Here is a 144179-nt window from a genome sequence, read left to right as displayed (position 1 = left end):
GAGTCTATAGAGGTCTGGCTTGTTTAGGAAGGTTGAATATGACTAGATCCCGGGTCAGGAGCAACCTCTCCCTGCTGCAGTTAGCTTGTACCTGATCTGGTGAGTCTTTGTGGGCAGCTGTCTACCTCCCAGCAGCTCTGTCACAAGAGTCAGCTAACTTTGGGGCTCAGCAGCCTTCCTCCTGGTTGCTGCCCCTTCCTCTAACTCTCCCTTCTAAGCTTACTTCCTCCAAGTGGAGCAGGCTGTGCAAGTGTGCCTATTAAGTACTGGTTAGACCCATAAGACTTATTAGCCTTTTCCTGACTGGGATACGGGGGTGTCCCATCACAGATTCCAGTATTGGCCCCTCATTCTTCAAGCCAGCCAAGGCAGGGAGTGCTGATAGGACAGAATGCCGAGCATTCCAAGAGGTTCTTTAAAGGTAGTAGTCCCTTACCTCATTTCACCAAATTGTTTCCCTAAGAAGCTTGCAATTTTGACACTTGAGTGGAGTGTTGCTGCTATGGGCAACCACTGAATTCTCTGTTGACTCAAATGGTGCCATGATTGCTAGTACAAACAGCTTTACTGCTCACCCTTTAGATTCAGAATACAGAAGATGCTGGCTAATTCAGTTGACTTTCCCACTGAAATCAATAAGAGAAGGATTGTTGAACTTTGGCACCTGTTGCAGCGCTTAGCTTTTCTAAGATTTAGCTGTGAATTACTAATTACCCACCAGATAATATGTTCCAGACTGAGAGAAACCGAAGATTTATATCGTATTTCTAAATACCTGTCACTTCCTAATTGTTACAAGCAGCCTACTATATTGAATAATATCAATTTTTGATTATATGCCTGCTTGACTGATTTGTAATAGAATTAAAGATAGTCATATTTCCACTAATACTGCAGCTTACCAAAAATGATAAAGTTTTGAATCTAGTAGTTTTGTTAGTTAAATGCAAACTTCTGGAAAAGTGCTAAACAAAAAGAGATAAAAGCAAATTCCCATGATGCTAGTGAAGTCAAGCATTTCTTATCAAGGAATTCTAGACTTTTGCATGAAGAATTGAAAGAGAATATAACGCATCCCTTTATAAACACCACCTAGTTTTGTTCTTCTTACTTTTTATTTCAGACATGTGGTTCTGCCCAAACATCCAAAGTGATGCAAATACTCTGAGCAAAAAAATTTGCCAATCGATTATTTCACCTCTTTGAATAAATTGTTTGAAAAACATTTACAGTTTTCTTAAATTTGAATTTATTCACTAGATTGTTTCTGCAAATAATTCATAGTCTATTTATGAGCAATTTGCAAGTACTCAGTATCAAATTCAACTTGGGTTGTTCAGATTTGAATGGGTGCAGAGATCACAGGGCACTGTTTCTGTTCTCGACTGGATGAGTGGAATTCTTTGAATCAGACTTCTAGTGTGAATATAAGTTCAAAATTATTCTTCATGAATATGTTTGTTTCATCCAGCTCTATTTGGATTCCTCATTAGTTGGGACACTGAATGCTCCATTGACTCAAATGGTGCCTGATTGCTAGTAGAAACAGCTTTACTGCTCACCCATTAGATTCAGAATACAACAAACACCTTTTTCCTTTTCTCTTCTGCCAGACTGAGAGCTTCTAGATCATTACATACCAAAGCAGATGAACTTCACAAACAAATGCTTTGTAAACCTATACTTTCTTTGGAAGACAAAGTCAAGACTTTATCTTTTTCTAGATAGGCATGTGACCTAGGTAGAGCAGCAGCTCACGGCAGCGTGAGCAAACAATCAGAACTTTCCAGTGTATGGAAGGAAATTTAAATCATCCTTTGAAAAATATAGCAGAGCATCAGGCAGAAGTTATGGAAAACCCAAATGCAAGATAACTCCATAAACAGCATGTGGTTAAATGCTTTATGATTTCTGCTAAATGGATTTCTTCAATGAACAAACTAGGAAATACAAGTATTTCAATTCTTGGAAAAAGTCAACGCAAGAAAGAACTCATTTGTTAAATCACAAGTCCCAGGAGCTAGGCTGATAAATGAAATATGATAATGAAGCAGAGAACTGAGAACAAGAGCTACTGATGATTTGCTGCATAGTTTTAGTGCTTTGCTACCATATGAGTTCTCACATTTTAGTTGCATTTTTTGCTAAGCCTTTGAACAATGTGCTGTTGATACTGAGTTTGTAACCATCATACCTCAACAGCAAAATAAACACACCAAAGTTCAGTTTCAATGGCAACCTAACCGATCATGTACGACTCAAAATATAGGCATGCTCTGAAAAGTGACTAGATCAATAAGAGAGAGTTGTATATTGAACGACTGCAAGAAAATTCACAGATTTCAAGCTCAGAAGAGACCATTGTAATCATCTAGTCTGATCTCCTGTAGAGCACAGGCCAGAGAACATCTTCAAAATAATTCCTAGAGTATGTCTTTTAGAAAAACATCTCATCTTTATTTAAAAATGGTCAGCAATGGAGAGTCCACCATGGCCTTTTGTAATTGTTCCAATACTTAATTACCCTCTCTGTCAAAAGTTTATGCCTTATTACCAGTCTGAATTTGTCTCGCTTCAATTTTCAGACATTGGATCATGTTATACCTTTCTCTGCTAGATTGAAGAGCATATTATTAAATATTTGTTCCCCACGTAGACACTTACAGACTGTAATCAAGTTACTCCTTGGCCTTCTCTTTGTTAAACTAAATAGATTAAGCTCCCTGAGTCTAACTAGAACTGTAATTCTTTAATAATTTTGGGGGCTCTTCTCTGAACCCTCTCCAATTTATTGTGAATTGTGAGCCATCAAAACTATGCACAGTATTTTAGCAGTGGTCACACCAGTGCCAAATACAGAGTAAAATAACCTCTCTACTCATACTCAAGAGTCCCCAGTTTACTCATTCCATTAGTCATCCACAATGACTCCCAATCTTTTTTCAGAGTCACTGCTGTCTAGGATAGAGTCCTCCATCCTGTATGCTTGGCCTACATTCCTTGTTCCTCTATGTATACATTTACATATATTGTTTGCTTGTGCCCAGTTTACCAAGTGATTCAGATTGCTCTGTCTCACTGACCTGTCATCTTCACTATTTAGCACTCCCCCAATTCTTGAATCCTCTGCAAATGTTATCAGTGACAATTTTATATTTTCTTCCAGGTCATTGATAGAAATGTTAAATAGCGTAGGGCCAAGAACCAATCCCAAGAGGACCTCACTGGAAACACACCTGCTTGATGATTATTCCCCATTTACAATTACATTGAGAACTATCAGTTAGTCAGTTTTTAATCCATTTAATGTGTGTCAGGTTAATTTTACATCATTCTAGTTTTTAGTCAAAATGTTGTCCGATACCAAGTCAAACAACTTATACAAGACTAAGTACATTATGTCAACACTATTACCTTTAGTAACCAAACTTATAATTTCATTTGAAAAAAAGATATCTAAGTTAGTTTGACAGGATCTATTTTCCATAAACCTATGTTAATTTATATTAATTACATTACCCTCCTTCAGTTCTTTATTAAATCAAGTTCTGTATCAGCCACTCCATTCTCTTGCCTGGGATCAACATCCGTCTGACAGGTCTGTAATTACTGGGTCATCCTGTTTACCCTTTTTAAAAATAGGCACAACATTAGCTTTCTTCCAGAATTTCCCCAGTGCTCCAAGGCTTATATTGAAAATCAACATCAGTGATCTAGCAGTCTCCTCAACCAGCTCTTTTAAAACTCTTCAGTGCAAGTTATCTTGACCTGCTAATTTGAAAATATCTAACTTTAGTATCTTTTGTTGAACATCCTCCAAAGATACTAGTGAAATGGAAAGTGCATTATTATCACCATATGAGGAGACTATATCATCTCCTATACACACAAATACAGAACAGAAATATTTATTGTACACTACCTCCTTTTCTGCATTATTATTGATAATTCTGCCACTCACATTTAGTAATGGACCAGTACTATTGTCAGGATTCTTTTTGTTCCTAATATATTTTTTAAAACTGCATATTGTCATTAACTGTGCTGGCCAAAGATTTAACCTTGGAGCCCTTTGCTTCCCTTATCAATTTTCTACAATTCCTAACTTCTGATTTATATTCATTACTATCATTCATGACTTCCACTTTCTTCCATTTATTATATATCATTCTTATAGTTGCCTTCACTTCTCCTCTAAAGCAGGCCAGTTTTTTAACCAGCATATTCTTCTTCCTCAATTGCTCACACTGCGGCAGGAGTGCTCTATAAAAAAAAAAAGATATGTTTATTTATGTGTATAAATGTGTAAATAGTTAGTTAAAAAGAAAATTTATGGAAGATGACACTCAAAATATGTACTATAATTACTGGATTTTATACAGGACCAATACAATTTTACTGTTGTGCACTGCAAATGGCTTCTTGTATGGTGCTTCTAACTTGCTGTTAAAAGTGAGGGTTTCTTTAATACTTTAATTCTTCCTTGTGGCTACCAGAGACATTGAGATCTACATTTACAAAGGTATCTAAATGCCTCCAAAAGATGTAAGGTGTCTAAGTGCTTTTGTAAATCCCATGAAACAGGTTGAGTGCCTAACTCTTATTGACTTCAATGGGAATTAACTTGCTTAGGTGTTTGTATAAATCCCACTAGGCACCTATCTGCATCTTTAGTCATCTAAATATCTTTGTAAACCTGGACTGAGTTGTTAGGGGGCTTATTCCTTCACCCACTTACTTCCCTGGTCCTTCTCGCATGAACAGAGAGCAACAATACCCGAAGTCCAAAGGTGCAAACAATTCGATGTTTATTGGGGTGAACTTCCAGCAAGCATGATTCCAGTTTCCTTCCTTAGTGTCCTCCTTCCCAGCTCTGACACCACAGAGCCTTAGACCTGTGTCCCTGTTCCCATTCCTACCCTTAGCCAAACATGATTCCAACTTCCTTACTCCCATTCCCTGTTCCCATTTCCCCCTTTAGCAAAACATGATTCCAATTTTCTTACCCCCATTCCCTGCTCCCATTTCCCTCACCCACATGCCCATGCCCATGCCCATGCCCATGCCCTCCCCCACCCACTCACTTCCTCATTGACTACAGATTATATAGTAAAACTTGAGTTCTGCTTAGCTTTACCTTAACCAATCATTTTCCTGAAATTTAACTAACCAATCCTAACATATTGTCCAATTATATCCCACCACCTTAATTAGTTTACACCCAGCAAAATTAATTATACAGCAGACAGGAACAATCACAGAACCAGACAGAGATTATACAGACAAACAATAGCAAAGTGGGAACTACAATGACAAGACAACACAGAAGCGAGGATTTCACATCCCAGCTATTGATAAGTGAGTTCTTGCCAGACAGGATGCTATCAAACTAAGTTTCCTTTTACATTTTCTAGGCACTTCCTTTTCTCTGGAGGTGATAGGAATACAATCCTGTCCTGATAGTGCCTAACAGCCCAATAGCACCTTATTTCAATGTGACTAGTTTGGAATGTGAGGATGTGACTGTTCGCTTCCTAGCTTATGGCTGCCTCTGCTGCTTAGCCAAAGGCCTTAGCCTAAGAACAGGGCCTCAATCTGTCACAGTAAGAGAAGGCCCTTACACCGGCAGACAGTGATTTCTTTCTTTTATACCTCTAGAACTAGCCAAGCGATAAGAATACACCTAAATTCTTAAAGTACAGGCCTTTGCAGACAGGCCTGAATATCTATATCCTAACATGAGTTACTTCAGCAACGGCTGTGAGCAACATTCCACTCCAACCTGCGATGCAGATGTATGGGGACGTCTCAGGTCTACCATGAATGAACTTCCCTCTAAATCCTGCCATCTTCCATGGTTTGAAAATTGTTGCTGAAATCTCATCCTCCATCTCACAGCATGTCTATCCTGCTGCACAGGTAGCTCAGTCATAAGCAGAAACAGTTCATCCATTGGTGCTGGATCCATCACCTGGAGGAGTGTGCAGAGCCTCATCTAAAATGTTTTGGCAGGCTAAAACCATATCCATACAAGGGTACAGGAATGACAGATGCACTCTCCCACAATCCATTGTGAACCAATTCCTAAAATGCCTCCAGTTAGTGAGGCATTAAGAATCCTGGAATACAGCCCCAGAAATCCTAGCGCAAAACTCATGCTGCTGAAGTACCTCTGTGGATGTCTACAAAGACAGAGTGTGTGAGGCTCTGCAGTCTGGCTGCTCAGAGGCGAACTTGGCTAGCATATGGGGTACACACTGCAGTGAAGACATGCCCTTTGGGTACTAGAGATAGTTTAGGGCCTCCTGGACAAACTGAAGTGGCAGCAAGTCCAGACAAAGAAAGCATGGCACTTAAAGTGGTTACCCTGAATACAGCTATGCGTAAGGATGTCCTAATTTGTCAGCACTTATGCCTAGCAGATGAAGAAAGTCAAGACATAGCTGAGACATTCTATACCTTGGGGGAGTGTGCTGTAAACCCATATTCCTCATTTTCATATAATTGTGATCTTACATATAAAGCATGCCTTTTAGGTATCAAGGGAAAGGTTATGATCTGCTGAAAGTCATTTTTCTATCCATATATGTGTATCATTAATGCATATGAAGTTATGAGAATTGTGTAGTATGGTTGTCACTAAAACATGCTGTAAGTTGGGAAATGAGCCAGATATTAACTCTCCAGAGGCAACAGCAAGGAAAGTAACCAACGCCCGGGCGGGGTGTCAAACTACCCATCAACAGCCATTGTCCGGCAAGGGAGTTACAATGCAATGACTCATCTGCATGAGGCCACACCAGGAGAATTGCTCAACCTTGCTCGGAGAGACTCAGTAATGCTCACCTGACTCTGAAGGTAGGGGGCGAGGGAGGAGGCAAAGCCAAGAGGGAGGAAAGGACATGATAAAAGGAAGAGACATTTGCCATGCTCTTCCTCTCTCTTCCCCCTACATCTACAGGCACCACCACCACCGAAGTGTTGATTAACGGGGGGGAGCCTGGCTGAAGAGTAACCAGCCAGCCTGTGGTGAGAAGCATCTAAGTTTGTAAGGGCATTGAAAGTGTTAAGATCAGCTTAGAAAGCATTTTGCTTTTATTTCATTTGACCAAAGCTGACTTCTTATGCTTTGACTTATAATCACTTAATATCTATCTTTATAGTTAATAAATCTGTTTGTTTACTCTACCTGAAGCAGTGTGTTTGGTTTGAAGCGTGTCAGAAACTCCCCTTGGGATAACAAGCCTGATACATATCAGTTTCTTTGTTAAATTGACGAACTCATATAAGCTTGCAGCATCCAGCGGGCATAACTCCACACTGCAAGATGGAGGTTCCTAGGGTTGTATCTGGGACTGGAGATATTGGCTAGTGTCATTCAGTTGCAAGTAGCTGGGAGCAGCTTACATGCCAGAGGCTGTACGTGAACAGCCCAGGAGTGGGGGGGGGGGGGTTCTCACAGCAGAGCGGGGTAAGGCTGGCTCCCAGAGTCGAGGATTGGGGTGACATAATAGATCACCGGTCCAGATAACACCAGAGGAGAACGTCACAATAGCTAAAACCTTAGATGCTTTAGAAAAATACTTTGTGCCTAAAAGAAATATGAGAGTTATATTTTTAGTGCATTGGATCAAAGTGAAACCATATACAAATTGCAATCCGGCTACATCAATAGTTAGCTTCTTCATACAAAATTAACACACTTATAGATGAACTTATTAGAGATTGTATAGTTTTAGGCACCAAAGATAATGAAGAAAGAATACATTGGCAACTGTCACAGCTGGAACTTAAACATTCTGATGATATCTGCGGCAGTGGCAAAGAAGCAAAGACACTGCTTCAAAAACTTTAAAAGATTAGAAATAGCGGGAAAGCAGTAAAGTTGCCTAGTAATGTCAAAGTTATAAAAACTGAATAATTTTACTTAATTGAAAGATACATATACTAGGCAACTTTACTGCTTTTCCACTATTTCTGTATTTCCTATACAGAACCCAGAATCTATGCTACAGTTTCTCTAGCACCATCTATTATCTATTACTCACTGTTTATCCTTACTCACCCTCTCTTAAAATTTAACCATTGATGATACACTTATGATTGTTTCACTATAAATATATTTCAGTGCTATGATGGTATAAAGGACCTGATCCTGAGTTGTACCAGTCACACTGTGTGTGCACTGTTCTTTCAGGGACAGCTTATTTGGTCATTTCTGTGAGTGCCCAGTTACAGAAGCTGCAGGGAACTCTCCAAGTACTTGGGGGTTAGTATGTACCTGTCACTAACCTGCGCAGAGAGGGCAGGGACCTGGAAGTCAGTGCTTGTGAGGGGAGAGGTTTCAGGGAGCTGAGCCACAGCAGGCGCAAATGACTCCTTCACACTAAGGGTACCTAGTGGTAAGGTGTCTCACAACACTGGTACCCCTGGGGAGCATCACAGTCCAAAAAACTGGTTACAGCATGAAGTTCCCTGAACACCTTCAGTGCCTTAGGGACCCTCAAGCACCTCACTGATATCTGAGCACAGAAAACTTACAAACTAGCCTCTCAAGATACTGTCAAACCACCACACATCCATTGGGGATCCTGTGACCATCAGCAGTCAAGGGAATCCCTTCTCATTAATATTTTCAATAACAAGTATTGTGGTAGCACCTAAGAATCTGAATCAAGGACCAGAGCTGCACTGTACCAATCATGATTTTAACAAATAACACAAAGACAGACCCTGCCCCAGAAAGCTCAAAACCTAATAGTTAGACAATCACTTCAGTGGATCCATTTTCCCAGGAGCCACAGGGGGTGAATGAGGACTTAGAGAAGGTGGGAAGCGTAAGACCTCTGTGCAAGTGTCCAGCTTATGCTTATTATTTTTATTAATTATTATTATGGGACCCCAATCAGAGCCTCAGAGTACTAATTTCTGAACAAATACATAAGAGAAACATGAACCCTGCCCCACAGAGCTTACATGGATTTCAGGATCTCCTTCCTGAGGAGAGAGGAGAGGATGGGAATTCTATCCCTCACTGAACATGACTGTAAGGAACTTCAGGGATTTTTCCTCACCCCAGCCTGTCCTGCCATTTTTCCACCGTATGGAACTATCTGAGTCAATGTGTCTTTTTTGCTTTGCATGTTATTTATGATTCAAGATCAAAAGGAACTTATTATTTCCCACCCTGGGCAAGTTTCAAATGCTTATAATTTAGATGTACCATGAAAGGGTCTATTGTTTGAAGGGAGTTTTTAGTTATTGGAATTTCAGTCTATGCAATAAAAATGGACTTGACTAGGACACTTATTCAGTGACGATATTAACGGAATGAGTGTTGACAATGGCAGCAGACTTAATGAGATAGCTGCATAAGATGCATTCCCTGCTATGTTGATGGTAAGCTGACAATGAATGAATGATATGGACACAAACTGTCAAGAATGGTGCAAATAGACAAGGTCCTCATTAAATAAAGTAATGGTGATACTGATAGCTCCCTATCATGACTCATCATATAGATAAATGACCAGATCTGGGGAGCTGACAGATGGTGAATGACAGTTATATAATTGAAAGTCAGTTGGAAGCTTGCTAAGAATGTTCCAGCAGTGGTTTTATGGTTTCATCCAGTCAGGGGGAGCCTTTGAGGTTTATTTTCCATAAAGTTCATGTTTTGGTTTTCACTTTTCACTCAGCTATAACTTCAGTGTGTGCTGCATTTATTTATTATTTCTTAATGAAATTATTTGATATGTTGCATTTTCTGGAAGCTTCATCACAATATTCTTTTGAAGCATAAGTCTTTGCACGTACCATAGTCCTAAATGTAGCATCAAAATAAATGAGAACAAATTGAAATTAACACCACAATTCCCTTAAGATCATCCATTGTCTGTTTCCATAAACATTTTGTCAAGCATTTGAAAAATAAAGCCAGCTGAGCCAGAGCTTTTTCGAATCAACTACATGAGAAAAGCAGTGCCTACACATTCAGCTTAGAGCAGCTGAACAAATCAATATCACAGTATCAAAGATTCTTGGATCTAATTGCCTCCTAGCTGAAATGTATTTAAATATTAAAATGCTTGCTTACAGAACCTCTTAAAATTGTAATTTAGCTTTTATCCCCAAAGAAATTATTGATGCAATTACAGTCTGTGGTGAAAAATGCTTATTAGAGAAGCCGAGGGGAAACAATATGAACAAAGGAAAGATGAAGAGTAAATGACTCACAATACTTTATGCCCAATAGAGAATGACTTTTAGGAGCATTTGGAATGGATGTGAATCAAATGAGCTGAACTTTCAGTTTGTAGACGACGGCTATATATATAAAGAGTGACCACACTGAGAACAACCCACTGGAGGTCCCCTACTATCATCCATGGCTTAGTGTGAATAAATAGGAGTCTTTACATGACTTCAATGAGTTCTGGATCAAGATCTATGTTCGTACCTTATTCATCCCTTTTATTTGTCACAATAAAAAAATTCCATGGTTAATGTTTGGAGTCATTCTGAACAAGAATTATACCCTCCTCCTCTAGTCAGCTCATTAATTAGCAGTTTATTATTATTAATTTAGTGTGTTGGAAACTCCTGGGTAATTTTTGCAGGACCAGTCCTAAAAACATCAGACTCCAGCTTTTAAAAAAAAATCTCAAATTTTAAATAAGCTTTGTGTGCTTTTTTCCCCCTGCCTGCATCTGAGTGATGATTACTATCCATCAGTGGATTCCTCTGCCCACATCACTAGCTTATTTGGCTCAAGCCTGTGAGCTTTCTGAATTTGTGTATGCAGCAGAAATCTAGTGGGACGGACTTTAATGGGACTGGAATAATTTCATTCTCTCAGAGGCAATTACAATTTGTGTGCTCCACTGAAGTCACTGGGTTGAGTCTGTACTCAATTGCAGACATCAGCCTGCCAGGATTAACTATTTGGGATCTGGGGAGGAGAGGAAGGAGTATAATAGCAGCTTAGGGAGCATGAGGCTGTCTTGTGAAGTTTTTCACTTTTTGGTTGTTTGTGATGTATCGTACAAGGTGTCTGCTCCAACCTTGAAAACTCCCACTCAGCCACTTGCCCAGGATGAACAACCTGAGAGATCCAAATGGACAGTACTGCTGGTTGGAATTTCCCCAAGTATGATTTTCTGAACCTTTTAAAGCATTTTGACCATCTTAAGCATTTTGACCATGGAGAATATTGATAATTAGACACAGGGGATAAAAGCCCAAGTACTCTTTACAGCTTTTTCTAGCTCAGATTATGCTTCTGGCAGATACCTGATGGATCTGTCTGATTTATATTATAACAAGAATTACTGGCTTGAATCAAAGGCCTAACTGAAGTCTATAAAAAGAGCTGAACATGGCTTATTAAATTCAACCATCCTCTCACAAAAGCAGTCTCATGCTAAAGATCTGCTCAACAGTGGAATCACCAGGTCCAAAGCCGCACTGAGCATCCCAGCCATTGCCACAAAGTGAACCATTGATTCAAAACATTAACATGTAAAATAAGATTCCCTGGGACCGACAACAGCATAATATCTCTATAGTTTCTACATTCAGCGTTATAGTCCTTTTTGAACAGAAGCAGAGCAAAGCTTATCCACTAAGACTGTGGCATCTACTTAGGCAACTCAGCATCCTTGGAAGATAGTGACTTTGATAGAAGAGCTCTCTAGTGGAACAGAAAGCTCTGTTTCAGTCAATGGCAGGTATACAACACGTGTTTCTATACCCAAGGGAGTTCAGCAAAGCTACTTTGTGTCACCAATGTTGCTCAATATCAGCACTGATTGGTTGACGGATATGCTTGAGGCCTCTGTCAGCAGCATTGATCTGAACACTATTCTGCTTTGAGATCTCAAATAAGCCAATGAGATTGCCTTGTTGGCTCACTTTGGTAAACCACTGCATCTGATGGCCAATTTTGCGAGGCCTAAATCTATACATATTGGTCTGATCAATAATATGAATAAAACTAAGTCCCTGGTCATTATCATCAAGCCACCTCAAGCTCCAGATTACAGCCAGCTCACTATTAACCTGTCCAGATGGGATACTGAGCAGCTGGCAATTGTCAAGTATTAGGGCAGTGTAATAGACAATGCTGCAGGATGCTTGAAAGATGTGGGCACTTGTACAGCAGCAGCTGCTAGCATGTTTCAGGCCTTCAGCAACCTCTGTGGGCACATCATGACATCAAGCTTCTCAAAGCTGCCGGTCTATAGGTATAGTTATACCTATGCCATCGTACATAAGTGAACTGTAGGTGCTGAGGATAGCTAAAGAACACAATTGATGTTTCTGTTTCTTGTTGACTTCATCAGCTGTTCCATATCCAGCAGCAGGACAAGATCAGAAATTATGATATTGGAAGCTGAACTCAGGAACCGCCCCTTTCAGCATTGGTTCAGTTTTGGTGAGCTTGTGGTTATGGCCATATCAGAATGAAAGTCCAGCAAATTCCAAAGCATGTGCACCAAAAGCTTCAGTGACACAAGAAGATTGGCAGTGATGGACATAAACTGAATATCTGGTCAGGTCACCTTAAGCACATAGCCAGAGCTTGATCCAGGTGGTGCTTGATCTGCAAGGAGGTCATGTCCTTTTGAGATTAGCCATGAAGAGGATAACAAAAGTTATATAGCTTGTCAGATGGTAAATTATGGAATTGGCACAGTTGGGGGGTTGAATAGTGAGTGACTGGAGAGGTGGTGTAAGAACAAGTGTCTGGTGTAGGTAGTGTGACAGGGTCGGGCCAGACGGCTACAGGAGAGTAATTTTTTTTTTTTTTTGAAACAGAAAAGAATTTTATTTGTGTAACACTTACAAAGAATCACCAAAGAGGATAAAGCAAAACTATGCAACAAAACAAAAGCAAACAGAAGGTATGACACAGCAGCCTTCAGGAGGGAGAAGTGGTCAGGCTAGCCTGGGCCCAGAGCGGGGGGGCTTCTTCGACACTCGTGGTCTTCCACCCTCCTGAGTTACCTGGTAGCCTAGAGCGGGGGGGTTTCCTTGACACTTGTGGTCTTCCACCCCCTCGAGTTACCTAGTGCCACGCCCAGTGTCACCGATTATTCCTCTCCTGAGAGTGCCCGACAAGATGGGCACAGCTGCAGGGTGGGCGGTTTGGGGGTGGGGGGGGTACACCTCTAGGTGACAGTAATGATGGTATCCACAGCGGCAACGGCTGGGGCTGGGGTCTCTTGCTCTTCCCCTCAATCAAAGGGTCAGACGGAGGGAACCAGTCGGGGTCACCGAGCAGAGAACCTCGGACAGCACCCACCGCTCCTCGAAGGCGTCAAGGGAGTCGGTGGACGCCGCCCAGAGGAACTCCGTCCAGATACGGGAATGTACTGAGGATCGGAAAACGGCCCTACAATCGCAGGACGCTTCATTAGCCAACCTCTCCTCTCTGGTTTTATAAATGACTGTTTTAGTTAGGGCTAGGAGGAGGTTAACCAGGAGATCTCGCGATTTTGTGGGACCACGGATAGGGAGTGTGTAGGTAAAAAGGTGAGGGGAAAAATGGAGCCAAAAGCATAATAAAATATTCGTGAGGAGCCAGAAAAGGGGCTGCAATCTGGCATACTCTAAATATACATGCTCCAGGGTTTCCCTCACGTTGCAAAAAGGGCAAGTATCTGGGATGGGGGTGAAATGCGTCAAAAACACGCTCGTGCTCACAGCTCCGTGAAGGAGCCGCCAACTAATGTCCCCGACGGGCCTTGGGACCAAGGTGAAATACAGGCTGGCCCACCGAGGCTGCTCACCCTCCAAAGGTGGCAGGAGGTCCCGCCACTTTGTATCGGGGCGGGACACCAGGATGTGGGTGTGAAGGATGTGAAGCATGAATGTGTATAAATATTTCCATGGTGTGATTTGGAAGCTGACCGGCTGCAGTTCATGCAGCCGGCTCGCAGTGAAAGGGTGAGGGGTTTGTTGGGATCTACGGGGTAGGGGCCCAATTGAAAGGTCCAGAGGGCCTGGGGTAGAGGGTGGGCAGGGTGCACCCTCGCACAGGGCTCGGTTGAGATAAGCCCGAGCAGCGGGCATCAAGGCGGCCTTCACCTCCTGAAGTATGCGCCGGGGGGTACGAGGTCTGGAGAGCCCCATGCGCCGAGCGAGCGTCAGGGGATCCAGCCAGTCTCCCCGGTCATAGTCCAGGAGGACTCCAACTCTCGTGACTTCCGCCAGGACCAAACTCTGGCACACTGAGCGGGACTCCGCCACCTGCACATGGAGCTGGGGGTTGTGTAGCAGGGGCTCCGCGAGGAGATCTGCTCCCATGGTGACCGCCACGGACCTGGTTGTTGAAAACAGTTTCCAGGTCCGGAGGAGGTCCTGGTAGAAGACCGGCAGCCCGGAGAGGTCTCGCGGAAAACCTCTCAGACAGAGATAAAAGAGCTGCCGGTCGTATCGGAGCCCTTGGAAGCAGTGCAGGAAAGCGTGCGCCAATATGCTCCACGTCGAACTACCTGCACTATAAAGGCGCCTCTGCAGGGCCTGGAGGCGGAAGACATGGACTTGAGTGTGCAGACACTTCAGGCCCTGCCCTCCTTCCTTCAGGGGTAGATGAAGAACCCCAACAGGGGCCCAGTGCATTCCTGACCAAAAGAACTCTAGAATCTATGTCCGGACGTTGATCAGGAAACCCGGGGCTGGGACCAGGGTGTTGAGCCAGTACCAGAGCATGGACAGGACTAGTTGGTTAAGCACCAGTGCTCTCCCTCGGAGGGAGAGACATCGGAGTAGCCTCGTCCATTTCCGGAGCCGCTCCATCACCCCGCCTTCTAAATTTTGCCAGTTCTCCGGCAGAGAAGGGTGCGTGGCAGAAAGGTAAATGCCTAGGTAGAGCAGTGGACCCACACTCCACCGGATGGTCTGAAGCGCGGGTGGGAGGGAGCTCACCTGCCGCCAGTCCCCCACCGCCAAGCCAGAGCTCTTGACCCAGTTGACCTGGGCGGAGGAGGCTGCCGAATAGATGGCCTGGCAAGCCTCCACCCGCGCCAAGCCGCCAGGGTCCTGGACCACAAGGAGCACGTCATCGGCGTATGCCGACAGGACCAGCCGCAGCTCCGGCTCCCGCAGCACCAACCCTGTCAACCTCCTGCGGAGGAGACAGAGGAAAGGCTCGATCACCAGAGCGTACAGCTGGCCCGAGAGGGGACACCCCTGCCACACTCCTCGCCCGAAGCTGACCGGTTCGGTCAGGGTCCAGTTGAGCCTAACCAGACACTCCGCGGAGGCATACAGCACCTGGAGAAAACTCACAAACTGAGGTCCGAATACAAACGCCTGCAGAGTGCTCAGGAGGTACCCATGGTCTACTCTATCAAACGCCTTCTCCTGATCAAGAGACAGGAGGGCAAACGACAGACCGTCTCTACGCCCAAGTTCCAAAAGGTCTCGGACTAGAAATAGGTTGCCAAAAATGCTGCGATCCGGGACAGTATAGATCTGGTCTGGGTGGATCACGGCCACCATCACGGACCCTAGCCGCAGCGAGATTGCTTTTGCTACAATTTTGTAGTCCGTGCTAAGGAGTGAGACGAGACGCCATTTTCGTAAATCGCGGAGGTCCCCCTTCTTCGGCAACAAGGCGAGCACCGCTCGCCTGTACGAAAGAGGGAGTACCCCGCCCTGCAAAGACTCGGCCCAGACAGTGGCTAGGTCTGGGCCAAGGATGTCCCAGAACGCGCGGTAGAACTCCACGGTCAGCCTGTCCATGCCCAGAGATTTATTGGTGGGCATGCGACGGAGGGCTTCCGAGAACTTGGCCAGGGTGAGAGGCAGCTCTAGTCGGTCTTGGTCGCCCACGCTGACCATGGGGAGTTCCTCCCAGAGCACCCTGCAAACGCCAGGATCGGTCGGATCTGGGGAGAAAAGGCTTGTGTAGAAGTCACGGGCCCTCCCACACATCTCCACCGGATCCGTGAGGGGGGTGCCGTCTTCTGTTAGAAGGCAGGTGACGTGTTTCTTGGCCCTCCTCGTTTTCTCCAGGGCGTAGAAGAAACGGGAGCCGCAGTCCATCTCCCAAAGGAGGTGGATGCGGGATCGAACAAAGGCACCTCAGGCCCGATGGTCCTTGAGGGCCCGGAGCTCCTCCCACTTTTCCTGGCACGCTCCGCAGAGGAACGGGTCCTCCGGGCTGGCGGCCAGACGCCTCTCCATCTCTATGACCTCCTGTTCCAACTGCTCTATCGCTGCATTTCTCCATCGGCTGGTGCCCCGAGTGTAGTCACGGCAGAAGAGCTTGGCGCGCACCTTCCCTAGATCCCACCATCGTCGCGTCGAGGGAAAGGCACGCCGCTGCTCTCGCCAGGCCAGCCAAAACTCCCGGAAGGACGTCACGAAGCCCTCATCCTCCAACAAGCTGTTGTTAAAATGCCAACAGGCTGGCCCTGGCCTCTCTGCACGGATGGAGGCTGTTATGGTGGCTAGATGATGGCCAGAGAATGGGGCCGGCCGACTGTTGGAGGAGAGGGCTGGTGAAAGATGGAAACAGGATAAATAAATACGGTCCAACCGAGAGTGGTGTGACCGATGGGCCTCCACCCGGATAAAGGTGAACGTGGAAATGTCATCTGGGTGGTGGTCACACCAGACGTCCACTAGGGAGTGATATTCGACTATTCCTCGGAGAATGTTCACCGCGGCCAGGCTTAGCTTGGCCCCTGAGCGGTCCTGTTCCTCAAGGGTGGTGTTAAAGTCCCCTCCCAGGACTAGGCACTCGTGAGAATCTAGGGTGCCGAGGAAGTCGGACACCCGCTAATAGAATTGTGGCCACTTCGGGCTCGTTGTCGGGGCATAGATATTAAAAAGGTTGACCACGAGCCCCTCCATACGGACTTGGAGATGCAGCAGGTGGCCCGGCACTGCCTCAGTGACCCCTAGCACCTCAGGCCGTAAGTTGGGGGAGAACAGGGTTGCCACTCCAGCTTGCCGAATCGTGAAGTGGCTAAAGTAGACCCCATCCCCCCACTCCAGCCGCCAGCTGTCCTCGGCGGTCGGATCCGTATGGGTCTCCTGCAGGAAAACTACAGAGTACCCCCCTTCCCGAAGGTAAGAGAGCACCTGGGACCTGAGGTGAGCCATCCTACAGCCCCTGGTGTTCAAAGTTGCGATATGAGAGGCATCATGCGGAGGGCTGGGGGGGTGGGGGTTCCTTATTGGCGGGGGTGTTCGCGGCCCCCGGAGGGTCGCACAGCAATCCGTGACCCATCCTGGAAGTGAGTAAATCATCACGGAAGCCACGGGCCCGCCCATAGGCCGCAGCACCGTGCCTTCCTTTCCCTCTACCCTCCTTTATAAGGGCCCTTGTGGCCTGGAGGAGTTGATCAAAGTCCCCCCATAGCTGGAGAGCCAGCTGTACCCTGTTGCGGGAGCCACAGATGTTTTCTAAAAACAGCAAAAGTACTTTTTTAAAAAAAAGTTTGATCTAAGAGTCATGGAGATTATGGCTTCATTTTTCCTTCAAGCGGGAGTCAGGGAGAGGGCTTAGTACTTTTTCAGAAGGTGGCAAAGGTACAAAAGGAGTTAACGGCAAAACTCAGATTTGGGAGTAAGTGGTCCTGGCTCCTAGGTTTATTTTAAAATCCACAGATCACACCTCTGTCTAGTAATGAGACAAAAAGTTAGTGTACTTGGCTCGTTTAACTATTCCAAACAGATTATTTGAAATTTATAGAAACATATTACAAATTCTTGGGTGTCTAAACCTTCTGAACTCAAGCTTTCACTTGAGTTTTCTAGAACTACATGCTTCAGCCAAGTTACCACAATATAAATGTTTAATAAATAATTATTAATAATAAATAATAATAATAACAACAATAAAATAAATAAATAGTAATAATAATGCTTACTTTAAGAACAGACTTTCTGTTTCTCTTTTTAGTTAAAATAATGAATTACAAGCGCTTATAAAGATTTAAAAAATCCAAACTTTTTCAAACATCAAAATTGGCTCAGTCTGTTCTGATTTGATCTGAACTGGCTCACCTATTTGTAATAGGGATATTTATTTTCAGTTGCAGACAGTACTTTCTCTTACTTGGGAGAAGAGGATGAATTTGTGGTTAAAACACTGGATTGGGACTCAACACATCTGGGTTCAGTTCATGGCTCTCCCATAGACTTTCTGTGTGACCTTGAACAAGTCACTTAATATCAGTGCTTAAATTTTCCATTTGAGTGAGACTAAAGAATCTCAACCTACTTAGTTTAAGAGGAGGTTAAGAGTTAGCTCACATGTGACCTATATTTACAATACATTGGCGTTTTCTGATAGTAGAGAGCTCGTTAATCTAGCAGTCAAAGGCATAACAACATCCAGTAGCTGGAATCTGAAGCTAGGCAATTCCAGATTAGAAATAAGGTAAAAAATTTTAACACGGAAGATAAATAACCATTGGAACAAATTACCTAGGGATGTAATCAATGCTCTGTCAAGTCTTTAAATCAAAATTGGATGTCTTTCTAAAAAGATATTCTCTAGTTCAGGCAGAAGTCATTGGGCTTGATACAGGAAGGATTGGGTAAAATTGTAGGGCCTGAGCTATGCGGAAGGTCAGACTAGATGATGATAATGGGTCTTTCTGGCCATAAAAATGTATGAATATGTAAAACTTGGATAATAATACTTCCTTTATCACACACTTGTCTGTCTTGTCTATTTAGATCCCCCAAACTATGGGATGCAGGGGAATGTTCGGCTGGGTGTGGTGGGACCCAGGCCACACCCGGGGGGAGGCAGGGAGGGAGCACAACACAGCCCCATTCTGCCCTTGTTCCACTCCATCCCTGGCTTCATCCCTGGCTCCGGCCAGAGCTCTGCTCCTGGCCCCAGCCCAGGCCATGGCTCCAGCCCCAACCGCGAATCAACCATGACTCCGCTCCCAGACACGGACCTGCCCCCAGTTGTGGCCCTGGCCTCAGCCCCTGGCCACCAGCCCCACCTGCCAGCCCCAGTCCCAGACCCTGGCCATGGCTCCAATCCTGGTCCCAGCCCCAGCTCCGCCCCTGAACACAGACCCACTCCCCACCCCAGGCCAGGCCACGGCCCTGCTCCCGGCCATGGCCTCAACCCCAACCATGCCCATGCTAATGGCCCTGGCGGGGCACTGACAGATCACATTATGGGTTGGGGGGGGCACAACATAAAAAGTTGGGGGACCACTGATTTAGATAGTAAGCTGTTTGGGTCAGGGAATGTCTCTTAATATGTGTACTTACAGCACCTATGTAGTAATGTTCTTCAGAGCTTCTGTTCTTCAGAGCTTCAGAGCTTTATACTACCAGAATAAAAATAACAAATAAGTTAAGATTTGGTCAAACTGTTACAGATTCAGCCCCAGCTTCCTTGTAATTAACACTTCATTCATGGACCAATTGTGGCTGTTTTCAGATGTACTCATTTTGACTAGTACTATGTGTGATTCATGTTGTTTGATCAGTCACCTAAATTACATTGTATTTTTTATCTCCCAGATTGGATGACAATCAGTTTAAGTAGAAATATAACTAGTGAATAGCAAATAATGAGGAGAATAATGCACTCAGTACAGGTTTTTAGACGAGTAATGATTTGTGGTAGAATTCATGAAAACTGTCACAATTTCTGAACATTTTTATGAATACCTAGTGATTGTCCAAACTCTTACACCTAACTAATCTCACAAATTGTAGTGAAATGAACTGAACTCAATACCTTTATTCATGATAGCATTCACACAGATCAGGGTGTTTTTTATTATTTGACCAGCTGTACTTGGGAAGAAGAGTAAATGAAGAAGAGCAATGCAATATATAATGATGTAAGTAATTAATGCACCTGGCTAGCAGATGACAAATGAAGATAAATGTACACTAATGAGTTTTGGAACCAAAAATAAAGAAGGTGTTACAGCTAAATGGGAAAAGAACAGCAGCATATTGACTAAAACGAGATTTGGGAGCAATTATAGACAAATCCTTCAATCCTTTAGCCCATTAGATGGCTCAGCTGAAAAAATGAATACAATTTTGGAACAAATGTTAAAAGCATACAATAGAAATCAGAGTAGGTTGTAACATATATTTTGTTCAATAAGGCTTCATTCAAATTCCCAGACATATATCGGTCACTAGAGACAACCTCAAATCAAAACTCCAGGGACAAGATTTTCAAAAATGGATGATTAAGATTAGCCTCCTAAATCCATATTCAGGCAGAAAAATAAGAGGCCTGATTTTCAAGAGTAGTGAGCACCTAACAGCTGCTATTTAATTAAGCCTCTGTTTGTTAGGCACTGCACAAACAGAGATAAACACAATCCATGCCCAAATGAGTTCATTCCCACAGTCCAAATCCAAATTTTTATATAGACAACCATATTCAGCCTACTTTATATATCTCTATAGATTCTGTCATAAATATAAAGGGAAGGGTGACCACTTTTCTGTATACAGAACTATAAAATCCCTCCTGGCCAGAGGCAAAACCCCTTCACCTATAAAGGGTTAAGAAGCTAAAATAACCTTGCTGGCACCTGACCAAAATTACCAATGAGGAGACAAGATACTTTCAAAGCTGGAGGGAGGGGGAAACAAAGGGTCTGTCTGTCTGTGTGATGCTTTTGCCGGGACCAGGTCAGGAATGCTCTTCAGAACTTCTCTTAAGTTAGTAAGCAATCTAGCTAGAAATGTGTTAGATTTCCTTTTGTTAAATGGTTGGTAAAATAGGTTGTGCTGGATGGAATGTATATTCCTGTTTTTGTAACTTAAGGTTTTGCCTAGAGGGATTCACTGTTTTGAATCTGATTACCCTGTAAGGTATTTACCATCCTGATTTTACAGAGGTGATTCTTTTACCTTTTCTTTAATTAAAATTCTTCTTTTAAGACCCTGATTGCTTTTTCATTGTTCTTAAGATCCAAGGGTTTGGGTCTGTGTTCACCTATGCAAATTGGTGAGGATTCTTACCAAGCCTTCCCCAGGAAAGTGGGTATAGGGCTTGGGGGGATATTTTGAGGGGAAGACGTCTCCAAGTGGGCTCTTTCCCTGTTCTTTGTTTAACACGCTTGGTGGGGGCAGCATAGGGTTCAAGGACAAGGTAAAGTTTGTACCTTGAAGAAGTTTTTAACCTAAGCTGGTAAGAATAAGCTTAGGGGGTCTTTCATGCAGGTCCCCACATCTGTACCCTAGAGTTCAGAGTGGGGAAGGAACCTTGACAGCTTCAAATGGATACAGTTATGTCAATGTAAATTTGGAATAGCCCTATTACTGTACCTAGCATGAAATTACTTTATAGATTATAGAGGTGTATCTGAGAGAACAATCTGACCTGATATGATATGTTTGCTTTCCATATTGTGCAATGTTACCTTGGAATTTGTTGATTTTCACTTCAAACTCACCTTAAAGGTGGCTAAATAGCTGTAGTACATATTAGATAAAGTAGTTTATGTACACTGAATATAGGATTGTATTATGGCAAATTTCTAAAGAGGAATTTCTTTTCTTAAATTAATGGTGTACCTCTTTAAAATCAGTGGCCTAATATGGCACAGTTCATAAAACACTTGGGTTCTTTTGGGATTAAATGTATAATTAGTCACATAATATTAATCAACAAAAAATATTCAGTGAAATTAGTCTTCCTTTTTGGGTTAACAGCTGTTCCCAATTTCTATGTTCTTATTCATACAAATATTTTTTGTAATTAAGAATTGTTTGCAAACTGTTTGTTCTGAAATTTTGTGGCATGTGATTGGTCAAGTGCTATATTTTCAGTTCAATGTTTGCAGGCCTGAAACTTATTAAGAGGGTGAAAAACAAACTGGCAAACAGGGAATACTGCACTTTTGCTACAAAAGAGAAAAAACTGCTGTACATTTCAGCCAGTAAACTTATGCACTAGAGATTTGCAAACATTTCCATTGATACTCGTAGTCATACTAATATTACGACTCCACAAATAGCACAGAACTGAATTCAAGATGTTTATTTGTGTATCTGTCTTTCCATTATTTGAATAGCTTGAACCAAAAGACATTAGTTGGACCTCTTCTGGCTTTGGTTATGCACATGTGGCTGCTGTTGCCTTCAATGAGTTTACTGATTTGGATTTCTAACCATAAAAAGGGGGCAATTATATCAAGATCCAGGCATTCTTTACAGAAATTTAAAAACCAGTCACATATACAAAACTCAAACCAGAAGCAACCTCACAATATATGGCATTAACCAATTATTCTATATAGCAAAAGAGGAATGAAGACAAGTATTATACCACTGCTAAATTGTGCCCCTGAAACATCTCCCTCCTCAAAACCACATGAAACTGAACTTGCATCATAGCCTGAAGGTCAATAGCCTTAGGCTATTTCAGACAAAACATCTGCATAAGGACCTCTAGGGCACGCACAAAGCTTATCTTCACCCAGAATAATTACTCCCATCTCTCATAGCTGACCCTAATCCTAACACTCCCACAAACACAACTTGTCCCAAGACCAACCTAAACAGGGGCTCCCACAACTTATTCTCACCCCCCGTTACCATATATTCCCCACAACCATTCACCTCAGTAATGAGAAAAATCCACACCTTAATGAGTCTCTGACCCTAAAAGGGTGGTCTCCATTTAATACTCTGCTTTCTGTCACTAGGCCAGGGACTTAGAATAATGCAACCAGGGGAAGAAATCAGATTCTCTAGCCATTTCTGACCATGAGAGGCTCTCGCAAGTAGTTGAATGAAATACGTCCCATCATAAGGGTGTGCCTTAAACCACGCTCCTACATCAAGGCAAACCCACCTCCTACCTGCAATAGCCAGACACCACCCTTACCATTCTCCCAGCAACCTTTCCCTCATATTATGTAGGACAAATATCCCTCTTAGCTTCCCCAAAATAGCATTACCACTGGTGTTGATGGAACAGGAGACCTCCATACGTGGCTTGTCCTCGGCAGTGTTGAATTCCAGTAAGGATGAAGCAGGATGACTTAGAGCAGCATTAGTGGTGTGGATCCTGCCTCCACTGCTGCTGATTGTGTCAGGGCATGACTTTTCTAGAATTTAATCTGGACCAAACATTTTTAAACTAAGAGAAGGCTGTTTAATGTATCACTTTTACTGTAAAAGTTTTACAAAACAATTTATGAATAGATCTGCACAGTCACCATAAAAAGTTGTGTGTATAAATTTCCAAATTGCATGCTAATATCCTCCAGCATAAAATATGCTTCAATTTTTTCCTATCTATAAATGTCACTGTATATTATTCGTTGATATTGAAAGCAGCGATCATATCTCTGATGAGACATCTGACGCAGTAGACAGGCTGGCATTCTTTTATTCAATCACTGAGGGCTTCAACAAATTATATCTGAAGCTCATGATTTAAAAGGTACTTTTGTCTAAATATAGTCACTTTCTGTAGTGATAACTGAAATGTAATAAACACAATGTCATCAGACTACAAAGAAGGAGGTGAAGCGTACTCTGTGGAAAAAGGGAAAAGGAAATGTATTCATCTCTGAATGTTGCTTAGCTACAAAGCTTGGCTAAGACACAAGAAAGGCCCCTTTAGAAACAATTAGTTATTGTCATATCAGAAACACATTACAAGACAATATGAAAGGCCACAAAACCACAGTACAGCTACACCAACCCAGCAGTCATTATCTTCACTGCAGAGGATGTGAGGGAGATTCCCACACCTAAGACATTCATTTTAGGTAACAAATCTGAGAAACAGTCCCAGATTGAGATTTCAGTGGAGGAGGCTTTTGAACAAACTGAGAAATTAAACATTAAAAAGTCATAGAATCATAGAATCATAGAATATCAGGGTTGGAAGGGACCCCAGAAGGTCATCTAGTCCAACCCCCTGCTCAAAGCAGGACCAATTCCCAGTTAAATCATCCCAGCCAGGGCTTTGTCAAGCCTGACCTTAAAAACCTCTAAGGAAGGAGATTCTACCATCTCCCTAGGTAACGCATTCCAGTGTTTCACCACCCTCTTAGTGAAAAAGTTTTTCCTAATATCCAATCTAAACCTCCCCCACTGCAACTTGAGACCATTACTCCTCGTTCTGTCATCTGCTACCATTGAAAACAGTCTAGAGCCATCCTCTTTGGAACCCCCTTTCAGGTAGTTGAAAGCAGCTATCAAATCCCCCCTCATTCTTCTCTTCTGCAGGCTAAACAATCCCAGCTCCCTCAGCCTCTCCTCATAACTCATGTGTTCCAGTCCCCTAATCATTTTTGTTGCCCTTCGCTGGACTCTCTCCAATTTATCCACATCCTTCTTGAAGTGTGGGGCCCAAAACTGGACACAGTACTCCAGATGAGGCCTCACCAATGTCGAATAGAGGGGAACGATCACGTCCCTCGATCTGCTCGCTATGCCCCTACTTATACATCCCAAAATGCCATTGGCCTTCTTGGCAACAAGGGCACACTGCTGACTCATATCCAGCTTCTCGTCCACTGTCACCCCTAGGTCCTTTTCTGCAGAACTGCTGCCTAGCCATTCGGTCCCTAGTCTGTAGCTGTACATTGGGTTCTTCCGTCCTAAGTGCAGGACCCTGCACTTATCCTTATTGAACCTCATCAGATTCCTTTTGGCCCAATCTTCCAATTGGTCTAGGTCCTTCTGTATCCTATCCCTCCCCTCCAGTGTATCTACCACTCCTCCCAGTTTAGTATCATCCGCAAATTTGCTGAGAGTGCAATCCACACCATCCTCCAGATCATTTATGAAGATATTGAATAAAACCGGCCCCAGGACCGACCCTTGGGGCACTCCACTTGATACCGGCTGCCAACTAGACATGGAGCCATTGATCACTACCCGTTGAGCCCGACAATTTAGCCAGCTTTCTACCCACCTTATAGTGCATTCATCCAGCCCATACTTCCTTAACTTGCTGACAAGAATACTGTGGGAGACCGTGTCAAAAGCTTTGCTAAAGTCAAGAAACAATACATCCACTGCTTTCCCTTCATCCACAGAACCAGTAATCTCATCATAAAAGGCGATTAGATTAGTCAGGCATGACCTTCCCTTGGTGAATCCATGCTGGCTGTTCCTGATCACTTTCCTCTCATGCAAGTGCTTCAGGATTGATTCTTTGAGGACCTGCTCCATGATTTTTCCAGGGACTGAGGTGAGGCTGACTGGCCTGTAGTTCCCAGGATCTTCCTTCTTCCCTTTTTTAAAGATTGGCACTACATTAGCCTTTTTCCAGTCATCCGGGACTTCCCCGGTTCGCCACGAGTTTTCAAAGATAATGGCCAGTGGCTCTGCAATCACAGCCGCCAATTCCTTCAGCACTCTCGGATGCAACTCGTCCGGCCCCATGGACTTGTGCACGTCCAGCTTTTCTAAATAGTCCCTAACCGCCTCTATCTCCACAGAGGGCTGGCCATCTCTTCCGCATTTTGTGATGCCCAGCGCAGCAGTCTGGGAGCTGACCTTGTTAGTGAAAACAGAGGCAAAAAAAGCATTGAGTACATTAGCTTTTTCCACATCCTCTGTCACTAGGTTGCCTCCCTCATTCAGTAAGGGGCCCACACATTCCTTGGCTTTCTTCTTGTTGCCAACATACCTGAAGAAACCCTTCTTGTTACTCTTGACATCTCTGGCTAGCTGCAGCTCCAGGTGCGATTTGGCCCTCCTGATAACATTCCTACATGCCCGAGCAATATTTTTATACTCTTCCCTGGTCATATGTCCAACCTTCCACTTCTTGTAAGCTTCTTTTTTATGTTTAAGATCCGCTAGGATTTCACCATTAAGCCAAGTTGGTCGCCTGCCATATTTACTATTCTTTCGACTCATCGGGATGGTTTGTCCCTGTAACCTCAACAGGGATTCCTTGAAATACAGCCAGCTCTCCTGGACTCCTTTCCCCTTCAAGTTAGTCCCCCAGGGGATCCTGGCCATCCGTTCCCTGAGGGAGTCGAAGTCTGCTTTCCTGAAGTCCAGGGTCCGTATCCTGCTGCTTACCTTTGTTCCCTGCGTCAGGATCCTGAACTCAACCAACTCATGGTCACTGCCTCCCAGATTCCCATCCACTTTTGCTTCCCCCACTAATTCTACCCGGTTTGTGAGCAGCAGGTCAAGAAAAGCACCCCCCCTAGTTGGCTCCTCTAGCACTTGCGCCAGGAAATTGTCCCCTACGCTTTCCAAAAACTTCCTGGATTGTCTATGCACCGCTGTATTGCTCTCCCAGCAGATATCAGGAAAATTAAAGTCACCCATGAGAATCAGGGCATGCGATCTAGTAGCTTCCGTGAGCTGCCGGAAGAAAGCCTCATCCACCTCATCCCCCTGGTCCGGTGGTCTATAGCAGACTCCCACCACTACATCACTCTTGTTGCACACACTTCTAAACTTAATCCAGAGACACTCAGGTTTTTCTGCAGTTTCGTACCGGAGCTCTGAGCAGTCATACTGCTCCCTTACATACAGTGCTACTCCCCCACCTTTTCTGCCCTGCCTGTCCTTCCTGAACAGTTTATAACCATCCATGACAGTACTCCAGTCATATGAGTTATCCCACCAAGTCTCTGTTATTCCGATCACGTCATAGTTCCTTGACATCACCAGGACCTCCAGTTCTCCCTGCTTGTTTCCAAGGCTTTGTGCATTTGTATATAAGCACTTGAGATAACCTGTTGATCGCCCCTCATTGCCAGTATGAGGCAGGAGCCCTCCCCTCACAGACATTCCTGCCTGTGCTTCCTCCCGGTATCCCGCTTTCCCCACTTACCTCAGGGCTTTGGTCTCCTTCCCCCGGTGAACCTAGTTTAAAGCCCTCCTCACTAGGTTAGCCAGCCTGCTGGCAAAGATGCTCTTCCCTCTCTTCGTAAGATGGAGCCCGTCTCTACCCAGCACTCCTCCTTCATGGAACACCATCCCATGGTCAAAGAAACCAAAGCCTTCTCTCCGACACCATCTGCGTAGCCATTCGTTGACTTCCACGATTCGACGCTCCCTACCTAGGCCTTTTCCTTCCACGGGGAGGATGGACGAGAACACCACTTGCGCCTCCAACTCCTTTATTCTTCTTCCTAGAGCCACATAGTCCGCAGTGATCCGCTCAAGGTCATTCTTGGCAGTATCATTGGTGCCCACGTGGAGAAGCAGGAAGGGGTAGCGATCCGAGGGCTTGATGAGTCTCGGCAGTCTCTCCGTCACATCACGAATCTTAGCCCCTGGCAAGCAGCAGACTTCTCGGTTTTCCCGGTCAGGGCGGCAGATAGATGACTCAGTCCCCCGGAGGAGAGAGTCCCCGACTACCACCACCCGCCTTCTCCTCTTGGGGGTGGTGGTCGTGGAACCCCCAACCTCAGGACAGCGCATCTCATGCCTTCCAACCAGCGGAGTCTCCTTCTGCTTTCTCGCCCCAGACATATCATCTGGTCCACTCTCCGCAACGATACCTGTGGAGAGAACATGAAAGCGGTTAGTTACCTGTCACCAGGTACAGATGGTATTCACCCAAGAGTTCTGAAGGAACTCACATATGAAATTGCAGAACTACTCACTGTGGTATCCTATCACTTAAATCAGACTTAGCTACCCTTCCATTATCTGGTACAAACATAATGCTGATTTTTAATAAAGGCTCCAGAGGTGATCTTGGCAATTACAGGCCTGTAAGCCTAACTTCAGTACCACGCAAATTGTTTAAACTATAGTAAAGAACAAAATTATCAGACACATATATAAATACAATGTGTTGGGGAAGAATCAGCACAGCTTTTGTAAAGGAAAACCATGCCTCCCCAATCTATTAGAATTCTTTGAGGGTGTCAACAAACATGTGGACAAGGGTGATCCAGTGGATATAGTGTACTTGGACTTACAGAAAGTTTTTGACAAGGTCTCACATCAAAGGCTCTTAAGCACACTAAGCAGTTATGGTTTAAGAGGGAAGGTCCTCTCTTGGATCAGTTGCTGGTTAAAATATAGGAAACAAAGGGTGGAAGTAACTGGTCAGTTTTCAAAGGAGAGAAAGGTACTATACTGGGACCAGTGCTGTTCAACATATTCATAAATGATCTGGAAAAGGGGGTACACAGTAAGGTGGAAAATTTGCAGATGACACAAAATTATTCAAGATAGTTAAGTCCAAAGATGATGGCAAAGAGTTAAAAAGGGATCTCCCAAAACTGGGTGATGGGATAACAAAATGGCAGATGAGATTCACTGTTGATGAGTGCAAAGTAATGCACATTGAAAATCTTAATCTTAACTATGCATACAAAATGATGGGGTCTAAATTAGCTGTTACCACTGAAGAAAGAGATCTTGGAGTCATCATGGATAGTTCTCTGTCATAAATATAAAGGGAAGGGTAAACCCCTTTAAAATCCCTCCTGGCCAGAGGAAAAATCCTCTCACCTGTAAAGGGTTAAGAAGCTAAAGGTAACCTCGCTGGCACCTGACCAAAATGACCAATGAGGAGACAAGATACTTTCAAAAGCTGGGAGGAGGGAGAGAAACAAAGGGTCTGTGTCTGTTGGTATGCTGCTTTGCCAGGGATAGAACAGGAATGGAGTCTTAGAACTTTTAGTAAGTAATCTAGCTAGGTATGCGTTAGATTATGATTTCTTTAAATGGCTGAGAAAAGAATTGTGCTGAATAGAATGACTATTTCTGTCTGTTTGTCTTTTTTGTAACTTAAGGTTTTGCCTAGAGGGATTCTCTATGTTTTGAATCTAATTACCCTGTAAGGTATCTACCATCCTGATTTTACAGGGGTGATTCCCTTACTTCTATTTACTTCTATTTCTATTAAAAGTCTTCTTGTCAGAAAACTGAATGCTTTTTCATTGTTCTCAGATCCAAGGGTTTGCGTCTGTGGTCACCTATGCAAATGGGTGAGGATTTTTACCAAACCTTTCCCAGGAAGTGGGGTGTAAGGGTTGGGAGGATTTTGGGGGGAAAGACGTGTCCAAACTATGTTTCCCAGTAAATCCAGTTAGAGTTTGGTGGTGGCAGTGGTTATTCCAAGGACAAAGGATAAAATTAATTTGTACCTTGGGGAAGTTTTAACCTAAGCTGGTAAAAGTAAGCTTAGGAGATTTTCATGCAGGTCCCCACATCTGTACCCTAGAGTTCAGAGTGGGGGAAGAACCTTGACATTCTCAGAAAGCATCTTCTCAATATGCAACATCGGACAAAAAAGCTAACAATGTCAGGAACCATTAGGAAAGGGATAGATAAGAAGACAGAAAATATCATAATGCCACTATATAAACCCATGGAATGCCCACAACTTGAATACTGTGTCCAGTTCTGGTGGCCCCATCTCAAAAAAAAGATATATTAAGAACTGGAAAAGGTACAGAGAAGGGCAACTAATATGATTAGGGGTATGGAACAGCTTCCATATCAGAAGAGATTAAAAAGACTGGGACTTTTGATCTTAAAAAAAACAGAGGAGGGATAGCTCAGGGGTTTGAGCATTGGCCTGCTAAACCCAGGGTTGTGAGTTCAACCCTTGAGGGGGCCATTTAGGGATCTGGGGCAAAAATTGGTGATTGGTCCTGCTTTGAGCAGGGGGTTAGACTAGATAACCTCCTGTGGTCCCTTCCAACCCTGATATTCTATGATTCTATAAGTGAAGTGGGGATATTATAGAAGTCTATAAAATTATGAATGGTGTCAAGAGAAAGTGTTAGTTACCCCTTTCACAGAACACAAGAACTAGGGGTCACCCTATTAAATTAATAGGCTGTGGGTATAAAACTAAAACATAAGAAAGTACTTCTTCACACAGTCTACCAGGATACTGGGCTATATGGACCATTGGTCTGGTCCAGTATGGCCATTTTAATGTTGTACGTAAGAGTTAATGCTGTTTGAAACATCATTTTCTGACATCAGCAAAGTTATTGTATTGAGTAGTCTGAACCTCCAAGGGTCTACTCATTTCCTAGATCCACACAGATTTTGGAAATGTAAAGCCCACACTGGATTTCCTATTACTTTTAGATGTTAAGGCCATGCAGAAGATGATCTAGTGTGAGGAATGAGGGCCTCCAGCTGTGCCTGCCCAGTCTTACTCTGCCTATGAGTGCTGCTGGACCACAAAAGAACCACCTGATTGGCTAAAGCATCAGGTATCTTGCTCTTAAGCCCAGCCGCTGCAGAGGATCAGTGGCTACTCAATGCACGTGTGTGTGGATTCTCTACCTTCCTTGGCTTGCCTCACTTCAAGGCCTGCTCCTGCTTGCTCCAGCCTAGATCCTGCATTGAATCTGACCTTGTTCCAGTCCTGTCCCAGCCTTGCTCCTGCCTTGGAAGCAACCATGCTTCTTCCTTCCCTGACTTTTGCTAATCCAGTTCTGACCTTTGGCTCTCATCCCTGGGACTGACTGTCTCGACCCTTTGCTCTGACCTCCAGACTCTGACTTTGATTTTGACCTCCAGACCTGATCCCTAGTTCTGTCTCTACTTTTACCTTGCGTCTGACATTCAGACTGACCACTAGGCCTGATTTCTGCTCTGACAACAAGGCTTGACTACCTATGACCCAGTTTCCTTGGAATATCTGGTAATTCACAGAAAACTTGTAAGATATTACAGAACTAAATAATTCAGTTAAAATATCAGTGGAAGAAATATATATTTTATAACTAGGGAAATTTGCAAGAATGTGTCACTTATTCATCTGTTCTTTAAACTTATGACCTGATGCAGCAGAGCATTTAAGCATGTATTTAACTTTAAACATATAGCAGTTCCATTGATTGATTTCAGTAGGACTGCTCATGTACTTAAAGTTAAGCATGTGTGTATGTGCTTTGCTGAACTCGCTTATCCCTCATCATGTCACGGATCTCTGTTTAGAATCATCACCTTTCCCAACAAGATTGGGGCGGGCGGGGGGGAACAGTTGCACAATAAATATTAAAAGCAGGGACCTGATACAACTTCCATTAATGTCAGTGGAGAAAATGACTTCAATCAAGGCAGGCCCAAAGTAAGGAAGAAACATAGAAAATATGTCAATTAAGTCTACAGGGTCTATAGGTATTAGGGCAAATTCTACTCCACATGGTTATATGGCGTGTAAGTCAGTATAGAACTTAACCTGCTTAATTTAGGGTAATGAAAATTATTCAGACTTGCATGGTATCAGTCTGCTATTGATTTTTGTCATTGCCTTACTATGCCATGTTTTAACATCAATTATATTTTCTGGCAAGATTTTTTCTCTCTCAGCATCTAAATTGTAAAGGGAAGGGTAAACCCCTTTGAAATCCCTCCTGGCCAGGGGAAAGCTCCTCTCACCTGTAAAGGGTTAAGAAGCTAAAGGTAACCTCGCTGGCACCTGACCAAAATGACCAATGAGGAGACAAGATACTTTCAAAAGCTGGGAGGAGGGAGAGAAACAAAGGGTCTGTGTCTGTCTGTATGCTGGTTTCTGCCAGGGATAGACCAGGAATGGAGCCTTAGAACTTTTAGTAAGTAATCTAGCTAGGTATGTGTTAGATTATGATTTCTTTAAATGGCTGAGAAAAGAATTGTACTGAATGGAATAACTATTTCTGTCTGTGTATCTTTTTTGTAACTTAAGGTTTTGCCTAGAGGGGTTCTCTGTGGTTTTGAATCTAATTACCCTGTAAGATATCTACCATCCTGATTTTACAGGGGGGATTTCTTTATTTCTATTTACTTCTATTTTTTATTAGAAGTCTTCTTGTAAAAAACTGAATGCTTTTTCATTGTTCTCAGATCCAAGGGTCTGGGTCGGTAGTCACCTAGGCAAATTGGTGAGGCTTTTTACCAAACCTTGTCCAGGAAGTGGGGTGCAAGGTTTTGGGAAGTATTTTGGGGGGAAGGACGCGTCCAAACAGCTCTTCCCCAGTAACCAGTATTAGTTTGGTGGTGGTAACGGCCAGTCCAAGGATAACGGGGGTAATATTTTGTACCTTGGGGAAGTTTTGACCTAAGCTGGTAAAGATAAGCTTAGGAGGGTTTTCATGCAGGTCCCCACATCTGTACCCTAGAGTTCAGAGTGGGGGAGGAACCTTGACAGCGTGTAAGTCAGTATAGAACTTAACCTGCTTAATTTAGGGTAATGAAAATTATTCAGACTTGCATGGTATCAGTCTGCTATTGATTTTTGTCATTGCCTTACTATGCCATGTTTTAACATCAATTATATTTTCTGGCAAGATTTTTTCTCTCTCAGCATCTAAATTGTTGCTTCTTGATTAGTCAACAGGAAAAATCAATACTCTATATATTTCACTTTAAAGCTTTAATTCAATTACAATCTGTGAACTAATCAAATGTTGATATAGCTGTGTTAGTAACAGGAAAGCAGTTTTGTAATGCCCCAATCTTTCTTTGTGATTAAAGGTTAAATTTTCAGTTCATGTATCACATGCCTAACTCCATATTGCAATCAAAAAGGAATATCTGCTTTTGACTTTAATTGAATTGAATTAAAAATTGAAAAGACCTAGGTTATTTTATCTATGCTCTAGCACTCATACCCTGCCTCATACCCATAGAAATGTTTCCTACAATGTTCTCAACTGCTTTTCCTAATCCAATTGTAATATTATTCAGCCAATGGGAAACAATTTGTTTGTCTAAGGCTTTACATTGTCAGAAGGTTCTGTCACCCTCCTTGATGTTTCCTCCTGTCAGATGCTATTAACATAGTCCCTCCCCCTTAGTTGTTGTTGATCTGACTAATACGCCTTTCAGTTAATTATGTTTTATATGTTAATCCGTACTACTTGAATAATATTTTGCTCTTCCAGGATCTCCCTTTAATCATAACATTTCTGGAATTGAGGTACCTAAACTATAAACACCATTCCAGTGTGTGGACATATCATTTAGCTGCCTCTCATGTATTTTCAGTTAGTGGCACCATTAGCATCCTGGTAATTAAATGTCCACTTCTAGTATAAGCCCCTGTTTCCCTGTCTGAACCCTTCTTCCCCACCAGCTCTTTCACACACACACTTTATAATGTGGCTCATATATTTTGCTCCAAGTTCAAATATGGTCTAAATAATATAGGTGAGGCGGTATTGGTGTTACTTTCACCAAATTTGGCTTATATTCAAATCCTTCTGGTCTACATTTTTACAAATAGATACTCAAGTTACGACCTCAAAACATACATATGTTTGCAGACAGGAAATGCATGCAGAATGTGTATTTAGACACTCAAAATAAAAAGTAGCACTGAAACATGTTGTTGTGTACCATTACTTGTCCTTTAGATTGTATCTGTGCTCAGGAGGTGATTTCTCTCCAGAAAAATGTCTTCATATTTCATTCAATAAATCAGCATTATGTAAGTGCTCATGACAGCACATTGTGCCAAACTTTTCCTACTATCTGGTTACCTCCATAACACAAGGAGGCCAATTCTTTCTTTACCTACTAAACAATCTAATATTTTCTACATGGGAGAGAAGGAAGCATTGATTATAGAACCCAAGAAGTTAAGCAGATTAATTCAAATTTCTGATTTGTTTATCCTGTGTTCTCCTCATTATATCTCATTTGTAATGACCCTATCTCTTGAGTTATTCCCTCTCTATCCCTCTATGCAACTATATGCTTCTAAACAAATATATTGTTTTAGGAATAACAAAATGTTACTCCTTGGTAAACAAGTCACTAGGTTAAAAATATTTGTAGAATAATAATTACCTCTATACAGCCCCAATTCAGATAAGCAACCCTATTCATCACAGCATTTAAAACACAAGCATGATCTTAAATGTTGTCCTGAATAGGGCTGGATTTAAAGACATTTAAGTGCTTTCCTGAATTGAGGCCTGAAGTAGGAATAGTCAAAATGAATCTAGTTAAATAACTTGATGGAATCTTCTCCCAAAATTTAACATTTTCTGACATTGGAAAAGAGTTTAGTTAACTTTTTTTTTTCATTTAGGTAGGTATTATGGTTCAGTGAATAGGTCACTGACTAGGGCACTAGGAGAGTTCGGATCTGTTCCCAGCTCTGCCAGTGACTCATTCTGTGGTCTGAGTTGAGAAGTTCTGCATCTAAAGTGAGCCCAATCCTGCCCCTGTTTTTCTAAAAAAGTCCTATTAAAGTCAGAGGTGCAGAATCAAGCCCAGTATGATGATTTTGTCACACAATATTTCTGTAGATTACAAACCCTTTCGTGTGCATTTTCTAATCATATGATGCGTCTTTGTGTTTGGTTTCTCAGTCATGGTGTTTTTTCTGTTTATTCTATAATTCTGTATCATCAGTATAAGTTACTTGTTTCAACATTTTATAAATCATTTTAGGAGTTTTCACTGAATTGTGTTTCAGTGCAGTTACTCAGTGTACTGCTAACTTGCTGGTGATGATGCCTTTAGGGTTCTTTTGTTGTTTTTGTTTTTTTAAAGTAATACCTATCACTGATCTGTGTGTTTATAACACTCCTAACAAAATGAGTTCCAGAAAAGATTCACAGAATTTCCTTCCATTACTGATACTAATGATGAGATTGTTCCTGCTATAATTTCTGAGATAGCACAACACTCACCACCTGCCAAGCAGCTTATACAAATTACTACAAACAAATGTTATTTTAACTCTGGGTTTTGGACTCCAACATAGAATTATATTACATATTTTATTAGCTCATTTACCACCTACTATGTTATATTATTAGCTAATTAATTGAACATGGTATGTTTTTAGGTGGCTTTGGTTACTATTTAAAAGGGTGTTTTGTCTGATATCTTGTCTACATTTCTGCGGAAAACATTCAATTGAGATTTTATGGTGGACTCCTATTAAAAAACCAAGAATTTTAGGAAACAATAAAATTGGTGGACTCCAATTAAAAAACCAAGAATTTTAGGAAACAATAAAAAAAACAATAAAATGGTTCAGAATCTGCCACCTGTCACATTGAATATCTTATTCTGCAAACAGTCTCACGGATTTCAACAGGACTATTTGCAAATGATGTATTTATTCAACAGCCCTGATCCAAAGCCCACTGACATCAATGAAAGTGGGTGAAAGCTTGACTCCATTTAAGTCAAGGGTGAAACTCCTGTTAAAACAACTGGAGCCAGGATTTCACCACACATCAGTACCGGAGGCAGTATCTGACCCTTAGTAAGCCCCACTGGGCTGTTTTTCAGTGGGACTTGTACTCCTAAATCCCATAGCCATATTTGAAAATCTCCCCCCGTATCTATAAAAGAAACGGTACCTAACCCTTAATATACTGACACTACTGAGCACCTCTGTTACAAACCTTCATGTCACTGTATACTTGCACTCAGCTAACTAGATTAAAGTTTTCAGGAGTAATCAATATTTATGCCAGGTTTCAGAGTAACAGCCGTGTTAGTCTGTATTCGCAAAAAGAAAAGGAGTACTTAGAATCATAGAATATCAGGGTTGGAAGGGACCCCAGAAGGTCATCTAGTCCAACCCCCTGCTCGAAGCAGGACCAATTCACAGTTAAATCATCCCAGCCAGGGCTTTGTCAAGCCTGACCTTAAAAACCTCTAAGGAAGGAGATTCCACCACCTCCCTAGGTAACCCATTCCAGTGCTTCACCACCCTCTTAGTGAAAAAGTTTTTCCTAATATCCAATCTAAACCTCCCCCACTGCAACTTGAGACCATTACTCCTCGTTCTGTCATCTGCTACCATTGAGAACAGTTTAGAGCCATCCTCTTTGGAACCCCCTTTCAGGTAGTTGAAAGCAGCTATCAAATCCCCCCTCATTCTTCTCTTCTGCAGGCTAAACAATCCCAGCTCCCTCAGCCTCTCCTCATAACTCATGTGTTCCAGACCCCTAATCATTTTTGTTGCCCTTCGCTGGACTCTCTCCAATTTATCCACATCCTTCTTGAAGTGTGGGGCCCAAAACTGGACACAGTACTCCAGATGAGGCCTCACCAATGTCGAATAGAGGGGAACGATCACGTCCCTCGATCTGCTCGCTATGCCCCTACTTATACATCCCAAAATGCCATTGGCCTTCTTGGCAACAAGGGCACACTGCTGACTCATATCCAGCTTCTTGTCCACTGCCACCTCTAGGTCCTTTTCCGCAGAACTGCTGCCTAGCCATTCGGTCCCTAGTCTGTAGCTGTGCATTGGGTTCTTCCGTCCTAAGTGCAGGACCCTGCACTTATCCTTATTGAACCTCATCAGATTGAACTTCATTGGATGCATGAAGTGAGCTGTAGCTCACAAAAGCTTATGCTCAAATAAATTGGTTAGTCTCTAAGGTGCCACAAGTACTCCTTTTCTTTTTGCAAATACAGACTAACACGGCTGTTACTCTGAAACTCTCCTTACAATGTGTATGATAATCAAGTTGGGCCATTTCCAGCACAAATCCAGGTTTTCTCACCCTCCACCCCCCCACACACACAAACTCACTCTCCTGCTGGTAACAGCCCATCCAAAATGACCACTCTCTTTACAATGTGTATGATAATCAAGGTGGACCATTTCCAGCACAAATCCAGGTTTTCTCACCCCCACCCCAAAACACACAAACACAAATTCACCCCCCTGCTGGTAATAGCTTATTCAAAGTGACCACTCTCCCTACAATGTGCATGATAATCAAGGTGGGCCATTTCCAGCACAAATCCAGGTTTTCTCACCCCCCCCCCCCACACACACACACAAACTCACTCGCCTGCTGGCAATAGCTCATCCAAACTGACCACTCTCCTTACATGGCTTAATGCATAGAGATTTGGGGGACTGTCTTTTATGATACTTTGTACTTTTTTAATAATCCATGAGCTCATACTACTAGAGGGCTTTATATATTTTAATGTTACAAGAAAATATTTTGTAGTATAATATTTTACCATATTTTAAACAACTGTTAATGTAATTCTATAGTGCCTTTTTATGGAAGAATACAAACACATTTTTACTATTAAAAATCATGGGTAAAATCCAGGGCCCATTGAAGTCAATGGGTTCAGGATTTCAGCCCATGTGTATAACATCGTACGTCGGTGGAATGCCATATAAAATTTAAGACATATTGTTTGCCTTGAAGAGCTTACTATCTAAGAATGAGAAGACAAAGAAACAAAGCAAGACATGGGACAGCTATTCAGGGAATGGAAAGTGAGCAAAGATTATGGAAAGCGATGAAGGAAAGAGAATCATGGAAGAAGACTGTTATAAGGAGGGACTTAAAAGAGAAAAATCTGGGGGCTTGGCAGAGAGGAAGTGAAACACCGTTCCACTATAGGAGGCTGCATGGTAAAAATTGTGAAGAGAATACTGAGATAAAGGTATACAGGTAGGAGGGGGATAGGCTAAAGATCAAGAAGCAGGACGGGGAAGAGCGGAGGCTTGTGAAATGCTGAATATCAAGTGGTGGCCATAGTGAGAGGGTTCAGTGACGGACAAAATGGAAAGTAAGGGAGTTTGGGTAGAGTTTGGGAGTTAAGCAAGGCTGTTAAGACAGGAAATGAGAGGAAGACAACAAATCAGATGGGTCAGCAATTTGGAAATTAAAGTGGCCTTTGATGAGGGAAGAGGGTTGAGGTAATAACAAGTAAGTGACCAAGCATCAAAGTCAGAGCAGGGACCGCGGAGAGAAAAAAACAGATGACAAGGACTTCAAAAGAGAGGTAAGAGAAAAAAGTATGGGCTGACAGCAACAAGTCTAAAGAAGGCCCTGTAGCTATTGGACTTTTAACCACAAATACCATGTCACCTTGAGGCTCAGAAAAAGTCTACATAGTACATTAATAAAAATGATCGCTCTCACTATGTTTGATGGAGCTGCCCCAATATTGGAGTTGGTAGAAAAGTTAGGAAAAACAGTCTGGTGTCATATGTCCATAAGTTTTGTATCTCTGTTCATCACCACAGCAGTTGATCTTTTATAACATTTGATAATAAAAAAACCTGCACACATCTTATAAAAGATTTCCCTCCTTTTCTGAGGGGTCACTCAATCAGGTCATGTCCTGTACTGCTTCATTCATGTAATTTTGCCATCTGACTACCTGGTCTTCAGTGTACTCTTCTCACCATCATGTTAAAATTGATGTCTTGTGTTTGATATGGCTTTTGGACAAAGGATTCTGCAGTGTCCACTGCTTTTCCTTCAGTAAAACCCTTCCTATGGTGGGGGCAGGAAGAAGAAAAGCAAAACAAGAAAAAAAAAGCAACACAAACAAACAAAACACAAAGACAAGCAAAATAAGCAAACAAAAACACCCTCAAAAGAGAATTTTTCCTGTTGTTTTAAGTTTTCCTCTTGTTTGTGGAGATTTGTTTTATGGCTAACTACTTCCCAGGTGTAATGGATCAGGGAGCTCAAGATGCCCACTTCTGAGCAGGAAAAATTATGGATGGGTAAGTACATTTAACTATTTCAGGTTCTAGAAAGCTGTCCATGGGGTAGGTGTTTCGGGAATTATTGAGAGGTGGTTGATAAACAGAATGATATCCACAATATGGTACAAAAGCCTTATCAAAACATCCTGAGAGTCTGTGTGAAAGTAGAAGGGGGCGGGAGGCTAAGCTGAGCTAAGCTGAAGAATCCAGCTCATTCTCTGTTCGTTTTGTTAGATCGGTGAGTCTAAGAAGAATAAAATGCAGAAAAATTATACACGCGTGCCCATGCACATACTTTGTCATTAGATGAGACTCCTTGCCTCCTCAATAGCCTTTCTGGTCCCTAGCCTCCCCAAATCTGTCTACCCTAAGTTCTTAACTAACAGACCTGGCCTTTTCCTTCAGGTTCATCACCCCCAAAGGAGTGAAACCTTCCTGCACTTATCTGTTCACTTTTGTGCACACACTCCATGCAGTCTGAACAAAAGCAACCTTCTTGGGGTAAAAATAAATGGTTTATTATAGAAAAGATCAGATTCAAAGAGGAAATAGTAAGGAAAAGCAAAGTCATACTAGTTACACAGAAAATAAACAAAGATACAGCTTTACGCTTTACACTTCTATACTGGCTAAATTCCCTTTTCTAATATGTTACCAATTGCCTCTAAACATTTTCCCAGCCACCCCTATCAAAGAAGAGATCCAGTGTTCCAGAGATAGCACCCGGCCTAGATTTTGGCCCTCAGTTTATGGATGTCCTTCACTTCATACCCCTTATCTTTTAAAGGTTTACAGGGTTTTAATCCTTTCTCTAAGGCTATGTCTGCACTATGGACCTTACAGCGGCACAGCTGTGCTGCTGTAAGGTCTCCGATGTAGCCACTCTTTGGAAGAGGGAGAGAGCTTTTCCTGCCGACATAATTAAACTACCCCCAGTGAGCAGCGTTAGCTAAATGGGCAGGAGAGGCTCTCCTGCAGACATAGTGCTGTCCACACCAGCACTTTTGCGGATGAAGGGGAGTGTTTTTTTTTCACACCCCTGGCCAACAAAAGAGGCAGTGTAGACAAAGCCTCAGACTATGCTCATTTATGATGAGGGAAAGTATCTCCTCTAAGCCCTGATCTATATTACACAGTTCAGCTGACATAAGGCAGCTACGGCTGCTCCTGGGACTCTGCTACAAGCTGGGCTGTCATCCGGGCTCCCCACTCCCTACTGGGAGCTCTGCTGCCCCACCGGGTCCTGGCTCCCCACTCCCAGCAGGGAGCCTGGCTCCCCCCCAGCCTCTCAGTTCCCCACCAGGAGCATGGCAGCTGACCAGACTCCAGGCATGGATCTCCCCATCAGAGTCCAGAGGCTCCAGGCACTTTCCCCCACCTGCTTCCCAGGTGGGGTAGGGAGAGGCGAGAAGCCTGGGGGGCAGCTGGGCTTCCAGCGAGGAGCTGCACAGAGCTGAGACCCTGGGCTCTAAGCCCCACACACTGCCCCTCTTCAAATCTGTGGAAGCACTCCTGGTAAGGACACGTACCTTTGACAGAAGGAGGGCAGTGTGGACATCAGCCACTGTGGTGGCTGTAAATCAACCTAACCTAGATTGATTTAAGAGTGTAGTGTAGACATGTAGTTTTCTAAGACTAGAGTTTTCTTTTCAGTTTCTAGTTGTTTCAATCTTTTCCCATTAACACTTATGGTCCACCATTGAAGATAGTTTTGTGTAAACAACTGGCTTGGAATGGGCCCCTCCCTGCTGTGAGGTGTAGCTGAAATTGTATTATCGGTCATGAGCATATTATTCTATAGACACAGACTCATAACCATCGTCTATACGCATCTCACACTGTAAGATTCTGGACTAGGTGGTCAAGCTTTCATAAAAGACCTTACTTGGCATATTTTATATACAATAACATTATATACAACCTCTTGATTCAATTGCTTATTCTTTGGGGCTCAGGCTCCCTGTTCTCCCCTGGGGGCGTCTGGGCCCTGATTGTCACAGTGGGAGATCTGGCTTTAAGTCCCTGCTCTGAACTACACAGAGCAGGGACTTGAATATGAGTCTCCACATCCCAGGTGAGTATCTTAACCAGGCTATTGGCACTTCTGGGATGGGTGATCTCTATTTCTCTCTTTAGTTTGACCAACATTTCCATCCTGGCTTTGCAAAACCTTCCCAAATAAAGATTTGTCAAAGCTGACCCTTTCCGTTGAAAATACTTGGTTTCAACAAATTTGTATTTTCTGACTAAAAAAACCCATTTTATTAAAAATATCTGACCAGCTCAATTAATGACATAAATAATATGAACCTTTGCAAAATGGCTTTAGTTCTTCATATATGAGGGCAAGGTAGTAAGCCTATTATGCAGAGATGGTGGAGAAAAGAAAATGTTGTGGCCAAAAGAGCTAATGTGATCCCAGGGAATCTGAAATAGGAGAACAAAGGTTATTTTACCTGTGAATTTGACATTGATGTGACTGCTGCTGGAATCCTGGGTCCAGTTCTGGGGCCCACAATTCAAGAAGCATGTTGGAGAGAGAGAACCACAAGAATAAAGAATTTGAAAATATACCTTATAGTGATAGACTCGAGGAGCTCAATCTATTTATCTGCACAAAGAGAAGGTTAAGGAGTGACTTGATTACAATCTGTATTAACCGACACTGGGAACAAATATTTAATAATGGGCTCTTCGGTCTAGCAGAGAAAGGTATAACATCATCTATTAGCTGGAAGAAGCAGCAGCTAGACAAACACAGACTGGAAATAAGGATTTTTTTTTTAAACAGTGAGAGTAATTAATCATTGGAAAAATTACCAAGGATTGTGGTGGATTCTCCATTATTCATAATTTTTAAATCCAGATTCGATGTCTTAATAAAAGATCTGCTCTAGGAATTATTTTGGGGAAGTTCTATGGCATGTGCTATACAGGATGACAGACTAGATAATGACAATTGTCCCTTCTGGCCTTAGAACCTATGAATCTCGGAAAATGGATGTAAGAAAATTCAAAGCTTCCCCTCTTATTTTTAATTATTTTTTAAAAGACAATACAAGCTTTAATTTAGAAAGGAATCCAAAATCTGGACAGGTTTTTTTGTGTAGATGTAATACACACCCCTGCTAGTTATAAGGTACCACTAGTTGTCCATAGCTTTAGTTTCCTTTAGTTAAACAGAATTAAAGAACTTGAAACATCTCCTCATTCAGATTATCTAAAATAAATAAAAGTTAAAGGGGCTGCACTGTCAGGTTACTGATGCTGGAAAGAGGCAGACAGGCAGTTCAGCGGCGAAGAGAAAGCAATAATTCACTCTTCAGTGTTCCCTGGAAGAAATTGCACTTAGCTGTGCTTCCCTGGTGTCTCAGCTATTTTCCCAGTTGAGTTTTCTAAGAGAAAAAGCTGAATTTAGAAATCTTGAATGCCATGAACAGTATTTATAGCTCAGTACAGTGTCATGGTTACAGGGCTAGCTGCACCTCTGTCATCATTATAGTCTCACAGAGTGTACCCCCTCAGGTGCCAGGTCTTCTACCTTTGCCTCTCTTGGGGTGCAATTCTGCAACTCTCGCACTCTGTCATGGGATACAGTGCCATGTGGATCATCTGTGCGTGTCCAGCAAGACAAACTGAATTTGAACACCTGCAGTTCTTCCCTTTAGGAGCTGGTACAGTGGTAAGCAGTGACAGAACAGCTTTATTAGCACATTATTGTTTGTTTTGCAGGAGGAACAAAGCAGTTAGAGGGAAAAAAGGATTTTAAAGCTACAAACTGTCTACACACATAAATCTCTTATCTAGTCTGAATATGGCCTGATGGTAGCCTAGGCAGGCTTAACTTCTTCAGGTAGCCCCAGTAGGTGTCTGTCTCTCACCCAAACTACTCCCCTCTCTTGAAAGAGCATTTCTTTATACACTGACCTCCTATGTTCCCAGGCCTTTTCGTGTCCTAGCATTGTCTCTTAACAACTCTTAAGAGTCTGCTGAACAGTAGTTTATCTTGAGCCATTGTTTTTCTTTCCTGCTTGATTTTCTCAACTGCCCCCATTAAACTAAACCACTGTATTCATACAGTAAATGTCCTAATGATCAGGCCAACGTACTGCATTCATCAGTTACAGAGCAGCTCCAAATCCAAATCATTCATAGATTACAGAGCAGCTATCTATGAAGTCTAAACATAATGGTGTCTGATTACCCAGGGTGTCATGGCTCCCTCTCTCCTCCACATTTGACCAGCAGAGCTGGCCAGGTAGATTAAAAAGGACCCCGCATTCTCCAGGATAGTGCACGCAGAGACCAGTTTCTGCTCCCAGGATTCCTTTGAAGTGTTTCCCCTGTTGAGACACGGAAACTTCCAGAGTTCCACTGAAGGAGTGAAACAGAGCGGCATCAGTTTTTGCTGTATTCAATGGTTTGACTATCAAATCAACAAGTAAACTAATCAACAGATTTACAGCAGCATATTCATGAAGTTAAAAATGCATAAAATAAAACCTTTCTTGACATTTCATCCAAGCAAATGGAGATGTGCAATTACAAAGCCGACATTTTTAAAAGTGCTTGTAAACGTGTTCCAAAACCAGACCTCCCATTCCTTCTAACAAATTTAAATGAATAGAAGCATCCAATTCAATCTCCTCAAAGGTACTAAATTAAGGAACTTCCTCCCTCCCACCACCCCGCTACTAATAAACCTTGAAGTGTGGTTCTAGCAACATAAAATCAGAGTAAAATATAATGTGTTGTATTGACCAAAAACAAAGAGAAAAAAAGCATTTGATTGAGTTCATTATGATTACTTCCTACTCCTTTCACATATGTAATATCCTTTTCAGCGGAAATGTCAATTCCATAATTTTTTTAAAGATGTGCTCGTTCTTCTCTAAAAGAAAAATATAGCAGCTGATGTTTGTCTCTGAAGAAATGACTCCACCAATTCCAATTTAGTGTCCTCGGGGAAAAAAAGAAAATATTTAAAATACTGCCCTGTAAATTGTTCTCCTTGAAAATGTAATACCACTACGGTACTTGAAAGCAACAAAAGTCACCACATTGACACTGTTGCAAAACTTAAATGTTGAAAAGAATTCCTAGATGTTGATTTAATGTTATATTTTTAAAATAAAAGATATATTACTACATATCACATACAAGGTGGTAATCTCCATATCATAAATTGCAAAGCAACGTGCTCATGTGATAAACTGCATTTATTGTTCATCTTTAACTGCCTCACCTGCACTCACCTGCACATCTTTAGCTGCCTCAACTGCCCACTATTCCATCTCCTATAGGCTGATCATAATATGTCAAACCTGACACCCTTTACAGAATTAATTTTTAAAAATGCCAAAAATAGGTTTCTGGGCTTTTAAATAATTTTAGTTCTTCAACCCACTTCTGGCACTGTAAAAATTAATAAAAAATGGATTAACTTTTAAAAGCCTTGAGATGCCATAAGAATATTTAGAGTCAATGAAAGTTCAACATAATGTACATTAATTGTCAGTAAACAGAACTACATTCGAAGGACACTCTGATACCTGTAGGAAGTGAACCAAAAAGTCTTTAAAAATTTTGCATATTAAAAAAACTTGTTTCACCATGCTGCACACATGTTCACAAAAGATTCATCTCCCATCACCCCATCACGTTTTTGTTGCCTCCAAGTCATATCTAAATAAGACTGTAAGGCATTTAAGGCAGAGACTTTCTCTTCTTACATGTACTGCAGCATCTTCTGTACCCTTTTAGGTGCTAAGCCTTAATTAATAATAATAATAGTACCAAAGGCTGAAACATGATTTCTTAAGTAAGACCTCACCGTTGAATCCTTAAATGCAAAGTAATAACTAGGCTACCAAAAATAGAGGTCCACAATGTACAGTGATAATTCAAAGAGACCATATGTAACAGCGTTTAAGAGCATTTGAAATGCAGTTTAAAACAAGAGAAGAATTGCAATGAAATAGCAATAACAGTAATCTAAAAGAAATACAAGCAAAGCCTCCCATTTCCTAAAAAAAATAAGTCAGTATCACTTAGTGTCAGTCTTTAATTTGTTGAACAGTGGAGAGTTTGGAATGAAACAGTTGATCAACCTGTAGTTGTCAAATTTACAGTACCAGAATGCTAACTTAAGTGTGGGAAAAGAACCCAGAAAAGCAACAGGAGTCATAATTTCTTATAGAAAGTTACACAGTACAGCATCTCAACTGTGAAGCATTAGGGCAGCATTACAATAATGCATGGTGACAGATAATTGACAAAGGGAGTTGCATGCATACATCTAATGGCAGAATTTGGCTGTACACCTCTATTGTATATTTGATCTTGTTTATTCTCTTTTTCCAGATGTACAAATATAGTTTACAAGCAACTAAAGGTATATTTTTTCATCCTTCTCCTGACACTATTGGCACACAGGTTGGAAATTAATTTCTTCCATCCGTTTCTGGCATTAGCTGTTGCTTCCATCTGCTTTATAATATTGATCGACTGTTCTGCCTTCCCCACTAAGGTTCGTCTTCAGGTTTCTCTTGAGTGCTCCATTTTTATAACAAATAACGACAACAAAAAATCCCATGCACTTACATGCAGAGAGAAAATGGTCACCATAACAGACTATTTTTTCAGCAGACATCACAGATGGTATGTAAGACACCATCCTTATTTCCTGTTCTAATTATATGGAGCTGATGTATGGCAACTTTGTTCATTATTATTATAGTAATGACCAGTGTGTACATCATAGTCTCGAAAATATTTACATGATACTTGGTGTGTGAGACAGAATTCATTTTAGGTTTAACAGTTCGATTATTCCTCAGTCCTGCCTTCATCATTAAATTAAATAGATAAAGAAATGTTGGCCTTCTTTCCCAGGAGAAATATATAAAATATCCCAGTCATTCGGCCAATCTAATTATTTGGTGAAGTGATTGAAATACTATGCTCCCCTCCTCAGAAGTAAAGGAGGAAAAATTAACAAATTAGTTATGCCTGACATATACTGGGTGCAGTAGGAGCCGGCAGGAATTTAGGGAGTGGCTGGCCAGGGAGGAGGAGAAAAATCCCAAAATCAGGCAGAAGTCTTGGCAGGTCTGCACCACATGCAAGAATGATAATAAAGGGTGACAATGCTAAAGGTGGTATATAAGTGGTGTAGAGAACAACAACATACCCTCTATGCCTGTGAACATCAGAATAGTCCCACAGTAGGAGGCACCCACTCAACTCTCCTCTATTATCGTTATCTGCAAATGTGCTAATTTTTCAAAGAATAGCCTAGTATGAAAAATTGCCATAAAATCTCCACAGCAACTAAGTTCCAAATAAGTCTGTTTCACCAATTTGGGCATTTTAAAGCCTTTTAAAAATCCATTATGACTACCTGACGCAAACACCTGCTGACTAATTACAGCAGCATACATTACAGACAGTGCTTTAGTAACTGGAACAAATCAGGGAAATAATTGTCCTACTGCATAAAACATCAAGTAAAGATTTCTTTCTCCCTCTCCTTGCACAATGTTCCAAAAAATATAATGCACCTTTATTTTTGTTGTTAGTGTAGTTGCTTGATCATGTGTTTCTTTTCTATGAGCTGGCAATGTAGCCTTCAGCGGCATGCGTAATAAGAAACCTGGCATCCTAAAAAAGAGCTGGGTAAGAGTCAGCATAGATAGATCAAGATAAAGCAGCCTAATATACTATTAACTTCTTAAATATTCCCTTACATGATTTCTGTATTTGGTAAGTATCAATATGGGTTAGTTGATAAATAATAATACTTGGATCTCAAGACACTTTAAATGTGCTAAAGCACAGATGGCAAAAGCTACACACCGCTTTAACCTCCCTGAGTCCAAGTTCATTGTTGGTAATTCCAGTCTGCCTGCCTAATAAAGCTCCCTATAGTTTGTCAGAACACAGTAGCTGTGTTTCACACCATCACCAGCAGAATTTCAGAGGGAGATTCACTGATTTTTGGCACAGAATTTATAGCTGATAAATCAGCTTGTAAAGTGCTTTGAGGGTCTTTCTGAATGAAAGAAGCTATAGGAATAAAAATTATTGTTCCCTCAAACTGTATGAGACTACCCAGGTGAGCCTTACCCAGAGCCTGATTGTATGAGATCCCAGAGTTGAGGATGATCAGCATTTTGCAGCAGGCAGCCAGCATCCCAGAGGATCTGAAGGTTAGAGAATTCAAAATATAAGGGGTGAGATGTGGAAACACTGAATTATAAAGACATAAAGTCCCAGAAAATAGTAGCAGGGGAAGGAGTGCAGCACACAGTCAAAGGAGCATGTGATTTAATGTGTTAATGTGAGTGAGGTTTCCTCAAAGGGATAATGCAGAGCTACTTAGAAATATAATGAATGAATGGTCCCGATGACTATAAAAAAATAAAGCTGAATAAGTCTTAACAAATAGTTCCCGTGAGAAAATTGGAAGATAAAAAAAAACTACAGATGATTGAGATGATACAAAGTTGCTGTGTATACAGTACATACATGTCTTGTATAATTAATTTTAAAAGTGTTGTATGACTATCTTTGAATGTGCCTTATTTTTAAAATATGTTCCTTGTTGTCACATTGTGCTATGGATTATTTTGTTTCTGTCTCTTCTTGAATCTTTTCAAATAAGAGGGGGGAAAAGATATTTTTTCTCCCTTCCCCCTTTTGGTTTGAAAGTTTTAAGTTTAAATATGAAAGCATTTGTAACATGGGGTTCCATTCCTTGATTGTAAACTGCAAGGCGATCGCAATGGCTGTGAAGTTAAATAGGATTTACACTTCTTGCCTTTTAGGTACTCGCCATAGAGCACACAGTGTTATTTATCTTGCTTACTCTAGCTGTTCATGATGAATTATTAAAATGTGCTTGAAAGCATGTAGCCATTTGGAAGCAGCGTCTTATTGAGGAGCAGAACAGTAAAAGCACTGAGACAAAACAAGTGACCCTGCCACACTAACCACTGCTAATATTTCACACAAGAAAAGGCACATTTGGCCAAATTCTCCTCTCATCAACCCCAGTGCAACCTCACTGACTTCAGTGAATACACTGGGCTCAATTCATCACCTGGGTAAAAAATGCTATAATTTATCCAAAGGCGAAGGCAAAATGAGCCATGGAAGTGTAATTTGCATTGCTAATATAACTGAAGTTGGGTTTTGAGTGGACTAGAATGATGGGGGAGTGCAGCCAGGATAAAGGTATTGATGTATGCAAATGGTAATATATTTGGGGGTTTTTTTGAGTTTGTATAATAAACATGGGGTGAGAGACAATGACTTAGCTCTGGCTTCTAAGCCAGCAGGAAAAAAATTAAAGGGAGTGTCCATAGCACCATCTGTAATAAAGCTTTGCTGAAACTTCCCATTCTGAGACTGTTTAGAGTTGCTTATAACTTTGCCAAACGCTGATCATTCAGACTGAAATTTTCCATGCCAGGTGTCTGCCTCATGCTTCTTGTTTCTGAGAAGTTTCAGCTAACATGGCTCAATCATTTCTAAGAACAAAATTAGGGGTGGGTGGGTATGTTTTGCTTATGTTAAAAAAAATTCTTGCAACTGCTTCAGTGAGAAACTCTAACACTGCTATGCTTTGGAGCAAGAACTTGAAATTGGTAGGCAGTGGCTTGATCTGAGGGATGTATGTGCCTTTTGCTGCCTATGTGAAAATGTGCCCAAATTTTGGTCTAACTGAAAGCCCATGAAAATCTCAGTTTGCATATTGTGCATAGAGGCTTGTTTGACTTTGGTGGGTACATTCTCCAAAGATTCTGTGTATCCTGAGCATGCTTTGTGCCCTCACAGCTTCTATATGCTGATTGTGTATACTCTAGCATCACAGATCGACTCAGTATGCCCCATCTCAGGGCTTCACAGATGAGCAGAATTTACCTTGAAGATGCTCTACTGGGCTGTGAAGGCCACTGAAGCAGTGGTTGCTGGAACTAAGTGCAAAGATACGGTCTTTTATCGTGGTCTCAAATTCACAGCTGGCATTCAGGCTGGATGCAGAAGCAGAAAATTCAGATAGGTAATGTGTATATATGGAGGATAATAACCTACTACTGTTTATCAGTTTTTCTGTTAGATTAAGTGGCAAAGGTTTGCAGTATGGTTCTGAAGCTTCTAGACCTACTGATGAACGAAGTGTGGAACAGTATGTGTAAACAATGAATTTTTTTTTTCAGTTTGCTTTTTTAATACAGAGGTTTTTTGTATGTAAGTTCTTATAATAAGAGAATGTGTACAGGTTACAAAGACAAGCACTCAAAGGGAAGGGAATGCCAGAATTAAAGTTGCACATGCAAACCTAATCCTGGCCCATTATGTACATGCATTATGATACAATCTTAAATTACATATTCACATACTGGGGTGGGGGTTCCCCACCCACAGGACTCCAGCCTCATTCAATGCACAGGTTGGACAGTGCTCAGGGGATGAATCAGAGTTGTATAGTGAATCAGGCTGTGGTCTGTAGGACCCCTGCCTTATTTGTTGCAAACACTGGAAGGTGTGAAGTGAACAAGGCACAGGAATGCAGGAAGAGATGGGACAGACTCATGGTTAGTTGGCTGAATGCCACCATGGAGAACTGGATTCTATCCCTACCTCTGCTCCTACAGAGTTCCTGGGCAATGCTGGGCAAATCACTTAAACCAAACTTTTCATAGGTGGTCACTATTTCTGTGTTCTCTACTTTCTAAGTGCCCAACTTAAGATGCTGGAGTTGTATTTGCATAAGTGCTGAGCACTCACAGCTACAACCGGAATCAATGGGAGCTTTGGTTACCCATTTCCCATATTAAAAATGGGGATAATACCACCCCCCCTCATCTCAGAGGCATTGGGAAGATTAATGAGTTTAATGTTTGTCAAGCACGCAAATACTATAGTGATGAGTGTGCCATAGAGAAGATTATTGAGCAAATTAAACTTCTGTCTTCGGAGCAGGGTTTGGATAGTGTGCAGTATGGCAGGCCTGGGGCCAAATAGCCAATGATGAGGATAAAAATATAGAACAAACTACTCGTTCAGGGAACATGTCCAATCTGTCATTGAATGAGGCAGGAGGCCTGGGGGTGAGGAGTAGAATACTATGTGATCGTGTAATTAACTGTAAAAATGGTGTCATAATTAACACTAACAAGTGCAACCTTAATTCTGCCATTTCCAAACTTCTGGGTGCTTGACTTTGCAGCCTTTGTGTTCTTTTTATGTCAGGGTTTTTGGATGTAAAATAACTATTAGACTCACTGAAAGTAGTGGTTAAAGAAGCTTGCAGTGCAAACCTAAAAATACAATAATTGAACAGGGCATATTGCCCTCTTATACTTAATAGACTCATTCCTGCTGTCCTCGATTCAATGAGCGTCCGCATAAAACAGGTCTAGTTTCTCACCAGAAATAATAGGGTGGTGCACACAGCTGCTGACTGAAGTTTGTCATGGAGAAAAAAAGATACTTCCTTAATTAGCACATGATTTAAAATCTTATATTCAAGGCCAATTTTACCCTTTTAATTTTTAAGTTCTTATTACATGAGAACTTTGAATTTGCACATATCAAAGCAGTGTCATCGTCAGTTGCTCTTCAAATAGAAATCCAAGAGAACTCAATTAAGTAGTACAGAAGGAAATATGGGTAGCTGTATCTTAAACTAGACAGACACTATAAGGTGATTCCAAAATATCTGTGAATCCTAATATTTTGAAATATAAGCCTATGCCACTCAGTGTAGCCATGACAGGGTAGTCAAGACGGCCCAAATAGTGCCTCCCTTATAACAAATCCTAAATGTGCCTTTGAGAAGAGAGCTTAGGCCTGGGATGCAGAGGATCATGTGTTTTGAAGACTAGGGCTTATAAAAATTAGACACTTTGGATAAAAGGGTTTTTTTCCTTTTTCCTTTTTTAAACCAACACGCATGCTAGACCTTTTGAAAAGCACCAAGAAACTAAACCAAGCCCAGAGGTGCTGGAACTAGGAGTGCTAGGGGGTAAAAATTGTTCCAGCACTCCTCAGCAAGGCTTCTCAGAATGTGAAACTTTTGAACCTGTAACAGTCCCTGAAAATGTCTCTTCTTTTTCCTCATGGTGACTGCAGCTTGTGAGAGCCCATGTAATCTAGGCGGCAATTTTCAGCTTAGTGAATTGAAGCTATATTTCCTATTAGTGCTAAAGGGAAAGTTCGGCACCTAATTCCCTGTGCGTTTCACTAAGAGTTTACCACATGCCTATAGATGTTCTGCTGCTTGAGTATATCTAAAAGAGGAAGTCAAAATACCTAAAAATCTAATGAGTTTACAAATGCTACTTGTGTTCAGTGAAGCAGCCTTTTCTTTATATCACCTGTTGATGTGGCACACACATGTAGTTCATTTGCAATGCCAAAGCAAAGAAAAAAAAGAAACAAAGGGTAAACCCCTTTGAAATCCCTCCTGGCCAGGGGAAAGCTCCTCTCACCTGTAAAGGGTTAAGAAGCTAAAGGTAACCTCGCTGGCACCTGACCAAAATGACCAATGAGGAAACAAGATACTTTCAAAAGCTGGGAGGAGGGAGAGAAACAAAGGGTCTGTGTGTCTGTCTATATGCTGGGTTTCTGCCGGGGATAGACCAGGAATGGAGCCTTAGAACTTTTAGTAAGTAATCTAGCTAGGTATGTGTTAGATTATGATTTCTTTAAATGGCTGAGAAAAGAATTGTGCTGAATAGAATAACTATTTCTGTCTGTGTATCTTTTTTGTAACTTAAGGTTTTGCCTAGAGGGGTTCTCTATGTTTTTGAATCTAATTACCCTGTAAGATATCTACCATCCTGATTTTACAGGGGGGATTTCTTTATTTCTATTTACTTCTATTTTTTATTAAAAGTCTTCTTGTAAGAAAACTGAATGCTTTTTCATTGTTCTCAGATCCAAGGGTTTGGGTCTGTGGTCACCTATGCAAATTGGTGAGGCTTTTTATCCAACATTTCCCAGGAAAGGGGGGGTGCAAGTGTTGGGAGGATTGTTCATTGTTCTTAAGATCCAAGGGTCTGGGTCTGTAATCACCTAGGCAAATTGGTGAGGCTTTTTACCAAACCTTGTCCAGGAAGTGGGGTGCAAGGCTTTGGGAAGTATTTTGGGGGGAAAGACGCGTCCAAACAGCTCTTCCCCAGTAACCAGTATTAGTTTGGTGGTGGTAGCGGCCAATCCAAGGACGACGGGTGGAATATTTTGTACCTTGGGGAAGTTTTGACCTAAGCTGGTAAAGAGAAGCTTAGGAGGTTTTTCATGCAGGTCCCCACATCTGTACCCTAGAGTTCAGAGTGGGGGAGGAACCTTGACACAGGTAAATAAAACACACACAGGTGTACAATATAGATAGCGTAAACATGTTAGTTAAAGACTGAATTATAAGTTTTATTAGAAACCCAAGTGTGCAACTACTAAACTAGCGCACCACCCGTGAAGAGACTTGAAAGCCATGGAATACACAGTAAATTTTTATAGTGGATCAGAAGAAAGTTCCTTAGCACAGATGTTTAATGGTAATTAAATTCTACAACTGTGATACCCTGGGAAAATTCCCAGGCATATTTTTAAATGCAGTGCATGGCGTAGGCAGAAGCTTGCTGGGCATGGGGGGGGGGCTCTCACACACTAAACACGTACTAATATACTAAGCCTGTACACCCTTCAATACCCATTTCTTTCTTAAAATCTATACCAAGATGGACAATAAAGATAACGGCTCTAACCATTTAACAGCTTCTTGCTATTAAATGGACTTTACACTGAGAGTCACAGTGGGTTTATTTCTTTTTTTAAGTCTCAAATTAAACAAATAGAAATTGTCAGCATTGTTTTGAGTGCTTTCCTTACTGTGTCATCCTGCAGGTTTAATGGTGCTGAGTTTTATTGCCCTGCACTCGTGGTTGTGCTGGGAGTAAACTAGTAGTCGCAACAGGCCAGTGTGAACCTGAGCCAGGGGGTTGGTGCCCAGTACTTCTCCCCACTCCCACCTTGGTAGTTGGTGCCCTGTGTGCTATCATGCATTTGCTCTCTGCCCAGGTGCCCAGACCCCTTTCTCCCCACCCCCCAATCTCAGCAGCTGGCACATGTGCTCCTGCCCTTCCCCCATGCCATGTGTCTCCACCAGGACCCACACTTTGGGAAGGCAGGACAAGCCACTGGGGAATCACATACAATGTGTCATCCAGCCAAGTAAAAGAAGGCAGAGAAAGGACAGTATCAGAGGGGTAGCTGTGTTCGTCAGTAACCACAAAAACAATGAGGAGTCTGGTGGCACTTTAAAGACTAACAGAGAAAGGAGAACTGGCCCAGACACGGCAGCAGCCACTTCATTCCCTCGCCCAGGTTCCACTCTTGCCTCTGCCCCTCTAGGCACAAGGGCAGAAACATAGCCGGGTCCCACTCTCACCTCCATTAGATACCATGCGTGGGGAATTTTGGGGCAGGGAGAAATGTACATCAGCCCCTCCCCTTCATATTTCCCTTGCAAGGGTCCCAGCCTCCACTGCCCAGCCCTGGTTCCACCCCACTTGGGTGGAATAAATTGTATCTCACCCTGTGGTATTAAGAGAAGTGACACTGCTAAGTCACCAGCATCCATGCTGAAAGTTTATTATACATAATGGTCTTCAAACTTGCATCACTGGTTTAGCGTGGTGATCTAGCAGTTGGACAGGAGGGTTAGGTACCCAAATACTATGGTGATGAATGCTTGCTAGCTGATTGTCTAGAAACAGATTTTTCAAAATTCTCCATCTCAAGATCAGCCACAGGATTCTCTTGCACTCTGTACCTCTCAAGTATTTATTTATTTTTATTCCTGTCTATGCTGTGATGAGCTGTGATGAAGCTTCATAGTCAATCTAAAACAGTTAATTCTGCAATTCAGCCGTTCCACATAAGATTGCAGTTTGATGTTTGTATGGCTGAATAATAATTTGATTCTATCGAATAATAGAGTACATGTCTAAATCGTAGCTGTAAAATATGTCTCTATCGGTTGCCATGAAAAGGTTTTTGTTTGATGTACCATAGCAGTTGTCCTATCTAGTTTGTGCTTTTACCACTTGGAAACAAGTTGTTCTTTTGAATTAATGAATGCACAGCTTTCTACATTACTATTCACACTTCTGAAGTTCTGTATTTTTATAAAACTTCCAATTATATTTCTGCCTTGAGCTTTGTTAAAGATAACATTCAAAGTAAGAGTGCTTGTATTTTCATCAGCTGCTAACGTGATGCTGACCTTGCTAGAGAGAGACATCTCCCTGCTGGAAACCTATAACTATTGTTTCAGTACTATTCCCTCTGGATGATGTTACTTCTCAATGTACCTTATCTGCAGCACTTGCACATTTACAATGTAGAACAACATCATAAAGAACAAGTCACTAGTTGTAAGGGTCCATGGCTGTTCCTCCCCATCAGTCTCAGAGGGAGGCCACACCTCCTCACTACCACATGTCCGTCCAACCAAGCTTAAAGGGGGAACTAGTACTCTCAAGACTCCAGCCCTCTGGGCAAAGCAACAAGCAGTCTATGAGGCTTTGGCTTTCAGGCAAGGCAGAGGATTAAAGGAACTGAGGAGCTCTGGCCCTCTGGGCAGGGCAGAGCAGTAAGCTGTCTAAGGCTCTGGCCTCCTGGCTTAAACGGATAGTGAACAAACACATGCCTCTTGGCCTAAGGTGGGTAGGTGGCCACCTCAGGGGTGGAGCAGCCACAGTGGGTAGAGGGACCCAGGCCCACCCTACTCCACTGGGTCCCAGCCCAGGGCCCTGACAGTGACAGAGAGTTCTGCCACTGGGTCAGCGGGGATCCCATCAATACATTCTGACCAATATTCTGGCTGCACAACTTGACTACTGTCTGGTATTCCTGGGCTACTTCCTACAACCTCATTGCAGTGTACCTCTATCTCGTGGGGTTAGAATAATAGAATCATAGAATATCAGGGTTGGAAGGGACCTCAGGAGGTCATCTAGTCTAACTCCCTGCTCAAAAGCAGGACCCATAACCAATTAAATCATCCCAGCCAGGGCTTTGTCAAGCCTGACCTTAAAAACTTCTAAGGAAGGAGATTCCACCACCTCTCTAGGCAACGCATTCCAGTGTATCACCACCCTCCTAGTGAAAAAGTTTTTCCTAATCTCCAACCTGAACCTCCCCCACTGCAACTTGAGACCATTACTCCTTGTCCTGTCCTCTTCCACCACTGAGAATAGTCTAGAACCATCCTCTCTGGAACTACCTCTCAGGTAGTTGAAAGCAGCTATCAAATCCCCCCATCATTCTTCTCTGCTGCAGACTAAACAATCCCAGTTCCCTCAGCCTCTCCTCATAACTCATGTGTTCCAGTCCCCTAATCATTTTTGTTGCCCTTCTCTGGACTCTCTCCAATTTATCCACATCCTTCTTGTAGTGTGGGGCCCAAAACTGGACACAGTACTCCACATGAGGCCTCACCAATGTCGAATAGAGGGGGACAATCATGTCCCTCAATCTGCTCGCTATGCCCCTACTTATACATCCCAAAATGCCATTGGCCTTCTTGGCAACAAGGGCACACTGCTGGCTCATATCCAGCTTCTCGTCCACTGTCACCCCTATGTCCTTTTCCGCAGAACTGCTGCCTAGCCATTCGGTCCCTAGTCTGTAGCTGTGCATTGGGTTCTTCCGTCCTAAGTGCAGGACCCTGCACTTATCCTTATTGAATCTCATCAGATTTCTTTTGGCCCAATCCTCCAAATTGTCTAGGTCCCTCTGTATCCTATCCCTGCCCTCCAGCGTATCTACCACTCCTCCCAGTTTAGTATCATCCGCAAATTTGCTGAGAGTGCAATCCACACCATCCTCCAGATCATTTATGAAGATATTGAACAAAACCGGCCCCAGGACCGACCCCTGGGGCACTCCACTTGACACCGGCTGCCAACTAGACATGGAGCCATTGATCACTACCCGTTGAGCCTGACAATCTAGCCAACTTTCTACCCACCTTATGGTGCATTCATCCAGCCCATACTTCCTTAACTTGCTGACAAGAATACTGTGGGAGACCGTGTCAAAAGCTTTGCTAAAGTCAAGATACAATAGATCCACTGCTTTCCCTTCATCCACAGAACCAGTAATCTCATCATAGAAGGCGATTAGATTAGTCAGGCATGACCTTCCCTTGGTGAATCCATGCTGACTGTTCCTGATCACTTTCCCCTCATGTAAGTGCTTCAGGATTGATTCTTCGAGGACCTGCTCCATGATTTTTCCGGGGACTGAAGTGAGGCTGACTGGCCTGTAGTTCCCAGGATCCTCCTTCTTCCCTTTTTTAAAGATTGGCACTACATTAGTCTTTTTCCAGTCATCCGGGACTTCCCCCATTCGCCATGAGTTTTCAAAGATAATGGCCAATGGCTCTGCAATCACAGCCGCCAGTTCCTTTAGCACTCTCAGATACAACTCATCCGGCCCCATGGACTTGTGCATGTCCAGTTTTTCTAAATAGTCCCTAACCACCTCTTTCTCCACAGAGGGCTGGCCATCTATTCCCCATGTTGTGATGCCCAGCACAGCAGTCTGGGAGCTGACCTTGTTCGTGAAGACAGAGGCAAAAAAATCATTGAGTACATTAGCTTTTTCCACATCCTCCGTCACTAGGTTGCCTCCCTCATTCATTAAGGGGCTCACACTTTCCTTGGCTTTCTTCTTGTTGCCAACATACCTGAAGAAACCCTTCTTGTTACTCTTGACATCTCTCGCTAGCTGCAGCTCCAGGTGCGATTTGGCCCTCCTAATTTCATTCCTACATGCCCAAGCAATATTTTTATACTCTTCCCTGGTCATATGTCCAACCTTCCACTTCTTGTAAGCTTCTTTTTTATGCTTAAGATCCGCTAGGATTTCACCTTTAAGCCAAGCTGGTCGCCTGCCATATTAACTCTTCTTTCGACTCATCGGGATGGTTTGTCCCTGTAACCTCAACAGGGATTCCTTGAAATACAGCCAGCTCTCCTGGACTCCTTTCCCCTTCATGTTAGTCCCCCAGGGGATCCTACCCATCCATTCCCTGAGGGAGTCGAAGTCTGCTTTCCTGAAGTCCAGGGTCCGTATCCTGCTGCTTACCTTTCTTCCCTGTGTCAGGATCCTGAACTCAACCAACTCATGGTCACTGCCTCCCAGATTCCCATCCACTTTTGCTTCCCCTACTAATTCTTCCCGGTTTGTGAGCAGCAGGTCAAGAAAAGCTCCCCCCCAGTTGGCTCCTCTAGCACTTGCACCAGGAAATTGTCCCCTACGCTTTCCAAAAACTTCCTGGATTGTCTATGCACCGCTGTACTGCTCTCCCAGCAGATATCAGGAAAATTAAAGTCACCCATGAGAACCAGGGCATGCGATCTAGTAGCTTCCGCGAGCTGCCGGAAGAAAGCCTCATCCACCTCATCCCCCTGGTCCGGTGGTCTATAGCAGACTCCCACCACTACATCACTACTGTTGCTCACACTTCTAAACTTAATCCAGAGACACTCAGGTTTTTCTGCAGTATCGTACCGGAGCTCTGAGCAGTCATACTGCTCCCTTACATACAGTGCTACTCCCCCACCTTTTCTGCCCTGCCTGTCCTTCCTGAACAGTTTATAACCATCCATGACAGTACTCCAGTCATGTGAGTTATCCCACCAAGTGTCTGTTATTCCAATCACGTCATAATTCCTTGACATCACCAGGACCTCCAGTTCTCCCTGCTTGTTTCCAAGGCTTTGTGCATTCGTATATAAGCACGTGAGCTGATCGCCCCTCATTCTCAGTATGAGGCAGGAGCCCTCCCCTCACAGACATTCCTGCCTGTGCTTCCTCCCGGTATCCCGCTTTCTCACTTACCTCAGGGCTTTGGTCTCCTTCCCCTGGTGAACCTAGTTTAAAGCCCTCCTCACTAGGTTAGCTAGCCTGCTCGCAAAGATGCTCTTCCCTCTCTTCGTAAGGTGGAGCCCGTCTCTGCCCAGCACTCCTCCTTCATGGAACACCATCCCATGGTCAAAGAATCCAAAGCCTTCTCTCCGACACCACCTGTGTAGCCATTCGTTGACTTCCACTATTCGGTGGTCCCTACCCAGGCCTTTTCCTTCCACGGGGAGGATGGACGAGAACACCACCTGCGCCTCAAACTCCTTTATCCTTCTTCCCAGAGCCACGTAGTCCGCAGTGATCCGCTCAAGGTCATTCTTGGCAGTATCATTGGTGCCCACGTGGAGAAGCAGGAAGGGGTAGCGATCAGAGGGCTTGATGAGTCTCGGCAGTCTCTCCGTCACATCGCGAATCTTAGCCCCCGGCAAGCAGCAGACTTCTCGGTTTTCCCGGTCAGGGCAGCAGGTAGATGACTCGGTGAGCTTTTGACACGGTCTCCCACAGTATTCTTGTCAGCAAGTTAAAGAAGTATGGGCTGGATGAATGCACTACAAGGTGGGTAGAAAGCTGGCTAGATTGTCAGGCTCAACGGGTAGTGATCAATGGCTCCATATCTAGTTGGCAGCCGGTATCAAGTGGAGTACCCCAAGGGTCGGTCCTGGGGCCGGTTTTGTTCAATATCTTCATAAATGATCTGGAGGATGGTGTGGATTGCACTCTCAGCAAATTTGCGGATGATACTAAACTGGGAGGAGTGGTAGATACGCTGGAGGGGAGGGATAAGATACAGAAAGACCAAGACAAATTGGAGGATTGGGCCAAAAGAAATCTGATGAGGTTTAATAAGGATAAGTGCAGGGTCCTGCACTTAGGACGGAAGAACCCAATGCACAGCTACAGACTAGGGACCGAATGGCTAGGCAGCAGTTCTGCGGAAAAGGACCTAGGGGTGACAGTGGACGAGAAGCTGGATATGAGTCAGCAGTGTGCCCTTGTTGCCAAGAAGGCCAATGGCATTTTGGGATGTATAAGTAGGGGCATAGCGAGCAGATCGAGGGACGTGATCATTCCCCTCTATTCGACATTGGTGAGGCCTCATGTGGAGTACTGTGTCCAGTTTTGGGCCCCACACTACAAGAAGGATGTGGATAAATTGGAGAGAGTCCAGCGAAGGGCAACAAAAATGATTAGGGGACTGGAACACATGAGTTTTATGAGGAGAGGCTGAGGGAGCTGGGATTGTTTAGCCTGAAGAAGAGAAGAATGAGGGGGGATTTGATAGCTGCTTTCAACTACCTGAAAGGGGGTTCCAAAGAGGATGGCTCTAGACTGTTCTCAATGGTAGCAGATGACAGAACGAGGAGTAATGGTCTCAAGTTGCAGTGGGGAAGGTTTAGATTGGATATTAGGAAAAACTTTTTCACTAAGAGGTGGTGAAACACTGGAATGCATTACCTAGGGAGGTGGTAGAATCTCCTTCCTTAGAGGTTTTTAAGGTCAGGCTTGACAAAGCCCTGGCTGGGATGATTTAACTGGGAATTGGTCCTGCTTTGAGCAGGGGGTTGGACTAGATGACCTTCTGGGGTCCCTTCCAACCCTGATATTCTATGATTCTATGATTCTATGACTCAGTCCCCCGGAGGAGAGAGTCCCCGACCACCACCACCCGTCTCCTTCTCTTGGGAGTGGTGGTCGTGAACCCCCCATCTCAGGACAGCGCATCTCATGCCTTCCAACCAGCGGAGTCTCCTTCTGCTTTCTCCCCCCAGACATATCATCTGGTCCACTCTCCGCAATGGTACCTGTGGAGAGAACATGAAAGCGGTTAGTTACCTGTGTCCGCGTTGCTGGAACCCGGACATTCCCCCTTCTTCTTCTGGAGGTCACATGTTGCCAAGCTTCTTCACTGGCCTCTTGGCTCCGCTGTGCAACCTGCTCTAAATCTTTAGAGCTTTGTGCCCGTAGAAGCATATCCTGACTTTTGTCCAGAAAATCCTCCGTTTCTCGTATGCAACGCAGGGTCGTTATCTGTTGCTCCAGACCTTCAATCTTCTCTTCCAGTATGGAGACCAGCTTGCACTTTGTACACACAAAGTCGCTTCTGTCCTGTGGAAGAAAGACAAACATGGCACATCCAGTGCAGGTCACAATAGCTGAACCCCTCCCTTCCATACCACCTTCTTACTATGAGCTTCCTCAGAGAAGTTGGCAAGATGTAAGCCTCACTGGGCTCACTCCAGGCGAACTCCCAGGCAAACTCCTGCTGTGTGCTGCTCTGCTGTCCCCCGCTGCTCAGCTGGTTCGCGAAGCTCTGGCTATTTTTAAACAGCCAGGCTCCCCTGAAACAAACAAACAGACAGCCCCACTGCCTGCCCCTTGCAGGCTACCAGCCAATCAGACACTCGCTCAGGCTCTCACACTGCCCTCCCAGCAAACACATGCTCAGATACTTACTCAGCAAACATGCACTCGGATACTCACCAATCCCAGTTCCTTCATCTCTAAGGGGTACACAGCCAACATCAGTCCCAGCAGCTCTTCCATGATTTCATCAGTCAACCTGCCCAGCAATCCTTTTGGGCCCTTGGCACTGTAGGACTCCCATTCTCAGGCATGGGGTTCAGCCGTGGCTGAGAAGAGTGTGTCTCCTTTGCAAACTCCCCTCCAACTGAGCTGCAGGGTCCGCCTTTTAAGTGTCCTATCTCGCCCCTCTGCTTCTGGCAGAGTGGCCGTGGCAGGCACAGCTCCGCCCACCAGAGGTGGATGGTGCCTCCTCCCCATCAGTCTCCAAGGGAGACCACACCCCTTCGCTACACTAATAAATCCCACTAGGCAGCCCTTTCACCCACCCTCTTTCCTTGGAAGGACAGATTGTGTCTGAAGAAAACTCTTCACACTTCTGAATGACATGCATAATATATCCCTGTTTTTAGTTTATAATTTCAAAAATGACAACTCATTTCTCATTCAATCGTACTGTGAGCTCTCATCATTATACTTTACATGACTTGCTTGATTTGAGAGTAAGGACATAAGAATCCCTGTTCTTTAAGGGTTTTCACAGATTTCAAGGCCACAAGGGACCAATGGTCATTTAGTCTGACCTCTTGTATAACACAAGCCACAGAAGAGTTGGCACTGTTTATCTTCATTATTAGGTGTTGTCTTTGCTGGTATGGATAGACCTATCTAGGAAGGTTGTGGGAGGGTGAATTGGGTAGACAAGGGAATTGATCCAACAGATTTAATGAAGATACATGTTAGGAGGACACCCATAAAAGTATAAGATTTTTTTTTTGACACTTCACCAGCTCTGTGCCAGTTGTTGGTCAAATACTATTGAATGAATACAGGTAAATATTTTTTCTCCTATTTCCTAAATTTGATTTAGTGGGGATTCTACCATACCTAGCTAGAAACTACTATGCAAAGCAACAATGTTTTATCTGAGCAGCACAGGTCTTGAATTTCTATAGTTCTGAGCAAGGTATTCTTATTGAGCAACTCTTGCTTAATAAAAATATAGTTCACAAAACACAGACTTTATCACTTTATTATCCTTGCATGCAAACTGAGGAGTCATGGAGTTGCAGATTTGGGTACGTGCTCTGTCACACAGATGACATACACACTGTCTAGCTTCTACTTTTCTGCAGTCTGCTACTAAACTTCTGCTTAACAGAGGAATGCTGACAAGCTTTGTCTTATCAAGCCCCAGAGATTTTAAATGGGATCCGCAGCAACTTTAAGGATTGTAAACCCCTTAATAATATTAAGATGTCTGTTTCCCAGTTTTAAGCATGTAAGTAAATGTAAAGGAAGTATTGCTCCTTTGTATGTATGTTCAGGACACACTTGAGAATACTTTTACCCAAGTTATTTTTTTAATAAAAGCAAATATTATGCAGGTCATTTGTACATAGGAAGCTTCATAGGTGGCACAGAATAGAGAGGATGAAGGAGACCCCCAAGAGCTGCTAAGTAGGATAACTAGTAGGAACTGGCAAACTTTATTTCAAGCCACATGAACATCCTGGGTTCCAGGTTAGATTGTGAATGTGAGCTTTTTCAAAGTAGCATCTACATAGACAGCAGTAGTAGCAATGCTGTAACACTAGTGCTTCGACTACTCCTATTCCTGTGGAGAAGAATGTATGTGTGAGAGCCAAAAGATAGTCAACTAGCCCTCTCCTTGTTCCAATATGGAGACAAAATCCCTGACACACCCTTTGGGGAAGCTATGCTCTTGAAGGGAAGAGGCCTGGGGCTGGACAAGAAGGAAAGAGGAAATAATCTTACCCCTGCCTGAGGAAAAGCCTCTGGACATTATATTGTAACATCTATGATAATCCAATACTAAACGAAATTCAATACTACACATCTGCTAAAACGAATAGTGAAATAGTGATTGCTTAAAAATTGTCATTAGGCTTCATATTTACCACCCTAGTGAGATAAACAGGACAATTCACATCTTCAAGAAATACTAGGCCAAATTCATCTCTGTTCTACATTCATTTACATGGTATTACACCAATGATGGACTGGACCTCTTTCTGCACACTTTGGATGACAGCATTTCATATGGAAAGCTTTCTTCACATTCGTAAGAGCTAAAATCATAATTGGTTTTAAATAAATGCTGAAGTTCAGCAGAAAGCAACAGGGTCACCAGCTCAGAACATTTGATATTGCTGTGTCTTTGAGGTTTGCTTTCTTATGCAAAGAGCTAAATCTAATGTTATGCAAATTTACAAGTCTCAGACAGTTACTGCTCTGTCAAAGCACCAAAAATCATACTTATGAAGTTCCCTCTCAACCTTTCTTCTGTTTCCAAAGAGCAAACAAGAAGAAGCCAAAATTTGCTGTGGTGAAGAACAATTGTATTTACAACTATAGAGCTTAATATGTTCCAGCTTCCTGTGGAGTTTTTTAAATCATGGCACACAAACTCAATAGTGAGGTACAGAACTATGAACTTTGTTGATCATTTGTGCACAGAATCAACTGTGTTCTCAAGGTACTATCACCAATCACGCAGTATGAAACCTGTGAAGAATTATTTGCATGAAGTCTCTACTTCAGTTGTCTAAATCTTGGTTAGTAACATTACTAACCAGGACATTACAGAACCCAGTTCTGATGTCTTTGCTTCCCACCTGAATGTAACTGAAGACAAACTTTAGGACTAGGCACATGAAAATGTTTGTAACCTATTCTAGGTGGGTTTAAGTCTCCATTCCCCTCTAGAAACTGTTTCACATAACAGGCAACAAAGCTACTACAAACTGGCAGCTAACAGAGTTATTCCTTTAGTACTTAGATCCTAGGTTCAAACCCTACTAATACCCCAGTGCAGTCATTACAAAATTAACACACTGTATGAGGGGGTCTGAACTCCAGTAGACCTTAGACACTTGGGATGAACTTCTGCACGTGAGGGAAGTATATAAGCAACACAAGAATGTTGATCTTTGTCCCCTCTCGCATCTTATCCACATAAGAACAGATGAGTCTGCCACAGTCACCAGTTACTCCTTTAGCTCAAGCAGTAAAAGGGCATGCTTTAAGTACTGAAGGGCTCAGGTACAAACACCTATAATGACTCCCCATGGCAGATCATTATATTTGTAATACAAAACAGTGCAATAAAGGCTGTATCTATACTCAGAAATTTTATGACAGATGTCCCACGGCTGATAAAGTTGGCACAACTGTACTGCTAGTACAAACAGCAGGAGCACCTGGGTAGACAGAACTCCAGGTGGCTGCTGACATTTCAAGAACTTCATTGTTTAGCTTTACCATCAAAGATTAGGTCTTGAGGTCGCCCTTAGAGTAAAGTCAGCTGCCCTTGTTTACCTCATACAGCATTTCCTGGCCACAGCAGAACAGCAGTCCTGGGATATATCCCTCCAGATGAACCTCTTAGTGAGCCAACCCCCTTCCAGGGGTGGGAAAGTATAAGGTAGTCTAAAAAAAATAGCTCCATAGCCAATGAGGATCCAGGTCCCCTCCCTTGCACAAAGGTGTGGAAGCAATGTTTCAAATTCCACAGGAAGTCTTAGCTCCTTCATGTCTAAGGGTCAAGATTTAGCCCGGGAGGTTTCAACACAAAAATAAATGGACAGCCTGTCTCCATTTCTCACATGGCTCAAGCAAGCAGTGTCCTCAAGCCTTTCTTCAGCACAGAAACCAATGCCCTAGTCTGGGAACTCTAGCTCTGCTTGTTTCAGGCCCAGTTGACCTGAGTACCTCTCTTTTAAAGGCCTGCACCCAAGCCTGACAAACTGCACTGGTATGGCAGGTTGCAGCTGATTTTAACCCCAAGAGTTCTTTAACCCCTTCTTGGCTTATGGCAGAGTTATCTCCCTCATCACACTTGCTTAGAGCGGATCTACATGAAAGGGTGCTAAAAATCCTGGTGGTCCCAGGAGCTCTAAGAACTATTGTCATTGCTCAACCCATGGATGTTAGGGATTTAAAAGAAATATCTTAGACCTTGTCTACGCTACTGGGGTAAACTGACCTAAGTTATGCTATTCCAGCTATGTTATTTACATAGCTGGAGTCGACATAGCTTAGATCAATTTACCATGGTGTCTTCGCTACACTGCGTCGATGGGAGATGCTCTCCGGTCAACTTATCTTACTCTTCTCGGAGAGTTAGAGTACCGGACGGAGTTGACCGATGCCATTGATTTAGTGGGTCTTCACTAGATCTGCCTAATCAATACCTGCTGCATCAATTGCAGCAGCGTCGATTTCCTGGTACTGAAGACAAGCCATTAATGTTGGCAGGGCTCCTGTCTCTAAACTTAATCTATAAAAGCAATGATAGTCAGAGTTCTAGTAGCCACTCAGTCACCATTAGCCCATTCAATTTTTCACCAGACGTGGACACCTCTGTGTTTGTCTATGAAATGATCTTGAACATTAGGTGGGAGCTTTAGAATTTCCTTGCTTTTGTGGGTTTATTTACAATAATCTTTTTTACAGTACGAATCAGTGTTAGGTTTTGAAAACATTGTTAAATTGTAATAATACAACTAAGTAGCACAAAGAGTGCACATCAGAAATAAACACAGATACAGAAATTATGAGATCAATACACCACTCAGAATTTCTATGAAGATATTCAAAAGACCTTGCAAAATAAGAACCCAACACTGCACTAGAATTAACAATCTAGTAAGATTTGTATTATGACAGGTCATTTACACATGTTCATTTAAGGTAAAACTGATGAATCTTATTTCACTTATTTAGGTAACACAGTGCAGGAAAAAAAAGGAGTAATTTTTGTAGTAAGACCCTGAAAAGCCACGGGCTTAATTTTAAACAAATAAGTACCACTAGCTGCAATGAAATATCCCAGCCTCTCACATGAATCTGCCAACCAGAGGCACCTCCTAGTCACATCATCACCCTATGGTTGAATAAGTAACTGTACAAATAGACCACTACACCGGACAATTTTCAAGTCTGAAACTTTTGCCTTATTCAGCTTCAAAGCACTCAAACCATGCATCAGGGAATGGTCAGCATTATGCATTAGAGTTCTCAAAACATCAAACATGTTGTGACAAAAATTCAGTATTTAGCTTAACTTGACGTGTCTTAAAATGGTTTATTACTAGGGATGACCAAACCATCCTGGACAATAATAATCCCCTGACCTTTTGACTATGTCTAGAATGTGGCCAGGAGAGTGGGGTCAATGGAGGAGGTTTTCTGTTTTGTCCACTGATACGTGTGTTTTGCATTTCACTAGACATTCAGACACTGCAGTGATAAATATCAAATAAATCTATACATTAAAACAAACAAAACTATATGCATGCCAGTCAGTCAGCAGGTCAGTCTTTTTTTAGCCTCCTGAGGATTCCCTGAGATCAAAGTACTATAAACACTCTAAAGCCATTCTCTTCCCAAACTGATAATGCTTACACCCCATAGCCCTTGACATGAGAATATAATTCAGGAGCAAAGCACACTGCAGGTGCTCATCCCAAGTGACCCAGTTCCATGAAAAACTGGAATTGGAAGTGGATATAGAGGAAGGCATCCCCTAAAGAAGCTAAGGAAAGGGGTCAGGAATCCTAACGTCTGGTACTATGAGGAAATAACCTTTTCCCAGCCCCTTAATCCTCATATGAGGAAAGGACAATGAGGTCCAAGTAACAGGCCAGGTGTGGAGGCATCAGGGACTAATGGCAGCCCTCTATCAGGTGGAAATTGTTAGGGAAGGATTCATAACCTGTACAGTGCAAGTTATTGCTGAATTCGCAGATAAATTAATCGAATAAATTTGTAATCTAATTAAACCACATCTCTTTCATCTTGTTTTTCTTCCAACATGTCTGGGACTGTGTAATTCAGGAGCAAAATACAGCCACTGCTACAGTCAGATAGGCAAGAAAACAAATCTCCTCCACAAATACAGATGTTACTGGTTTCAGTTAAAAATAGTTCTCTGTTGCTTGATTCCATCCTTTTTGGAGACAATAGGGTAGTGGAGGGGAGTGATCCAGTAGTCCACACTATAGAAGAGGTGTTTCATACAGTTTTAAGGAAAATTCAGTGGAAATCAAAATAAATAGTTTAAATAAATTTCACCAAAAGTATTTATGTAATGTGGATCCAGGAACAAGGAGTGATATGTGCTTTGGAATACTGTCTTTTGCATATGATACGTCACAACTTAGAAACATATTTTCTCAGCCTGATCTGTGTGGAAATTCTGTGCCTGAATTTTATCATTACTGATTTTCTTCCATGCATTTAATTAAGAAAGCTTAATTCCTGCCTGAGCTATCTGAATTTTTCTTAGCATTGGTCAAACATCAGTTGTAATTGAATCAGCAAAAGTAATATCTAATCATATCGTTCTGCTATTTATAAATCTTTATAGATCACTTTACAAATAAATTAGTGTCATATCAAACTGCTGATCCTGACTTTGCTGGCAGAGACAGATACAGTGCACTTTCAGTTAGCTTGGAACACTGGGTCCTCTTTTAAAATATACAAAATTAGAATTTCATAATGCAACCTAGTGAGGAGCATGACCCTGTGAGGTGGTTCAAGTACAATTGACCATCGAGTGTTGCACATTTCACAGCCAAATAACTATACCATATTTCAGCTCCTGTTTTGTTCAGAAATAGATGTAAAGACCCCATCCATTCTAACCTCTGATTCTTACTACTGCTTAATTCATTAATATTTTAAATTTTAAAAATAAAATTTATTATTATTAAAATAGGATGTCTGGTATTTCAGAAACTGGGTTAAAATAACCATTACTTTAATTTCATTTGAAAAAAAGCAGTTCCAAGAAAGAGCATTTAGAGATGGTATAATAACAGGTAAACCCAAGTCTATATTTATCACAGTGCAGCTGTGATAGATTATACTGCACAAAGATTTAACTCCAATTTGGAAAAATAAACCAGATTTTGAAAACAAAACATGGATCTAATCCTTTAAGAAGTAAGAGACTCTTCCACTTAGAAACCTACCAGTAAGCAAAAGGGATGTTAATTCATCTCTCTTTTTCCAGGACCTGCCAACACTTACCTGCCTGTCAGCTTTTGATGATCAACATGTCATCCTTATATCTGTCAACTATAAGGACTGTTGACTTTATGGGATTTGACTTTATGACCCAAAACCTTTTACATCAGCTATTGCAGAAAGACGAGTGCAATACAGTAATAAAAAAAAATATCAAAACAGCTCTGAGGAGAGATAGGGATGGGGTACTGATTAAAAACTGGGAAAAAATAATCATATTTAATGGCTGTGAAATGAAGTGATTCACCTCACAAAAGAAAACCCTTGATGAACCAATGCTGGGGGTTTATTTTATATCATAAACAAAGAAGTTACATAACTGGAGGTGACTGTTCATTTTAACCAGATGTTGTGTTTCAAGGACATCATAAGAATTTATTGATTACAGTGGGGAGAAAAATCATTTCTATCTAACAATCAGATCCTCAGCAGGTACAAAAGGAGGCATGCTAACTTACCTAACCTGAGGATCTGACCCTACACACATAAACACATACATACATGCAGAGAGAGAGATTATAGCCAAAATTTTCAGACAAGACTGGTGCCTATGATTAAGCACCTAAATAAAGGTGCTAAACACCCACTACTCTGAAGGAAGTCAAAAGCAGCTGTTGGTGCTCAGCATCACTTTTGTGTAGGTGCCGAAATGTATATTGGGTACCTTATGCTAGGAAATTGAGCGGTTGAAATGTTGTCCTATATTCGTTTATTAGTGTTAATAATTATAATTAATAATAAATATATTTACACTTAAATAGTGCTGTAATCCTAAGAGCATGTCACAAAAATTAACTAAATAGTGCTCAAAACCGCCTGAGATAGGTTAAATAATATTAGTTCCGTTTTACAAGTGGGGAAAAGTTAATACTTCTATTGTAGCTTACTAGCTAAGTTAAAAAAAAAACATTTTAAAACTGGTGATGCCAGACTGGTTTAATGACATGGTTTAGGTGGCATATGTGGACCAAACTGTATCAAAATTGAATTTAAAAATCTGTTATAAACCAGTTCATCTTCAAGTGATCTTAAGGTCCCGGCAACATTAAGCACAGAAGCCAATAGACAGTCCCCTTATAGCAACCCAGCCTTGGGCTTCCACCCAGACACCCAAGTCAAATATGAAAGTTCTACCAGTCCCAAAGGATCACCTCCCAAATTAATGAATATTTCAGATCTTATTGAAATACATGCTTACAGCCAATCCTTATTAACTAAACTAAAATGTATTTAAAAAGAAAAGAGAGCGTATTGGTTAAAAGATCAGTATACATACAGATATGAGCATAGTTTTGAGATCATTTTCATAGTAGAGATGGTGAGCTTTGTACTTGCAAAGAGTTCTTTCAGAATTTAATCCGTAGGTTATAGTCCAATGTTTATATCCAGGGTGATCCAGGTGGGACTAGAGATCTCAGTCTTATGACTCAAGTTTCCCCTGCATAAAGCATCAAACATATCTGAGATGAAAAGGATCAGGATTCAAGGGATTTTTTATACAGTTCCAGGCCTTCTCTTGACAGAGTCCTTAGGCAAACAATAGACAATCATCCAGACTCTGAAGTAGACCTATTTCCTAAGTATAACTGGTGATTAGCTAAAGGGATTAACATAAGTCAATTGCCTGCTTTCCACCATTTTCAGGTGATTTGCAAAGGAAAGAGAAATGAATACAGTGATATCACTATATTTACAGGTTTCAGAGTAGCAGCCGTGTTAGTCTGTATTCACAAAAAGAAAAGGAGTACTTGTGGCACCTTAGAGACTAACGAATTTATTTGAGCATAAGCTTTCGTGAGCTACAGCATGCTTTACAGGTGATTTCATTTAAACATTTACTATATATCATTTAAACATTTACTATATTTACAGGTCATTTAAACATTAAACAGAGATCTCCTTTTGATCTCTGAATTAACAGAATACAGCATAGACAGGAACTGTTGGATTACACTGTTTACATATATATTATTAGAGGTTAACACACACAAACACAAACATTATCTACCACTATGTCCCTAAAGGTTGAATTTGGGTCATTTATCCTGTGGGATTCTTAACCCTTTCTTGCCATGTGTCACAGCCCCTCTGCACAACAACTGGAAATTGTGCTCCTAAAATAAAAACAAATTACCTTACTGCTAGCTGGCAAATACAAAACAAACATGTTTGTTCCTGATTCACACAGCAGGTTGTAATCCACCTGAAGCACATACCAAAGAAAATTGGATATATGGAAGTAGTTCATACCATAGTTTCTCCCTCTCACCCCTTTTTAATTCTCTAATTTTAGCTCTTCTTTTACTTCTGTTTCATTCTCCCCTCAGTCCTCTGGCAATAGTGTAGAATGCTGATAAACTAATTTGTGTTCTAATTTGAACCTGTCATGGTGAGATATTTATTTGTGCATCAAACAGTTCACCTAAATGTTTGCAGAGGAAGAGCAGGATGCATAAAACAACAACAGGTTATGTCATAAATATAAAGGGAAGGGTAACAACCTTCTTGTATACAATACTAAAATCCCTCCTGGCCAGAGGCACAAAATCCTTTTACCTCTAAAGGGTTAAGAAGCTCAGGTAACCTGGCTGGCACCTGACCAAAAGGACCAATAAGGGACAAGATACTTTCAAACCTGTGGGGGGAGGTTTTGGTCTGTCTGAGTGCTTTCCGGACACAGATCAAGGAAGCAAGCAATCCAACCCTATTAGAATCAGTAAGTACTAGCAAGGGAATGTGTTAGCTTATTTTTGTTTTGGCTTGTGATTTTCTCTGTGCTGAGAGGAAGGTGTATTCCTGGTTTTCTTTTTGTAACTTTAAAGTTTGGCCTAGAGGGAAATCTTCTGTGTTTTGAATCTGAGTGTCCTGTAATATTACCTTCCATCCTCATTTTACAGAGGTGCTTCTTTTATTTTTTTTTCTTTACAATAAAGTTCTATTTTTTAAGAATCTGATTGGGTTTTTAGGGTCCTACAAACCCAAGGGTCTGGTTTGTGCTCACCTTGTTTATTTTTCAAGCCTCCCCAGGAAAGGGTGTATAGGCTTGGGGGGATATTTTTTGGAAATAGGAACTCCAAGTGGTCCTTTCCCTGATTCTTTGTCTAAATCACTTAGTGGTGGCAGCATACCTCAGTCCAAGGACAAATAGAGATGTGTGCCTTGGGGAAGTTTTTAACCGAAGCTGGTAGAAATAAGCTTAGGAGGTCTTTCATGCGGGTCCCCACATCTGTACCCTAGAATTCAGAATGGGGAGGGAACCCTGACAGGTTACTTATCAGAAAGCAGTGATTTTTCTTTTCATTCAGGACAATATTTTCTGCTAGATAAATAGAAGTTATATGGGAAACCTGACAAATTTCCCCCACTAATTGCTATAGGCTTTGATTTAGCAAAGCAGTGAAGCATGTGCCACGTTTTCAAAACTGTCCATTAATTTTCAGTGCCAGTAATTTTTTGGTGTCCATTCTAAAACATGTCTCAAGTTGCGCATTAAAATATTTGAGTTATAGAGAACCAGTGGCCACTTCTGAATATATTGGCCTGCACTGAGCTAAGGTGTTCTTTCTAACAATTTTCACCATTTCTTATACAACTTTGGGCATATAAAACCTTATTTCAGATATATCAGTAAAATTCCTAAGGTTGAATAGAGTATTTTTATTAGTTGTTACAGACAACTGATTACCTCAACAGCAATGTACAGAACTCTCAACTCACTCATTAAATGCCTCTCAGTAGGGGCACAATGTAATGCCAACAGACCCTGGGCATTGTCAGATGGGATCAAATGTGGGACCTCTGGAGCTTAATGCATAAGCTAAAAAAAAAAATCTGTCTTTTAGCCAAGGCTGTGGCAGGCTCATTGATCTCTAGCTGGTCTACCTGCCACTAGAGGGGGACAGAGTTTCCCACGAAGCAGGCATGGGTTACAATGTCACCTTTCATCATATGGCCCACAATGAAGTATCCAAGCAAGAAATTATAATTTAATCCTACTGCACTAGAACACTTGAGTTTACTTAAGAGACTGGATGGGCATTGGTCACCTAGTGTGGTTCTGACTAGCTGTGATTAGTACTCTCTTCTAGGAAGAAGACCCTCATGCTACTTACGTAACAATAAATTTCATACAGACACTCCCCCTTTTTAGATCACTCACCAGATGTGAAGCAACAGAAACCAATCTGCCTGAGAACCAAATGTCTGTCCCTAATCAGCTGATAAAATATTTTTAGAGTTTTGTTTATACTAGTGAATATTATATGCATAGAAATAAAATTCATTTCTGGTTTATTCTACTAAACAAATTTCCTTTCACAGAGCTCCAGTTTTTTTATTGTACAGATGTTTTCTTTGAAGTCATTGTTCCTGACAGTTAATGTAATAATTGTAATTATCCTTTGGTGCTCTGGTTATATAGTTTATTTATCCCTGGATGCTAGTTTAGGAAAAATTCCTCGGGAGTATTTTAAGGATTTGGATTAAATGCAGAGAAAAATTAGCCTTTTCCAAACATAGGTATAGAAAGGTATATAGTTTAAAATTTCCTGTGGATTTGTTTCTTATAGTGAACTGACAGGGTTTCCTGTTCTTCAGCATCAGGCCTTTTATTAACGCAGTATCAAATAGCTATATCTAAGTTCTCCCCTGTGTTACTGATTACATTGTGTTTTGTACAGTAACATGGTAGAAGATTTGGGGTGTGGGGACAATTGACTGGCACTATGTATACTAATTTCAAATAGCTTAACTGTGTCCCTGTTTTCAAGACTAGTCCTTCAACAAAATATTCCCTTATGTGTTAACACTGCTCTAAACTTGCTGCCACTGAAAACAGCTGATGAAAACGTAAACCATTTACTTGAATGGAAGCAGAATCAGGCCCTCTAGATGCACAGTAACTATGGCCAAAGAACGTGTTTAGGAGCCAAATCCTGACTTCAGTCTGGAATTCAGTCCTATGTAATCATGAATGTTACACTCTTGATAAGTTGTAACCAGTGTTTTTTGTAGTTATGTCGGTCCCAGAATATTAAAGAGACAAGGTGGGTAAGCTCTGAGACAAGAGCTCTGTGTAAGCTCAAAAGCTCGTCTCTCTCACCAACAGAAGTTGATCCAACAAAAGATATTACTTCACACACCTTGTCTTTCTACAATCTTCATTAAAAAAAAAAAAGCAAAACAGAAGATATTCTGTTCCAGCTGCAATAAACCCAATCATTTCAACAGCTACCCCTCCAGCTATGTATATTTATGTGTGAGATTCAAAATATCCACTTTCCTTATTCTCTTCCTCTCCTTCACAGCCTCTCAGCAGGATTTCAAGATAATGAGCACTTTATGCAATTACGTATGCTACATTTGCTCTGATTTTAATGAATTCTTCATAATATACAAATCCTTCTATTTAGGGGTTAGGCCAATGACATGTAAAGGCATTTCCATGAAGTGTTTTCAAAACTGCCCTGTGGTTTGAGGAAACTAATGTTATAAAGCAAAATTATTCCTTGAACTCACACAGTTTAAAATGTGTTGCCACCTAAAATGCACACAGTGCTGTAGTGGTCCATCCAGAACAGGGTTGAAGCTCGTTGGTAGGACAATGTGGGGAAGCTTGAACTGCCATTCCTTCTGTCATAACAGTCCCATAGATAAAGGATGAGGTTTTCAAAAATGCCTGTGTGACTTAGCAGCACAAGTTCTGTTGAAAAACAATGGCATTTTTGATCCAGTGTTACGTTGTTGCTCACCAATGCCCCCTATCCCCCTCATTTACATATCTGTCAAAGCCAGCAGCTTTCATAAGTTATAAATACACTTGCCAACGAAAAAGCATAAGCAGTATCAGCTGATGTGCAGAACAAGAATTTCTTGCTACTATGTAACATTAACCTAAAATAATATATTTATGCTAATAAACTAAAATAATGAATAAATTTGGAGCAGCACATTTTTCTCACTTTCCGCTATATATAATACAGGAGCTTTTGTTTAATACAATAACTCTCCTTATCTTATGCCAATGACTGTAAGTTTTGTTTGTTTTTTGTTTTCGAATAAAGGCATTTGCAACCAAGCCCAATTCTAACAGTTTCCCACACACGACAGAAATGTTTTTTTTTAAAACATAACTCTTTTGGGGGAAGATGGCTCGTTATTTATTTATTTTAGAGAGCCAATACAAAGTAAAGTCCATTCACAAAAGTCCTCATTTCCATTCATAGAGGCCCTCATTTTCTCAGACTCTTTATTCAAACAGGTTTCAGAGTAACAGCCGTGTTAGTCTGTATTCGCAAAAAGAAAAGGAGTACTTGTGGTACCAATTTATTTGAGCATAAGCTTTCGTGAGCTACAGCTCACAGTATGCATCCGATGAAGTGAGCTGTAGCTCACGAAAGCTTATGCTCAAATAAATTGGTTAGTCTCTAAGGTGCCACAGGTACTCCTTTTCTTTTTATTCAAACAAGGTTCACAGGGCAAAAATAAGCAACTGAAAGTAGCAATCCCTCAGAAACTGAAGAAAATAACTTTTGTTGTTTGTCAGATGACTATATTATGACTATAACAATGATTATTATATATAATTGTAAATTGGATTTTATTTGGAAATTTTTATTGAAATAATTCCAAAAGGGAATCTTTAGCCTAGCGTGATTCCCTATTCTCCTTGCCGTCTAGAAGTCTGCTGGAGTATTCAATCTCATTATCCCAACTTTGTAGTGTATACTTGAAACCTGAAGTTGGCCTATAATGTTCAGGTCTGGGATTGTGGCCTCCAGAATCTATCCCATAAGGTTCAGGTTGAGATTTTTGTTTTTGTTTTAGTATTCAAACACAAAATGCTTAAATGACCTTGAATTTTGTTCCCAACACATTCACCCACCTTTGGAATATAATGAAGAACAACAAGTTGTTGGGTTTTTTGCTTTGTTTTAACGTTATAGTGAAATAGCAAAATTGCCGCCCAATTCCGCTGAGATGTTGCAGGAAGAACCTGGTACTGAGTGTGACAAATCCATTGATGCTGTCACAAACTGGAAATGAAAACTGAAAAACTGTGCTGTCCTTCAGAAGCGAAGACTGCTAATCTTGAAAATTTAAAGTCCTGGATTTGATGGAGTGAACCTAACAGATATATCTCTTCTGACAGTTTCTTGCATTTACTGTGTCAACACTACAGCTGTGCCACTGTAGCTGTCCTGCTGTAAGGTTTCCTATTTAGCTGCTCTATGCTGATGGGAGAGAGGTCTCCTGTTGGCATAATTAAACCACCCCCACCAAGTGGCAGTAGCTATGTTGACGGGAGAGTGTCTCCTGCTGACATAGCGCTGTCCACACTGGTGCTTCTGTCAGTGAAACTTTTTTCCCACACCCCTGACTGACACAAGTGTTAGTGTAGACATAAACTGTAGTCCACTGAAATTTAGGCTAAGATGCAGTATGGTGCCTACACTTGTGATGCAATCTCTCTCAAAATGTTTCAAAGTTTAATTGACTAACAAAAATGTTACATAGACCAAGTCTCTATTGCAAGTAACAGAAAAATAGCACATTGCTGGTTTCTTTCAACCTCTAAATGCCAGGCTAAAATCATCCTTTGTGTAATTCCAGTGACTTCTGTAGAGTTACATCAGAGAGGAATTTGACATACAGTAGAACCTTAGAGTTACGAACACCAGAGTTACCAACTGAGCAGTCAACCACACACCTCTTTTGGAACCGGAAGTACACAATCATGCAGCAGCAGACACACATACAAGCATACATACACACACACACACACACACACGCACGCAAATACAGTACTGTATTACTTGTAATTTACTAACAAAATGAAGGGAAAGCAATATTTTTCTTCATAGTAAAGTTTCAAAGCTGTATAAGTCAATGTTCAGTTGTAAACTTTTGAAAGAACAACCATATTATTTGTTCAGAATTAAGAACATTTCAGAGTTATGAACAACCTCCATTCCTGCCGTGTTCGTTTCTCTGAGGTTCTATTGTAACACAATATAATGACTGTTGCACAAATACATTTATATTTGTAAATTTGTAAAGACATTTATAATGACTTTGCACAAATATTTTATATATTTTTCAAGTGCTCTTAAATTAAAATTGTTCACCAAGAGCGTTTTGTTTTGTTTTAATCCATTTATAGATTTTTTTTGGCTCTCACAGTTATTCTAAGAGTATGTTTAAGAACCGAAGAAGATTGCTGAGTTATTGACAGCTCTCTGTGTCAGGTTTCAGAGTAGCAGCTGTGTTAGTCGGTATCCACAGAAGAAAAGGAGGACTTGTGGCACATTAGAGACTAACAAATTTATTTGAGCACAAGCTTTCGTGAGCTACAGCTCACTTCATCGGATGCATGTAGTGCATGTATTTTCCACTACATGCATTTGATGAACTGAGCTGTAGATCACGAAAGCTTATGCTCAAATAAATTTGTTAGTCTCTAAGGTGCCACAAGTCCTCCTTTTCTCTCTGTGTCAGTTAACATTAATTGTGTTTAAGTAAATTCTATGTGTAAGTATTACATCCATTTCTTTCCCCCAAAGGCAGTTCCAATCCCATGAAGTTGTTCTGCAAATTAACTTGATGTGATTCTTAGAAACCAATAACTAGCCATAATTGTCATTACATTTTCTTCTTCCAATAGACACCAGATAGCAATCTAGACAAAATAAATGTCACTGCATTTGCCTGACTGGTGATCAGATTATGTTTCTGGAGCTGATATGACTACAGATTCCAGTTTGCTCCTGCTCTTCTTCCTGGCAATCCCTATGAAGAGGAAGGCTAATCGGCTTACAAAGAGCCCAATTTACCATTGCCCTGCACCTTGTGTAATTATTTCTCAGCATATTTAGTGTACAGCGAGTGTAAACTGCTATCAAATCAAAAAGGTAGCATTTTATATCCACTTTGCACTGATGGAAATGATAAAATGCAGGAAAATGGGCATTGGCGATTAGGAGTCTCAGACAGGGAGGAATTCTAATGCTTTTTGCATCTTGAAACAGTGCAAGTCAGTATTTAATGCTACCATTTTAGCCAGTGCTAAACACTGCGTCCTCTACTTCTCCCTACTTTTTATCATGCCCATTCACTGTGTCATTCTAAAATTAGATTGTAAACTCTTCTGGGCAAAAAAATTTCTTCTTATTTGTACTTTGAGGTGCCTAGCATACATTTGGGCTCTTTAAAATAGTAAACAATAATTAATGGTACCATATTCCTGGATAGCAAAAACACAAAACACACTAATGCGGACATAAATCTAGGACCTGTGAGAGGAAGTGAAAGATGAAATCAGTGAGGAAAAGAAGACCCCTGTAAAAAAAGAATACAAAGGAAGCCCAGAATGTTCATCATCAGCTTTGGAAATACATTCAGTGATTCCATTCAATATTTTGAACACAGACGTTGTGACACTTCTGTCACTTAAGTGCTAAGAGTACAAAAGTGCTTGATTAACCACATGCATAGAAAACAAGGGGAAAGACACCCCAAAGCAGAGCAAAGGGATTGGGTTTTTTGGGACTGAGAATACAGTATTGTAGCCATTCACATTCTTTGCACATTCCAATTCACTCAAAAACCCTTAGTGTATAGTTTGTGTCAAGCAATGTGGATCCACCACAAGAAGTGAGTGAAAATTAATGTTGGGTGAACAGGGGAACAGGATGAATAATTCATAGAAAATTTATTCCATTAGTTTCAGCCACTGGATTAGTTGTGAATGGTTCATTATGAGTGTTCTACTGAGTATTCAATATTCACAGTTCTATATTTGAGTTATATGTCACCTAAGTCACATGGGCTGTTTTCCCCCCTCATCTGCGACTGGATAGATGTACCTTTGTTACACTAATAAAAATGATCCCAACAGGATCTTGTAAGAGGGACAAGGCAAACTGCCACATTTATTGTAAATACAACAAAATATTCCTATATGGATCCAGTCACGCACACAGACATTCACACACAGGTTCTACATAAAGGTCGTTATAGTTACCAGCCTAGATGTTGCTCGTGTCAAGTCACTGGCCAGGTGGCCTGGATTCGAGAGTGGAGCCGAGTCGTTGTCAGATGCGCATCCGATGCTCCTGGAGGGTGGTCATAGAACCAGACTCCAAAGTTCTCACTTTCTAGAGTCCATTTTTATAGGAATCTCTTCCTATGCCAGTCTATGGGAATGGCTTCATCATGCTGTTGCTGAATCAATCAGCAGATAGCACATTCCTGATGGCTCCGTGCTGCCAGATGTTATCTTGTTCTTTGGTTCTCCCATCCTTGAGGCTGTTGGGTGGATTCCAGTCTGCCCTCTAGGGGTCCTCTGGTTATTTCCCCTTGATGCCTTCAGCTGATGGACACTGGATTCTTAGGCTGGCACCTCCCTGATCATTCAGTTATTATCCACACCAAGCATCCATCCATATACATCCTCTATCTCTATTTTAATCACAATTGTTAACAAAGCGAGATGAATACAACAAAAGGGCGGGGAGTCTCTGGGTGCTGTTTTTGTTGTTACAGAGTATTGCTTTGAGTCTCTCTCTGTGTGAGTAGTTGTTGTTACAAAGAATTGCTTTGAGAACAGACTCTGTCTTAGAATCTACTAACACAATTAGCAGCTTGCAAGTTTCACACAGAGAGGGAGAGAAACAGTACCAAAAACCAAGAGACCTCTTAATTAGTAATACCCTGGAATTTAAACTGTGGGGAATCAAACTCATTTGTGATTTTAATACAGAACTACTTTAATATGATCCAACACCTTTTACAAATAAGAGAGTCCCAATAACTCTCCATATTATTCAGTGCTTTAGATTATGTCCACCATTGTGGTATTGAACAGGTGTCAAATTGAGGAAAATGCCAGTATGTTGTGCTGATATGCAAAATATGCTCATACATTCTGGGCTACTTCTGTTTGGTTCCATCTTGTTGGGGTTTAGGTTTGGCTTCCCTCAGTGGGGTTCAGATCCTCTGCTGCACTACTTGGTCTTGGCTCCTTTGTGATTGGGGAAAAATAATAAGGGGTGGTACTTTCTGAATCCCACCCACTCATGATACCAGAGTGATCTGTCACTCAGATCTGTCTTCATAATATCCTGATGATTACTTATTATTTGTATTACAGTAGTGTCTATAGTCTCCGGACTAGATCCAGGCCCCACTGTGCTAGATACTATACATACACAGTAAAAGATGGCCCCTGCCTGAGACATTTATTCTAAATAGACAAGAGAAGCAAGGTGAGAGGGGAAACAGAGGCACATAGAAGAGAAGTGTCTTGCCCAAGCTCAAAAGACCAGATCAGTGGCAGGTCCAGAAATAAAAATCCATGTGTCCTAAATCCCAGTCATTCACACTCCATTCACATTTTCAAGGCTTTCTTCTCATCGATAATAACTAGACACTTAGGCCCAGATGTGCAAAGATGCCAAAATCCATACTTAGGTGTTTAAGTCCCTGTTTTAAGATCCATTTCAATCCACAAAAACCCTGCATGTCTGCCCCCAAACTCTGTAGGCTCTTGAACTTGCTTGGCACCTAAATCTTCACAGTAGACATTCCCTATTCACCTAAGTTTTTTTACTCTTGGCCTGTGCACTGTTGCCTCATCCTGGACACCTACCACCTCTTTAGGCCCCAGAGGGATCCACAAGTCGGGGAAGAGAGGTGAAAGATCACTTATATGTCCTGTGGGGCCCAATCCATTAAGTGTGCTCAGAAGCTGCCAATCAGATCAGGTCCCATTCAAAATCTGCCTGGTGTAGGAGGTAGTGGTGGTAGCAACTTTCGAACTATTAATCCAGCAGCTAGATCACTCACTTGGGTTGTGGTTAAATCAATTACCCCCACTGCCTGAACAGGGATTTCCCACGACTCTTAAGAGAGTGCTCAAACCAGTGGGCTGGGGGATGCTCTATGTGGGAATCTCTCCTGTTGAAGCTGTTCCACTATGGATAAATAATTAAAGAATTATTGAAGCAGGGGGACTGGATCTTGGCTCTGCCACATCCCGGGGCGGATGTTTTAGCCACCAGAATACAGAGTCATTCTTGTGCATTTGTGGCCCAATGACTCTGGACAATAGACAGATATTCTAAGAGAGGTGCTAGGATGACATACCAACTTAGTTTGAGCCCTAATATCTAAACACTTAGTGATTACACTGTCATTTGGTCCTAGCTGCAAAGATCAAAAATCCCTGACCATCTTGCATGATTAACTGCTTCAGTGCCATGCCATGAGTTGTAAGGACATTTTATAGGATGCTGAAAGAAGAACCAAAAGGTTTTCCAGAAAATGGATTAGAGAAATGTAACAAAGGCTCCAGCAAACATATAATTCAAATACAACCAGTTCTCTATATATGTTTATAAAAAGAACTCAAAGTAATTAAACATTAAATACCTTTTAATTATGCCTGTTCTGTTAGTGTTCCCTACACCGTTAAATTAAATTATTGTAATTAAAATAGCAGTGCCCTTCACATGGCTAAAGACAAAACGTATTCTCTCAGTATTGAGTAGAGTTATCCAGTTACAAATGTACAAGTACATAGCTTTGCTAGAAAAGAGGGTGCAGAAATGGCCTCAACATTTTCAGGAGGAATCTGTTTTTTTCATTTCAAACTCCTGCAAATGGAACCTCATGTGCTGCAGTAACAAATAATACATCACATTTATTCCACCATCCAGGGGAGATGGAGCCCATAATGGAATCTCCTCCTGGTCAGATGCGGGAAGTTCAACAGAATGTGGCTAGAATGGAGGACACAGCTATGGGCACTAGACACTAGTTTTTGAAGCTAATCAAAAACTACAGGACGATGGAATAAAAGCAAAGGAGTCTAACTTCTGAATAGTTACAGGTTTCAGAGTAACAGCCGTGTTAGTCTGTATTCACAAAAAGAAAAGGAGTACTTGTGGCACCTTAGAGACTAACCAATTTATTTGAGCATAAGCTTTCGTGAGCTACAGCTCACTTCATCAGATGCATACTGTGGAAAATACAGAAGATGTTTTTATACACACAAACCATGAAAAAATGGGTGTTTATCACTACAAAAGGTTTTCTCTCCCCCCACCCCACTCTCCTGCTGGTAATAGCTTACCTAAAGTGATCACTCTCCTTACAATGTGTATGATAATCAAGGTGGGCCATTTCCAGCACAAATCCAGGTTTTCTCCCGCCAAAACCCACTCTCCTGTTGGCAACAGCTTATCTAAAGTGATCACTCTCCTTACAATGTGTATGATAATCAAGGTGGGCCATTTCCAGCACAAATCCAGGTTTTCTCTTCCCCCCCCCACACACACAAACCCACTCTCCTGTTGGTAATAGCTTATCCAAAGCGATCACTCTCCTTACAATGTGCACGATAGCCAAGGTGGGCCACTTCCAGCACAAATCCAGGGTTTAACAAGAACACCTGAGGAACGGGGGGAGGGAGGGGGGGAGGGGGGGTAGGAAAAAACAAGGGGAAATAAGTTACCTTGCATAATGACTTAGCCACTCCCAGTCTCTATTTATGAATAGTTGGTACCCCAAAGGTGGAGGATATTGGGTTTTGGCAAATTGGATTGTAGATCTTTACAGAAGCATTTTGTTAAATGAACCTCCGCTTATCTCAGTAAGAAAAACTGCAAAGAGAACATTTCAGGAAATGTTACAATTATGAATATGAGCTTGAAAACTGCAGGAACCCTATGTGATATTAAATATCAGGATTCCAGTATCACTTCTCTCATTGATTATACTATTGTTCTACTAAGGAGAAGAAAAGCTTCTCCTGTTGTAAAACAGCAATTACTGTCTATTGGACTATCTTGTGCTGTATTGTACCCTGCTGGGCATCATGTGGGATATGGTAGTCAATCATGTGTCATTTTAATCTCAGAGGAACTTCTGTCTTTATGAATCAAAGGATTAGTGAAGCTAGCAAGGATACTGAAGAACAGATCCACACTGAGGGGTGAATCAGAGTTCTCAGGAGGCACAATCAGCCATAGACTCAGAACTTCAATCTGAGCTGTTCATCAAAAAGAGGAAAAACACATTTGATGTGACTATTAGATTGTCAGTTTATGTTTTCTATACTGCATACTTTCTCTTCATGAACTCTCTCTTTGAGAGTATATGTAGATACAATATTGAATAAAACAGATATAAAATATATAGTCAGCTTTTGGCTCTATATTATTTTTATGAATATTTGCATAATATACCTGAGTATGTAAGGCATTTCTAGACACATAGTAAAACAGGTATCTTCCCTAAGGAGTTAACTAGATAAACAGGCAGGAGATTGAGAAAAAAACATGTCACTTTTTTCATTTCTTGCCCATTTCCTTCTATTATAATCCTAACCAGCCCTTAAACCTTATGTGGCTTTCTACTTTTAACTTGTATTGTATAATTTAATCAATTAACATAAATTCAACATACTTCCTCATTGCTCCACCCTTACCCATTACCAGTTCTTTCCCCATTTCCTGTATTCAGAACTTTAATTTGCAGTGAATCCACTGCTTTTGCCTGTTCTCCTATCCACTAGCTCTTATATCCACCCGGGCCCATTTTCCACACGTGCCTAACTTCACTCATTGATGTCTATCCCAAACACCCTCTATCCAGTTGCTTCTCTTTCAAGTGTCTGGTACCTCAATGGGTTAAGAGGCCTCATCCCAGAGGTGTTGGCAAATCTCTTGTCACTGGAAACAAACTTACCCTAGTATTTGTCTATCTATATTTCTCCCCTAAGTCTCTTACAACACATTGAGTGAAACTTAGTACCAATGAAGTCAATGGGAGTTTTGCCATTGTTCCTACCAGAAGAGAGATTAAGTTGTTGGAAACCCAAAGGGGACTGGAGGTTTCCCAAGGGACTGATCCAGCTTCTGCTGAACACCGTCATTGATATCTATAGGCACTAGAGCATATGTCTAGCCGAATGCTATAGCACATCTGAGTATTACATCAAATTTATCAAGAGTCTCTTTAATTTGTATTTTATTTCTGCAATGGATTCAGGAGTTGGTATAGTTTTAACATACTGAACAAGATTAGAGGTGGAATGGGAAAATCTACTTGGTCTTTAAACTCCCTTATGAAAAAGTCCCATAGAATTAAATAGATATAAAATCTAAAGCATTCTATGGCACCTTCTTCTAAGCCATACAAAATGATGACCTTCCTACATCGTTCAAAAAGGGTTTGAATATAGTGATATTTATTATTAATGAGGCTTCTGCAGTCATCTCTGCCTCATTATGACTTTTTCTCTCTCCTTATATCCTCAAAGTTTTATCTTTGTTTTCTAAGGTAGCAAGCCCTCTTGGGAGCTTAGCTTGCTTTGTCCACCAGAAAGCTGATGCCATGTTAATTTTTGCAGACTCCTATGATTTCACATCCTCCTGAAGAATAATATGTAAATGGGGCTTCCATTGTTTCTATCATGCTTAATTTATATTGGAGATAGGTAGATATTTACCTTCCCTCTTGTCTGGGAGAAAACGTGTTTAGTATTCAGGCAAAGATTTAACTAGGATATTAATCATTATTGTGTCCTGGGCTTTCATAAAAGGTCTTACTTGATACACTTTTATAATACAGTAATATAGTATACAATCAGCTGATTCAATTGCTTACCATTTGGGTTTCAGACCCCCTATTCTCCTTCTGAACCCTGATTGTCACACCAGGAAAATGTGGAGGGAGGAAAAAAATGTGGAGGAAAAAGATATGAAAGAAAAGAAAAAAAAACCTGAAGAACATGCAAGTTTAAAAACTATTCCATTAGTATATTGAGCCTGTATTGGCATATTTGATGAAATAGGGATTCATTTTGTGTGTATTAAATGGGTGGGATCACACTTTTTGAATATGATCCCCATATTGTGTCACACTTTGGCTAGTTAGAATAGTAAGAGGTACAAATCAAATCAAAACCCTTCGAGTTTCATATCGCTATTGTTTCTTGTCAGAAGTGTGTTTATAGCAAAAAAATCCAGTTAGTTTAGTTTCTTTGAAGTGCTGGAGCAGAACGAGAATTTGAGATATGATTCATTAACAACAATGTAGTTTATTCACATAAATTATCAAAGTTCAAATACTGTTGAAAGTAAAAGCTTTTATCCTGAAGACTAAACACAGTAGCTAGTAAACAGTTAGTGCTAATTCTGCACTTTTGAAGTTCAATAGAAAATGTAGATTGTGCATTTTCAAATGTGAACACCTTTCTCTAGTTACATGTAGGATTTAAAAAATAACTATATAAAGTAAAAATAAATACATGACATACTTGGGTGGCAGGAGCTGGGTTATAAATTCATGTCAATATTAATTAAAGAGGAGGTAAATTAGGATGACAGCTTCTCAGAGTTGATGGGCTGGGAACCATTGTGTCTTGTGTCAGTCCTCATCTCAGATGCAAATACATTTAAAAAGTAGTTTGCAGGATGCAAGTGAATTTAGGAAACTGAATTTAATGTCCTACATCCCAGCAATTAAGCTGTAGATCATGGACCATGGGTGATTCACAGAGCACCTCTGTGGATGGAATCTAGCACTTGGTGCTAGCTCTCCTCGTTTCCAGCTGCTACAAAAAGCTAGTTGTATTAAATATTTCCTAGTCCTATTTTTTCTTGCAAACAATTGCTGTAGTTGCCATGAGGATGTTGTATGATTGCAAATGAGGGGGAACCTGGTTCATAAGAATTCTCAATTAACATGGAGTCCACCCTATGAAAACATTTGAGAACCTCTTTTTTCCAATAGTGCCCAATAAATACACAAATAGACCTGCTGGCATGGGGACTGAACAGTTTACAACCTCTGTTCCTGTCCCAGTTGCTCGAAGGAGATAGCAGTCCTGTTTAAACTGAAAGACAGTGGCTGAAAAGTACAGTCAAGAGTTTCCTAGAAGCACCACTAGCAAAGACTGCCTGAATCAATGTGGGTACTCTTGGAATGCCACATTTCCTAGCAGTGCTATTCACTGTGGAATCTGTGGTAACTGGATGCAAACCTCCCAGTGGATCACGAGTCGCACTGCTGAAATACCCACACCGCTCCAATTTTCCATACAGACTTTCCACCCCGCCTTAGGAGCTTGCAGCCTACTTCTCTACCAGCAGAGTAGTGGGAGAATGTATTCCAACCTGAAAGACCATTTCTTAACTGAACTGCCACCAGGAATATGAATGTCAATCAATAGCAAATCAGAGATAATACAGACTATCCATAAATAATGAGTACTTAATTCCCATTATAATAAATCCAATGTCTGCAGGGAATCATGAGGTTCTACTAATGTATATTTCTATATTCTGAGTTACCTGTATATAAAGGCTTATCTCCTTGTTCATGGTAATAAAATATTTCATAAGATATTGTTGAGAATTATTAGAACAAGACAACATTGGCTGGTCTTATTTCTAAGGCTCTTATGTTGGGGATACAGGGGTTTGAGAATCCATGCAAACAGTGGGAGAGCTGCTGAGGCTCCCTCAATGCCTTCTGACTCCTGCACACCAGGTCTCAGACTCACTGAGGAGAACCAATCCCCCACCCCATCACAAAGATGGTGGCACAGTGAAATGAGTTGTTCTTCTTACAAAAGTGGTTCACTCAAAACGGCAAGCTGCAGCTGCTTGAGACTGAAAGCTGTAAGTGGCAGAGTTGGAGACAAAACCTAAATGCCTGGTAGTTCTGTGAGAGCATAATGTGTTACTCAATCTGTAACAGCCATTTTGAATTGACTCTCAGCATTGCCTGCCATGAGGCAGGCATTGAGATGCCTTATGTTAAAAAGGTACAGCAAATAGAACACCAGAAAATATAAGGTCTTCCTACACATACACCACATACATCTCTGTGTAAGCACATAAAGCTCACATACTTCTAGTAATATTTTTAAAGAAAAAGGATAAGAAAATAAACAAGCCTGTAATAGCATCAGCACCTGCTTCTCCCAAGCAGCCCCCACTCTGGCCAATACATGCTTGTAGTCACTCTTTTTTTCCCATGGGGTGGCACCCATGTCTCACGAGTACCCCCTTCTGGTCGGGTGTGAGCCTGCTGTTTTTTCTGTTCTTACAATGTGGTGGCATCTGCTTCTCATGAGTGCCCCTTTCTCTCCCCGGCTGATGGTTCTTTCGGCAGGTCTTCAGTGACTCAGCCCTCCTGCTGAGTCACACACACTGTCTGCTCTTCTGGGATATACAGTCTCTAGTTCTTACTCGTCGTCCTAAGCTTCCTCCCCAGAGGCACTGCCTTCAGTAACAGCCAAACTGGGGCCCATCTTGGTACCCTCAGTTGGTGTCCTTTTGGCAGACCTCATCAGGGCTTAGTCTTCAACCAGACCACAAGGGCCGATCACTGTACCTTCACCCAGTCTAACTGTGTTTGGGCTCAGTCCCCTGGGCTCAACCTAGCTCTGACCTATCCATGCTCCTGTTGCTCTTCCAGCCAGCCAGGCACTCTGTCTTTGGCAGCCTTCCCTGGGCTCAGTCCTGCCTGCAGGAACCTGTCCATGGTCCTGCTGATCTGCCTGCCTGCCTGCCTGCCAGCCAGCCAGCCAGCCAGCCAGCCAGCCAGGCACCCAGTCCTCCTTCTTCAAACTCCAAGCGGCAACTGATGGACCTGCCTCTGCTGCTGCCTTTTATATGGCCCTTCTGGCCCTTGATTGGTCACTCTAGTGGCCCCTCTGATTGGTTGCTTCTCTGCACTGCTCTAAGTTGCTTCTCTGCAACTAACTCTAGGCTGCCTGGAGGACTTCTCTTCTGCTCTTTTCTGGAGCAGGGTGAGGCAGGGCTGGAAGGCCTCCAGCATGGGGCCTGTGGACCTAGTCCACCCTGTCACAAAGCCACAGGTAACATGACCCACATGAAACCAACAAACAGAATTTTCAGTTGAATGTGAAGTTCAGTATATGTATTACGTATATGTACACACACAGCTACACACCACATAAAGCAGTGACAATTTTGACCCATTTCATTCAGCTATGCTGAAGCGCCCATTGAATTGAAAGTTCTCTTTATACGGTTTCACAATGGTCATATCACCTGTAGTTTTTTGTTTATACTTTATGTTGTTTAATAAAAAGTCTTACTGCAAGTATATGTGCACCCTAGCCTGTGAGATACACAATAAATAACACAGCTCACCAGCACTGGAGTAAAATGATCAACTTTTCAGTAGGAGGTAGAACACTAACCAAGCTAGCTGAGATGTAAGGGCTTGATAGTAGGTGACAGGGGCATGGACTGGAAATCCTCTTTCTTTAAAAAAAATAAAACCCCACAAAGCTGGGCCCTCTTAAAATGAAATGAATTAATCAAACTGTATGTGGAACTGAACTGTCCAAAAGGCCAGTTTACTCTTCCTTATCTCAAAATGTTGTTTGAAAGAGTTGGAATCTCTGGTGAACAGCTTGATGCAGCACTAATCAAAAGGTGCATGGCTTTCCTTAGATGTGAAAGATAGAGTTTTCTGTAAAACTGTCTGATATTCATTTAGCCTCAATCTGTCAGTAATAGATTGCCACTAGCCAATAAAAAGTTTACGAGAAAGAATTATATGTCCTTTGTGTCCTTGGTTATACTTATGTGTTATCTACAATAGGCAATTTTCTCATGTGTTCTTCAGAAGGTCATTTAAAGTTCTTTTACTCTGCAAGATGATGGAGGACCTGACATATGATCTCTATGCATTTAGCTTTTGTTATATTTCCCAGTGTTCAAAATGAGATGAAATTCAACAAGAAAAGTTAAATTCAAACAATCTGATGCTTACCATTTACAGTACATGAAGACAAAGCTGAATTTTATAATTTTGTCAGGAGTTTATATCATCACATTTTGTACAAGTAGCAAGGATGATGTATGCTCATAATATTCCAATCCTGAAACATCCACATCTCCTTTTCATAGGTTTTCATAGATTTTCCACTTTTTCATCTCTGTTTCAGTTTATACATTTTGTCCACCACAATAAATAGTGCCACGTACTTAATCACATAAAAATAACTAATAGAATATCCCTCTTGTTAGGTAATCTTGAGTTAATCAGAAAATATAAATGGAGATAATAGGCGGTAAATAAAATAAACATTATAATAACTTGTAGTATATGGCTATTGATTGAAAAATCAATGGTGCATATACAGGGCCAAATTCTGAAGGGCATTGTTATAATTGGTCCAGAGACTGAATTAATTAAAAAAAAGTACTGATATAATTCAAGGACTTTGTTAAAAGCATGCATGGTAAACAACTGGAGTGTGGAATTGGAAATCAATGAACCAAAATTGGCGAATTTAGGCTTAACTGGTGATAAAAATAACAAGAGGATGGACTATTCCACCCTCCCTCCTTTTCGGTCCCCTTAAAAAGAGACTCTGGATGGGGAGAGAAAAACTACTAGTACCACTACTACAGCATCTACTAAAGGATTTTTCATGTGATACCCAGACCATGGCACATCAGTGGGGATGCCTGACCATCACCAATGCACCAGCGAGGATCCCAGCCTGATATATGTGAGATCTTGCTCTGACTTCCCCTCCCTCATGCGTCCCTTTCAGACCCCACTGTCTTCCTCCTGCCCTACCTCTTTCTCTCAGCATTTCACCTGACCCTGAAATGAACTGCACTGCATGACAACAGCACAACAAGACAAGATGGCCTATCCAGCTCTACTCACCCTCAGAAGGACCAGTGAAGGAGAGGGATCTTACCTGATTAACCAGATGCTATCCCTGAATGGAGAGGTGATCTGGGGAACAGAAAAAGAGCTGTCATGGCCATCCCACCAGCACAAAGCATCAACAAAATACCATACTTCCCTCACTTTTTTTGAATCCTCTCTCTTCTCCCCCTTGTGTCTGTTTTTTTTAAAAGCAGGAAAGTGACTATCATTCTGTATTCAAAATCAAACAACAGAACTCACGCTTTCTTCTCCACCAAGAAGGATTGCTTGATATAATAAGAAACTCTAATCAATGACCTCTTTCTCTGAAAAGGGGATTTTGATAGATTTAACTGAGTTTGTTTTGGATGACCACCCAATTTCAGTTTCAATGCTTTTTGCCTTGTTTTTACTCTTCCTTTTGGCTACCTCACAGAATATATTTCCAACCGTTATCATGCATTTTCTAGTATATTTGCCATAATAGTAGGCAGACCAAAGTATCTATACTCTTAACCTTGTTTAACTCTTAACTCCTAATGTTGTCCAGTTACAAGGTTATGTTAACACCTTTGACTCTCTGGGCCCATTTACGCCACCAAAATTAATGCAACAGCATGCAAGTCTCTTCTTTCCACAGGTGCCAAACATTAAGCATATGAATAGTCCTGTTGATTCCAGTAACATTACTCAGATGCTTTAAATTAAGCAGGTGCATAGGTACCTTGCTGAATGAGGGTCCACATAAATAAACTAGATGTTCACTTGGTAAAGAAGAGGTGTAGTTTCCTATTACTTCTGTGGAAACTAAATTAGATAATTTTATATGGTAAGATTTTTATATTCATCTAAGCACATACTGTAAATGAGTAAAACTACAAGAAGGAGAAATTACCAGTGCACCATCTGGCTAAAAAGACCTAGAAAATATTGTTTCTATTTCTATACGTGGAAGACTACATTAATGATGCTAAGTATCTCCACCTGCCATCCAACTTAATGAATGTGAAGGGTCCTCAGCAGTACCCTGCAGGGGACGAGCAGCATAGGCTAGGATCAGCCCTAGCAGAGTCAGAGCTTTTTGTTCAGGGAGGCATTGAACAACTACAAAAAGAAAACCCAAGGACCGACTGTTGGTATCTGTTGACTTTTAAAAGTTTCAGAATTAGCTGTTTAAAAGTTTTGAAATTAGGCAGCCCCATTAGATCCCACTGAAAATCAGTAGGCTCAAGAGAAACAGGATTAAACTAAAATAAGTTTTCCCTTCTATATTTCAGAAAATGTGTCATTTTAAAAAGCAAAGCCCAAATGGTCTTACTTTGCAAGGATCTTTTCTCATCCACAAACTTCAAAGGATGTTTTTTTGTCCCATGTTATGATGCAGATCAACTTGCTTCTATTTGAGAATCACTCCGTGGAGACAATTAGGCTCTGGGTATTCTGAACAACTGAAAAGCATTCTGATCTCCCTCTGCAGTTGACAGAACAGACAGTTCTAGTCAAAAAGAAAAAAAAGGAGTCATATCTGACTGCTGGCATCTTTCTGCGCTTACATATACACAATTAAAACATACCCATTGTACCTTAGTAGGAGAAATTAGGGTAGACCTCAATGAGTCTAAATAAAACTCAGGGAGGTGGTTTTAAGATGACAGTTCAACCAAGTCACCTTCATTAGATGAATTAGAACAAACAAATATTTTCTAACAACAAATGCCCAGAAATCTCAAAACAGAAATATGATTTTAAAAGCAAAAACTGGTAAAATATATACAGGTTCAAAGTGGCTGGCGGATTCACCAATGCCTTCCAACTACCTATCTGGTGACGCATACCAGCAGATGGAACCAGTGAATCTGACCCATTGAATATTGCCTTATACTTATGGACAAACCCGAGCCTCACAACACAACGTGGAGAAATACATACCATAAAACAGGGGAAAGAGACTTTTGAAACAAGGTATTTCTCGCTTTTCTTTCCTTCTTCATTCCTTCCCCCTTTCTTTCTTCTCAGCTCCTCTCTTTGTACCCTCTTTTCTGTCCTGTGTCTATTCCCTGCTTCTGTTCCCCTCTCTCATGCTTTCTGTTTTCTGACTCTTTTCCTTTCTGAACCTCTCTGTGGCAGAGTACTGAGCCTCTACTTGATTTGCAGCAACATTCGCCTCAGTATCTGGGGGTAGCCGTGTTAGTCTGTATCCACAAAAACAACAAGGAGTCCGGTGGCACCTTAAAGACTAACAGATTTATTTGGGCATAAGCTTTCGTGGGCTAGAACCCACTTCACTGGATGCCTGGAGTGAAAATTACAGATGCAGGCATTATTATACTGACACATGAAGAGAAGGGAGTTACCTCACAAGTGGAGAATCAGTGTTGACAGGGCCAATTCGATCAGGGTGTATGTAGTCCACTCCCAATAATAGATGAGGAGGTGTCAATTCCAGGAGAGGCAAAGCTGCTTTTGTAATGAGCCAGCCACTCCCAGTCCTTATGCAGGCCCAAATTAATGGTGTTAAATTTGCAAACGAATTTTAGTTCTGCATTTTCTCTTTGAAGTCTGTTTCTGAAGTTTTTTTGTTCAAGTATAGCTACTTTTAAATGTGTTAGAGAATATCCAGGAAGATTGAAGTGTTCTCCTACTGGCTTTTGTATGTTACCATTCCTGATGTCTGATTTGTGTCCATTTATTCTTTTATGTAGAGACTGTCCGGTTTGGCCAATGTACATGGCAGAGGGGCATTGTTGGCACATGATGGCGTATATCACATTAGTAGACGTGCAGGTGAATAAGCCTCTCATGGTGTGGCTGATGTGGTTGGGTTCTCTGATGGTGTAGCTAGAGCAGATATAGGGACAGAGTAGGCAATGAGGTTTGCTACAGGGATTGGTTCCTAGGTTAGTGTTTCTGTGGTGTGGTGTGTAGTTGCTGGTGAGTATTTGCTTCAGGTTGGAGGGCTGTCTGTAAGCGAGGACTGGCCTGCCTCCCAAGGTCTGTGAGTGAGGGATCATTTTCCAGGATAGGTTGTAGATCGTTGATGATGTGCTGGAGAGGTTTTAGCTGGGGGCTGTACATGATGGCCAATGGTGTTCTGTTATTTTCCTTGTTGGGCCTGTCCTGTAGTAGGTGATTTCTAGGTACCTGTCTTGCTCTGTCAATCTGTTTCCTCACTTCCCCAGGTGGGTATTGTAGTTTTAACAATGCTTGATAAAGATCTTGTAGGTGTTTATCTCTGTCAGAGGGATTGGAGCAAATTTGGTTGTATCTTAGGGGTTGGCTGTAGTCAATGGATCGTGTGATGTGTCCTGGATGGAAGCTGGAGGCATGTAGATAAGTATAGCAGTCAGTAGGTTTCTGGTATAGGGTGGTGTTTATGTGACCATCACTTATTTGGACTGTAGTGTCCAGGAAGTGGATCTCTTGTGTAGACTGGTCCAGGCTGAGGTTGATGGTGGGGTGGAAGTTGTTGAAACCCGATTCTTCAAGGGCCTCCTTCCCGTGGGTCCATATGATGAAGATGTCATCAATGTAGCGCGAGTAGAGGAGCGGCGCTAGGAGACGAGAGCTGAGGAAGTGTTGTTCTAAGTCAGCCATAAAAATGTTGGCATACTGTGGGGCCATGTGGGTACCCATAGCAGTGCCACTGACTTGAAGATATACATTGTCCCCAAATCTGAAATGGTTGTGGGTGAGGACAAAGTCAAAAATCTCAGCCACCAGGTGTGCCATGGCCTCATCAGGGATACTGTTCTTGACACCTTGTAGTCCACCCTCATGTAGAATATTGGTGTAAAGAGCTTCTACATCCAGGATGGTGTTTCCAGGAAGATCACCAATGCATTATAGTTTCCTCAGGAAGTCGATGGTGTCTCAAAGATAGCTAGGAGTGCTGGTAGTGTAGGGTGTGAGGAGAGAGTCCAAATAGCCAGATAATCCTGTTGTAAGAGTGCCGATGCCTGAGATGATGGGGAGTTCAGGGTTTACAGGTTTATGGATCTTGGGTAGCAGATAGAATACCCCTGGCTAGGGCTCTGAGGGTGTGTCCTTGTGGATTTGTTTCCATGCTGTAGCAGGGAGTTTCTTGAGCAGCTGGTGTAGTTTCTTTTGGTACTCCTCAGTGGGATCAGAGGATAGTGGCCTGTAGAATGTGGTGTTGGAAAGTTGCCTGGCAGCCTCCTGTTCATAATCTGACCTGTTCATCATGACTACAGCACCTCCTTTGTCAGCCCCTTTGATTATAATGTCAGAGTTGTTTCTGAGGCTGTGGATGGCATTGCATTCTGTACAGCTGAGGTTATGGGGCAAGTGATGCTGTTTGTTCACAATTTCAGCCTGTGTGTGTCTGTAGAAGCACTCTATGTAGAAGTCCAGTCTGTCATTTCGACCATCAGGAGGAGTCCAATCAGAATTCTTCTTCTTGTGGTGTTGGTAGGAGGGTTCCTGTGGGTCAGTGCACTGTTCAGTGGTGTATTGAAAATATTCCTTGAGTCGGAGACGACGAAAGTAGGTTTCCAGATCACCGCAGAACTGTATCATGTTCGTGGGGGTGGTGGGGCAGGAAGAGTCCCCGAGATAGGACAGACTCTTCCGCCAGCCTAAGTTGTGGTTGGATAGATTAACAATATTGTTAGATGAGTTGAGGGTACCACTGTTGTAGCCCCCTGTGGCATGTAGGAGTTTAGATAGTTTACTATCCTCTTTCCTCTGTAGAGAAGTGAAGTGTGCTTGAAATGGCTTGTCTCGTTTTTGTAAAGTCCAGCCACGTGGAAGTTCGTGTGGAAGATTGGTTCTGTATGAGAGTCTCCAGTTTTGAGAGCTCATTCTTGATCTTCTCCTGTCTGCTGTACAGGATGCTGACCAGGTGGTTCTTCAGTTTCTTTGAGAGTGTGTGGCACAGTCTCTCCCCATAGTCAATGTAGTATGTCAATTGCAATGGATTTTTTACCTTCAGTCCATTTGGTATGATGTCCATCTGTTTGCACTTGGAAAGGAAGATGATCTGTGTCTGTATCTGTGCAAGTTTTTTGTTGAAGTTGATGGATTCTGCTCAGGTTTCATGTGTTTACAGTGCAGAGTAACAAAGAAAGGAGTGAAGGCCTTGATCAAAGTCACAGAGGGAATAAGGGAACCCAAAGAAACTACCGAAGTGGCGAGAAAACAGAAACCTGTGTCCAGCTGTTATGAAGTTGGCTCATACCTCTAACTGGGTTTTGTCCTCCATGTTTCCTTGTTATGAAATTTTGTGGGGAGGGGTTCTCTCTCGCTGTAACTACTGCACACGAAGGGCCAGATTTTCAAAAGTGCTCTGTGTAACCCTTCTGCCAATCAGAGTTGGCAGCAACAAGAGCTGGGTTCAATATGTAGGAGTTCCTTTTCAACAATTCAACACAAAATCGGCTTGAGTGCCCACACAGTGACCTGGGACAATTGCACACCACCCCCTGGGTGCCTCTAAGAGGCGATACTTCCCCTCTCGCAAGTACAGAGTCTGAGTGTAGCTAAGAAACTTTAAATAAAAAGGAGGGAAGTAACTCAGCATTAATTTGGGAAAACGCCGCAAACAGGGTTCATAAACTTAAACCATGAGCAAAAGGCCCACCCCAAGTAAGCTGGGCAGTGTCCTTTTCCCTCAGGTTCTTAAGTCCAGTAACCAAAAGTCCCTTTAACATGCCCATTCCTTCTCTGCACCCCACTCACAGTTCTGTCCTTGTTCAGTGCAGACCCAGAGTTCAGAGGTGTATTTGCAGAGTTCACCTCCCACTCTAGGTGGAGAGAGGAGTAAGAAGGCACCTTACTTGCTCCGCTGCCCAGCACTCGTTTGCTGCTCCACTCCGCCAGCTGCCCTGCTGTCCGATTGCCATGCCTCTGCCAGGCTCCGCTCCTCTCTGCTAGCCGCCCTCCTGGCCAATCACCACGCCTTTCTGTTGGGCTCCACTCCGGTCCCCTCCAGCGGCCACCTTGCCAGCCTATTGACACACCTTTCCGCTGGCCACGCTGCCAGCCAATTATCAATCTGACGAGATGTCTTTAGGTCCCACCATTTAATACAGCTCTCAATGATTTCAGCTGTTAATGGGAAAGCCTCACTGCTGGTGCACACTGGGCAGTCTCTTGCATCAGAGATACTGGCCCAAAGTAGGTCTAATGCTTAGACCTAAGTACCAGTGATTTCAATTTTGTGATGTGTAACAAGACTCTCAATTAAGTCTAAATTAGCTCTTTTATTACACAGTGGAGAGAGGAAGGGTCAAATAGTGCCTAAAACCCTTAAGAAGGGCCCCCACCACTAGGTACAAGTACATGTCCCCACCCTCTCTCAACTCACTGGGCTTTGGAACCTATGTCCCCTGCCTAGCGAGTGCCGTTTAGTTGAGAGCGAGTCCCTCAATCAGGGTATGCCAAATTGCCTTGATGCACACAAGGATAACAACCCTTTACCTGCCCCAATGACAAGGAAACAGGCAATCCAACAGTAAGCCAAAAGTAATCATTTGGGCACACAATCCCATCATACTGAGCCCCTAGGCAGGGTGGGTGTGCCCATGCAAATGAGATCAACTCCTGAAACTCTTCCATAGCTCATAAGTAGATGTCAGGAGAGAGCTCATTCAGACCCTGCTTACATCAGCATTAACTGAACTGTGCTCCATTGAAGACAAGTGTTAACATTTATTTCAATGGCAGCAGAGCTAACACAATACCGAGTGCTTTTGAAAGTTCTACACTAAAACTCCAAAAAGAAAACCTTAACATTTTGCTGAAGGATTCTGCTGTCCCAACAGCTTATGCTGTCCCTTCCCTTGCTTTGTCCTCTGATTTTTCCTCCTTTGTGAGCACTCTCCTTGCTCCTTCTCCTCTGCAACATGCATACACTGCTCATGCAGCTTATTTCTCTTTATAGGTATAACAGTATATTCTTTATCTGAACTTTAATGTAATATAATCTTTAGGCATATACCTTAAAATAAGAGTAAACATGTTCTAATTAACTGATCTATCTGATCGAGAGCTAAAAACTCTGGAGATCTAATGTTGGTTATTCTATCTCCAGAGCTTTGAATAAGTGACTTATCCAAGATCACAAAGGACCAGATACTGCCTCCATTACTGATGCTGAGTAGTAGCTTACTCATTGAGCAATCCTATTGATTTGCAATGGAACTATTCATGAAGCAGGGTATCACTCAATTTAGTAAATAGCGGTAACCCACGCTTTAGAATGAGAAGCAAACTGCAATCAGGATTGAGGATTCCTTGGCCCGATTCTCCATTGATCTGTGCCTTCATTTACACATGTGCAACAATGCGAGTATGGCATTTAACATTCACTTCTCACTTGCTTTGCACTGGCATAAGTAACTATACAAAGTGCAGGCCAATGGAGAATCAGGTCTTCTCTTCTTCTGATCCTTTGAACCTACCGAATTAGCACAACCCCTTTGAAGTAATTTTTCATTTCAGTGGAATAAAATATTGGGCCAGATTTTTCGGTCCTTACTCAGGCAACACTCCTATTAAAATCAACTGGGACATTGCCTGGTAATAGCCTGCAATATTTAGTCCATAAAATGTAGGTCTACACTGCATCTGGGAGTGAGCCTCCCCACCCAGGTCCCTGACAGGGCTTGCACTAGCCTGCATAAAATGGTAATACAGATGTTGCAGCGTGGGCTGGAATTTGGCATCTCAACCCTGGGGGGAAATGGGGTCTTGAGACCCCAAGCAGTAGCCTGAACGACAATGTCAAAGCAACATCCACAAAGCTATTTGTGGCATTAGCCTTGCAAATACAAGTTTACGGAGCCTGGCTGGGAGGCTCACTCTCAAATGCAGTGTAGACATATCCAAAGAGTCTAATTAAAATTCAAAACTTGCAAGGTAGAATGTATTTTAAAGAATCCTTGTTGAGGTTGCAGGAAAAACCAACCCAATGTGTAAAAAGAATAGTAAATATGGCAGGCGACCAGCTTGGCTTAACAGTGAAATCCTTTCTGATCTTAAAACACACAAAAAAAGCTTACAAGAAGTGGAAGATTGGACAAATGACCAGGGAGAAGTATAAAAATATTGCTCAGGCATGCAGGACTGAAATCAGGAAGGCCAAATCACACTTGGAGTTGCAGCTAGCAAGGGATGTTAAGAGTAACAAGAAGGGTTTCTACAGGTATGTTAGGAACAAGAAGGTAGTCAGGGAAAGTGTGGTCCCCTTACTGAATGGGGGAGGCAACCTAGTGACAGAGGATGTGGAAAAAGCTAATGTACTCAATGCTTTTTTTGCCTCTGTCTTCACGAACAAGGTCAGCTCCCAGAATACTGCACTGGGCAGCACAGCATGGGGAGGAGGTGATCAGCCCCCTGTGGAGAAAGAAGTGGTTCAGGACTACTTAGAAAAGCTGGATGAGCACAAGTCCCTGGGGCTGGATGCGCTGCATCCGAGGGTGCTAAAGGAGTTGGCGGATGTGACTGCAGCACCATTGGCCATGATCTTTGAAAACTCATGGCGATCGGCTTAGGTCCCAGATGACTGGAAAAAGGCTAATGTAGTGCCCATCTTTAAAAAAGGGAAGAAGGAGGATCCGGGAAACTACAGGCCAGTCAGCCTCACCTCAGTGCCTGGAAAAATCATGGAGCAGGTCCTCAAGGAATCAATTCTGAAGCAGTTCGAGGCACGGAAAGTGGTCAGGAATAGTCAGCATAGATTCATCAAGGGGAAGTCATGCCTGACTAACCTAATTGCCTTCTATGATGAGATATCTGGCTCTGTGGATGAGGGGAAAGCAGCAGACCTGTTATTCCTTGACTTTAGCAAAGCTTTTGTACGGTCTCCCACAGTATTCTTGCCAGCAAGTTAAAGAAGTATGGCCTGGATGAATGGACTATAAGGTGGATAGAAAGCTGGCTAGATCCTCTGGCTCAACAGGTAGTGATCAATGGCTCCATGTCTAGTTGGCAGCCAGTATCAAGCAGAGTGCCCCAAGCGTTGGTCCTGGGGCCGGTTTTGTTCAATATCTTCATTAATGATCTGGAGGATGGTGTGGATTGCACCCTCAGCAATTTTGCAGATGACACTAAACTGGGAGGAGTGATAGATACACTGGAGGGTAGGGATAGGATACAGGGGGCCCTAGACAAATTAGAGGATTGGTCCAAAACAAATCTGTTGATGAGGTTCAACAAGGACAAGTGCAGAGTCCTGCACTTAGGACGGAAGAATCCCATGTACTGCTACAGACTAGGGACCGAGTGGCTAGGCAGCAGTTCTGCAGAAACTGGGGTTATGGTGGACGATAAGCTAGATATGAGTCAACAATGTGCCCCAGTTGCCAAGAAGGCTAAAAGCATTTTGGGCTGTATAAATGGGAGCATTGCCAGCAGATCGAGGGACGTGATCATTCCCCTTCTATTCTGCTTTGGTGAGGCCTCATTGGACTACTGTGTCCAGTTTTGGGCCCCACACTACAAGAAGAATGCGGAAAAATTGGAAAGAGTCCAGTGGAGGGCAACAAAAATGATTAGGGGGCTGGAACACGTGACTTATGAGGAGAGGCTGAGGGAACTGGGATTATTTATTCTGTGGAAGAGAAGAATGAGGGGGGATTAGATAGCTGCTTTCAACTACCTGAAAGGGGATTCCAAAGAGGATGGATCTAGACTGTTTTCAGTGGTAACAGATGATAGAACAAGGAGTAATGATCTCAAGTTGCAGTGGGGGAGGTTTAGGTTGGATATTAGGGAAAAAAATTTCATAGGAGGGTTGTGAAGCACTGGAATGGGTTACTTAGGGAGGTGGTGGAATCTCCTTCCTTAGATATTTTTAAGGTCAGGTTTGACAAAGCCCTAGCTGGGATGATTTAGTTGGGGATTAGGTCCTGCTTTGAGCAAGGGGTTGGACTATATGACCTCCTGACGTCCCTTCCAACTCTGATATTCTATGCTACATTATGGAACACTATTTGTTGTGCAGATCTCAAAGATCTGTATTTTGCCTGAGGAGTCATAACTGAAGATTTCTTTTGTAAAACTGCTAAAATATGACAGCGTATCACTTCAATTCACTTTAATGCCTTTGCAATAACCTTTATTTTGAACCTAGAAAAGTTTTAATGCTAATTTGCTACTTTATATGTATCATACATTTGTATTTGCAGTGAATTGCTATGGTCTATATAGTGATAATTTAATATCCTGTTAAATTTTTGTATGGAATATGTCTATTAAATACAATGTGTATTATCATCTGACAACCCAAGATTATAGAATTATTGGTCTATTGTGAAACTATGCTTGGTTTAATCTGTCTTCATTAAGATAAAATTGTCTGTGTTTCAAAATTATATTCATTGTAACAAAAAAAACTGTACTGAAAGTAAATTTTTCTAGAAAAATATGTCAAAACTTTATTAGACAAAGACAGCTATTTCCAGTTATTTTTCAGCCACTTCTTTCATTTTAAAAACATGGGGCTACGTCCACAAAGGGGACTTAGTCTATGTGGCCCTGCAGTTCAGACTATAGATGTGTGAACTGCAGCATGCTCTAGCATGCTGCATTGTAACTCCCCCTGTGGATGCTCCAACGATCCCTAAAAGGTACCTACTTCATGGTAATTTAGTTCTGTTGAAAGAAAATTCAGTTAAACTGGGTACTTTTTGTTCGCACCCACAGTATCCACACAGGGGAGTTATAGGGCAGCATGTTGGCGCACACTGCAGTTCACAACCTCATAATCCAAACTGCAGAGCCATGTAGACATAGCCTTAAATTGTGCATTGCAATACCTAACAATTAGGCACTCAGCCGCCTTCAACCTGTGAGATGCCACAGGCTCCATTGCTAACAATATGCCAGTGACACCAAGGTACATATCTTATTCTGAGATGCAGATAACTTCCTCACAAGAATGGCAAAAAGTCTACAAGAGACCAGCTCCTAGATGAAGAATAGCTGACTACAACTGAAGCCAGCCAAGAATAGGGCAATATATATCAATGGGGTAGTTGTAGGGGAAGGAATTTGTTGAAGAACAAGATGGGATGTTGTCCTTTCCGTCCCACCCCGCCTTAAAATCAGTGTTCTGTGCAGCTCCTCACTAAACCTACACATCTGGGTAGTATCCAATCTTGATAAGACCCTCTTCCCCAACAGCTTGATAAGAAACTCTATCCCCTTCTTCCCAAATGAGGATCCAACCATAATGATCCAGACAGTTATATCCAGATTTTATTACTGTAGCTCACTGTATCTGGGATTGAACTGTGGAAGCACTTCAGAGAATCCATCTGGTTGTACATAATGCAGCTGCCCAGTGCTCCAACAAGCCAGGCTGCCATGAGCACATCATTCCTATGCACTGATCCCTCCTTCTGGCTCCCACTGTCAGTTCAAAACCTTAATCTGCAACTTTAAAGTCATCCATGGATCAAGTTCCAGTTACATTAGTGACATTAACTTAAATGTGGACTTTAGCCTAAACTGATGGTACTTTATGTCCATGAGAAGAAAATTCAGAATTGGCCTCATTAATAACAATGCAGTCTTCTCCTCTCTCACGGAGTTAAGAGAGTTAAGAGTTAAGCTTCTACCTTAGGAAATGAGATGACTCCTTTCACAAGGAAAACTGAAAAATGGAGTAGAGAAACAGAAATTTGGCAAGAAAACACAGTCATAAGATTGAAGGAATCTGTAAAATGACACCCAAGTGTCAGCAGAAGACAGGGGCCTGTTGCCAAAGTCCATTGGAGGAAATTTAAACTATGAAAATCTTCCAGAGGAGAAAGCTAGTTAAATCTAAAGGGAAAGAAGAACAAATCCCCAAACTCTTTAAAAATATCACTATTTTGTTTTTAATTAGAAAAAGGAAGGGATTTTACATAGTCTCTCTCTTCAGTAAATATCAAGGAAATAAATACAAAATGAAAGGTCTAGCACTTTCATTAATCCAGCAAGCTGCAGCTAAAACCAACAGTAAATGAGGAAACTGAAAAGCCTAAATTCACCTTATTCAACCCTACTCATGCAACGTTTAATAGCTAAGACTGTTTAATTCTTGATACATTTAACACAAAATTACAGTTAACTCAGGGTCTTTGTGAAAAAAGAAAACAATATTGAATCAATTGTCTCAGACGTGGTTGTGAAAGTTTAGAGTAATTTGCTCTGGAAAACATATACCAGTACTTTATTTTAGTTTGTCTTAGTGACCTACATACTAAGAAAGTTGCTAAGGAAATGCAGTAAGAAGGATAATTGCGACAGTGTACAGAATGCCTTTAATGAAAATTAAAAATCTAAATCTGTTTAAAATAAGAATGATATAGAAAATAGTGAATGCAATTCCACATTCTGTCATCTAGAAATAGCCTGATAGTTTTTATTATAGGTAAAGAAAACCTTTATTGGTGACCAATTCTGCTTGCTGCTATCATCATCTGTTGTATTGACTAGAATGGAAAATAACTTAACAGAGAGTTAATAGACCGTGGGAGGGGAAACAATTATTTTACAGTATCTATGTTCAGTCCCTCTTTCCAAGCATTTTCCTTAAAACAAGCGCACGTTATTTATGAATGTATATTCAATGCAGAGTCTTCACAATATTTCATTCAATTGTCCCGGATATCTTCCACAGGTGGAGAATTCATCCATCATAAGGAGTTTCTCCAGAAGGCTTTTATAATGATTAACACCATCACTCTGTTTTGGTTATTACTTTTTATAGCCAAGAAGACCAGAGTGATCCCTCTAATGTATTTGTTTAAACCTAGCATGATTCAAGGATGGACACGGTCATTAATAATTTGAATCTCTATTACGCTCATCATACCTTCAACCTTTGATGACCTCCAAGTGTTTTTCAAGCTTTAATTATTTACAATTCATAATATTCCATTGAGGTGGATAAGGACTCTTAGCAAAATCCTAGAATCAAAATGAAAATTATTTGTGCACAGTATCAATGATTTCCAAACAAAGTGGAGTGTATAAAACCAAGCAAAATTATCTAAGCCAACCATTCTGAAACTGTGGGTCAGGACCCCAAAGAGGGGCATGACCCCATTTTAACGGGGTTGCCAGCACTGCAGTTAGGCTTGAGGGGGTCCGGGGCCAAAGCCCGAGCCCCACCACCCAGGGGCTCAGGTTACAAGTCCCCCTCCTGGGGCTGAAACCCTTGGACTTCAGCTTTGGCCCCCCTACCCAGAGCAGTGGGGCTCAGGCTTCAGCTCTACCCCTCTCCTACCCTCCCCAGGTCATGTAGTAATTTTTGTTGTCAGAAGGGGGTCGCAGTGCAGTGAAGTTTGAGAACCTCTGCTCTAATCTAATCAAGGAAAGTTTGGTACATATGAAACCCATGAAACTAAAACTATATCAGAGATACTAAAACACAAACATTTCCCTTGATTAAAGTAAATGCAGATGAGAATAAAAACCCTACTCCTCGCTTAAACACTTACACAGAATCCAGACCCTAGTCCACAACCTCTGACTCCTGTTACAGTTGGGAACTACTGAATTTCACTGTAAGTGTGAAAAAAGAAATCCACAGAGAATGTGGTCAAATCACTTATGGTATAAACAGAAGCACCGTCGTCAGAGTTAGACCTGCTTGCAATCAATCTGAATTTGGTCTCCCATGGCCTGATTTTTACTGGTGCTAAGTACCGATAGCTCTCCCTGACTTCAGTTATATCTGAAAATTAGACCACCAGATCTTTATGGGTATGCCAAACTGCTAATTACCTTTGAAAGCCAGTATGCCAATGTTAGTATTCCATGATTACCCAAGCTCATAAGTTATATTTTCCAATAGTCATGGGCATAATGAACTCCATTCAGCCCAGATGTAAAAGGATACAAATCCCTGCTAAACTGACTTTTAAAAAAATATGAGATTTTAAAAACTATTCCAAGAAAATAATATGGTTTTGATGTGAAAATCTTTTTTGCAGGAAAAGAACTTTTTCATTCCACACTACTTCACCGCAAATGACAAATGGGTCTTCCTTCAGAGTAATGCATGAAACTGCCTCACTCATCCCATAGAGCCATGATTTAGATTAAGGACAATGTAATAATCTAGTTTTTCAAGATCCTGTTTTGGCTCCTTTCTTTTCTGTCTTTTGGCTATTTAGATAATTGGGCAACACTGCTACATTTCTCTCATTCTACCGTGCCTTACAACCACTTTGCTCACATTTAACCAGATTATGATTTAAACTAGATTTTTTCAAGATTGTAGAATCTAAGATCAGATGAGAAAAACTAACTCATTGTATGTTTGAAATGGCTAACCAGGACACAATTTATATTACAATGTCATTAAAATTATTTTATTATTCTTCCTTTTTTGGTGAGTGCAGCTTTAGTCATGTGTATAGGCATATATGCTAAAAAAAAACTTGAAAGCTTGTCCTTCTCATCAACAGAAGTTGGTCCAATAAAAGATATTTCCTCACCCACCTTGTCTCGCTAATGATTTTTCTATGTCATAAATAGGTCTTTGGGAAGTTAAAACTAACAAGATGATGTTAGCACAGTGTAGGTGCTCGTGAGGTTCCCTATCTCTAACATTAGTTCCCAAATTATCACCTTTCTAAAATAACAACACTTCTGGGAATGAAATCACAGAATGACAGATATTCACGCCATAATCTGTTCCTAGGTAATCATGAAATTATGCTAATAGTATGCCTTTAAAATTGATTGTCTAAGTACAAAGTTAATTTACAGGGAGATTTTCAAATGCACAAATGGCTCACATCCCATTTACTTTCAAAGGTAATTGGGCACTTAACTAGCCTTTGTGTTTTTGACAATCTCTCTGGATGAACATAACTCCTTGCTGACTAGAAAGATCTACAGAGGATCTCTAATCCTTGAACAAAGCAGGTTTATGTACTGTATTGAAATCGAGCATTAAATAAATGTTTCTTCACTGCAGTATAAAAAGTTGGTACTGATTCTTCTTCCTGAAGTAAATAGAGTTAAATAACTGTAAAGCCAATGAAGAATCAGATCCACTGTATGAACTCTTACTTTCCATAATTCATAGAAATAGAATTAGAAATTGGAATTTCTACTATGTGGGGAATTCTGACATCTTGAAACTTTTATCACTCCAAAACCATAACAAAGACAAAAATTCCCATGTAATGAAAATTCAAAAAATGTCAATTTGGGACCATCTGAATCATTTGGTTTTGATAATGTTAAAGTATTAGAACACGAAACATTAAATATACATACATAGAATAGTAAATATTAATATAAGACAATGTTAAATTGATATTTTAATACAATCTAACAATCTAACAGTCAAAATGACAGGAATCAAAAGAAAAAAGTCAAAAATGAAATGTTTTGACATTAAAACTAAAAAAAAAAAGTTAAATGTTTTGTTTAGATTTTCCCCCCATCAAAAATTGTGTTATAATTGCTCCCATGAAATATTTGGATTTCAATAAAACTGCATTTCCAACAGAAAATTGTTCCACTGGGACATTTTTGGCTAGCTCTTATAAATTCCAAAAAAACAGCTTTAAATATTCTGGCCAAATTTTTCAAACGTTGATACCTAAATATTTTTAAGAGTTGCTGAGTATACACAATTTGAACTGAAATCAAGGGGAGCACTGGGTGTATAGCACCACTGAAAAATATATTTATTGAGTTATTAAAATATAATAGGTTCCTATTTATGCATCTAAGCTTATGCCTCCTGTCTCCAGTCTTCTGACATACCTAGTTATAGTATGGACACTGAGGAGCTATTTTACTTAGATTGTAAACACCTTCAGGCAGAGACTATCTAGATTTTGTATTTGTAAAGCACCAGTACAATGGGGTCCTAGTCCATGATTAGGGTTCCTAGGTGCTATGGTAATATAAATAATAAAATCACAAAATAATAGTCACTATACTGTCAAAATTTCAGTTGGTTAATACCAGATACTATGATCATGTGGGCCCTAAAGAACTAAAATAAAGTAGATTATAAAATAAACAGGTACATAGGTAGGTTCCTGAGGACCTCTGTAAACTACGGATTTGATCTGAAACTTTGATCCAAATTTTCATAGATAATCATTTAGTTTTGCATATTAAATATTTTCCTACAAAAATAAAAATGATAGCAGACATGAGCAGCAAGTTTTAGGCTGGTTGCTGAATCAGAGTGTTAGAAAATTATTGGTATCACAGAATGATGGATATTTCTGATTTCTGATACTCAATATCAGAATACTAGGGGTGACAATGTGCAGTGTCATTTTGAGAAACAGATGTGCAAGAGGACATTTAATGTTAGTGGAACTGGTTTAATAGTTTTTGTTTGTTTTTTAGGGGAAGGGCAGTTAACTCCTCAGAAACATTTTTTCTTCTCTCTCAGTTTCTAAACCCCAAATTAGTTATACCTGATACAATATAACTCCAGGTAAGAGCAGTTTTGTAATAAGGAATGTTGGGGAAAAGATACATTCACAAACCTTGCACAATTAGAGAAAAAATCTTCTGCTTGATGTGTGGGTTGTATTGTTCGTATTGGTAGCTGAATTTATTCTGAATGCAAACATGGTAGAACTGATGTTTATCTGTTATCAATTTTGTTTGATTGTTGTCAACTAGTTCCTCTTAGGTGATAGTCCACATTGTGCTCTGCTATGGGTAAAAATTCATATCCTGAAGTGGGGGGCCCAAAACTGGACACTCACCAGTGCCAAATAGAGGGGAATAATCACTTCTCTCTATCTGCTGGCAATGCTTCTACTAATGCAGCCCAAAATGCCGTTAGCCTTCTTCTTCTCATCCGCTGTAATCCCTAGGTCCCCAGCCTGTAGCGGTGAATGGGATTCTTCCATCCAAAGCACTTGTCTTTGTTGAACCTCATCAGATTTCTTTTGGCCCAATCCTCCAATTTGTCTACATCACTCTGGACCTTATCCCTACCCTCCAGCATATCTACCTCTCCCCACAGCTTAGTGACATCTGCAAACTTGCTGAAGGTGCATGATCCAGATCATTAATGAAGATGTTGAACAAAACCAACCCCAAGACTGACCCCTGGGGCACTACTCTTGATATCAGCTGCCAACAAAACATTGAACCATTGATCACTACCCATTGAGCCCAATAATCTAGCAAGCTTTCTATCCACTTTACAGTCCATTCATCCAATCCATACTTCTTTAACTTGCTGACAAGAATACTGTGGGAGACTGTATCAAAGCTTTGCCAAAGTCAAGATATATCACATCCACCACTTTCTCCATGTCCACAGAGCCAGTTATCTCATCACAGAAGGCAATCAGGTTTCGTCAGGCATGACTTGCCCTTGGTGAATCCATGTTGACTGTTCCTGATCACCTTCCGCTCCTCCAAGTGCTTCAAAATGGATTCTTTGAGGACCTGCTCCATGATTTTTCCAGGGACTGAGGTGAGACTGACGGGTCTGTAGTTCCCCAGATTGTCTTTCCCTTTTTTTAAAGTTGGGTACTATATTTGCCTTTTTCCAATTGTCCTGGACCTCCCCCAGTTGCCATGAGTTTTCAAAGATAATGGCTCTGCAGTCACATCAGCCAACTCCCTCAGCACCCTCGGATACATTTGGCCCGGAGCCATGGACTGGTACATGTCCAGCTTTTCTAAATAGTTCTTAACCTGTTCTTTCATCCCTCAGGGCTGCTCACCTCCTCCCCATACTGTGCTGCCCAGTGCAGCAGTCTGCGAGCTGACCTTGTCTGTGAAGACAGAGGCAAAAAAAGCATTGAGTACTTCAGCTTTTTCCACATCATCTGTCACTGGGTTGCCTCCCCCATTTAGTAAGGGTCCCATGCTTTCCCTGACCACCGTCTTGTTGCTAACATAACTGTAGAAACCCTTCTTGTTACCCTTCACATCCCTTGCCTGCTGCAACTCCAATTATTCTTTGGCCTTCCTGATTACACCCCTGCATGCTCGAGCAATATTTTAATACTCCTCCCTAGTCCCTAGCCAAGTTTCCATTTCTTGTAAGCTTCCTTTTGTGTTTAAGCTCACCGAAGATTCCTCTGTTAAGCCAAGCTGGTCACCTGCCATATTTGCTAGTTTTTCTGCACATCGGGATGGTTTGTTCCTACACCCTCAATAAGACTTCTTTAAAATCCAGCCAGCTGTCCTGGACTCCTTTCCCCCTCATATTAGTCTTATAGGGGATCCTGCCCATCAGTTTCCTGAGGGAGTCAAAGTCTGCTTTTCTGAAGTCTAGGGTCCATATTCTTCTGCTCTCCTTTCTTCCTTTTGTCAGGATCCTGAACTCAACCATCTCATGGTAACTACTGCCCAGGTTGCCACCCACTTCAACTTCCCCTACCAATTCTTCCCTGTTTCCACTTACATACAGTGCAACTCCTCCACCTTTTCTCCCCCACCTGTCCTTCCTGAACAGTTTATACCCATCCATGACAGTGCTCCAGTCATGTGAATTACCCCAGCAAAACTTTGTTATTCCAATCACATCATAGTTCCTTGACTGTGCCAGGACTTCCAATTCTTCCTGCTTGTTTCCCAGGCTTCTTGCATTCATGTACAGGCACCTCAGATAACTAGACGATTGCCCTACTTTCTCAGTATGAATCAGGAGGCCTCCCCTGTTGCACCCTCCTCCTTGTGTTTCCTCCCGGTATCCCACTTCCTGACTTACCTCTCAGCTTAGGCCACTGTCCCCCGTGAACCTAGTTTAAAGCCCTCCTCACTAGGTTAGCAAGCCTGCCTACAATGATGCTCTTCCCTCTCTTTCTTAGGTGAATCCCATCTCTTCCTAGCAATCTTTCTTCGTGGAACAACATCCCATGGTCAAAGAATCCAAAGACCTCTCTCCAACACCACCTGCATAACCATGCATTTACCTCCACAATTTGATGGTCCCTACCTGGGCTTTTTCCTTCAACAGGGAGGACGGATGACAGCACTACTTACACGTCAAACTCCTTTAGCCTTCTTCTCAGAGCCACATAGTCTGCAGTGACCCACTCAAGGTCATTCTTTGCAGTATCATTGGTGCCCACGTGGAGAAGTAGGAAGGGGTAGCGGTCCAAGGACTTGATAAGTCTCAACAGACACTCTGTCACATCCTGTATTCTAGCCCAGGCAAGCAGCACACTTCTCGAGTCTCCCGGGCTGGACAGCAGATGGAGGACTCCTTTTCCCTTAGGAGGGAGTCCCCAACCATGACCACCTGTCTCTTCTTCTTGGGAGTGGTGGTCATGGAACCCCCCATCCCTAGGGCAATGCATTTCATGCCTTCCGGTTGATGGGTCCTCCTTTTCATCCCTTCCCACAGATAACACTTCCAAACCATTATCTGCCATAGTACCTGTCCAAAGAGCCTGAAAACAGTCTCTTACCCCTAGCTGCATTGGGGATGCATGGGTTCTCCTCTTTTTTCTCCTGGAGGTCACTGGATTCTCCTCTTTCTTCTTCTGGAGGTCACATGCTGCCAATTTTTTCCCCGTTCTGCCCTCTCTGATTCTTCAGTATGCTGTGCCTGCAGTACCAAACACTGGGTTCCATCCAGTAAGCCTTCATTTTCTCTGATGCAACGCAGGGTTAATACTTGGGTCTCTAGTCCTTTAACCTTCCCTTCCAATATGGAGAACAGCTTGCACTACATACAGACAAAGTCGCTTCTATCCTTTGGGAGAAAGACAAACATGGCACATCCTGTGAAGGTCACAACCGCTGCTTGCTCACTATCCACAATGTCTTCCTTCTAAGAGCCTCTTCAGGTGTTGTATTTACTGCTCACAGAAGCCGTAGCTCCTCTCGGACAGTTCCCAGGCAAACTCCCTCTGTCCTGTTTGCTGTTACAGAAGATGTTCTGTAAATGAAACACTTTAACATAGTACACTAAATTAATCCCTAGTAACTCCATTGTAGGCTTGACTCTGATCTCACATACCAATGCATATCTGGATTAAAACTGCAGTTGATACACCAGTGTGAAAAACACCTTAAAGGAGATTTTAAATCAGGTCAATTCACTTGGAGTGGAGTTACCTCAGGGATGAATTTCTCCCACATGCGCTGGCACTTCCTCTCACTTACGTACACTAGGGATTTCAATTTTCACTTGCAGCTAAGAAGTGAGAAGAGAATCAAGCCTTTAATAAAGTCCACCAGAGAATACACAAGAGAATCATAACACCACAAGAGCTGCCATAGTGGGTCAGTCCATGGTCCATCTTGCCCAGTATCCTGTCTCTGACAGTGGCCGATACCAGAGCTTCAGATAGTCAAAGGTTGCATCCCTGACCAACTTGGCTAACAGCCATTGAAGGACCTATCCTCGATGAACTACTCAATGCTTTTTTTTGCCTGGGTCTTCACAGACAAGTTCAGCTCCCAGACTGCTGCACTGATCCTTTTTTGAACCCAGTTATATTTTTGACCATCACAGCATCCCATGGTAATGAATTCCAGAGCTTAGTTGTGAGATTGTTTGCATTAAAACTGCTACCTATTAATTTCATAGGGTGACCCCTGGTTTTTGTTATGTGAAAGTGAAAATAATACTTTTCTATTCACTTTTTGTACACCCTTCATGATTGTTAGTTATCTCTTTGCTAAGATGAACTACCCTAATCATTTTAGTCTCTCCTCATATGGAAGCCATTCCATACCCTTGATTATCTTTGTTGCCCTTTTCTGAATCTCTTCCAGTTTGCTATTTTTATTTTGAGATGAGGCAGTCAGAACTGGACACGGTATTCAAGGTGTGGGCATATCATGGATTTACAAACGGCCTTATCATATTTTCTGTCTCCCTCTTTTCTGATAGTTCCTAACATACCATGAGCCTTTTTGACCACCGCTGCACATTGACTGGAAAATAATTTTTTGGTGCTAATAACTAATTTAGAACGCATCATTATATGTGAGCAAAGAGAAGAAAAATATTTTTGTATACAGTTATTTTCTATAAAGCTCAGCAAACAGAGAAATGTTATCAGATGCCAGCCACTAAGGGCTTTTTACACACAAATTGGAACCAAAATAACTAAATCTATGTAACTCACACCTTTAGTTATTTTGTATTAAGAATGTTCTAGTTTGATTTAATTTATGGCAGAAAAAAGTTAAATTTAATTTGAAATAGGGGTGTTCCTACATAGAGTAGCACCAAAATAACTAAAGGTGTGAATTACAACTGGCTTAGTTATTTTGGTTCCAGTTTGTGTGCAGACCACCACTCACAGAAAAGGATCAATAACACTGAGTAGGCCAAATTCAGAGGTGAATCTAGGTGTGTCCTGTGGGGATCTAAACCTGTAATTTATAATTTCTTTTGACACTATCTAAGAGAAAGTTACTCCAAATTAGACTCTCTCCAGGCTCACACACACTCATTAATGAGTAACTCACATATCAACTGTGTAGTTGCCATTATCATATTATACAATAGAAAGAAGGGATGTTAGTTACATGATTCTATGTGCGAGAGAGACTATTCATGAGAATCTCTCTACTGAAATGTGGTCCATACTAAGAAGTTTAAAAACCTTTCCCATAATTATTCATCTGTTTATATCTAGCGAGGGAAGTGTAACCTAGAGAACCTATAATTGAATCCTTTGGATCTGACGAACTTCAAACCAATGCATATGAGGAATACTTCTTCTGAACTCCGTAGAGTTACTAGTATAAAGGTGTAAGTGAGGTCAGCATCTGGCTCATCTTTGCCAAACGGCAAGTCTTACTACATTTGTTAGCACAACTATTGAGTTAGAATGAGTGAGCAGAGGCATTGTTTTAAAGATTATTTTTATTAAATATTATTGTAACGTAATAGAGTCAAGGAGCCCTAGTGATGGACTAGGACCTCATTGTGCTAGGCACCATACAAACAGAACAAAAAGGATAGTCCCTACACAAAAGGGTTTACAATCTAAGTCATACTGGTATTAATCAGACACTATCTCTTTAAATTTTCTTTGCATATTTATATTTAATGGGCCTGAGTCAGCTCTGGCACTGATATGAACCAGGAATAGCTCCATGGAAATAAGTGGAGTTACACAAGTGTAAAACTGGTGTGAGAGGAGAATCGGTCCCTCTATTTTAATAAAGAATACAACTGGTGAGCTCAGGCCTGGACAGAAATATTAATCATTTCCCAAGGACTTTTGCTTAACAAAAAGCTACTCTTCCTACTTTTGAGGAGCAGAGAGATACAATGAACATGTGATGTGAAGGCCATGCTTGCTAATTAAAACTATAATTAAATGTTTTATCAAGTCTCTAATGTTACCTAGACAACAAGCAATGTTTTTCTCACAACTAACAATAAACTAATGTCAAAGGAAATCAAGAAAAGCAACAAATTTTAGTGTTACAGAGGATACTAATTGAATGTCTAAAAATAAGAACGCGTAATGAAACAGCATGTCTCATCTTACCCTTTCATTATCCTACATACCTTAGAAATTAATGTTTTATTGCACATTATTGCAGATAGAATTATTTAAATAACCTATGGCCTTCACTGCAAAGATGCCTCCTGTCTCAACACAAATAAGTTATAGAATTTATTATGAATCAATTGAACAACAATCTCTCGAGTTCATTCGAGATGTAATTATACTTACTTTAAAAGTGCAAAAGAAAGGATTTAAATTTATCACTGTTCATTAAACCTGTAAAGACTGTTAATTGGATGTCAACCTTAGTAATTCACTTACATGTTTGGTGACAATTAAGACCATATGATTTAAAAGCTACTGATTCTAAACAAATAGTGACTTTAGTGAAGTTCCTAACCTGAAAACGAATCAAGGGCGGTGGGAGTTATTTCTTTAAAAAAAGAAAGAAAAAGCACTGTAATAAATGAAGAACTGGAGTAACCTTTAAGATGTACTTTTATTATTTGTTAATTCAAGCTTCTGGATAAGGATCTTAGCAACTAATGGCCATAAACGAGATTTGTAAAATATTGTAATTATCTCAAAGAAAATCAGAAATTTGCCATTAAGACATATGCCAATTAATATTCACTTATCATGGTATAACAATACTGAGGCGACTGGTCGTCAAAGAAAAGTAGATGACTGATACAACTATTAAAAGACTAATAGAGGTGGTAGAAAACACCTACCTCATACAGAAGAGGTAGTTGTGACAGAAAAACGTATGCTACCTAAATCAGACCTTACCAGTTTGTTTAGGTAATTAACAGATATTTTCATGATGGGAAATAATGGGAAAGATGTTTCAAATAGTGTTTTATTACAAACTCTTTAGACTGATGTTCATTCAGGAGCTAGCTGCAGTATTGTAGTATGTGAGACAACCATTAGAAATGCAAGAGGATAATATCAATCAGATGAAGCTATTTGTTGTGTTATTAAAGGAAAAAATACAGAATTTTCCTAAAACAGCCTGAATATATGTCTGAGAAACACTCAAAGAATCTCCCATCATTGCCCCTTCATTTTTATGATGCATTGAAAAATGTGTTTAATGCTCTATGTTTTTCCTGCTCCTGCTTGTTGGCTCGGGAGTTCTATACGGCAGCATGCAATCTAGATCTAGCAGCAGACAGCCAATCTAGATTAAGGTAGGGTGAGCTGTACCTCTGTTTCAGGGAGCAGCCTGCTTTATCTCTTTTTGAGTTCTTGTGTGTTGTTATTGTGAATACTAAGAAATACAGTAGTGTTACATTGCAGCCTTCCTGCAAGAGTATTTTGTATTTTTATCTAACTTCTGTTTGCATGCAATGAACCATAACATTTTCCCCATCCTTGTAGACTCCGGACCCAATTCACCATTGCCTTCCCTCTTGTGTAGTAGTTTATACCAGTGAGAAGTAGTGCAAAGTGGGTATAAAATGCTACAAACTCAGACTGGTAGTATTTCACTCCCTCTGTAGTGCACTAAGATATAGAGGGAAACGGTCAATTCAATTCCCACCCCCATTTTCACAGTGGTTCTGCCTGTGGCCAAGTATCTCTCTATAAAACAGTTAGCCACTGCAGGGGAATGTTCAGAACAGCATAAATTCTATTCTGAGCATGAACAATGTGTGGACACTTTTCTAAACATCACAGAAGTGTATGGAAAAAAAATCAGATGTCACAGGGACAAATGAAAACTATACACCTTATTCAGTGACTTTATTAATGCATTATTTACTTTAACCAATATATTTAGAGACATCGATGCAAAAAATAGCATTTTTACAGTAAACAATCATACAGATGACAAAATTACTCATTACAGGATAAATAAGCTGCATATGGGATTTAAGTCTTCTCCAACATAAGTCTCAAAAATGTTGACACCGAATCATATAAAATATTAGACATGTTTTGATTGTAGATGGTTATATTTGAATTGGGATTGCACAAGACTCATCTTAGATTAAGGTGTTTCAGGACCCTGACCTATACGTTACAAGTGACTCTGTTAGACAGATATGGACAATGGAAGAATAGTTTTTAATTGGAGGTGAATAAAGAGTGAGTGTGCTGCAAGTAAGAAATGTCCTAGACACTTGCAAGGCAATACTAAGCAGGTGGGTATAGAGGTGTCTGAATGACAGGTGACTGAGTGAAGAAGGGAAGAGAGAAATTAAATTACATTGAAAAGTAAACACAATATAGTATAAAAGTAATTTTGCAGCTGCAGAGCCTTCTTGACAGCTATTCACTTACAATCATTCTCAAATAATACATGAATAGAATAGTCAATGTCACTAAAGTAATTTACTAGTCATCAGGAATAATAAATGAATAGAATAATGTACTATTCACACATCTCTATTGCTAATACAGACTCTTAATAGGTGTGGCTAAGGACAGCACTCTAAATCTTAACATGTTAATGATGAGGACAATGAATTTCACTCCTAAAACAAGAATTAGTGCTGGAGAAGGACAATGAATTACAACTGTGGTTCTGAAGCATCTGCAAGAGGAACTTCTCCCCCTTGCTTGTTGTCTAGGTAACATTAGAGACTTGATAAAACAGTTAATTATAGTTTTAAATAAGCAAGCATGTCCCTCACATCACATGTTCATTGCATCTCTCTACATCTCTCATGTCCCTTGCCCCAAAAATAACTGTCAGAAATACAAGATAAAATTGTATACCGCAGTATTAACCTGAGATTCTCTAAGAGAAATACTGGGAGAAATGGAAGTTAAAGTAGATGTACTTTTCCTTGCAGTTATAACCGTCGAGAGAGAGAGAGAAAGAGATACTGGTAGCTTTAAAAAAAAACAAAACATGTCCTTTAGGGCTTTGTTATAATGCCCTGGACTCAAAGCAGCCCTTAACCCATCCTAAGTGGCTATTAGACAAAACCTCCTGTATAGGAGGACTCCCTAATTGTATGGTGCAGAGACATAGCGAGAAAATAAGGGGGTGAGGGTGAGGCACCCTTGCACCCACATAACCTTCAACTGTCACTTCAGGCAGCTCTCATATATGCCAGAGTCGAGACAAGTACCCAGAGAATCCCTGGATCAGTGGGATGTAAAAGCAGTTCAAGGCCGTCTTTGTGTTCTTTTGCTCCGGATTTATGAGTCCTCTTCTGCCAGAATTGGGACCATGATTGTTCATAAGAGACAGTTTGTGCCTAATTCAGAGCGTGTGTATACAAGTGAAAATATGAAGTCTGGTCAGATACTCTGATACGTGCTACTACAAAACTCTGAGATACATAGCATAACCCCTGGGACATGCAGCCTACGGCTATATCAACACAAGAAGCTAGAGGTGTGATTCCCCTACTCATGTACACATAGTCATGCTAGCTCTCATCAAGTTAGTGCAAGTATAAAGTATGAATATGGCTGTGGTAGCAAGTTGATACCCATGGATTTCAGGCAGGTTTGTACTTGGCCTGGCTAAGCCATGCCTCTCGCTGCTACTCCTCATGCTACCATGGTGACACTGCTATTCATATTCACGTTAGCTTGATTAGAGCTATCCTGAGTACACATACATAAGCTGGGGAATCACTCGTCTAGCTCATAGCATAAACATAGCCTCAGGGAGAAGCCTTTATCATCAGCTGTTGAAGAAGTGGCAGAAGAGTGGCCCAGAGCTGTTTAAGAATTGCAGATGGCCAAGGGCTCCCCTGGTGAGGGAGCTTTCTGCCAGCATCTACTGGAGAGAAAAGGGAGTTAAGTAGTCCAGGCCTCACTTACATTTCAGTTTTGAGGCAGTTGGCTGCATTTTGGTTGAAACTCAGTTAAGTTTTGAGTTTGAGGGCAATAAAATGCAGTTGACCTTGTTGGGAAATACAAGGACATGACATCAACCTAGAATGTGCCTCGGGTCACACTCACCGGACTGCTGTCAGGTGCAGTTGGGTACGGAAGCCTGGGAAGAGCTAAGAGTGAGAGAGAGGGGGAAAATAGCTCCTGCTGGGCATGCCTCGCCGCTGGCGAGGACTCAGTCAAGGGCCCTAGATACCACTGATTCCCCCAACAGCTGAGCTGAGACTGCTGAACGGTGGATAGGGCAGAGTGATGGCAGATTCAAAGCAGGAGTGTCAGCTTGGTGGCGACTGATGGCAGTGGCAGCAGCTCCAATGTGACAGACAGTAAAGACTGGCATCAGCTGCAGCTTCTCCAAGGCAATGGATGGCTCAGATCGGCAGCAGCACCTCTGAGGGGATGGACGGCGCAGAGTGGCGGCAGAGCTAGGTAGATTGGGCTGAAACCACAGGGTACATCTACACTGTAATTAAAAACCCATGGCTGGCCTGTGCCAGCTGACTCAGGCTTGCAGGACTCGCACTAAGAGGCTGTTTAATTGTGGTGCAGACATTCCACCACACTGTGGGACTCAGGCTGGAGGCTGAACTCTAGAACCCTGTGAGGTGGGAGGGTCCCAGTGCTCGGGCTGCAGCCCCACCCCGAACCTCTACACCACACAGGGTGACCAGTGTCCAGTTTTGGACTGGAACGCCTGGTCAAAAAGGGACCCTGGCAGCTCCGGTCAGCACCGCTGACTCAGCTGTTAAAAGTCCGGTAGGCAAGTGCTGCTGGTCTAAGACAGTCTAGTCCCTACCTATCCTGGGACCACACCGCACCCCGGAAGCAGCCAGCAGGTCCAGCACCTGGGCGGGGGCGGGGGGGCATGGGGCTCCATGCACTGCCCCTGCCCCAAGAATCGGCTCTATACGTCCATAGGCCAGAACCGCAGCCAATGGGAGCTGGGGGGGTGGTGCCTGTGAGTGAGAGCAGTGGGCGGAGCCTCCTCCCTCTCCCCCTGCCCCCACCTAGGAGCTGGACCTGCTGCTAGCCACTTCCGGGGCGCAGTGCGGAGCAAGGACAGGCAGGGAGCCTGCCTTAGACCACAGCCCTGCTGACCAGAAGCCACCCAAGAGAAGCCCATCCCCCAACCTCCTGCCCCGGGCCTGACCCCCCCACCCCACAAACCTGGATCCCCTTCCTGCACCCGAAACCCCTCATCATCAGCCCCACCACAGAGCCCACACCCCCAGCCCAGAGCCCATACCCCAACGCCCTGCCTCAACCTACAGCCCCCTCCCGAACTCTGAATCCTTTGGCCCCAACCCCCAGCCTGGAGCTCCGTCCTGCACCCCAAACCCCTCATCCCCAGCCCCACCCCAGAGCCCACACCCCTTCCTACACCATAACTCCCTGCCCCAGCCCAGAGCCCCCTCCCACACCTTCAACCCCTCATTTCTGTCCCCAACCCAGAGCCCACCCCCCCCAGTTAGAGCCCTCACCCCTTCCACCTGCCCCAGCCCAGTGAAAGTGAGTGAGGGTGGAGGAGAGCGAGCCACCAAGGGAGGGGGAAATGTAGTGAGCAAGGGACGGGGCCTCAGGGAAGGGGTGGGGGCTAGGGTGTTTGGTTGTGTGTGATTAGGAAGTTGGCAACCCAAACACCCCAATTAAACATCCCCTTAGCCAAAGCACAGAGAGCCCAAGTCAGCTGGCATGGGCCAGTCACGGATGTTTAATTGCATTATAGACATACCCAGAGAGCAGCGGCCTAACACAAGGGATTCTGGTGCAGACGAGCTTAAACAGGAATTAAAGCTGAAATCACTCCAGCAGGATTAGGTAATAGAGCCCCCTGGTGAGTGGGAGTCTTACATCATATTATTTGTTAACAGAATTGATTTGGCACCAGCAATTATCTTCCTTTCCCCGTAACGTCCATCAGTTTTGTTGTTGTTGTAACCACTGGGCTCAGCGCATGCAAGTGGGGAAGAATTGTCCATCAGGAGTGTAGCACAATCAGTGTAACTGGAGTCAGAAGTGGCAGGTTCCCTGAAGAGACTTATTGATGGGACACCAGTGGAACAGGGAACTCGAGGAGTTAGGATGGAAGCAGCGCAGGCCCACAGACGGAGCAATGCACAGGGTTTAACAAAGTTGTTCAAATAAACGCGCATTCAGCTTCAGTTTGCGATCATGGAAAATGGTGTGGCAGCATCTGAGCTGCAAGTTCCCTGCAGTAGCTGGCAGCATGAGTCATGGAACTCTTTCTGAAGCCCCACAGAGCCCTGGATTTTGCAGACACAAAGCTAGCCCAGGGATGGACCCAGTGGTAGAAGGAGTTCAAGCTGTACACTGACCTGACCATGCAGGAGGACGACGACAACAGCAAGAAAGCAAAACTGTTACTTTACCTCATTGGGGAACAAGGCAGAAGGAGCTGTAGCACTCTGAAGCTCAGCACTGGCTCAAGCCCTCACAGTCCTAGGAGCCCGGGGAAGTATTGTTCCCCAAAGCGCAATGAAACTGTGGAGCGACACAAGTTTTTCCACTAGAGACCAATCCAAAGTGCTAGACCCTTGGTTACAGCCTGATGAACGCTGGCTGCAACATGCAATTTTTGGGGACTTCACAGGCTCCCTAACTGGGGACAGAATAGACAGCAGCAATTGGGATCACCTCCTGCAGGAGCAACTGCTCCAGGAAAACAGTTTCACATTAGACAGATGCTTAAATACAGGGCACACAGCAGACACCTCAGGAGAAAGGATGAAAGCCCTAAGTGGCACAACACCCCCAGAACAACATGCTGTGAGAGGCCAGTGAGGGACAGCTGGGTTCCAAGCTGGGTTCCAAGCTGGGTTCCAAGCCCACAGTAAGATCCATTTGGTGTGGGAGTGGATAAAGGAGAAGTGCCTTACAGGACCACAAGGTACAAGTTCTACATGTTCAACTTGCATTCACTCTTGCTTCTATGCTAATGAAACACGGTGGAACTTGTGCACTTACCACAAACGAAAAATCCAGTAGCACTACGTAATTCAGTATGCAAGGAGATTGAAAGTCTTCACTGCAGTGTATGATAGCACCCTTCAAGGCCAGTACACACAGGTACAGCATTTCAGGGAATGGGGCAAATTGAACCATTTTAGCAGTTCATGCAAGAGCAAATGAAGGTCTCAGAAAGATTCAGCCAGACTTGTACAAGAGGGGGAGGGCACATCAAACAGCAGCGATGACATCTTGACTCTCTCCTTGAGTCTGAGAACATATCAGGTTCAGGCGGTGGGGACAGGAGAGCAACAAAGGACAATGCCAACTTCTGTGCGTGCAACAGTGTTAATAGGGAAATGCCCTGTATGATTTCAGCTAGGTGAACTGGACTCAGACACACCCTTTTCAGAGAGCAGACACACACTAAAAAAAAAAAAAAAAAAAGTACAATAAATCATAATGCAGCCCATAGGAAAAACTGACCGACTTTTTGCTCAGGACATCCAGAACTGTAAACTACTGTGTTACCTCTCTGCCTTAACAACAGCAAGCTTTACTGGAGATTAGACTGTGAGTCAGCAACCTGCCACGCAAGTCTGTCCACCTCACCAGCAAACTCCCCAAGACAACTTATTGTTGCTGTTTTCCCTGGCTTCATTGTGCAGTACCATATATGTCAGGTTTTCACTTGAAAGTTGTTTCAGTGAAAATGGCACTGCAGATATTTATACAAACTGCTCACTCCTGCAGCAGTAACTGGAGAAGTAATCAAGGATAACTTGCTCAAATCAAAAAATAATGTGAAGCATAATCCCATATTCATTCAGAACAAACAAGATCTGATGCTGACACCTTTTCCCTGCTCACAAAGGAAAAAAAAAATAAATAAAATACAGCACCCTCACGGGTTGCTTCTTCGTTTTTAGCACAAAGCACAATATTGCATGGCAGGCATAATCAGAATAAAGTGTGCCTCCTCTATCTATTCCACTAATACTTTTATAGATTGTCAGTGTCTAAGTAAAACCCCAAGAAAGCATGAGATTCACAAAAGAGGTAAACAGCCCTAAGCACTCAACTTGTTTCTTCTAGTTTTTCACCATTTTGTTTTTTCCATTGTGCTCCCAATTGAATGGCACTCTAGGCGCTGTACATCTGACTCTGCCACCACTGGTGAAGTATGTGACTGTGGTCTGAGCAGTGTTTTCATTATGGAGGAACCAGTCCCAGCTCTATAAATTCAGACTAAGTTTAATATTGCACTTCAGGGAGGAGTTCGGTTTCTTTAGGTATAAACATCCTCCCCAGAATTACAGTATTTAGTCTGAGAACAGAATGACTTTTCTGAGAATTTACAAGTAAATCCATAAGTCTGAGATAAAATTAATTTTAAAAACTGGGTTTGTTAATTTAGCACCTCTAAAAAGAGTATTGTCTATCTACACAAAAATTGGCAAAGAAGTGGTTCTTGAGAAGGTCTGATACAATGTGTAATTTTTGAAAATAACTTCAGGATTAGTGTCGTTTTCGTATTATCTTTAATAAATGAAAATTTCTCATTATTCTTCAGCCTCTGCTTAACGTTTTTCAGAAAAACTCACAAAGAATGGTTGCAATCTTCTATTGTTCTCAATGGGAATAATGCCATCATCTGTCCATAACAGCCATTGCTACAGGCTCTGCTATCCCGCTTCTCTCAGTGCTCATTTCTGACTCCTTACAGCAGGGAGGGCCACTGTCTTCCCTCAGAGCAGCTTGTCTTCATTCCCATTCCGAATGATTGGAGGCAGTAGCCATATTTGCTAAGGGCAGCCTATGCCCTATTGAAGCAATGGTGATGGTAACCATTTTGCAAGAGGACAAGTCTCCATGAAATTGTTTGAAGGAGATTTTATATACCAGCCTCTTCTTAATGAGAAACTTTCCGGTATGAAGGATAACTAACAAAAAATGACCATTAATCCTAAACATATATTTTAAAAATTCCACCTATTTAACTCAATATGATTCTAATGCCACATTACACTCATGATTTTTTTTGCCTCATGGTATCTCTATGACGAAGAGTTACGGGGTTTGGGTTCTTTAACTGTGTATTTCTGTTCCTTAACATTTGAATGTCTTTTAAGTTGAACTAACTGAATTTTGTGGGGTTATACTACTTGCATTTAGGATTATTACAACTTCCCTGTTATGTGTTTCATCCTAAATTATTGACATGTACTCTCAACCCTAACTCTGTCTTACCAGTTTTCATCTGAACATATACTGTGTTCTGAAAGTCTCTTGTTTACATTCATACAAGAATCTCTAATTTCATTTATAACTAGTCATTTTAAATATTTTGCACAAGAGATAACCAAACATGTTAATTTCCCTAAGTGAAAGAATATATGCATCCATTCATCTTTACACTTAAAAATATATTATTCTTTGTGCATAGCTTACCCAGCGGTAGTCCTGAAACTGGGACATGAAGGCAAAGTCATGAAAATATCCCTGTGCTGTTGTGCAAGAATATTTTTTCTAAGTGAAAATATATTCCTAGCTTGCAAAAACATACAAAAATGCTTCTTTTCTCAGATGTATAGTTGTCAGTGTCAGCCTTTTTTTCTTCTATAAATAGTCACGATTGATTAGTAAGCAATGGTTATGGCAAAAACAATAACAAAAATTCTGACAACTCTGCACAGGTGACTGTCAACTATAAAACTGAATTCATCTTTTTTCAAAAGTGGTAAATATATTTATTTGATTGTGTCAGTTCTAATTTAGAAAGCATGAAAACATATCTGAAGCAATATCAAAACATTAATATCTCTTTTTACCCACAGGTTTTTCATGTTGCTAATAACTTACTGGACTTAAAAGGAGGATAAGTTTGTATTGCTAACCTTTATTAATGATATTGGGGCATAGATGGCCTATATAAAGAAATTAAAAATATAGTGTTCAGTTATGTTTATGTATAATTGAATCTATATAATATTGCTTCATAGTTGCTTGTAGAGATGCGAAGTCAAATTTGAATGTACACTAGAAATCCTGTCATGGATACTAGAGATTGTTTAGTTACTGTTCAAGGTCTTCCTACTGCTTTTTGTTCAACCCCCAAACCAGTTTTCTAAGAACTACATAGTCCTGTGTGATTAAAAACCAATATCACTATGAAATTAGCTGTTATCCTGCAAGTAACCTGGAGCACTCATTTTCAAAAGCTCACGCTTTATTATTAGTTGGAAATCTCCAGTGCTCTGGAGATATGCCATGATATTGTTATTAGATGTCAATCAATGGGCTATAAAGGGAAGCAGGGAAAATGAAAAATTGCACTGTAACCTGGTGGCCACCACTCGAGCATCCACTCTTGGCCAAAGAGCGCTCTACAATGTCCTGCCTCCATTTTCCTGTTCTTCAGCGCTCCTTGAACAAACTTAATACTATCTCTTCATCTAATCACAGCCCTTCTTGGGATCTGGTTTCTTTATTACCACAAAATTCCAAAAGACAAAAACAAATCTTCCACTCAGCTTTATACTAGGTGCAGCCTGTCCTCTGAGGTGCTGTTCTTTACTGCTGTCTGTGTCTGGAGGACACTGCGGAGGATCATCTCTCTCTTCAATTCCCCTTCTAGCTCTACCCTCACTGAACCTTTATAACCACGGTGCAGCCACCCTCCCCCTTAATTTGCTCAACGAGGAGCACCTGCTGTGGCACTAGGACCTATTTTAATCACAGGGGACAATCACTCAGTGACATGCACTTAAAAAGGAAGTGTTTAAGAATCAAAGACAAATTTATTTTGGCATGGGCATTCCCCACATACCATACATTGTTAGACAATTATCTTCATAAATTCATCCAGTATATTTAAAAATATCTAATACCTAAAACAAATTTAAAATATCAGGTGAGTTGGGAAGGGTAGAGTATAAGGATGGATGAGGGGAAATATCCACGGTTTACAATATTTTTTTTTAAAGGATAAAAGTCAAACTATGCACATGGAGGTGAAATAAATGTAGAACTTACAATAACAGTGACTTCTTGCTGTGACTATATAGGAACTCAGGGTTACAGGTAAAAATCAGAAGACCCCATTCAGACTCCAAGAGGTCTAGTACTTTCATTTAATTTCCAATTCGATATGTATAAAACAAAATAAGTTATATGACTACTCGTGTGTGTGTGCGCTTGTCTCATCTACTCCTCAGTTTAGGAGAAGATTCCGTTATTTAATTAATGCAAGTAACTGCTGTAGTCCCAAGGATTGATATATTTGTTTCACATAGCAGACACCTCCAAAAGACTTCCTTCAACCTTTACAAATATCAGCAAATTTCCGACATTATAATAAAAGCATGTGCTCTCACAAGCCACAATGTCCTCTTGTTTACAGCAATTCTTGTCTGCTCCAAAATATGATACATAAAATATGCACTGCAAATTAGAGGTTTAACACATTTCAGAGGTAGTTGTTGTTGGGTTTTTTTAAATGAACTAACAAATACATTAAGGGACAAAAATGTCTTTGTCTCATTAAGGGTTTAACTATGAGTACAAATGGTACCTGAGGCCAGCGGTAATTGGGGTTGCTCAGCACCTCCTGTGAGGTGCTCAATTCCTTGCAGGATCACATCGTAAATGCTCTGAACAGTGAAGTCTGATAGGTGACATAGTTTCCCCTTCCATTTGTATTTCATAGCCTGCCGGTAGTTTAATGAAACACCCTCTTTCTAAGATCAAATCCTAGGCCCAAGATATCACGGCATGGACCCTTTTGAATGTCTCTGTGTTGGTGGAGTCTCTGTAGACATGGAGGCTAGTGCAAATATTGCGGGTAGAACCTCACAGAGGTGACTGTGTAGCATTAAATGGCCCACCAACTCTTCCATTGCAAAAGAAAAACTGATAAGTCTAGTGAGTGAGTATTCTCACAATGATAAAATCCTGATGAGTCTAGTGAGTGGGTATATCTCTCAATCATTTTCCTACCACTGCAAGGGCCTCATACACCTCAGTCCCACCTCTCCTCTGTCTCTGGCACTTAATAGTCTAGTCTCCTGGGGGCTGTAATATTTTGGTCTCATTTCAGTAGTTGGGTTTAATGTGTGGGTGCTGGGTGGTATTGGTGACCTATGCTATACAGGAGGTCAATCTAGATAATCTGGTAGTCCCTTCTTGCCTTAAACTCTATGGTTAGGACCTTGGAATTCAGAACAGAGCATGAGTTTGAGAATTCAATTAGATGAAATTTAATAAAGACAAGTGCAAAGTACTACACCCAGGAAGGAAAAACAATTAAATGGGGAACAGCATTTGGGTATCAGTATTGCTGAAGAAATCTGGGGATTATAGTGGACCACAAATCAAACGAGTCAACAATATGATGCAGTTACTAAAAAGGCTATCATTCTGGAGTGTATTAACAGGATTGTCATAAGTTAGACACAGGAGGCAATTGTCCACTGTACTTAGCACTGATGAGGCCTCAGATGGAGTACTGAGCGGAGTTCTGGACACCACATTTCAGAAAAGAGATGGACAAATTGGAGGGGGTCCAGAGGACAGCAACAAAAATAATAAAAGGTTTAGAAATCCTAACCTTTTCAAAAATGTTAAAATAACTGGGCATGTAGAGTCATGAGAAAAAAATGACCATGGGGGCCCTGATAGTCATCCAACATGGTAAAGGCTGTTATAAAGAGGTCAATCATCAATTGTTCTCCATGTCCATTGAAATTAGGACAAGGAATAATGGGCTTAATCTGTGGCAAGGGAGATTTAGTTAGATATTATGACAGGTGAGCACTGGAATAGGTTTCTACGGGAGGTTTTGGAATCCCCATCATTGGAGGTTTTTAAGAAAAGGTTAGACTAAGATGGTTTAAGTTTACTTGGTCCTCCTTCAGGACAACGGGTTAGACTAGATGACCTCTTGAGGTCACTTCCAGTCCTTCATGTCTATGATTAGTGCCTTTCCAAGGTCCCAAATGAGGCCAGACTCCTCCTTAAATTTACAGCCAGACAGATATTGGATGAGAAGTGTGGTTTGAAGAGGGATCTCCCATATGGCAGCTCAGAAGTGTAGCTTCATTAACTCGCACGGGCTCAGCCTTGAATGAGATAGGACTGGGCTTAATACAAGGCTGTTGAAAGAAAGGTAGGGAGTCTTCTGCAGAGTGGATTTGGGTTTCTTCAGGATTTCCCTTGTATACCAGGCCAACTACCTGCTGGGATTGGTTAGCCAAAGATGCAGCCAGCTTGAGGCTCTTTGAGGCTCCTTATCATGAATATCAGGTGGAAAATATGAGTTTTAAAGAGACATAGTTTTAATTGAGAACAGACCATTATTTAAATAGGAACATGCAATGAAACTATAAGAGTGTGACTCACCAGCCCATGTGCGACCTTATAATTGGGCATGGCATAGCATAGTGCGTGCTCCTGATCTGGTGTACCCTGTTGACAGCTGCTCCAGCAAACTGCTCCAGCAAACTGCTTGTGACTCAGCCTGCCAATGAGATCATATACCCTGGATGTGCAAGACTAACCCAGTAATCTAATAATCAATAGTCCATCAATCTTCAGTCCAGCTCTGGATTTATCCCTAGTATCAAGGAGTGTCCATAATCTATACCCCACCTTTTTCAGTGGGTTAGTTGGGGAACCCAGGGCAACGCCCTCCACTGGGTACCAGTCCAGGCAAGAGCTGGCAAGGCAGACCCCTTGCTGCCTCCCTGGGTCACTTCCTACCTCAACTGTCTTTGACTTTTGCCACTGCCTCTCTCTCTCTCTAAGCCTCTTTCCTAGGCTCAATGCAGACCTTCTTAGCACTTTCTGTCACCCAGCTGGTTCCACTGCAGGACGATTTTCTCCATTCCCCTTGCAGGCCAGTCCCTGACCCTGCAGGCCTCTCTTTCAGTGTAGAGAAACCTAGGTGGAGTTCCTTTTCCACTGTCTTGTACACTCTGTTGCAGACCTATCCTCCTTCAAGGCAGAAGAGACTAGCTCAGTTCCCTGACTTCAGCCAGCCAGCCAGCCTTCTCTCAAATCTGCTTTCCTTCCCAGTCACCTCCCACCACAGCTGGACTGGGTTCAGCCCTAATAATTTCTCTCTCCAGGCTTGATACCTACTGCAGGGGGGTGGGTGGTAGGGCTGCCTGAGTTTCTGACCCAGTGTGGGGTTTGTGCATCACAGAACCCAATAGCATATCTTTATTTGTTAAAGAAACTTTAAATTCTATTTATCTTTTTTGGCTGAAGGGAAGAGAGATTATGAGGAGTCAACTGGAACTGCAATTAACCATTGTGAGAACCACTGTTATGTATGGGTCAAGCCACATCAGTGTTTAGAGATGGGCTGTAAGCTTTGGTGAGGAATTCTTACCCCTTTTTGATGTCTATGGATAGCAGGAGTTGCAAGACATACACAGATGGGTGTATAGAGTGAGGAGAATGCACAGCAAAACCCCTTCCCCCTCCAGTGCACCTCTTCTCCCTCTATACATTTACACATGTAGGAAGACAGAAGGGGTCTGCTCACACTTCCTGAGCCAGAGTAGAGGATGGCTAGTATTGCCAGTGGTGCTCACCAAAATGAAGGGAATGACAAATAGATTCTAGCCATGCCCCATGCTAGTCCATCAATATTTATGCATCTGTTAGTTCACAGAAATGGATTTAAGGAAAGGGCACACACCACTTTTTAAGACATAGTTACAGCTGAATGCGTTTTCCCAAACCAGTCTTCCTCTCTATGTCTTATGCAGATACACTGTACCCAGTCACTAATGATCAGATGCTACTCCTCCCCAGCACAGCTCTCAGTGTCCCTCTAGCTCTCAAAGATGGAATTTAGCCCATTATTTGTTGTAGATTTGTGGATTGTTGTGTTTCTCCTCTGACTTGCTGGGAATTGCTTTGAGAAGAAAAGAATGGAAACAGAGTGAAGGCTAGAAAAAAACACTATGGTTCTACTGGTAGTAGAATTGTTGGTCTGAATAGACAGGAAAACCATGATTATTCATTACTGCAGATGAGGAGAATTTTTTAGGTGTGTTCAACAGTACAGTGAAATCCTGGTTCCATTCAGTCAACTACAATATAGCACTATATTATTGGTATTCCCAAAGCTCAGAATTTGATTTGGCAAATCACGACCCCTGTAATGTAGGAGAAAGGGGAATGCAGGAGCCGAACCCAAACCCTTGTCTTACATCCACACTGGCTTAGCTGTCAAGTCATCACCTGAATGTGTGCAAACTGGTACCTCAGCCATTCTGCAGTGTGGATCTATAAAGCTTCAATAGGGGTAGGGGGTTCATGTAAACCTGCCCACACCTGCTCCACAGGTGTCCATCCACCCTGTCCCTCCACCTCCCATTACAAGAATTCCATGTAGAATTAAATGGCTTCACTACTTTAAAAGTAAATTGTACTTCATGAAACATCTATAAGGCAACTCTCTGCAGTTATTATTTGTATTACATTTGTGCCTAAAGGCCTCAACAGAAATCAAGGCCCCCTTGTGCTATGCAGTCTAAATAAGAGTAAGAGACAGTCCCTGCTCTAATGAGCTCACAAAGCAAATAAAGATGAGAGGCAAAGGGGTAGGAAGAAAACAAGCGAAGCAAGGTGAAATGACTTGCCCAAGGTCACAAAGCAGATCACTAGTAGAGTTGGGAATAGAAGCCAGATCACCTAACTCATAATACAATGCCTTATTCACTGCACCACACTACTTTTCAGTAAATGTACCTTAAAACATTTGTAGTTGTTTCAGTATTTGGAATAATTTATTCCAGAAACAAGGATACAGACTACATTTTTGTTATGTAGAAATGGCACAAATACAAGGCATCTCTCTTTCCCCAAAATTAGGTTACTGAAATATGTTTTGGTTTAAAGCCCAGTCTCCTCGCCCGTTACTTGAGAAAGGGGTGTGTATTTAAGACAAATCAATTCAGCTTCAAAAGAATTCTACAGAATGTGTTTCCCTGGTTTAATATGTAAATGACATGGAAATATTATTCTGCGAACTAGATATTTTGTGAAAGTGATTTGTTTCTTCTTCCTGGATGATATATCACCTAATATGTTTGTATTTGTCATACTATGATTTGTTGCCAAAATAAAAATGACCATTGTGTCATCATCAATAAAGACTAACAGCCACACTAGCTCAGTATTTAGAAAAGATAGGTTTATCAATCAATATTTTGTCCACCAATATATATCCTTTATTCACTACTTTCTCAAAGCAATATTGAAGGTGTCCAGAGTTCTTCCCAAGATTTATTAGTTTACCTTTCAAGGCTGATGCTAGTTTAATCCTCATCCACACAAAAATAATCAAACAAACAGATTTGTTCAAATACCTTTACGGGTCCAATCATACCTCTTGAAATATAGACCAGCTATATATTATTTATATGTTAATAGTCAGGGTCATGCTGTCAAGCCATTTCTGAAGGCTTGCTCTCATTCTCCAAGTAAAAAGGGGTGGGGGGAAGAAATAAGGCCTTAAATAATTCATACATCATTGAAGAGAAATTGGAAGACTTGTTGGGCAAATATCAAAGCAATCTAAATCTAGTGTGTGTAGAAGACTTATGGTGCAATGACATGAGCAGAGTTATTATTTTGGGAACATTTGTGCTTGCACTGCAAAGCTTGATAGACCGTTGACTGTGAAATGAGATGTCTTCCACTTAAAAAGGTTCCCCCCCACACACTTCTATTTTTACCTGTAATATTTATCATTCTTATCCATTAGAATGCACACTGTTTGTTAACTATTGCTTGACTTTATCCATTTTGCTTAACCTAGGAAAAGAGAGCTGGAAGTAAACGTCCAAAGAGTTCTATGCATTCACAGTACCATTTGTAAAGCAGAAGAATAAAACCAGTAGGAGTGCAAGTTGTTCTAACAGCAAGGTAGTTAAATAAGAATGTAATCCAGTCACACTTCCCTGTAACTACAATGTAGTTGTATTTTTGATAGCTCTGCAGTAACAATCAGGCTTCAGAAGTTTTTAAAAAGGACTGCTGTGGAACATCAGATAGAGCTGCATTTTGCAAACAGAAATCTTGGAGTATCCTGATAATGGCTCTGGGATCTACCCTGGGTAGCTTTAAAAGGAGCATCACAGCATATAGATTTTAAATTTACCTTTAAGGAAACTAAAGCAAATTTACATAATATGCATTTACTTCAAGTTGAAAGGTACAGTTATCAAACCTGTGCTCGCATGACCAGAATACATTCCAGACACCCAACTCCTTCCTCAATCTGATAATCTAAGATATTTTGGCTGTGCCTCTTTTCCTAAAAAAAACATTGGGGGGCAATTCAGTCTTGTCCACAGGGTTTGGGGGCTTTTCTGTAACCTGTTCACCTTCACTGCAGTTTTCTTGCCCCTGGCAGTTCAAATAAAGTAATACTCACCTGTGTTTCCTCTCCAGCATATCTGAAGGTGTTGAGCACAGGGGCTTTATCCCCATGCCCTACCCATTTAATCACACTTTGGATCAAATTCCCCAAGGAGCCTGGGATAGGAAAGAAGAATGGTTTCCTGTTATAGTCAATGCCTTATTTTGAGCTGAACTAATCCTAAATTCCTCAATATTCAGCTAGAAAGTCTACCTCACAGTGCTAGCAAATGTAACATCTGAAGCCCTTTTCCATTTCAGTTTCAGACTAATTAATTATGGTGTCAGAGGTATCCATTATAGATTTGTGTTACATGCTTCTGCAATTAGATATATCCCTTTACTTTTCTAGGAGGTGAGGAAAGAGATTGTACTTTAAGATAAATCTAATCTTATTTATTTAGAATTGTAAAACAACAGAAGGCATCTATCCTATACTCTAGCTGTTTGAGCATTGATTAAAGATACAATAAATACATCAAAATAGAAAAACCCCAAAAACATGATAATCATTGAATACCCATGCAGCAAAAATAAGATGACACAGCAAATTTTAAAATATTTACAATAGTATTTGTATAAATGATAAAATAGTAGCTTTTTGCTTTCTGACCCTATCAGAGGTGAGAAGCTGGTACAAGAAAGGCTGATGCATATATAGCTGTTTTACTCCAATTCATTTAAAAATAAATACACTGTATTGAAAATGATTCTGTATCTTCACTATCTTTGAAAATATTGATATTCTGTGGTAGAGATAGCGACATTGGTGACATGAACTTAATGATCTTCAAATGCAACAGTTGATTAAATGCATGCACATGCATCCCTATTATACAGAACATCAATATAGGGGTAGCTGGTATAATTAGGCTGCCTTATGCTTTCCATTATAAAAGATTCTTGTGGGGTTTTTTTTGTTTTTTGTTTTCTTTTTTTTAAGAGAATCTCTAATGCTTCTATTGTTTTCAGCAGCCCTTTGAAATTTGGCAGTGTAAAGGATAATTCTTAGCTCTTACATAGCCATTTTTGCCCGTAGATCTAAAAGTGCTTTACAAAGGAAGTAAGTTTCATTATGTGTTTTACAGATGGGAAAACTGAGGCAAAAAAGAGCTGATGTGACTTGTTTGAGGTCACCCAGCAGGACAGCATCAGAAATAGACTGAGTCATCTGAATCCAGTCTAGTGCTCTCTCCAGTAAGCTATACTGTTCTTCAGAGAAACCAGCATATGCCTTTTCTTTGTCCCATAAAACTCCTTTCAGGTTTGACAGAGATAAACTTCTGCATATCATTTCCTTTCTCCCATTTGTTTTGCTCAGGAAAATTTCAGCAGCACATTAACATTAAAATTCTATGGCCACTCCTATGCTGATGCCAAAGTAGCAGCAACTGCAGCAGCCACTGCACTGGGAATGCCTGGGAGCTACTGGAGTAGCTGTAGGTGAGAGAAGAGAAGGGGGGCTGTGCTTTTCCAAACCCCATCAAGACCCAGCACCTGGCCTCAGCAGCCCATCCTCACATCTGGGAGAGTTAGTCTGGTGATTTTTTTTTTTTAAATAGGTTTTGTACAGTAGGTTCATGGTTAACATCCAGGCTACTGTATCTTAACATAATAAAAGAGACAAGATTTCAGAGACTCTTTATTCTTGTCCCTCTATCCCTTATTTATTTTTCAAATTAAATATAGGTTTGATGCTGTGTTCAATTAGCATTTACATTTGTAAAGCTGCATTAAGTCATTCAGGCATATTACTGAGATTATCCTGGGTTTTTTTATTACACTTTTTTCTAAATAGCCTTCAAAAAACAAAATTGCCATCAATGGGAAGGCTGAATTACCCCCTACTATAGCAAATGTCTGCTAGTGTTCTAATGGTTTGACTGTTGTCCTGGATATACAGGAACAAACCCATCCCTTGCATGTTGGCTCTAACTAGGCCACAACTTTATTAAAGGTTTCAGAGTAACAGCCGTGTTAGTCTGTATTAAAGTAACTCATCTGTGAGCTATCCAGAAATATTTGTACAGTGCAGGCCATGGTTCCTTCCTTAATCATCAATTCCCCCCAGTGGATCACAGCCATCAGGCCCTAACCCCTCCACAGATGGGTCCAGTCCACTCTTCCCCTTCCCTCCCCTCATATGAGGGGCAAGGAGCTGGGGAAAGGGGATTGTCTCCTCTCTGTATCTACATTAGGTGCCCAAACCCCATTCCTCAGGTTCTTTAGGTGATGCCTTCCCCTAAGTCCACTTCCATCTCCCATTTATTAAGAAACTCAACCCTTATGGAACCCTCAACTCCACATACACTGGACATCTACCTATTAAGCTGCAACAACAGGAACCTTTCCTTCTGACCTATCCCACCAGGTCCTTGAGCTGCTATGCAAAGAAGAAAAAAGCCACCCACCATGCTGGGGAGGAACCATTCCTCTGCAGTGGTATCTTTGTGGTGGCATCTCAGTAGCCAGTGTGAGCTGCTAATTCAAGTGTGAGAGAGGCCCCAGGCCAGAGCAACAGAGCTCGTACACCATTCCCCAAGTTTGCAGAGGTCAATGACTTCCCTGAGCCCTACTGGCCATTCCCTAGCTCATGCAGTGCCTCCTGCACCTTCCCTCTTCCAACACCCAAGGAAGTTTTTGGAAAGCGTAGGGAACAATTTCCTGGTGCAATTTCCTTGCCTAGGAACCAACTAGGGGCAGAGCTGTTCTTGACCTGCTGCTCACAAACCAGGAAGAATTAGTAGGGGAAGCAAAAGTGGATGGGAACCTGGGAGGCAGTAACCATGAAATAGTTGAGTTCAGGATCCTAACACAAGGAAGAAAGGAGAGCAGCAGAATACAGACCCTGGACTTCAGAAAAGCAGACTTTGACTCCCTCAGGGAACTGATGGGCAACATCCCCTGGGAGAATAACATGAGTGGGAAAGGAGTCCGGGAGAGCTGGCTATATTTTAAAGAATCCTTATTGAGGTTACAGGGACAAACCATCCCAATGTGTAGAAAGAAGAGTTAATATGGCAGGCTACCAGCTTGGCTTAACAGTGAAATCCTTGCTGATCTTAAAACACAAAAAAGAAGCTTACAAGAAGTGGAAGATTGGACAAATGACCAGGGAAGAGTATAAAAATATTGCTCGGGCATGCAGGAGTGAAATCAGGAAGGCCAAATCACACCTAGAGGTGCAGCTAGCAAGAGATGTCAAGAGTAACAAGAAGGGTTTCTTCAGGTATGTTAGCAATAAGAAGAAAGTCAAGGAAAGTGTGGGCCCCTTACTGAATGAGGGAGGCAACCTAGTGTCAGAGGATGTGGAAAAAGCTAATACACTCAATGCTTTTTTTTGCCTGTCTTCACGAACAAGGTCAGCTCCCAGAATACTGCACTGGGCAGCACAGCATGGGGAGGGGGTGATCAGCCCTCTGTGAAGAAAGAAGTGGTTCGGGACTATTTAGAAAAGCTGGACAAGCACAAATCCATGGGGCCGGATGCACTACATCCGAGAGAGCTAAAGGAGTTGGCGGATGTGATTGCCAAGCCATTATCTTTGAAAACTCATGGCGATCGAGGGAGGTCCTGGACGCCTGGAAAAAGGCTAATGTAGTGCCCATCTTTAAAAAAGGGAAGAAGGAGGATCCTGGGAACTACAGGCCAGTTAGCCTCACCTCAGTTCATGGAAAAATCATGGAGCAGGTCCTCAAGGAATCAATTCTGAAGCATTTAGAGGAGAGGAAAGTGATCACGAACAGTCAGCATGGATTCACCAAGGGCAAGTCATGCCTGACTAATCTAATTGCCTTCTATGATGAGATAACTGGCTCTGTGGATGGAGGGGAAAGCAGTGGACATGTTGTTCCTTGAATTTAGCAAAGCTTTTGACACTGTCTCCCACAGTATTCTTGCCAGTAAGTTAAAGTATGGCCTGGATGAATGGATGATAAAGGTGGATAGAAAGCTGGCTAGATTGTCGGGCTCAACAGGTAGTGATCAATGGCTCCATGTCTAGTTGGCAGCCAGTATCAAGTGAAGTGCCCCAAGGGTTGGTCCTGGGGCCGGTTTTGTTCAATATCTTCATTAAATGATCTGGAGGATGGTGTGGATTGCACCCTCAGCAACTTGACACTAAACTGGGAGGAGAGCTGGATACGATGGAGGGTAGGGATAGGATACAGAGGATCCTAGACAAATTAGAGGATTGGTCCAGAAGAAATCTGTTGATGAGGTTCAACAAGGACAAGTGCAGAGTCCTGCACTTAGGATGGAAGAATCCCATGCACCGATACAGACTAGGGACTGAATGGCTAGGCAGCAGTTCTGCAGAAAAGGACCTAGGGGTTACAGTGGACGAGAAGCTGGATAGGAGTCAAGAGTGTGCCCTTGTTGCCAAGAAGGCCAATGGCATTTTGGGCTGTATAAGTAGGGCCATTGCCAGCAGATCGAGGGACGTGATCGTTCCCCTCTATTCGACATTGGTGAGGCCTCATCTGGAGTACTATGTCCAGTTTTGGGCCTCACACTACAAGAAGGATGTGGAAAATTGGAAAACGTCCAGCGGAGGGCAACAAAAATGATTAGGGAACTGGAACACATGACTTATAGAATATCAGGGTTGGAAGGGACCTCAGGAGGTCATCTAGTCCAACCCCCTGCTCAAAGCAGGACCAATCCCCAACTAAATCATCCCAGCCAGGGCTTTGTCAAGCCTGACCTTAAAAATATCTAAGGAAGGAGATTCCACCACCTCCCTAGGTAACGCATTCCCGTGTTTCACCACCCTCATAGTGAAAAAGTTTTTCCTAATATCAAACCTAAACCTCCCCCACTGCAACTTGAGACCATTACTCCTCGTTCTGTCATCAGCTACCACTGAGAACAGTCTAGATCCATCCTCTTTGGAACCCCCTTTCAGGTAGTTGAAAGCAGCTATCAAATCCCCCCTCATTCTTCTCTTCCGTAGACTAAAGAATCCCAGTTCCCTCAGCCTATCCTCATAAGTCGTGTTCCAGTCCCCTAATCATTTTTTTTGTCCTCCGCTGGACGTTTTCCAATTTTCCACATTCTTCTTGTAGTGTGAGGCCCAAAACTGGCCATAGTACTCCAGATGAGGCCTCACCAATGTCGAATAGAGAGGAACGATGCTCATTATGTGATGTCTCACCTGCATTTCAGATGACTAACATTAGTTTCAAAGAAGACAAAGTTCAGCGAATAATCTTACCCAGTCTGCTGTTGTGAGTATGCATAGATGGTGCAAGTAGTCATTCAGAGCAGTAAAAGATTTCCATCCCAGATGTAAGAAGCCTGACAACGCCAAGTAGCAGAGTGTTAATTGATGTCATAGCATGATAGAAATCTATCTATAAATCTGTTGCTCTGAAGAAGTTGTAAAAATCGCTTTAGGATTAAAATTCATACTTACAATTTTGATTCAGAAAGTTAACGGTTAGCTTTAAACCTATAAAAGTGTAGATTGAGGGTTAGAGAAAGGTTAAAATTATATTCTATTTTGGTGTGATAGCTTCTGTGAATTTCAGAGAGTGCTGTCTGTAGTGAAGGTTATAATAGTCATTCAGAAATTATGGAGTATTTTAAATTCAAAAGCATACGTATTAAAGATCTAATATCCTTTCTGTTCACTGGCTATAGCAATAATGATTTTGTTGTGTCAGCATTTCATGGATTTATTTTGCTTTTTAATGAGGAACATGTCAGTTTCTGTACTACATGAATATCTAAAGAACCAAGAAGAAAAAAAAACTAGCCCTACAGCCCAATCCCACAGCCCTCACATGAGCAATGTAACTGAAGTGAATGAGACATCTTTTGGAAGTAAGGAATACTCATATAAATAAGGGTTGTAGGACTGAGTCCTGTGTTTGGTTGCTTGCCATGCTGTCACAAGGAAGATGTAGATTCTGGAACAATTTTTACTGTCAGATCCTATGAGGATCATAGAAGAGCAATGGTTTACAATCTTAGGCTGGGGGAATAGATTGCAGATTGTGTCTCCAATATCCTCTGGTGGCTCGCTAAAGAGTGGTATTGTGGTACTGGAAGAAATTACCAGCCTTCTCAGCCATAAGGTGAAAGCTGTGATGTACTTGTTAATGAATGCAGAAAGCAAAAAACTGAATCTAATGCAGGAAATGGAGAGATGAATAAATAGTCAAAGGTCCCAACTGGAGACATATTGCACCTTAGCATATGCTTTTGACAAGTGAACTGAGCAAGCGAGCCTAAAATGCATATTCAGCTCTCTGGAGTCTTCCACTCTTCTCTAAAAAAAGAGGAAGCAGAAGAGCTATTGAAATAAGCGATTTTATTTTGCCTGGAGCTCACGTGTCCTATTCAGTTAAAAAAATTAGTTTAAGTATTTTTGAGTAAGCTGTTTATTTCATATCAGTTGATGGAAACAGATGGCTAGTTCAGAGGTAAGTCTGAGTGATACTAAATTAGCCCAGTGACTCCATTACATCATCATATAATGTAATCTTTTCATTCTTCTCCATATGTATCTTACAAAGGGCTGGGCAAATGATGGATTTTTTTTTGGTCAAACCATATGTTCCCTTTGATTTTGACCATTAAACTTTTCTGAATTTTTAAATGTTAAACTAAGGAAATTTTGAAACAAAAATTCATTTCAAACTAAAAAATTGCAATGTTTCCTTTAAAAACTGTTAAAAAAAATTTCAATTTTTCAGAATTTTTTTTGGATGGGGGATAAATGAACATTCAGCAAAACTGACATGAATTTGCCACAGTCCCAAAGCAGTTTCTCAAAAGCCACTTATCTTCCTGCTTTCAGGCTGGCACATGTTGCCTAGGAACAGGAACCCCTTCTGTTCTGTAGCCAGGAGGAGTGGGAGCATGAGTCTCTCCTCCCGGAGCCAGGGCCTGAGAATAGTCAGCCTTGCCCAATGTCAGAACCCGAGAGAGTTGAAACTGCTTTTTCTATAAATTCTTATGTCACTCTTATGCCATCCAACACACATTTAAATAAGGAAATAAACTTTAACCATCTTTGAAATAATTTTCTACAAACAGCAAGATTATTAACTAGCAAATGCTAAAACCATCTTTTCAAAAGATGCAATAAGTATATTCATACCAAATACATGGCATGTTGGGTATGTCCATCCCTAAGTACCCAGTCACACACACACAGCTGCCCAATTTGCATGTGCGTGGTTTGTGTATTTGCAATAGATGCATAGGTATATTTTCCAGACATACCTGATGTGTCCTCAGTAGTAAACTTGACCTTTCTTGTGCATATGGTCTTTTTAAAATACACCAGCCACCTACACTTGGATGTGAATTAGAAGTTATTTTCTTATATTTATGCTAAACGTGAGATTTTTTCCCCCTAAGTAAAAAGGAGTTTTTTGGATCCTCTACTCCTTAGAAAAGGAATTTAAAAAAAAAAACCCTATTATGTTGGATGAAAAAAAGCTATTTTGACTCCAGAATGCCCTTTTCTCTGACAATATATTCAGAGATATATGGAATTGCTACTACTCATCACAAAAATGATACTGTACTTCGACTCCCATAAAATGACAGTAGCTTAATGCAAGATAGAATTCTTCATAATGAAAGGTGAGTTCATAAAGAAATGTTTAAACAGGTATCCAAAAAGGCAGTACAGCATAACTAGCCACCTAGCAAGCTGTCCTTGGGATTCAACCCTGGAGCACTATTTTAGAATACCTTTCAGTTGTCCATTTTTAAAAGAAAAATACTACTGAAGGCTTTTCCATATGTATAGTAAGTGACTTCAATCATACTGTAACAGAGTTACTGTGCAGAGTGGATATGAGTAACTGACCCACCCACATACAGCCTCTAAGACATCAGCCTCCTCCCAGATGGAAAGAAACCGTGTCTCAGAAAGTAAGCCTGAGAGGAAGTTCACAGGGTGTATCTGTGCTTCCTGCTTCTGGGATAAAGCAGGAGTCATTTGTAATAGTCATGCTAAAAACACAAGGAGTGGAGCTGCCTCTGTATCCTCCCTCAGTGATAAATACATGTGGTTCTGTTGTTTACTGAACTTGTTATTCCGGTGCTGTTGGCTATTTGTGCTAACCCTCCAATAAGGAAACTGTGGTCATATAAAAATCCCATAGTCCTCCCTGGACACATGCTAATCCAAGTAAAGGCGGACAGAGAGGAACAATAGAGTAATGCATCAGCAGGAGGTTATTTTATGGATATATTTGGTTAATTTGTAATTTCATTTCTACTTTGCATCAGTACTGCCTTTTCCCCAGTCCTGCAAATACTTTCTATCATGCTTAATCGGACTGAAAGACTGGGCCCTTTAATTATCACAGACCTTGGATATATGGCGATAGATGCTTTAGAAATACTTACGTTAGTTAGACAATATGCTAATCATAACAGACTACACATGTAAATTAGTAACTATAGATGGAACATAAACCGATACACCTCCCCTATATACAATGGGGCAAATTCTCTTGTTCACCAAGGTCACTTTGTGCCTCTTACATGGCACAAAGTAAACGTAAAGTGGCATAAGAAGAGAGGGGGCATGTCAGGGATGTAGAAGGCTGATGAAAGCCTCTTTATCCATTCTGCCTGAGCAGACCTCAGGCGTCGTGGAGAATCAAGCACTGTAACTTAAGCAAATATTGAAGCTCCGAGTAAAACCTACCAATCAAGTGAATCAAAAATAAGGTAAAGACATCCTGTAAGGTGCTGAGTTCCTTCTTCTAAGTGCCCTTAACTCCTATTAAAGTCAGTGGCAGATTAGAACATTCTGCACTTTATAGGAATATTTTGCCAGATTAGGCCCAGCTTTACAAATTCATTCCACTGTGGCTAGATAAAGGATTCCTCAGAGAGTGCTACATCCTATATGCAACAATAGTCAAGAAAAATAGATTATGTTTCCATTACAGTTGTGTAAATATGAAGTACTTTGACATTAACAGAACTGTTCAGCATTTGTGCCAGCACATACGAGTAGAACTTGGCCCAGTGTGACTGTATTAAACTGTAGATCCAGCAGTACGTTTTTGCTCAGTGGGAGCAAGCAGTTAACAAGTGTATCATCCTTGAGTTTGCCTCCCATGTCTTTGGCAAGATCAGCTGATGTCTCCTGAATAATTGCCTCCCTCTACACTCTCACTCCAAGGATTTTGACACACAAAAAATGGATTTATGGGATAAGGCTGGATCAGATGCTAGTCTCTACACAAGTTGCAAATGGCTTTAATAAGAAGCATGCAAGGCCCATAACAGCCTGCAAATCAATGCCATGAGTAATATTACAGTCCCTTATGTAACTGTGGGCTGTTCAACTTCAGTCAAGAATGTCCTTCACTATAGAATGTGTCACTCCAACCAGCTCTTGAATGCGCTTATCAGCAAGCTTATTCATACTGCTGCTGAATTTTGATGTCTGAGGTAGTTCCAGTATTTTTCTGATTTTCTGTTTAAAAGCCTCTAACTTATCAGAGCACTGTGCAAATCAGAGAACTCCACTGAAATCATTATTAATACCAGTTTCAGCATGGTCCTGCTAGTTAGTTCTGTAACCAAATGAAGGATCATTATATGGAAACATTATTTTATAGGGCAGTATAAAGTCTGTGAGCTAAGTTTGGCACGAGTTCCTCTCCCTGTTAAAAGGTTTTAACTCCATCCATCCATCATGAGACTTTTGATAGACTGTGGAAATGAGTATTGTAATGGTGCTGTGCTTCAGCAGTGTAACAATGGACAGCAAAATCTTGCTCACACAATGAGAAAACTTTTTAAAAAATGGACATAGCAAGTCAAAGTATAAAAATACACATAATGAGCATAGTAAGTTAGCCTTCTAGAAGATTGTATACCATAATATAATCTTTCATAACACATGCAATTATTGATAAAAACCAAGAAAGGTTGTTGTAATAAGTCATAATCTTGTGAAATATCGTATAAGCATTTTTTCTTGATCATAAAACTCATGTATTTGAATGGGGATCTTTGTGAAATAATAAAAATATGGGCAGAGAAAATATTTTGTTTTATCAAAAAATAATAGAAAGCCAGTAGAAATTATAAGAATTTTGACTATGAAATGTTATTTGGAATAAAAAACTGAAAGAAAAAAAATCTACTTTACATAAGAATAAAATCCTACACTCTGATACATTATTTATCTGCTCTTGGTGCTAAAAAAAACCCCTTTAAGTTATATTTAAGGAGAAACATACTTCTATTGAGAGTCTTATCCTGTATCTGTCACTATGGTATTGGAGAACCTATTACATGATGGTAATAGTAGTAACTAATATTTCTTACAAAATTTCCATTTCATAAAACAAAGAAATATAAATAAATTTAAGAATAAAGTAAGCACAGAACTATGGCTATGATATGTTTGATGCATTCCTGGCACTGGGCTGGAGTCATGAAGGACAGTGTACTCCAGTCATACATTGATCAACACACAGGTATGGCTGGCAGGGAGTTGTTCTTGGAATAAGATCCATTGTCACCTGTACTGATCTGTAAAGTATTTAATAGAAGGCTGTTCTAATATGGTCAGGCGCAGTGAAAATGGAGGAACAAGGACCTTTATAGATTGTGTAAGGGTCAGAAAGGAGAGGGTTCAGTGCATTGTGGGGATGGGAGCGGAGGACTATTAAAATTCAAGAGGTGTTACATGCTCCTTACCCCGGTCCACACTGCACAGTGGCACAGGTACAGGGCCATGACACAGCCTAAGGCATATACTTACTCACCCTCTATTCACCTTCAGGCATGTGCTTCTGAGGTTTAGGTGTGGACAATTAGTGGGGTTATGGCACAACCAAGCACATGTACTGTCACCAGCATAGATGTTCCTTACGTGTAATTTTTGTTTCACATTATTGGGTTTGCTTTTTGTCTAGCATACTTGACAAGAGAAAATTGCTTCTTTTTGTTATTATGCATTAATGGGTATCTCAGGGTTAGCAAAGTTCAAAAATCTAAAGGAATACTCATTCCAATGAATTTAGTTCATATCCTACACATATTAACAAGTAAAAGAGGGAAGGCATTTTATTCAACTATCTTTGGGGAATTCATGTAGATTTTAATAACATTAATATTCATGACTTTCATTTAATATTTGAAAGCAAGTTGAGCTGTATGAATGCCAATATACACACACACACACACACACACACGACATAGGTCCTTGTTATCTTGCACATCACCCTGAGTCTAGTATAAGTTACTTCCCTCATCTCTTACGTGACTGTTCAAGTTTGCTTCTTGATAATCCTTTCTTTCATACTGGCCAGCCTGTCCACCTGGATACTCACCCTCCCAAAGAATTTTTGTAATTCATGCACTCTATTAAGAAAATCTGCCATCTGATATGTCTCACTGTTTAGTCACATTAATAAATAAATTTATCTTCATAAATGATCTGGAGGATGGTGTGGATTGCACTCTCAGCAAATTTGCAGATGATACTAAACTGGGAGGAGTGGTAGATACGCTGGAGGGCAGGGATAGGATACAGAGGGACCTAGACAAATTGGAGGATTGGGCCAAAAGAAATCTGATGAGGTTCAATAAGGATAAGTGCAGGGTCCTGCACTTAGGACGGAAGAATCCAATGCACAGCTACAGACTAGGGACCGAATGGCTAGGCAGCAGTTCTGCAGAAAAGGACCGAGGGGTGACAGTGGACGAGAAGCTGGATAGGAGTCAGCAGTGTGCCCTTGTTGCCAAGAATGCCAATGGCATTTTGGGATGTATAAGTAGGGGCATAGCGAGCAGATTGAGGGACGTGATCGTCCCCCTCTATTCGACGTTGGTGAGGCCTCATCTGGAGTACTGTGTCCAGTTTTGGGCCCCACACTACAAGAAGGATGTGGATAAATTGGAGAGAGTCCAGCGAAGGGCAACAAAAATGATTAGGGGACTGGAACACATGACTTATGAGGAGAGGCTGAGGGAACTGGGATTGTTTAGTCTGCAGAAGAGAAGAATGAGGGGGATTTGATAGCTGCTTTCAACTACCTGAGAGGTGGTTCCAGAGAGGATGGTTCTAGACTATTCTCAGTGGTAGAAGAGAACAGGACAAGGAGTAATGGTCTCAAGTTGCAGTGGGGGAGGTTTAGGTTTGATATTAGGAAAAACTTTTTCACTAGGAGGGTGGTGAAACCCTGGAATGCATTACCTAGGGAGGTGGTAGAATCTCCTTCCTTAGAAGTTTTTAAGGTCAGGCTTGACAAAGCCCTGGCTGGTATGATTTAATTGGGGATTGGTCCTGCTTTGAGCAGGGGGTTGGACTAGATGACCTCCTGAGGTCCCTTCCAACCCTGACATTCTATGATTCTATAAAATAATAAAAAGACTAACAAATTATATCACAGTCCCTGCATCTGCAGTCTTCAAACCTCTATGTCTTCTTGAATGTTTCTCTACAGAATTATTTAAAAGTTGTTGTTGTTTTTTTCTCCCCTCAAGGCAACTCACTTTACCTTGCATTTCATAAGAAATGTTTGTGCACATTTGGCCTTATCCAGAGAATTCGGGTGAGAGGGGAGGAAATTGGGGAGATTTTTCCTTTTTTCCCCCCCTTTTATTATGTAAAAGCCTGTTCAAAACACATTGAGGATACTTCCAAACATATATTCTAGTTAACCAAGAAGAAAGCATACTTTAAAATATTTGTGAGGAGGGAAGCATAGGTGCATATTCCAGGTTCCTGTGTTGCTGTTAAAGGGACTGATCATGAAAAATAAAAAGATTTATAGTAGCAGCCAGCTAACATCTGACATATTATGCTGCAGGAATTCTGTTCACAGCAATAAACTGTAGCAATCTGCATGCTGCTTTTGAAATCACTGTCTCTGAAATAGGCCTCCACAGCAAAGTTCATTTTCAAAAAGTGTTGCATCAGACGCTGAGACAGAAATAAGAATGCACTCTGGATAGCTTCTTCATGATGGCCCTGTCATGTATTGACATTTATTACACTGGTTCAACTGTCCAAAACAAACTAAAACACTCAACATTTATGTTGAGTAGTAAACTTCATTATTGTGACTTGGAAATCCTAATGAATAAAAGGAGAAAGTGTCCTATTAGTAAATTGTTTTTATTTCCACTAAAGAAACATTTATTTAATAGTAGTCTACCTAATAAAGAGTCTTTGTATAAATACTCATCTGAGATCTCAAACAATTTTGGCTTTGACTTCAGCTTGGGTTCACACCAGAGTAAAAGAGGTGAACAGAACCTAGTGTCTGCTCACCAATTGATTAAATAAATGCATTCAACACACTAAGATTTATACATGCAAAACAGGATTACAACTCTAGATTAATTTGAGCCATTCAATATATCAGGCTCTTAGGCAAACTCAGATCTGGCATATACAGCATGTTGTAGGCAAGTCCACCTGTTGGGGTGAAAAATGATAAATTATTTCCAGCAGGATTAAAGGCAGCATTTTCATTAGAAAATAGAAAGCAAGATCCTAATTACAATAATGTGCTGATCAATTCCCTTCAGGTTTGATCCTATCGGAGGTCTGAATTTTCTCACTGACGTGTGTTTAGTTAAAATCAGAATAACCTCATTTTAAAGCCAGCAATAATAATGTCTAGCTTCACCTCTTAAATGATAAACTCTTCTTGCATTTCTGCAGAAAGCAAAACCAAATCAGAATAAAGCCTCATGGTTGCCGATAGAAAAATGTGTATTAGATGATCTAGTTGATCTCCCTGTGTGACATGCCCCAGGTACAATCTGGACTGTGGAATTGCTGTGCCCCTTAACTCTCTAGCTCAGATTACCTCTCACACTACTCTGCTAGTGACAAGCAGTCGTGGGAAGGCACACCCAAAGTTAAACAAAGGCTCCCACAGCCACTCATGTACTCCTTTTCTTTTTGCGAATACAGACTAACACGGCTGTTACTCTGAAACCTGTTTACAGGGAGACACCTGAAAATTTACCCAGCCCCAGCCTTGTACCCCAGAAACGTGCATCTTACATTGCTCAGGACCCCCTTGATCAGAGTAGGCTCATTAATTAGTTCATCATTCCATAAAATGGTATGAATATGCACCAGCCCTTATAATCTGAGTAGATTCCCCAAACTTCAACTAAAACCACCCTGGCTTAGATAAAACTAACATATGTTTATTAACTACAGAGAGAGATTTTAAGTTATTATGAGTGGGATAGGCAAAGAAGATCAGAATTGGCTACAAAAAGAAATAAAAGACAGAATTGCAGTTTAATTCCTAAACTTTATCAAGCTAAGGCAAATTTGAAGCAATAAGATTTCTCTTACCCAAAAGCCTACAGCAGTGTGTGGTAACAGGAAAGTTTTCCCAGTTAGAACCACTCCCCCAAGTTCAATGTTGTTTCTTTGTCTTCCAAATAATATTGCTGCCTTCAGTATAGATGGGGGAGGACAGATGGCCAGGGGCCTTTGTTTCCCCTTTTTATATTTTGGCCCTTTTTACTGGAAAAGTCCTTGCTGTATCATGGGGTAAGGTAGTTCCATAGCCTATGTGCTCTGCACTCAGTCTCATGTGAATTGCAAATTCCTGCTTGCACCTCCTGTATACGTGCAGCTTGACATGTGAGGTTTGTGTTTACAGCACCTGTGTTATTTCTAGGGAGCTGGTCTGTGGACATCTCCCAGACTCACAACATGTTTCAGTAACAAACATATAACAAACTCTCATAACCTAATCTACAATCTTGATGCACACATTTTAACAAGGTGTAGTGAGATGGAGTGGCCTCCCTCGGAACTGGAGAGTGGGGACCACTACACTCACCGTGGTGGGCGGAGTCAACTCCACTCACCCCCAAGACTGGAAGACTCAGGGCAGGGGAAGTAGTATAAAAGGAGAGCCGTGGAGTTCATTTGGGACTGGGTCAGTAGGGGGAGCAGACATCTCTTCCAGGCAGCAGAGTCCTCCACAGGATCCCAGACCAGCCCCCGAGGGGAGCAGCCCCCTGCTGCCAGAGGAGACGGGAGACCCTGCAGAGGACTGAAGTGACCACCGCCTGACTGTGAGGAGAAGACACAGAGCCCCAGTTCAATAGAGCACCAGTGACTAAGTGGGGTAGGAAGCAGTGCAGGGGAGATAGACTTTGATCTGGTTAAGCTGACAAGAAGCAAGGCAGCGTGGTTCAGGGGTTTCCCCGCTAACCCAGTGGCAGGACTGCCCACCACTGATAGGGCCCTGGGCTGGAACCAGGTGAAGTAGGGTGGGGCCTGATCCTCCTACCCCCCCCCCCGCCATCCCACACTTGGGGTGGCTGAAAACTCATTTTAGGCCAAGAGGCCTGCACCTATAGACTTAACTGCTGCCTGTCCCAGCCAGAAGGGCTGTTTGTGCTCTGCCCCACCCAAAAGCAGACAAAGCTTCTCCCATAGCCAATTTCTTAGTGGCTGCCTGTAAGAGATGCAGTGGCCTCCCTCACCACTCAACAGCGAGTGACCATTACACTGGGCAATAATATTCAGCAGACTATGACTTTTCCAATGATACCCCACAAATCATACTTTGTACAAGATATATCATAATTTTGTAAAAGTGGTGACCATAAGAATGTAGATTGTTAGTAAACTATCTTTGGCCAAAATGCCATCCATAGTATAACAGCTGTTGAGTACAAGTATTGCAAAAGAAAAATTGAAATTTGAGCATTGTGTTGTAATTGATTAAAGTATTTGTGTTCCCCCATATCGCATCCAACAAATATAATTTCTATGAGCTTTGTTTGGTTTCTAAATTCATAGAAAAAAATCAAATCAAATATTATCTCTTGATATTTTACAAGATGACTGCAGGTGCTTCAGGATGTTGATTCCTACTCACATAATGAAAGTTAAGCACTTGCTTAAGAGCTTTGCTCTTTTGAGCCCCAGTGCACTTCAGGATCAGGTCCTTATTTTCCAAGGACATCTATTTCATCTACTCACACTGTATGAAAGAGGACTGGATGGCTAAGAGAATATGGGACCTTTCACCTCTAGCTTTGTATCAACTAAAAGATGTAACCACTAGAGATGGCTGTTCAATGGCTTATTTGAAAGGAGTTAGTGTTTTCAGTCAAGTTCTTAGTAGGTAAATAGCTGCACAAAAACACCATCTCATTTGGCACCCTGTTGGTACTCACAAGAGAAGCTGCTGCCAGAAATAGTTCCTTACAAAGTTACAAAGGGCTCCTCCAGGTCTGGGTTTGAGGCACACTGATGAGAAATGGTGGAAAATGTGCATTATAACCGCCCAAGCTCTTTCTGTTAAATGGATACATAGATGGTCTTGGTCCCCATGACTGTCATGATAACACCTTTCAAAAACACATATGGGACTAGACTGTGTCCCTTTATGCCCAGTCATCCAGACCTATTCCCATTCTTTGTGGAAAACTAAAGGATCAGGAAGATACTTCATCCCTTAGTATTGAGATAATTCTTACCCGTTGTCACTTCTGTCTCCAGAGTTCCCCCTTACCCAGTCAGCAGAGTTACTTTGACCAGACACTTGGTAGATGACTTGGAATTTGTAGATGCTTGAGAGAGCAAAGTAATTTGATTCTGAAATTACTCTGCAAAACAATTGTCTATCAATTTCCTTTGTATTGAAAAAAATTTGACATTTAAAAACTCCACTGCTAGTAATGGTAACCAAAACAAAAAAGGAGAAGAGTGGGGAGAAGGAGGGAGAGAGAGAGAGAAATTAAAATCATATTTGAACCATAATTAAAAATACTTGATTAAAATACCCAGAATGAAAACAAATTCTTATTCTGACAGAAGAGTGTGAAAGTGTGACTGAGACTCAAATGTGCAAAATATCTTGCAGACCAAGTAAATATGAACAGGCTCCCATATCTGCCTCTGTAAATTACAACAATTTCATATG

This window comes from Lepidochelys kempii, chromosome 4 (genome assembly GCF_965140265.1).
Source record: "Lepidochelys kempii isolate rLepKem1 chromosome 4, rLepKem1.hap2, whole genome shotgun sequence".
NCBI lineage: Eukaryota > Metazoa > Chordata > Testudines > Cheloniidae > Lepidochelys > Lepidochelys kempii.
This window is presented reverse-complemented; position numbering follows the sequence as displayed.